The sequence below is a fragment of the Microtus oregoni genome, unplaced genomic scaffold, assembly GCF_018167655.1.
Source record: "Microtus oregoni isolate MIOR12 unplaced genomic scaffold, Mior012 000060F_ref0000265, whole genome shotgun sequence".
Classification (NCBI taxonomy): Eukaryota; Metazoa; Chordata; class Mammalia; order Rodentia; family Cricetidae; genus Microtus; species Microtus oregoni.
Window position 1 is genome coordinate 8,288,163 of NW_024543870.1, and position 144,179 is coordinate 8,432,341.

Sequence of the window (144,179 nt, forward strand, 5' to 3'; positions counted from 1 at the left end):
GAGAATGGAAAGGAAAAGTACATGTATGTAATTTGACTACAGCTGGCTTTCCTGTGTGTTCCCATGAGAACTACAGGTTTTGATATAACAAAGAGACTCCAGCTTTGGACACATTTTTGTAGTAAACATGAGAATTCTGCAGGGACCTTTATTATAATCTGTAGTGGGGGTAGGGAGAGGATGGAGAATAAGAGACATCCATGGGATGCTCACTTTTCAAAGGGCATATTGGTACTGTTTAATCCAGTTAATTAGGGTAGCCTTTGGGCATTCATGCTGGAGTTTGTATTGCCCATCCCTGTGGACCCACTTAACACCCAAGTTGGGAATCCTATTTTTTTCATTACTTTTATTTCCTTCAAATTTTCCGAGGTCTTTGTCCTATAGTTTCCACAGGAAAAGTTCCTCTGAGCATTCTTGCAGTATATACTTGTTCTTTTTCTTTACTTCAGTTTATTTTGTTATTTTCTCAGTCTGTCCTCACGGATGCTACAAACATGGATTAATATTGGCATACATGCCAGTGAAAAGTAGAAGCTTCTCCATTCAGCAAACGTTTATGTAACCCCTGTATGCCCATCTCTATTACAGATGCTGCTTAATAGAAGCAGATTTAAAAAAGCCTAGATTCCTAGGAGGGAGGAAAGTGTGGAGCCAGCCAACAATAAATAGAGGAGGTGAGTTATGCCTAATGCTCTACCAAGACAGTCACTGGAGTAGAAAGACCTTCTAGACCAGAGTGGAGGGAAAGGAAAGGGAAGGGAAAGGTGCAGCTGCAACAGTGATGGGTAAGATAAGGAGAGGCTCGTGGTCAAGGCAAGGTCAGAGCCCAGACTGGGAAGAGGCAACGGACTGGTCAGAGCCTCACAGAGAACTTAGCAGAAGGAGGAAGAAGGGAAGCAAAGGCTGGAGGGAGAGATGGCCTTGTGTGGTCAAAAGCAGCAGGGAAGCCAGGAGGCTGGTGTGAGTAGCTGAGAGGCACCGCTGAGGCTCAGGACAAAGGTGCATCTACGAACCCTGAGGACCATTGTGGGGGCTGTGTCTGCTCTCTGTGAGATGTGGGAGCCATTTCAGAGTTTGTTGTCACCTGGTTATGCTCAGGAGGGATCACTTTGTTTTCATGTTGCAGATAGACTGTGGGGTGGGGGTGAAGAGGGACAGATGCAGGAAGAACCACTACCGGGTGCCTAGTCCTCTGTTGAGAGGCGTAGGCTGGATTGAGTCAGTCCAGTCCAGTCAGAGCTGGTGGAGATTTTCAACTTTTGTTTTCTTTATATATTACTATTACTGTTATTAACTTGTATGTATGTCATGGTGTGTTCATGGAGGTCAGAGGACAATTTGAGAGTTTCTGCTTTCTCTTTTTTTCCCCCTGGATCTTGGCAACTGAATTCAGGTCATCAGGTTTTGATGCCTTTGCCCTCTGATCTCACCAGCAGTGGAGGATGCGTTTTGAACCTAAAGATCACATGTGTGTTTTGATGAATTCCATGTCGGATGTGGGAGACAGGAAGAAGTCAAGGCTTCTGTTTCTGAGGTGGTGGAATTAACACAGGTGTTAAATGCTTTACTAACGTGATAACCTGAAATACTTTCATGAATGTTTCCCCGACAGTATTTCTGGGATGGAGACGGGGTCAGACTGAAAAGGGATGTGGCAGATGAGGTGGACTCTGGCTGGCTGAAGGTTCTATCTCAAATACGAGGACTATTCTTTCTTCTTTGGGTGTTTGTCACAGCAGCTGCTAAGCAGCTTAATTAATCAAATTATCCATTTTAAGATGAATTATTATTATATAATTTAGTACTTATGTATCTACCACTTATTTAAATATTTCTTCTTAATGTCATATGTAAACATGAAGGTAAGATGTGGCACTTTCATAGATATAGTATTATTTTAATATATGTATTTTTATTTAATTTTTGTGCCTATCATCCAGTGGTGGGGATTAAACCTCTAACCTCATGAATTCTGAACATATTTATCTTTTTCTAGTGCTGAGCTCCATCTTTGATATTTATTGACAGACGTGTTTTGAACTGTGTAGACAGGTATTCACCCTTTAGTGTTATTTTTAGAGACATTGCTTAGCATGTAAGAGGAAATACATCTCTCATGCATCAATAAAAATCTAATATGACTTCATTTACATGCAGATACCATTCATTCTTTGCTATAAAAAAGCAATCAATGTTACTCATCCAAAAATATAAGATTTGCAATTATTCCTCCAGCCATGAGTATCATCTGTGTTTTAAGCAATCATGAAACTCTACAGGTAGAGTGCTAACCACACACATAACTCACTTGAAGAGATGACTATTGGAAGAACTCTGACTGAGTTCTGTGCAGGCTTTGAAGACAGTATCAAAGCTGCACCCCTGACTGGCAGCAATTGTGGAATGTCATTCACGGTAGGAAACATTCTGATAACTGCGCTGTTAACATGTGAAATGATTCTTAGAAACACTGAGATATCATAGTTGATAGCCAACAAACGTTGGGCTACTTCAGGTGTTTCCCACTCCTGATGCCAAGGGACTCTTCTTGTAAACAAATCCTTCTGCTGTCTTTGACACACTAGCTCTATTTTATTATATATCTGTATTTTTTCTGTTCAGTGTCCCTCCTTATGGAAACCATCCTGCTCACCAATGCTTTGTGCATGTGGCTCAGAAGCCAATTCTTTCTGAGACAGGACCAGGGAGGCCATGCAATGGAGCCAGAGTCAGCCCACTCCATCAGATGACAGAGATCAGTTTAGGGATGGCTACAGAATGCAGCCATCCCCCAACTTGTATGGGAACAATGAGGAGCTGAGCTTTCTCTTGGAGAACAGTATTCTTTTATGACCTTGAGAACTGGCAGTTTTGGGCAGCTTCCTTTCTGATACAAGGTCATTTCAGGAAAGCAAGACTGAGATCTGGAGGAAAGCACAGTGGCGACCTCTGTTCTACATCTAGCTCACACGGAAACAAGGGTTATTCCTGCTACACAGTTAATACATTTCATTCTAAACTAAGCAGATCAGTCACTTTAGTTGAAAACTGAAGATGTTCTTATTCACATAGGCACAGAAACATTTTCTTTTCTAGCGGGCTCTCCTGTCTCCACAGGACACATCCCTGCAGGATATGGGCTGACATTCCATTATGGTCCTCACTCTGCATGGCTCCCAGCCTTCAAAGTCTCATTCCCACCCTTGACCCATTTCTCTGAATTATTCTCCTATTGTACAATGATTTTATAGCTCATTTCAAAACCAGATGACAGTGGCACCATCTTTCTTCTGGAGTGGTCCTCAGGGCTGTCTTATTTACTTTGACAGAAACAGACTCCTGTCCTTAGGATCTCAGTGTTTCTTGAGGCTTCCACAGAGGTCCTTTGCAGTGATGAGCACCAAACTCTCAGCCTGGAGAACCGAGATAGCCATAACATTCTCAAGGTCAAAACTCTCAGATCAAGTTATCTTTTGTCTCCTTTTCTAAATTTTCTTTGGTGACATGAGTGTTTCCACTGTAAGATTTTTTTAAATGATGATAAGAAGTTTTGAAGCCAGGAAGAATGTTTCTAGCTTAGATAACCTTCTGTCTATCATCTGTCTGTCTGTCTGTCTGTCTGTCTGTCTGTCTATCATCTATTTATCTATGCTTCTACCAACAATCTGTCTCAATTTATTTATCTGAAATTTATCCCTCTGAATTTCTCATCCCTGAAATTAAGTTCTCATAAGTGGTAATTATGTGGAATGTCATTTTATCTAAATGGTTTCCTGCCTGATTTTATCTTGAGTTTTATAACACTCATGTTTACTTACTATTACTTTTCTCATTTTTTCCTGTTTGCAAAATTTCCAAACTCAAGAACAGTCCTCCTTTATCTAAGGAGGAAAACTTGGGATCCTTCATAAGCTTAAATGCCTCTAATATTGCAGACAAATCCACGTATTTTGCCCTAAAATGAAAATAAACAGAATTCTGAAGGAAGAGTCAGAATGGAGGCACAATTTATTACCTAAAAGACAGAAGTTGGCTAGGTTCTGCCATCTCTTACAGGTTCAACACGTCTCTATGGAATTCTTAGCTGCAGATAAAGCAATCTTGTTTGATTTATAAGGCCCTGGTTTCAGAAAAGTACAGAAGGAAAGGTCTACACCAATTCTTTATCGTAGGCAGTTTTTTGGCAGTGGCTTTGTGTTCAAAAAGATATATGCTCAAAAAAAAAAAAAAGAACTAAAGAACTGCTCTCTCTCCAGTTTTCATTTTCGCAGATCCATCCTCAATATATGGTGGTATTTGCTGAGCTATGTTAATCAAGAATTAAGAAACAGTTTTATTAATACTTGAGAAAAGTGCCAGATTGATTGCCAGGAAGTTTGCATCTTCTAAATGTAGCATAATTAAGTAAATTAAGTCTCTTTGCCTGCATCTTACACCTACCAGGATGGCACATGCTAAGAAGAACTGCTTCTAGACTTAAGAAGCCAGTCTTTGCATTTCTTATTTCCAGGGAGGAGGAAAAAAAGGTGATTAAAGATTTGAATCTGAGTTAAAATTATTAAAAATCACCATCCAGTTTTATGTATTACATATTACAAATTCTTTCATAAAATTTATGAAAGCTGGGGGCATATCACCATAATGCAAAAACAGGATCTGGCAAAAAAAAAATCCTGATTTCTGAGATGTTATGAGTCTCTGGATATTGGTGGAGAGGCTGGTTTGTTTCCTGCTGCCCTGACTGGAAATAATTGCATAGAAATCTGTATTAATTGCAATACTGTTTGGCCAATAGCTTAAGCGTATTTCTGGCTAACTCTTACATCTTAAGTTAACCCATTTCTATTAATCTATGTATCACCACATTACTGTGGCTTACTGGCAAGGGTTCAGTGCATCTGTCTCCTGTGGGTAGCTACATGGCTTCTCACTGACCCTACTTTCTCCTAGCATTCAGTTTAGTTTTTCTGCCTAGCTCTATTCTGTTCTATCATAGGCCAAGACACCTTCTTTATTCATTAACTAATAAAAGCAACACATATACAGAAGGACTTCCCACACCATCTAGCAGCTCATTTTGGCTAAAAAACCGAGTATGTTACAATGACAGTTTTAAGGAAGAACATGAAAGTAGAGGCCCTTGGCTTAGTCTCGGATTCAGATAGCTGGGTCAGTCTCCTTGTGAGAGACTGTCCTGTATTGTTGTTCATTTAGAAGCAGTTGCACTCTTGCTTCCTGTCTGTAGTTATTTGGATGTGGTAGGGAGAGACATGACAAACAAAGATGTTTCCACTTGAGGACCGACGGTGAAAGTTTAAAAATTCCAGCTATAATTTGACAGCAGGTGACAGCCTGGTCCTTGAGGACGTGTTCATTAACTACATCAAACACACTTAAAATTTGCATTTACAGAAACCAAAACATACCACAGTGCCTTCAGGGATGGTATGTATTTGGAAAGTGATTCATGGAAGTCAAGTGGGCAAGTGGAGACATGAAGGGAGAGGAGGAGGCCAGCATCTTCTACCTTCATGAGAGGTATGTACTAGAGTACACACCATTTAGGCAATTGGAGCAATGAACTTCCTGGGGGACAACAGTGGCCCTACTCCACAATTGTCCTATGAGGAGACACTGAGGTGCTCAGTCCTCAGTGGTTGCTCATTTAATTAACCCCTTGCTCTTCTCGGAGACAGTGTAAGCATGCGGTGCTGTCACCTAAAGCTCAGGGGAAGGCCTCCCAGTGAGTGGCAGTAAAGCAATATTTTAGACCAATTGTATTTTGCAGAGGAGTCGTTCACTGGCCTCATTTTCACCCAGGGGATATGATCAGGTTTCCAACAGTACTGGCAAAGGCATCGCCTCTTGTGTCTAGCTATTAAAATTTTATTATTATTATTATTTGAGTTGGTATTTTCTTTCTTGTAGCTGGGACCTAATCCCTTAGGTTGTCATCTATGGTAAAGGTTTGTGTTCTTAGTATGTGGGCTGAATCTGGCCATCCTGTTAAATGTCTTTAAACAATTTAGACCGTTAAAAGAAAAAGACCACCAATAGCCCTGACTTGTGAAATTATATAAGATTTAAATTTCAGAATTTATAAGGACTTTTATTGGAAATATTCATGGACATGAATGCACTGCACACGTCCGTTTTCTTGTCACAATAGTCAAGCAGGAGTGTGTGAAAACCTGCACACCCTGCAAAGCCTACAGTAGCTGCTGCTTTCTTCTTGGCCTGTGGCCTAAGAAGCTGTCTAGGCCCTGGGTGGTAGCAACAACAAGGAGATCTTTCCTTTTACACGGCAGGTGTGAAATCATTGCAGGACACCTTTTCTTTACTTTCCCTTTCAGGACTCTCTGCTCCCTGAGCAAGAGTGTATATAACTATGTATGTTTGGGTTTGCATGTTCCTGGTGTATACACGAATGTGTGTGTGTATGCGCGTGTGTGTGTGCACATGTGTATGTGCACAGAGGCCCGTGTACACATTTTCATGTAAGTGAAAGCCAGAGGTGGATGTTCGGTCTTCGTCCACTGTTTTCCATCTTCTGTTTTGAGACAAGCTCTCATCCAACCTGGAAGTCACCAGTTCTGCAAGAGGAGTTGGTCAGCAAGACTCAGGGATCCCCCCTTTTTAGTACTTTTTTTTTTTTTTTATAAAAAACTATCTTTTCTAATTTTACATACCAGTCCCAGTTCCCTCTCCCTTCCCTCCTCCCACTCCCCTATCCCCCCACCCCTGATCCATTTCTCAGAGAGGGTGAGGCCTCCTATGAGGAGTCAACAAAGTCTGTTTCTTGAGGCAGAATTAAAGCCCTCTTTCCTGTATCTAGGCTGAGCAAGGTCTCCCTCCACAGGGAATGGGCTCTAAAAAGCCAGATCATGCTCTATGAATAAATACTAGTTCCACTGCCAGTGGCTCCACAGACTGCCCAAGCCACACAACTGTCACCCACATTCAGGGACCTAATTTGGTCCTGTGCAGGTTCTCCAACTGTCAGTCTAGGATTAGTGAGCTCCCACTAATTTGGGCCAGTTGTTTCTGTGGGTTTCCTTATCATAGTCTTGGCCCCTTTGCTCATATTATCCCTCCTGCTTCTCCACAACTGGACTCCAGGAGCTTGGCCCAGTGCTTAGCTGTAGATCTCTGCATCTGCTTCCATCAGTTACCAGATGAAGGCTCTATGATGACAATTAAGGTAGGCATCAATCTGCTTACAGGTGAAGAGAAATTAAGGCACCTTCTCCACTATTACTTGGATTTTTAGCTGGTGTCATCCTTGTGGATTCCTGGGAATTTCCCTAGTGCCAGGTTTCTTACTAACCCCATAAGGGTTCCCTTAATCCAGACATCTTTTTTCCTGCTCTCCTCTCTGTCCTTCCCCCAACTTGACTTGCCCAATCCCTCACATTCGAGGGATCCTTCTTCTGTCTCTCCTTCATTGGCATTTTAGATGTGCTCACTCCCACACCTGGCTTTTTAAAAGGGTCCTGGGCATCTAATCCCAGTATCTCCTGCTTACACGGTGAAGACTTATTAGCAGAGCCAGCTCCCTAGTCCATCCTTCCCTATTCGAAGATGAGCTTTCCTATCTCTTTAAATGTGTATTATGTAGTATTAACCCAAGACCTTTCATTCTCTGGACTGTCTTTCTATAAATGCATTTTAATTTTCTCAACGTCCTTTTAAAATGTTGTTCTCAGAATAGAATATTCTTTACAACATGTGACTTGAATAGTTAGAATAATGGTGACAATATTTTCAGAGTGAGATATTCTGTTTTTTAAAATGCATCCTGACCCCATTAGGGTTTTTGGAAGGCTCATTATAATGTCACCTCATAATGAGCCTTGCATCAACTGAAATCCATTTTTGCATAAATTAGTTTCTGCGTATGTATATAATTTCTTATCATTAAGCACTTCTCCTTTTTTCTTCCTCAAAAAAAATTTAACTACTAACAACCACTTGAAGTTTCTTATTTAGTGATTTTAAATGTCTGTCAGAATTTAATAGTTATTGCTTTAAATGAAGTTCTTTGTGTTTATATTCAAGAGACCCAAATTTGGGACCCAGGTGATTCCTTCATGCACAGCCCTAATGGGTATTTAGTGGAGGTCAAACCTGACTTTCTGTGTATTGTCCCATAAAGTGAGGTCCTCCTGGCAGATGGAATGGCCGGCTCTGACGCCTTTGCTCTGTGATGTGACCACTGCTTCTTGTGGTCTCACATTGGGCTCACAGAAAGGTATGTCTCGGGTTTTTGACTTAGGACTTGGCCGCATGGCTTGATTTGACTAATGGGATAGTAGGAGAAAATTACAAGCAACAGGAAAAACAGCCAAACATGGTAGTTACCCAGGAGGCACTGAACCTCGATCCTGGAGCAGGACGAGAGTGCTCACCTTTGCCCCGTATCATTTCAAATTGTCTAGAGTTGTCTGCCATTTCCTCTGTTTCTGGATTGGAGTGTTTATTGCCATTCTCCTGTGTCCCTTATCAGCATGAGGAGCGGGTCGTTTTGCTTTCTAGATCTGCAGATCAAGAGTGGAAGTGAGGTAGGACAGAACTCACGTCTGACTGTTTGGATGAACTTCTGAGTGCCTTTGGGTGAGGATCAGTGGGTAGTAATAGGAGCGGCGGGGCTGCGTCCCCAGCACCCCCGCCACCTGGCTAGCTTATGCCCCGAAATAACAACACACAAATTGTATTCATTTAAACACTGCTTGGCCCATTAGCTTTAGCCCTTACTGGCTAATTCTGATATCCCGATCAACCCATCTCTAATAATCTGTGTAGCTCCGGTCTTACTGGGAAAGATTCAGCATGTCTGACCTGGCGGCTTGCTTCATCGTGTGTGTCTGGCCAGGTGAGCAGAGCATGGCCTCTCTTCCAGAGAGCAGAGCTGTCGAGTCTGAGCTCACTTCCTCTTCCTCCCAGCATTCTGTTCTGTTTACTCCACCCACCTATGTTCTAAGCTATGAGGCCAAGCAGTTTCTTTATTACTTAACCAATGAAATCAACAGATTGATATATGACACTCCCACATCAGTTTGCTAACAGTATGTGTCATGCACTAGGAGTTTGTAAAGAGTCGGATTTTGTTGTGCACAGTTGTGGGACCTGGGAGACCAAGACAATGGTGTTATCATCTGGTTCCTGGTGGAAGCTCTTTTGATTTCAGGTTCCCTCACATGGGAGAGAAGCAGAGGGGCAGGCAGCACCAAAAGTGTCCTCACCTGGCTGAGACTGAGAGTAAACGGACTTCCCCAGGCCTTTATACAACAGTGCTAATGTGTTCAAGTGGGCAGAACGCTCATATACACTCCCAGAATGCTTCACTTGACAACGCCATTGTTTAGGTGATCCTGTTTACAATATCTGAGCTTTGAAGGCACATCCAGAACACAGTGATAGTGATATGAATTCTTACAAAGAGGATGAGTTACGGAGATTAAATTGGTTTTCCCATTTTAAAAACCTTCCCTCCAGGGCCTAATCAAATGGCTGATGAACTACAGCCTGTGGGCTAACTCCTACTGCGTGCAGCTTTGGCACGAGCCTGTGGAGTAGAGCGTTTGGCTAATAACGATTGCGTTTTCTACAAAGCCTCAAAAACTTAAATAGAACAATGTGCAGGACTATATGCAGTTTCTGTATGGTTTTCTACAAAAAACAGTTGTTGCCACCTGGCTTAGCCAAGGTAAGGTGTGTTAACCATTACCTTAATCACATGACTTGCTTTGGCCAATGGGATGGTGAGAGACTATGATGTAGGCAGTGGATTGAAAAAAATTTGGGAGTTTGGCTTGGTCTTTTTTGCATATTTGTGACTTTTTTGTGTGTGTGTGAAATAAAGCATATGCAGAAAATATAAAACTGTACAGCTTGACAATTCATTATAAAATATAAACAAATTTACCACCCAGGTCAAGAAATAAATATTGTTCTCACTTAAGAAGTAATCCTATTCCTCTTTCTTACCTTCAGGGATAGTTACTAGCAATGTGCATTTTTATTTTTCAGAGTTAGATTAGTGTTTATTTCCTTCTTCTTAGAGCTAACATTTCTTTAGCAGGACAGTAATATTGGGTTTTCTCCTAGGTTCCTGGCCTCTCTAGTTTCAGGTTCTGAGCTCATCAGTTTCGTGCATGACTTCCATCTCACGGAGTGGGCCTTAAATAAAGTCAGGTATTAGTTGGTTCCTTCACAAACTCTGTGTCCCTATTGCATTGTGGACTCTTCCAGGCCAGTCACAATTGTAGACTGAAGGGTTTGTACCGGGTTGGTGCTTACATTTCTCTTCTCATAGAGGGCAGAGTGCTTTCCAGTACCGCCAACACTAATACACAGGGGTGAAGGTTCTAAATAGTCGCCAGCTTGACTTCTCCATGATCTTTGAGTTGACTGGATGCTGTCTTCAGCAACAGGACCTTACTGTCAGTTTGTGGAGAGCAATGACTAGTCTTGACAATTGCTTGGACTGGTTTGGGGATTTAATGGGATCCCTTTTGCAAACAACTACATTAGATGTAACCTGTTACTAGTACTATAAGCTTCATTTTGGTGACAAGAAATGTCTGGTTGGGGCTCTGTATCCCCGTTATTTGGTGATTTTATTTAGATCACCTTTGTATATGTATATAATCTTAGGAAACTTCTACTGTGTTAGGCTTCCACATTACCCCTCAAATGGCTTTTAGTTTTAGCTGTCTATCTCTGTATTCCCTCCCTGCCATCTCTTCCTTCCTCTCTCTGTTTGATCCTTCCATTACTTTTCTCACAGACCCTGTCCATCCATACTACCTATTATATTTCCCCTTCATAGGGTGACTTTTCCCTCTCTCCTAGTTCCTTACTGTATACTTAGTCTCTGTGGTCATATGGATTACAGCTTGCTTATCAGCATCTTAACAGCTGACATTCACATATAAGCAAATACATCCATCATTTCTTTTATGGATCTGGGTTACATCACGTAGGATTTTTCTTTTGTTTTCATTTCATCTACTTACATGTGAATGTCATGATTTCATTTTTTTAAGTGGTAGAGTAATACTCTATTGCATTAATGTACTACATTTTCATTATCTCTTTATCTCTTGAAGGATGTCTAGGTTGTTTCCAGTATCTGGCTATTATAAATAGAGCCGCAGAGAACATGGTTGAGAGCAAGTGTCTCTACAGTAGGAGAAATGCCCCTGGGTGTCTGCCCAAGAGCAGCATAGTTGATCTCAAACAAGATTGATTTCCATCTTCCTGAGGACCTACCACACTGATCTCCACAGTGGGTGTACAGGTTGTGTACTTTTTATTCTCAGATCAGGCTTCAGTAGCTCTTGAGTTATTTATCCTACAAAATGATCCAACTGAAAAATAGATAATGCCCATTTTTTGTCAAGTGGAATATGGGTGAAGAAAAGGGTTTGGTAGGGAAGGCATGAATACAGTTATTATGAAAAATATACCAATAATCATTGCATAATTCAGTTCAACTGGGAGAACTTTGCATGTAATGCTTAAAATGACCTGGCTGGGGAAGCAGTCTGATTGACAGACAGCATTTGATTGAGTTGTAGGGAGATATTCTGGTTGGCAGCATTTGGCTGGGGTATGGGGAGACAGTATGGTTGACAGACACCATTTGGCTGGGGTGTGGGAGACAATCTAGTTGATAGCATTTGGTTTGGGGTGGGGAGATAGTCTGCTTGACAGGCACCATTTGATTGGGGTGTGGGAGATAGTCTGGTTGATAGCATTTGGTTGGGGTGTGAGGAGAGAGGTTGGTTGACAGCAATTGGTTGGGGTGGGGAAAAACAGTTTGTTTGACAGACAGCATTTAGTTGGGGGTGGGGAGATAGTCTGGTTGACAGTATTTTGCTGGGGTGTGAGGAGACAGTCTAATTGAGAGACACCATTTGTTTGGGGTGTGGGGTTACAGTCTGGTTGACGGACACCACACCATCTGGTTGGGGTGTGGAGATACAGTCTGGTTGACAGACACCACACCATTTTATTGGGGTATCCCACTGGGATTCTAAGGCTGAGTGACATGCTTTTGGTAGCATGAGTGCCATCAGTGAGATCTACATTTGATAAAATTTTTATTAAGCAGCTTTCTAGATCTGGATTGCTTGTGACATATCTGTGTGAAAAGACATCTAGCCAATAAAGCTTGAGGATAGACAAATGTCTGATTTTTCTTCAACCATTTACACATATGTAATATATTTTTCTTGGAGCAGAAAGCGTTCCACCATGAATAAGTTGCTGGGTTCATGTTAGTGAATCATGGAAATAAGTAATAGGCGTATAGGGTTTGCCCTTTGCTTGTACTGATTATACCATAATATTTTCATATTCTTTATCATTTGACTTGGTTAAGATTACTTTGGGATGCAGTGGGGGATGCTTTTGAGTTATGTATGCTTTGCATATACAAGTATTTGGGTTTGATCTACAATTTCACATTAAAGAAAAATTATTACTCTTAGGAACCTCATATTCCATGTGAATATATACATTTTTCACTTCACCATAGTGCCTTTCTGGGAAATAGAAATAAAAACATTTTGTTGCAAAGAACATTCCATTAAGTAGGTTAAGATTGAACTGCATAATCCCTATTCCATTTGGTTCTTGGTCTCCAGCCATGCTCTTGTTCTTTTTGCTTGGATGCCCTTGAACTTAATTGGATTTCTCCCTCTCTTCTGCACTAGCTCTCCTCCTCCTTTCGTCTCTTTACTCTCTTCTTTCTTCTGACAAAATTTCAAAACTGATTTCCACAGGGAGGTGCTTTTCTTCTTCTGCACGGGTCTCCCAGGAGCATGTAACTCTTACGGTCTACTGTATTTCATAATGACAGCCATCTCCCTCACTGGACGCTGACTCCATGAGCTCGTGGTCTATGTCTGTTTTGGCCATGCTCTAGGCTAAGGGTTCAGGAACATATGTGTATATATATTTGATTTTTTTTGAGACAGGGTCTCATGTAGCCCAGCCTGGCCATGAATTCTGTGTAGCTGATCTTCCTATCTTTGTCTCCCATGTGCTGGGATTGTAGGCATGTTCCTTCAGGTTCAGCTTGTGAGGAAGGAACTATAATGTAGCAGGAAAACAGTAAACAAGCATTATATCAGCGATCGAGAAGTCTTCATGAGGGATTTAAGGTTGAGTGTTTTGCAAGATGGATACCAGTTCTCCACTGGGAACCTTGTGGAGTGCTGAGAGGGTGTTCAGCAAAGCAAGAGCTGCCTGTCGGTAGACACATGCATGAGAGGAGAAAGGAAAAACAATTGAGAACTGATACATCAAGGGTGGAACAGGGCCGGAGAGCCTTGTGTCTCAGTGTTTCCACGGGAGAAATTTTTTTTATCAGCTTCCCCAACAGAATCAGCAATATTCAAAGACGTTAAGCAAAGTGATAAGGCCACTTTTTTATTCTAGGAAAAAATAAAGATTTGAAGGAATGGGAACAGAGTCAGGATCTTCCTGTGTGCAAGTGCCACACTCTACCCTGCGGGAAAGAAAACAGTGTTAACTAAAAGCGAGGAGCACTGGGGAGCAAGGGGAACAAGCGTAACTGCTGGGTTTTCTGAGCTCCGTCTCCAGGATGTGGTGGCTGATGGGAGGTAAGGGGGGGGGCAGCGTGGATACAGGTAGAAGGTTGGTGTGGGTAGATGCTGGAAGAGCCTAGACAGGAGGAGCTGACCCAGCACTGCGAGCCTTGTACATGTTACAGATGCTTGTCCCAATCTTTCTTTTATTCTCACATGCTGAGGGGGAGGGAAATGGGAGGTGGTGGTGGGGAGGAGGCAGAAATCTTTAATAAATAATAAATAGAAAAAAAAGAGATGGAGGACAAAAAAAAAAGAAGAGTCACAGAATTGAGGCAAAGAATACTTTTAATTTGGAAATGATCACCACAAATAAATATCACATTAGCCATTTTGATTTGGGCTAACATTGTCTTTTGTCAGGAAGTTTGTTTCGTCAGAAAGAGATTTTCTGTCTATTCTCTAACCATGTGTTCCCCGAGGAGAATGAATGCACTATGCCCGACAATTGGTAGGCAGTTTTATGCTACGTTGAAACGTGGTTGAGATGCTATGGCGGGATGTGTTGGAGTGACGTGTTTTCTCACTTTGACATGTGTACTTATGCTAAAACCAACCTGTTCTAAGGGCCGAAAGCTTGGTGGAGGCCTTATTGTATTTAGACTATATTATATTTAGATACCCACAATAGTGCTAGCAGACCCTGACTGAATGACAATTGTTACATCCCTGTCCATGGCAGACCTAAGTATCATGACTCTAGTTTGAAATAATAGACACAACAAACTGATTTAATTCATCAGTTCCTGAGCCTCTGCTGCTCTCTAGCCCTGGAGGATAGAGAAGTTAAGAACATTTCAGATGTGGGCTGGAAAGTGCAGTCTCCCCTCATGCTGTAGACACAGCATGGTATTTCTAACAAGCTTCTTTCATTTCTTATTCAAATCTTTCAACCTGATATAAAAGCAGTTAATTGGCTTTTAAAGGAATAGCACCTTAAAACAAGTTCCTTAATAAGTAGCAAAAGTAGCTCACTATCTACTAGAAAGTAAATTTTCCTGGGAGTCAAAAGATCTGAGTTATTTCCCTGACTCTCCAGGGACTGGAAGTAGAACTTCTGACAGTCTCTAGTGGCTTTATTTGCCGTTATCTATGTATAATCATCCTTCTACTGGCATCCCTCATTGGAAGGCTGTGGAGACAGATGTTATCGTATCTGTAAAAGGCTATAAAAGGCAATCTTGTTATGAATATGAAAGAATGTCTACCTTTGCTTTGGTCCAGAAAGTTCTGCTTCTCTGTCTGATGCAATATGATTCCAGCACATTTTTTTTCCAGTGCTGGAATCATAACCAAGAAAGATTTGCCCCTGGGATGACTTTCTGATGGTAGGTGCCATGACAGTCTGTGAGAAGAGATGAAGGTACAGAGTATTCACAGAATGTGAAGCCTGGGCTGGTGTCTGCCTGGTGCAGAGAAGCAAGAATTTACTAAGTGACAGAGTCACAAACAGCAGACTGAATGGGTGGCCAAGTGGGCTCCGAGTGATTGTGCGTATTCGTAAGCTCATTTACCAGCTGTGAGCTTAGTGCTAATGCATCTGGCTGTGTTCAGCATTCTGGTCTTGGATTCATATCCAAGGAATAGGAAACCTTCAGGACAATGACAAATTGAAGTGGACCTTCTTAGGATTAACTGATGCTGTCCTGTCAGGTCGCCATAAGCACGGTTGCGAAGTCTGGCGACCATCCATCCATGCGATGAAAAGTGAAAGCTGTTAATTGGATGCTGAGATGTGATTGGGATGAGGTGTCAGGGCGTGAGTGAAACATCCAAGGCCGCCGATCTTCCCGTGCTGATTTTCAGATGCAGAGATCTGTGGTTTAGCATGCTGGATTTGCCATTAAAAAGTAGTTTAAAAGCTTGGTAGTTTTAGCCATGGGCCCAAACTCTGTCTAACGTAATTATGTCCTTTTAGCTTGACTAAAAGAAAATCTTTTACAAATAAAAAAAAAAACACCCTACTTGTGGAGACATTAAAGTTATAGTTATGTGTATTGTATTTATTGCAGTATGAATCACTACTCAGTGAAACTAAGAAAGAAATTTTAGAACGGCACATTTTACATTACAAGCAATTATTTTTGTTTGGCTATTTTCACCAAATGTATAAAAAATTTAAATGACACTTTTATTTTTTAAAAATGGGTAGCTCTAGTGTGCTAGCATTTCGGATGGTCTACTTATTGAGTTTATATTGATATTTAGTCTGAAACACTTCAGATAATGTATGTGCCCATTAAGATGGCCTTCGAATTACTGGGATCATTTCTAACTCACGGCTCATTCATAGGCCTCCCACTTCCAGGGGGCGGTTGCTATATGAGAATAGTCTTTTTTTTTTTCTGCTTTAATAGCAAACTCTGAGAAATTTCATTTATTCTTATGCTTACTGTACAGCTTAGGTTGGACGTGATAAAAAGAAAGTCTTTCGATTTGTGCCTGATTGTATGGCACCATTTATACTAAGTAGCATTTGGGTATAATATAGTGATATTTTTTTAGAGGAAAACAATCTCAATTTGGGTTTTTAAAAATAGCATAAGTGACTGTTAAATAACAAAAGGCAAATCATTAACTTTTCTGTATATAAATTGAAGTCTTCGATAATCATCAAGTAAAGAAGTTAGAGTGGCCTCAGGTCAGCTTTAGAGGTGCACTTATCACATTCCATGTGTGGCGTTTTCTAGGGGCCCTCTGAACAGACATCTCTTCACCCAGAATAGAGCGTTAACATCAAAACAGAGAAATCATCTCATCCCCGTTTGCTGTAGAGAATCTGCATTTACTGGGGTTATGGGAGCACGGGTGATTCAATGGGAGCTGCATCTCTTGATGTGTGTGTTTCCCGGGGTTATGGGAGCACGGGTGAGTCAGGGGCAGCTGCATCTCTGGATCTGTGTGTTTACTGGGGTTATGGGAGCATGGGTGAGTCGGTGGCAGTTGCAGCCCTGGATAGCCCACTCCTTCACAGGTTACAACTCAGAATGTTGCATTTCTTAATCCAACTTCTTCCTGTCATCCCCCAGTGTGGCTCTCTGCTGCATTTCACGAGTTCTCAGAGTTACTTTTGAGTACAGTGACACTGAGCAGAACTCTAGGGGTGGTCGTTTTTCTACAACTCTTCTGTAGCTTGCAAAGCTTGCAAACATGAATACTGAAACTTGTTTATCTGTAATTAGATATTTTGCACATAATACTGAGAAACTCACTAGATTTAAGTTCCACAAAGCAGTTTTAAATCAGTGATATGTTTCCATCTTGAGCATGCTGGATGCCAGCCATTCTGAAATAACACATTTTAGTGTATAGTAGCAATTGTTGTCTTTGGCTTGGAAGCAAATACCTTTGGAAATATTTTCATCTGTTTCACTGGGAACTTAACGAATGGAACTATAGAAGGGGTTTGTCGGGATGCTATTGTGAGTCTCAGCATGAGATTTTATATTATCATACAGCACCATGTTCAGACCTTCTCCCGCATAGGAAAGAGCAATAATTACTTCATTAGTTACACGAGGGAGTCATAGGTCTTCAGCATAAGTTGATTCTGATTCTCAAGGATGTTATTAAGCTGTCAAAACCTGTCAATATGCACTGTGACAACACATGTAAAATCCCATTAAAGGTCATTAGGAAGGTCTTCCGGCTCATGCCTAGCATTTTATCTGAGTTCCTAATGGAACATTGCTCAAAACAGGAGTTAAGTCAGATGCCTTGTGAACTTTAATAGTTACAACTTTACTATTGGAAGAAAGTATTAGTTTTTTTTTTTTTCTTCAGGTTCTGTGCCAGCCAAAGTGAAACTACAGTTAAAGACAACCATTGTAATTTCCAAATCTTTACATTTAAACATGTTATCTCTCAAAATCTGGTGAGCTTTGAGGATGGGCTGTGGTTGCTAACCTCTTAGTTTGTATATAGAAACATTTGCATTCCTTTGAGGATGGGCTGTGGTTGATAACCTATTAGTTTGTCTATAGAAACTTATGCATTCCTTTGATGCCCACAGTCATTATTAAATTTTGCTTTTACTTCGATAGATTTATTTTTCTCTAGAGGAAAAGGAAGAACAATTTGTGATGAAAACTTACTTTTTCTTTTATTACACTGTCAATTGCTAAGATTGGTGATATTTTCAAATCACAGTGTCCAACAAGAAAGCGAGTGGAATGAACACACACACATACACACACACACACACTTACTTTGCTTTCTGTATAGTTGTCTGACAACCTTAGAAAGAAGTGAATGATTAGCATTTTTCTAACTGCCATAAATATAACTGAAGGTGCCAAATTGATGGGCTCTCAGCATTGTAGGTGATAGCTACTGTGATCCACATAACTTAGTTCTTCATTGACGTGGCAGACAGGCAGATATTAGAGTCATTCTATCATTATAATGAATACCAAGGAAAGTTATTTGTGATACGTGGGATCAAAAGGTCTTTCTGTTGGAAACAATAGTAAGAGTTGGAAGTGCAAAAACAAAACCTAAAACTCTGAGAGACTTTGACTAACAAAATGCAATTTTCGATGCTCAGTTCTCATATTTTCACAAAGGCAACTATGGGATAGGTTGAAAATAGAGACACCAGGTGAGGACACATTCTGGAAGTTTCAGGTGGGATCATCCAGATGGAAGAGACACAGGTATAATTTATTTGATAAGACCCTGAGAGTCAAGACTGTATTCACCCGATGGAGGGGGAAACTGGGAAGATGTGAGCACTTGCCAAGAAAGGATTAATTATAATTGTGGGTGCTGAGCCAAGTGAAACAGTAGAAGTTTGCAAAATAACCTTGAAAATCAGCAAGAGCAGAGCCTGGAGGGTGATGGTACTAGGCAGGAGTCGTAGCAGGAAGGACTTTTAAGCAACTAACAAGGTATTTTATATGACAAAGATAAACGACCTGATATTTAAAATTCAAGTCAAAGGCTCCTGTTGGGCTGAAAAAGAGAACATGATTTCTAGCCTGAATAATATCTAATAAAAAAAAATTAACTAATTTATTTAACGAGTCTGTGCTGGTCCCCTGACCACCGTTGCTTAATTGGAAGCTGATTGCTGATTAGGCCGAACTTTTCTTCACTTTGGAAGCTTCCAATGGTGTGCCCTGAAACTTATTTCTACTTTGTTATTGATAATAAGTATTCATGAGAAGTAACGAAAAGGATTCTTTTACGTTCAGAAGAGATGGGCCATCTTTGGTACTGAACATTCATCATTTAGGGTTAAGGGTGACTCAGAAAAGTTGACAGGAAGTTATCATCAAACTTGTTCATGTGATACTGATTAAGAAGATTTGCTGTGGCTGATCCCAAGAGTTCAGGCTTAGTATTGGTGATACCGAGCGACCTGGGCAGTATGCTTCTTAACTAACATAGTTGAGCTTCAGCTTCTCTGGGCTCATCCAATATGCTTCACGATGCTTCCTAACGCTGCCATCTCTTAATACAGTTCATCATGTTGTAGTGACCCCCAACCATAACATCATTTTATTGCTACTTCATAACTGTAGTTTTGCTACTGTTTACGAATTGTAATGTCAACATCCAATGTGCCGGATGGCCGAGCTGTGATCCCTAGGAAAGGCATGACCCACAGGTTGAGAACCATTGTTTTAGCATGAGACTTGGACCAAAAGACTCCATGCCTGATGAGCGAGCATTATTGAAGGATTGGCTTCCTAACGCTCAACAGACTACCTACAGTGACGCCACACTACGTTGTTTAGATTACCATGGGCTGGAACTGTCCCAAATGTGTCATGCTTTCTGGAATGATCCTTTTGAGACACCACTGGCCAGCATAAGCCTACTTAGTGTCACTGCCCAGTTTCCCTGCAATAAACAGGGCAAAATTACTGAATCATTTTGGCCAAGACTTTAAACATATAAGAGTCAAATAAAAGTGAAAAGATTCATAAATTGTGCACCTATCTGTTTTTAGGGTAAAAACACTGGGAGAATATCGTCCTTATTTTTAGGAGTAAGTGGAGGAATATTAATGAATACGGTTGGTTTGTACTGATATTTGAAAAATAAAAACAGATTTTAAAATATTATTACTTAAAAGAGTGGTTTGAGGATTTGGACTATAAAGCCATTTCTCATGAAAGGGGAAGAGAAAGATGAGAGCAACAATGGTTGATATCTGTATGCCCGATGAACCTAAAAAAAAAAAGTAATTTTCTGAAGAGGGTTGTATGCAAAGCTTGAGTTCTCAGGAATCAGTTTCTAGGAAGTTACTGTTTTAGACTAGTGTCCCCCACTACAGTCCCAGTGGTCCAGATTAACCACAGCGAAGTCACTCACCCTGAGGGGAAGGCTGCTCTCCTAATAAATTAGGTTTTATGAAAACAGTACCACAATGGACATGGGTTAATTTAAGAAATGAGTTAGCCAAAAATATGCTTAAGCTATTGGCCAAACAGTATTGCAGATAATATGGTTTCTGTGTGATTATTTCGGGACTAAGCAGCTGGGAACAAACAAGAGGCCTCTTACAACACCCTATTATTACTAGTTATCTTGTTGCTGCTGACATCTGTTCATTCTGAGTTATTTACCATCAGCATAAATAAGACAATTCTCATTGTTGAATCTTTCTTTTCTCAGTTGTGCTTTTTTGGTGTGTGTGTGTGTGTGTGTGTGTGTGTGTGTGTGTGTGTGGTGTATTCACACACAAGATACTTGAACAGGTCAATGTCCTCAATTGCTGCACTGTTGTCTAAAGATTGTTTGATATTCTAATATGAAGTCTTAGTCATTAATTTTTATAGGTATTAAGGATTATAGGTCTATACTCATCCATGTTTGTCATACTTATAGTTAGACTATAATCAGGTTCTCTAGATACATAGAGATTGTATTCTGCATGGATAGGTAATCTCCAACCACTTCAAAGAATTGTAGGATATGGCATTTAAATAACTTAGGGTTCTATTGACATGAGAAACAATCGCTCCTGACAGCACTGATCTATTCCTGAGAGAATGTTGAGCATTGAAGACACTCCAATTGGAGCTTGTTTTCTTTTTTGGAAAACTGGCCATTGGGCAAGGAACTGCCCTTGCCTCAACCACTAACAAAATGCATGATATGCAGACTGGACAAGCAGGAAGCAAGAAAAAAGACTGCCAAACCTTGCAAGACAGGATAAGATGGTTCTGACAATTTCCCTGCATCTGAAAATGGTCTGTCAGTTACTTTAGGCCTTAGTCAAAGTTGGTTGCTTCAACATTACAAATGAGACTTTGGGTGATTGCCCAGGTAGTCTCTGTCATCTACTGAACATTTTGGAAGCTATTTGATTGCATTTCCTGCCTACCCAAGTAATATTGTCTCTCTTCTCAGTTCTTCGAGGGGGTTGAAGATTAGATAGTCTTAGTTACCTTCCTCTTATGAGTTAGCCAAGCCATTTCTAATACAAGACTTAGAATCCTTAGCATAGGATGGTTATTGAAACATTTAGCATATGTTCCTTGCTTAATATTGTTGATGCTGGTTGTAATTCTAATTTTTATACTTGATATTTGTTCTTATTGTATACAGTTTTGTATTAGGCTTAGAACTCTTTTATTTAAACAAAAGGGGGAGGTGCTATAGAAACTCCTTCAGTCAGTAGCCTTTGAGATAACAGCCCATTGGGTGTGGCCTCTTGTACTATAAATGCCTATGTAAAGCGTGTTTGCTCTCTCTCCTGGCTTCTGGATTTGGTTCCTATTCCCCGTTCTTGCAGAGGACTATGATCTGTGAGTCTACCCCTAAATCAATAACCTTTTATTATAGTCAATTATGAGCTAGTGTGGAATTATTTTATAACTTCCATTTTCGTGTGTGTGTGTGTGTGTGTGTGTGTGTGTGTGTGTATTTCAAAGCACAAAAAAGAACTGGAGCTTAAGACCTTGAAGTGACCCAATGCTCTAAGTAGTTGTGGGCAATGAAGGTAACACTTCAGGAGACAAAAAGCAATTTGGAACAGCAAGTGGTATAGTATGGAAGATATATGGGTTGCATAATGTATGTGCTATGGAGAAGACTTGATATTATTAGCCACAATCTGCTAGTTTAAAGTCTTGAGTGTCACTAGGACCACATTATTAATCTTAAAAATGCCAATGTGACACGATAATGTAAAGTCTAGAGAGAAATGCTAAATATTTGTATAAGGAGGTTAATGTCACGTGGGATGCAGTAAATACAGCACCATAAGGTAAATGTGCACAAACTGTGTGTGCATCCCACTCTTTGGCTGGGTCTCCAGTAGAACATGAATATTCCTAAATGATGACCCAGAAATGATACAATAACAAAGCAGACACACTCTTCCTTCTCATCTTGAAATCTTCTATCAAAAATAATCATCATTTTAAGCTATTCAAAAGAAGTTCTAGGTCACTGCCTACCTCCCCTGACCTTAGGGAATGGAGGTTAAATCTGTGACCATTCTTCCACCTGTAGAGATCCCAGCAGTGCTCCTCTTCAGTCCATGTCATGATGACCTCATTTCTTATTCTGATTTGACCTCAATTTCTCTGTGATCCTTTCCCTGCCTCTAGAACAACCTATTTTAAACTCTGACATAAGACTCACACTATTTCTAAAGGTTAGAGCAACAAAATGTCAGGTTGCTTTCCTTCTACTTTCTTGTAGGAAGAAAACACAGCCACCTCATTGTTTATCATCCTTCATGATGGAACGTGCATTGTAATTCCTACGAAAATCACTCTTCTTAGTCGTTTTAATAGCATGTCAGTAGACATGTGGTGTTCTTTGGAGGCCTGTAAGTTGTGTATGACTGGCACCTTCTGAAACTGCAATTATGTCAATTACGTGATTCGTAAAGCCTCTTACCTTATCAGAGAAGGAGGAAGTTTTAATAGGGATTACAAACTCCATTTTATATAATACATTGAAGCTCACATTTGTTGACTGAGGTTTCTGTTCCATCCGGTCCCGCAGTCACTTAGTCCCAAAGAAACACACAGAGACCTACATTAATTATAAACTAGTTGGCCAATAGCTCAGCCTTTTCTTATTAACTAATTCTTACATCTTAAATTAACTCATTATTCTTGCCTGTATTAGCCATGTGGCTTGGTAACTTTGTCAGCGAGGAATTCTCATCTTCCTCTGCAGCTGGGTGATGACTGCAGACTGATCTTTCCTCTTCCCAGAATTCTGTTCTTGTCACCCTGCCTCTATTTACTGCCTGGTCGTCCCACCTATACTTCTTGCCTGGCTACTGGCCAATCAGCATTTTATTAAAAATAATACAAGTGACAGGATAAATGACCATTGTCCCAGAGCACACATTTACAAAATTAATGTATTTTTAATTAAAAAGAAAAGCACATTCAGGTTTTTGTTTGCTTGTTTCATTTTTGTTTTTATATCAGATATTATTTATACTCATTTAAATGTGAGTCCAGAGTTTGGTTGGAATTTAGGGAATGTTTCCAAACTCATTAATCAAATATATTCACCTCTTGACAGCTGTTGGTCATGATAGCAGTTGGACTTTGTGAGTCAGGAAGTACCGGTGGCTCTTCTATCTTGTGTTTTATTCTCAGGGTCTTTAGATGAAGCATTTAGAAAGCTTTCTCAAACAGCTATTCCTTTTGGTCTGCTGTAGATTATTGATCTGTCTCTCCCTACCCATTCTTATTCAACTACTGATCATTCTGACTCCAGGTCATCTGAGCCAGCTAGTAAGCCTCATATAATATCTAGAGATCTACCTGAGCAGATGAGGTTGGAGCATAAGATCCTCTTGCAGTGTTTTGCTTTAGGAAATATAGTGATCATAACACCAGGAAGAGGAGAATTACCTAGAAATAATAATAAAGAAGGGAGCCACATCTTAAGGTTTGAGTCATAAAGATTTATAGGGAACAGGGATGATAATCCAGGACATTTCCCTAGAGATGGCAGGAGAGACCGTATGACTTTTAGGCAAGGCAGAGAAGACAGATCTGAGTTTGACTATGTTTGACTATGGTCCATGTTCAATTTCTGCTTATATATATTAATAATCTTTCTATCTGTGATGTTTTACCCATGAGTTAACTTGAATTCTTTACAGTTGAAAGATTTGGCCAGCTACAAATGAATTTCTTGTCATTTGTACCTTCCTCCCTGAGCAGGAATATCATTGCTCCGTCTATGATACTGCTCAAAGTTTGCTGTGAAGGCAGATCTGACAGCCAGCCATTATCCATTCAGGGAATGCCATGCTTTTCTTTTCGGCTTTCCCTTGGACAGCTAATCTCCAGAGAATTGTAGCACTGTCAAAACTTAACCATTACCTAGATCTCCTTAAATGTACATCTGTGCAAAACACAAAGTCTCCTTGTACTTAATAAGTGCTTGATCCAGCTATTAAAGGAACGAAATTGAATTGTCCATGTGCTACATGCTTGGTTTTCCCTGTGTGAGGAAAGTAACACCAGCAGAGCTTCCTTTTGGGTGGTTGAAGATCAAAGGATCTGTGCATCCTTGTCTTGACCTCCAAATGCCAAGGCTGCTCCTTACCTGCTGGGAAAACTCCATATGACTGAAGACACTTGGAAATGTGTTGTGAGGAGGAGTGGTCTCTTCTAAGGTCTTTAGGACCCAGACTTGCTGACCATTCCCATCTCCTTACACCCCCTGTCTTTTATCAAGGCTGCTCTGGCTTAAGGCTGACATGGTGAATGTCTAGAATGATCCAATGCTGTTGGACACATGGCAGATTACTATGGATGAAAGACATGACAGAAGAAGTGTGAATGAAAAATAAGTCAGTGGTTGTACAGTGTGAGTTTAGTAGCTTTGTAAACTTCACTTACCCATGTGAACTTCATTTTTCTTACTTAAGAGAATCTCATTTTCTAGTCCCATTTATTTCATGGAGACACCTACCTCATACATAAATAGGGGTATAAAACTGCTTCTAAGTTTGTGTTTCAGCTCATTTAGTCTTTATAAGAATTCTGGGAGGTAGATATTTTGGCTCACATTTATGCATGATGAAATTGAAACTTACAGTCATTAATGGACGTTGCTCAAGGACTGTCAAAAGATAGATTGGAACCCATATCTGATTTATTCCAAAGCCTATAATTGTTCTGCCTTGGCATAGAAATATTGGAATACAAATGAATCATCTCAGCGTTAGCTAGAAGTTCCTTTAAAGCTTCCATTTAGCTTCTTTTTCTTTATCCAATTGATTAAAAAAATAAAGCCTTATTCTTACCAATGACCATCTCATTTCTTAAAACGAAACAAAACAAAAACCTTCCTAAGGTTTTTGGAGGCACTGGCCATCAAGAACAGCAGGCTTCAGAGGCTATAATTCACAGCTTCTAATTGGGTGCTCAAAAAGAATATTCTGTTGCCTTGGCATAAAGTAATTGCATATCTATCTATTTATGTGAGCAATTAATCAGAGACCTAAGTAATGAAAGCAGCAGCCAGAATTCCCCTGTTGGGTTTCCATGTTAAGTCACCAGTTCTTACCCAAGGAGTCTAAAATCACACAAATCACATGGCTAAGCAACAGTCACATGAACGATGATATCCCCATACTGGAGAAGGCATTTCAAATGACTGCTCAGGAAATATAAAGAAAAATGATTACAGTAAAGATATTCTTAACCAGAAAGCATGCAATTGCTTAACTTATATCCCTACCATGACACTGTTGGGCCCCACACATAGAGTTTAAAGATTATTTTTCATAAAGCAATGGGTGTAGTATTCAACTACATTAAGAAAAGACACCCTCTGTGTAAAGTGTATTTTCTCAAAATAGCTCAAAATCAGCATTCTGGCCACTTCATGGCTTGACGGGGGAAAAAATACTAAGTAAACAAACAAACCAAAATACCCCCAAATAATTAGACCCCTGGCTTCTAGGAAATGAGATTCAGAAAAACAGGACTGGCTTTGACAAAAATGTCACATGACTATTTATTCTGAATGGGATACTTTGGTCAGGATGGCAGGGTGGTGCTCAGAATGAGTTTTTTCACTAGTCAGTGATTAAAGTTCAACTATGCTTTAGTCGATTATGGCATTCATCAGGAACAGACTGATGGAGGTTCAAGGAACCTGTGTTTTGGTAGCTGGGTGTATAACTTGAAGGGAGAATCGTGGACCCTTATAGGTACAGAGTGTGGGGCTCTTCAATGATTTCTACATGAAAACTCCATGGGATGTTTTATAAAAATCAGGAGTTTGCCATCTTCTGAAAAGTCAGAAATCCATGAGAACACAGTATATATTGTTTCTTTCTGTAGAGATGTAGACAAATTCTCCCAACCCACTCATTGAACTACCTGACTGGGCTTGTAGGCATTTGAATTTCAATCTATATTTAAGGCATGCTTGATTCTAGTTCCCCAAACACATATTTATATACTGCTTCTGTCTTCTCATGCATTTTCTTAATCTTCAGGAGATGATAATAATTAAGATTATAATGTGTCTCTTATGAATTTCCCAGTGACTTTTTGAAACTATGGACCTTAAAAAATAGTAGTATTGATAGGAAAAAGTATAAAGTGATGGTGTTGGAGTCATGAAATTTTGCAGTGTTGTCTATTGTGGCATTTATATAAGGAAAATCCAACATAACCCTAGCTATGTAAAACAAGGAAGGGGAAGGCAAATAATTTTATGTTGTAGCTTTGTTCTTTTTTTCCTCGTCCTCCTCACCTCCACCACCACAGGATTGCTAATGGTGTCTTGAAGTAAAAGTTCATTTCGCAGTGTTTAGCACATCTGAACTTGATATAGACAAAGGAAGAGTTTCCAGATTTGGTAGATAAAATACATGGTGCTTGGTTACATTTGAAGTTTAGAAAAGAAACCCAAATGTCTTTATAGTTTAAATATATGCATGTAAAATTTAGGATATATTAATTAAGAAGCTGCCTCTGTGGTTGAGAGCCCTGGATGCTCTTGCAGATGATCTGGGTCCTATTGCCAGTACCCATGTGGTAGCTCACAAGTGCTGTGTAAGGTGTCTGATGCCCTCTTCTCGCCTCTGAGGTCACTAGGGATGCATATGGTACACAGATATACTTGCACACACTCCAGTAAATAAAATCTCAAATCCAAACACAGAGGAGGTTTCCTGTGTTTCACTTGGTAACTATGGAACAGGATGTTGCAAAGGAGTCTTGGTTGTTAAAAGCTCAGTCAGAAGCTACAGTTCAGAGGAAGCTGGACATGAATCAAGAACCCAGACACCAGGAGGTGCTGGTGGGGTAGCTCTCTCCTGTGACACCAGGCAGTGTTGGTGGGGAAGTTTTCTTCTGCGACACAGTTAGCAGTCACAAGCAAAAGGCCAGGCTGGTTTTAAGCAATAGATGGGAAAGCTTCTCCAAGGGGCTTTTAAGGGGCATTTAAAGTACTGCCTAGAGTGATAACAGAGACAGTGATTTCTTAAGTGTATTTCAGGGACTGGTTTAGATGCTTCTCATATGTTGTTAACTAGTTTCATCTTCATAACAGCCCCACGAAACTGATTTTTATCTTATTTTTTAAGTAAAGATACTCGAGGAAGGAAAAAAATTTTTTTTGATTACTTTGCTCAAGCGGTAGGTGAAATGAAAGTCTGGGTTTGTGTTCCATTATCTAGTGGCACCATGAAAATCACGGTAGTTACCACATGCCAAATACTTTATAAATATCTCACAGACTTAAGGTGCCCTTAAGGTAGGTTATTGCCAAAGAGAAACAAACAAAAAACCCACCCACCCACCAACCAAAGAAACCTAAGAGAAAACAAAAATCAATGTGTTGTGTTCAGAGATGAGATTCTTAGAAACCACAGTATAGGCTTCTTGTAACCTGAAGATCTGGAGGGAAGTTCCAAGGAAAATACTTTTCCAATTTCAGAAGTGACCCCAAGTTTCTGTGTCACAGGAAACCCAGACAGGTGGGTAAGGTAAAAACAGAAACGAGAGCTCCCTCGTTCATATTATACATGGTTTGCAGCATGCAGGAGCAATTTTTAAAAAAGAGGTTTGTTTTCATTTTATGTGAGTGGGCGATTTGCTTGCATGCATGTCTGTGCACCACATGTGTGCCTGGTGCCCATGGAGACCAGAAGAGGGGCCCTTGAAATGGGAGCTACAGGTGGTTGAGAGATAATGTGGATATGGCTGGAACAATTTTAATCCATCAATGTGTCTAACAGATTGTGTGATCAAACGCTGCATATGCCTACATGTATACACACAGTCATACATGCAGACAGATGTCCATACAATCCCATCCTCATCATGTCTGGGTACACAGGCACACATATGGGCTTTTATACACTTTAACATGCATTATATCTGTTCATGTGAAATCAGGAAACCAGGAAGGCAAGGGATCCTGAGGAAGAAAAGAGGGGACACTGAATATAGCTTACAGACTGGAGTTTAGCAGATTAAAGACTTAGTCATCCACTACAATGCAGCTCATGTCTAGGCTAGAAACCCTACTCCAGAGCCTCTGAGTGAGCAAAAACTCCAAATGGCTACATCCTAGGCTACTTTTAATAGAGCCGACTTATGTTTAAAAGCTGACTCACTTCCCCCATTTTCCATATTATTGTTTTGGTTTGCTGTGATGCTTTAGGGTTGTCTAAAGTTTTGGGTTGCTTTCTCCATTGGTCCAGACTCTGATTCTTTCCTTGCAGTGAAGAGCGATAGGAATGAACAGACAAAACCTCATCAAACAGTTCCATGTGGCATTTTATGCTGTATTTAAATGCAACTCTAGAAGCTTGTTTTCAGTTCTCTGCCCAAAAGTGGAAGATTTTGACTCTCTGAGGACTCACTGCTGAGATAATGATGAACCCTAATGTTTGCAGAGGGACATTTGTGGGTGGTACACCTGTTGGCTGCTGGGACACCATGGATGGCTTTTTGGTTCACTTTTCTTCAGCAACTGGATATGGTCTTCGCAGGTCCCAGACAGGGCAGAGAATGAGAGTGAAGAAGCCTTTTGGAGCCATCTGAGTATTAATCAAGCCCACAGTGGAGCTAAATCTATTCCAGGCATGTACAGACTGTTCTGTCCTTAAAGGGAAAGAAAGTAGCGACGTCTGAGTACTCTTCCCAAGATAAAGTGTCTAAGACCTCTTAGTGTGGGAGGGCCTTCTGTCCGTGTGTTGCTTTTATTGGTTAATGAATAAAGAGCTGCGTTGAGCCTATGGCAGGGAAGAACAGAACTAGGTGGGGAAAACTACGCTGGGAGAAAAAAGGTGGAGTAGGAGAGAAGCCAGGGAGCCGCCAGACAGATGCTGGGAACATTACCCGGTGAGCACTGCCATGTGGTGATACACAGATTAATAGAAATGGGTTAAATTAAGATGTAAGAGTTAGCCAATAAAAAGCTAGAGCTAATGGGCCAAGCAGTGTTTTAATTAATATGGTTTCTGTGGGATTATTTTGGGTCTAAGCTAGCTGGGCAGCCAGGAACCAATAAGTGGCCCTTCTCCAACAACCTCTCTTATTTCCTACAACGTATCTATATGTTCTTATACAAGAGATGAATGATATTCCATAAATCACATGCCCTAACATACATACTTCAACCAACAGCTGCTATATACTTAAGCAGATAAGTTTTTCTTTAAAGGCATTGTGCTTTTCCTATTCAAAACACAGACCTGGTGTGTTGCCCACAATTCCTCACTATCATTATTCTGTTTCATGAGTGAGAAAGTTGAAGCTGCAGAGGTCAAGTGAATGTACTTAGGACTATATTCCTAGCTCATGGGGATGGCGAGGGTTAGAGCTAGTGTCTACAAGTCTCCACTTTGGCAGCTGGCCCCCAAAGACGCTCAGTAGATGCCAGCTTCTTCTGTAGTGTCAGTCAGTGGGCAAGTGTTCCACCTGGTTGGCAGACAGAACAGAGTGTTGAGGAGTTGTGGCTAAAGAGCCCTACACAGAGGTGTAGATAGATGTGTGAGCTGAGGAGAACTCAGCTCAGGGAAAGGATGGACTCACCAGCACTTCCTGGGAGCACCGCCCATCTCCCTTTAAATCCAGTGGTGTTGCCCAGTAAGTAACTGTTAAATAATTTAGAAAGACGTTCGAAATAATTTTTTTACCAGTAAAAGAATCCAATAATTTCTTAAAACCTAAGCAGTTAAGGCATAGGGAATAATAGGGACCACTATTTCTTTCTTCTTTCTTTTTCTGGATGGATTTAGATTTGTTATCTGACTTGTAATCACAACTACACTTTTCTCCAGGTTTTTTTTTTTAAATTTATACAATCTAATGGAGGCTTGGCATGTTTAAAAAGTGATGATGTCTGACAGCAGCAGGAGCCTTTGTGTGCAACTACACAACCTGTCAAGGAATTTGCATCTGAGCGTTGAGAACTGCTGCCATTCTCACGCACGTTAAAGGCCCTCCAGGCTCCGGCTGTCCCCAGTAACGGCTGTCACCCAGTCCGCAGCGATCTCATCCGTGTGTGTGATACCGCTGATGCGTGTCGGGTGCTTGTTAAATTCACCGTGGGTCAGCTATCTAAATGTTTCTTCTCAATGACTGAATCATAAAACATAAGGCCAGAAATCCCTGCACAAGTGTGGCAACTGGCATTTTTATGATGGCTGCATCAGGAACCTGACAGGTACGAACAGAATTCTGAACTGAGTGTGCATGTCAACAAGAATGAAGTGAAATTTCTAGGAACTAATTTTGTATGTTTATACATTATTCAAAAAAGTATTTGGTTTGATAGTTACAGGATCTCTTCTTGTTAAAGTGAGTGGTTTGGAGTCCAGCTGAGAAGACTCAAGTTGCCATTCACTCATCTTGTCTGATTTTCCTTGCCCCATGTGCTGGCTTTGAGGAGAAAATGAGAGGTTAAGATCTAGCATCCATTTTAAAGACCTCACAAGTATCAGAAAACAAAAATTCACTTGACTGGTTACAAAAAATCACATTATTCTATGTTTTGAGATCTTTCCCTTCCTTCCTTCCTTCCTTTCTTTTTTTCTTTCTTTCTTCCTTTTCTTTCTTGTTTAAAAGATCTTGGCTTTTCCTCGAAGGAGCATGTAGTGTTTTAACTACAGAGTGCTTTGGGGGACTGCAGAAGGGCGGGCAGAGTGCTCTTTCCAAGTGGTTCCTTGCCTAGGTTGTGCAGTTTTCTTTCACATATCCATGACGCCACCTGTATTTCTGAGGGCCATGGAGGTGTTTCTATGGTAGGGTGGTTAGCTTTGCAGTCTCCTTTGTTTTCAGTAGAAATTATACTTGCTCAGTATCTACTTCTCCTGGCTCGTTCAGATTCCCCCTTTATCATTTTCTAATTGTAAGACTTGACGGAGTCCTTTGAAAACCAACTCCTGCTTCACATAGACATCAAAACACAAGGGTCCTTGGCATGGAACTCAGTTCCTCACGTTTCATGTGCTGAGCTATGTCCCCAGCCCAGCATTTTTATTCTGTGTAGCTCTTGGGCTTAATTGTCCGTTGGTTGTCCATTTCCTGTGGACTTGCAAATGTCCTTTTAGACTTCAGAAACTTCTAAAAATGTTAATTTCTGATTTTTACTTGCAACTCATGAAAAGTTGCTGCAGTTCCCTAGGATGGTTGCATTTTTTGATGGGGATGTGCCCATTTGTCAATTACTTTTCTATTATAAATGCATTAGAGTTTCTGTCACCCTTTCTTTAGCTAGAATGTGAGCTGCTTGCAAGATGGCCTCTAAAGTAAGGATATATCTGATCCTTTCACTAATATGCCAACAAACTAGCATTGGATGCTCACTCTGTTCTGTATAGCTTCCTAGGATAGTACAGTTCTTGCCTCCACAATTGTTTGGCTAATTGTCCGAAGTGCTCTGACCAGAACTCTGTAATGGAATTACTTGTTCAGTAAGACAGAAATCACCCTGAGGATCTCAGGAATGGTAGAAGCTAACGCAGAGACATACAGGCTTGCCCAGCTGAAAACGTTTAGAGGACCAGTGATGGATAAATACATAGACTCAAAAGGAAGCAAGTTTTCTCTATAGAGAATTTACATCTCACAGCATCCATGGTTAGACACAGGTCATTTCTATAGTGAGCATCCGTCTCCATTTGCTTGTTTGCTTCTCAGAAGTATTCCATTCTTTTAAAAGTACCTGCTTCTTCTGTTTGAGGCTGTAAGCCTTTTCATACAGAGCAGCAACGACTGCCTCTGAGTGGCATACTCAACTTGGCCTGGCTTTTTCTCGAGAGACAATGGCATTATTATGCTTCTTGAAGACGTCTCTGGGTGTTTTTCAGATGCTCTTTCGGTGCTCCTTGCTTGAAGTCACCCTCGTTGAAGCTGCTGAGCCAGCCACAATTCTGGAGATCTGGCTCTCGGCCATGCTCCTGTAGTATCCACCCTCGGATGGTGAGCTCAGCGGGCAGAATTGCACTGCGAGTTGGCTGTGCTCCAGGCTGCAGCGGCTGATAAATCTGCCTTGGCATTTCATGGTATGTATAGCTCTCAGATGATGACTACGTGTTTTTTTTTTTTGAAGCTGCATACAATATTTTCATAGGCTGTTATGATAAGCCAGTACCTAAGACTGCAAACAGCAATGGGAAGGAATTTTCCATGCTCAGAAGCCCGTTAGCAGTGGTTGTCCTTTTCTGCACTTATTAATGTAGGACCTAAATATTTTTTAACAGACTGTAAACGCAAAATCAAAAACGACAGGCTAAGGCCCAGCCACCCTCAGGGTGACTTGAATTTGTGGTCTTGGAAATCAACATTATCAGAAACCTTCGGTAGTCTTTGACCTAAGATGTCCTTGGAAATATGAATAACTGCCTACCATGCACACCTTCAAGGGGAAGCAGTACCCGGAACAGGCACAGAGGAAACAAAGGTGTCATTGATTCCAGCAGGGACCAATATTCTTTGCTTTTATTAATGGAAGGTCAATGTTTTTCAAAATGTTCTAAACTTAAAGCTGAAGATGGATTCCCCAAATAAATTTTTACTTATTCTTCTGAACGCCAACTTTACCATATCTGAAGATTTACAATTAATAATGTAAAAGTTATGATAAATCTTAGAGTCACAGAATCGATTTCCTTTTGTCTCACCCGGTATTTGTAGACAATGTGAGATTTAGGCTGCAGGTGGTGGGGCACACCTTTGATTCCAGCACCCTGGAAGGAGAAGCAGGGAGATCCCTTTGAGCTGGAGACCAGCCTGATCCAGTTAGCAAGTTCCTATTTAGCCAAGGCTGCACAGTGAGATCCCGTCTCAAGATAAGTTACATTTTCCCCTCTGCCAGCATTTCAATAAAAGTGTATTGAAAACGGGGCCTCCCTTCCCATCCCCATTGCTGCTGTTATCTCCTGGGGGTAAATTTTAGATTCTAGGAGGGTCTAAAGAGGTTCTGGAACTGCTTCTTGGTCCTGGCTCCAGAGCCGTCTCAAGCCAGAACTCTCTCACTGATAAGTTTTTCTCTTGATGAAATGTCAGTTCCTCCTTATTTTTGATTTTCAATATTCTTCCCATATGTTTGGGAGTCTGGATTTAAGCTTCACGGAGTTCTGTTAGCTCTCTCTATGATTAGGTTGTTACTGTTTACTGAATTTAGGGAGTGTATGGCCAGTCTTTCTTTGAATGTATTTTCTTCATCTACTCACTGTTTCCTGGTTCTCCCAGAAAGACCAGATTTATTCATGTGCTTAGTGCTACAGCCTGTCAATATAGCTCCATTTCTCCTCTCTGCTTCACTTTCAGAAGTTCCAGAGATTTGTCTTCCAGTGCGCCAATTCTTTCCTTTCCTGTGGAGCCCCTTGTTGATTTTTAAAATTACTTTATTCATTACTCATGTGTTTATTTTTTTTCTTTTGATGTAGCATTTTGCTATGCAGCCCAGCCTGGCCTTGAAGTCACCATTCTCAGGTCTCAGCTCCCAAGTGCTGGGTTCATAAGACTACAGTGCTTGTCCAGTCATACTTTAACAGTTGGTATTCTGCTTTTTACTTCAAGAGTAATCTGGTTAATTTTATAACTTTTGCCTCATTTTGATAGTCTTTAGAGCCGTTGTCAATACTGGAATTAATTGTACAAGGAAGTCACAGTGATCCTTAGATTTTGGGATGGGCCAAGGATCCATTTCTCTCTTGGTGACTCCCAAACTCTTGAAGCTGAGTTGGTAGGGGGAGGGGGAGCAGTCCAAAGGCCTTGATTTTCCTGAATTGTTTTTCTGGCATGGAATAACTACTTCCAGAGTTGAGACGAGAGCCTTTGGGGTTCCAGTATTTTAAGTGTACCACATGTGGAGCAGGGCTTCATTTTAATTATGGTGTTTGCACAGAAAAAGGAGCCCTTAAGTCTTCACGACACTCTCCAACAGTCATCCTTTGCAATGAGCAGCTGGGATTAGGTGAGATGTGCTACCGTCTTGTTCCACCTTGGAATAAGGTTGTGTCTGGACCAAAGTTGTCACCGTGTCGCCCCACGAGAGAAATGGGAGGTGGAGGTCTTGACTGAATTGCCACAGACACCTCCATTTATTGCAGAATTTATGTGGTTTTCCTTGGTGTTCATTTTCTAGCCAACAAAGAATTTGAATATTTGGTTTTTCTTTTAGATTTATTTATTATTATTATTTTTTATTTTTTATTATTTTTAAATTATGTGTATCTGTGGTATCTGTGTGTGGGTGTGTGCATGTGAATACAGATGTTTGTGGAGGTCAGAAGAGAACTTTATGTGGATTTATGTATATCTGTGGTGTCTGTGTGTGGGTATGTGCATGTGAATACAGATGTTTGCTGAGGTCAGAAGAGAACTTTATGTGGATTTATGTATATCTGTGGTGTCTGTGTGTGGGTGTGTGCATGCGAATACAGATGTTTGCGGAGGTCAGAAGAGAACTTTATGTGGATTTATGTGTATCTGTGGTATCTGTGTGTGGGTGTGTGCATGTGAATACAGATGTTTGCTGAGGTCAGAAGAGAACTTTATGTGGATTTATGTATATCTGTGGTGTCTGTGTGTGGGTGTGTGCATGTGAATACAGATGTTTGCTGAGGTCAGAAGAGAACTTTATGTAGATTTATGTATATCTGTGGTGTCTGTGTGTGGGTATATGTATGTGAGCACAGATGTTTGTGGCGGGCAGAAGAGGACTTTACGTGTATTTACGTGTATCTGTGGGTGTCTGTGTGTGGGTATATGTACAGATGTTTGTGGCGGTCAGAAGAGGACTTTAGATGAAATGGAACTTGATTCACAGACAATTGTGAGCCACCTGATGTGGGTACTGGAAACTGAACTTGGTCGTCTGCAAGAACATTCTGCACTCAACCTCTGAGACATCTCTCAAGTAACTGAATAAGGTCCATTTAACAATATCTTTCTCCAGTTTTATTGAGGTATAGGTCAGTGGCTCTTCTCATCCTGTAATACGAGAAGCCAGTTCCTTCAATTAGTGCATAAGATCAAATACATAGGATTGCAAAAGAAATAAACTGTGTTGAAAAGCAAAATATTTAAACATTCTGGTATATTTTAAATTAGACTCTGTAGTCATATGTCTTAGTGTTCTTTATCTATGATGAGACACCATGACTAAGAGAACTTATAAAAGAAAGCATTTATTTGGGGGCACACTTATTGTTTTAGAGAGTTAGTCTGTGATCAACATAGCAGGAAGCAGACAGGCATAGCACTGGAGCAGGAGCTGAGACCTCTATATCCTAATCTGTAGACAGCAAGCAGAGAGAGAGAGAGAGAGAGAGAGAGAGAGAGAGAGAGAGAGACAGAGAGAGAGAGACAGAGAGAGAGAGAGAGACAGAGAGAGAGAGAAACCAGTTCTGGTATGAGCTTTCGAAACCCTCAAAGAATACTGCCTGTAATACTTCCCCCAGAAGGGCTAGACAAACTCCAACAAGGCCACACCTCCTAATCCTTCCCAAACAGTTCACATAACTGGTGACTAAGCATTCAAACATAGGAGCCTGTGGGGGATATTGTCAGTCTAACCACATACACCATGATTTTAAATAATAAGTATACCTTAAAACAGAGACAAGCATAAATGCGACATACAGCTTGGAATATTACAATAATGACACACTCTGGAAATTTCTATGATTGCTACTGGTAAAAAAAACCCACAGAAATTACTTTTATTGTAGTTTGTGGCCTATGTTCATAATTCCAGGAGATGATAAATTTCAGTTAGGAGTTGGTGAAAACAAAACTGACTGGCCAGTCTAAACTTTCTGGTCCCATGAACGTTATTTATCTGCACTATTGTTTGGAGTCTGTGCACCCAGGAAAACCGCACATGAGCTGGACACTGCAGAATCCACTTCAGCCTTAGTTCATAGGGTTTGTGACCTCAGGGACTGCTCTGGGTTTTCCACTCAATGCATCTGGGGAACAAGCCTAGTCCTCTTCGTGCCCATTTTTCTTTTCTTTTCTTTTCTTTTCTTTTCTTTTCTTTTCTTTTCTTTTTTAGCCAACCAGAGTCTTTGAGCATTTGGCTTTTCTCTTAGATTCATTTTTATTATTTTTAAATTATGTGTGTCTGTGGATGAATATCACCTGGGGGGCAATGACCTCGGTGGACAGTTTGTGACTTCTCTACAGTTTGCGTGGACCTTGGCAAAGACGACAAAAACAGGGACAAGGATTTGGTAAAAAATTGCACCACTTCCATTGGAGCAACAAGATAGGGCTCAGTGAGTTACAAAAAAAAGTGCTGATTTGGGAGCATGCAAATTCGGATTCTTTAAACTGTAAATACCAGGTGATACAAGCCCAAGGACATTTAACATTCAATAAGGACTTTAAAAATTGCCTCCTGAAAGTTTAGTCTATTGAGCACATCCCTGTGAAATTATTACACTCTTCGAAACCGACCGTAACTTATCTGCAAAGTCCCTTTAAGAGGGGAATTTGTCCAAGTTTTAGAAATGAAGAAAAAATTACTCTTTAGTCATGTTCAATTTTTTTACTTAAATCAATTCAGATGTGGCTTCAGCTGCTAAATGTAAATATTTCTATCAGACAGAGTTTAAAACGGTGATCAGATTTTATGTGACAGCAGTGTGTGTTGTGTGGGAGGCTTAGTTCTCTTTGCTATATCACCTTAACCAATGATCTGTTATCTTTAAGAGGGACTATTAAACCCTCGGAAGTAGAAAGGCTCTATAAGTTGTGAGTCATATACATTACTTTTATCACCACAGCCATTAAAGACCATTAAAAAATATTAGCACCACGCTTTGAAAAACCAAACCAAAGTTCTAATTCTCTTGTACCCTTGTAGTTTAAGAGATTCAGAATAAAGGGGAGATTTTTACTATTTATTTATTTAAGTTTCAGGATGGTTAAATATTAGAAGATTCCTACCCTTTCACTAAATGTTATTTAACAATTCTAAATGTTATTTAGCAACTCAGGATAATTTAAAAGTCTCCTTCTGTCAGAGACTCCTTCTGAGTGTCTCAGCTGGCCCTTTTATTTATGGCCCTGGGTTCTGATGTTCAAAGACTGGTATGTTGTACAAATGATCCAGCTTGAAGAAATCACATCAAAACATTCTCTCTGGTTCATTATTTTTCTCACCTATGAAAAAGAAATCTATTTCAGAGGAAAGGGACAATTATTAGTTTCTGCAGAATATTTCTTGAAATGAAAAAAAAATCCAGGAAGAGCATATTTCATATTTGTTGTTGAAACTTTATTATGTGGTTGTATTTGCAGATTATTTCTCCTTTCCCTTTGCTGTGGGATTTTTATTTAGCAACATGGAAAGTTACTAGGGAATAATTTTGATGCTAGTGCTGGGAGAAACACGCCCATGTGTTTTTTTCTGAAACCGGGATTCTAAGGTGATTAGTGTTCCTGGGATGCATGAAACCAATGTAAGGGTTTACGTTTCCATGAGCAATCACCTCTTTCTTCCAAATCTGTGCATCCCTGTGGAGTTATGACTCACCTGGCGCACTGGGAGAGCGGTGGAGAGGATGGCATCACGCTGAGAAGCAGGGATAATTGAGGGCCACCGAAGCTCTACAAGAGGGACTGCTTGGATGGAAAAGGAAACATTAAAGAGAAATACAATGGAAGTACAATCAAAGCCTTCCTAAATAAATTGGATAATAAAATAATATGGCCTAATGGCTCAAGGCTCAGAAAAAGACTGAATATGCCAACACGCTAAATTCGGATCCCGGCATGGTGATTAGCTCTCCCTGTGTGTTTCTGCAAGGGCAGATCACCTCCTGTGGTCCGAAGTGTGTGAGACTCAGTTGCTCTAGCGGAACTAGTTCAGAAGGTGATGACATCCTTAATGGGCATATTTTGCTCTTCAGGTCGGGATTTGCTATCTTAATTGGGAAATCAGGAGAAATGCCCCGGCTACCTGGCAGTCTTTTCTCTTCACTGTTACTACTCCTTCCTCTCTCCTTTGCTACTGAAATCACAGCAACTGAAAACTGAGACAGTTGACAGCTGTTATTGACTAGAGTATATTCACCTCTCTAAGCAGGACTAGAAATAACTGTTGTATTCAACTATCTCTGCCTTTGAGTTCTGAGAGTGACCCTCAAAAGCTCCCAGGACAGGTTCCGCTATATGGCTTTCCAGGGGTCCAGCTCACTTCTTGACATGTTGATTTTCTTCCCAAGTTCTAAAAACAGAATGTTTCTTTGGTGCTGTAGAGATGCAGCTCCTCTCTGATACCCGGAAACTCAAGTGTATTGAGATAAAGGTACCTATGTGTCTTCCTGCCTTCATATTCTCACCTGATCAGAAATATTTAGCAAGAGGAACGTCACAGGAGCAGCAGACATGGCATAGCAAGGGTAACTCTTTACCTGGGTATTGTTGATAATTTCTTGTCCTCTTGGTACCCCCTCCTTCCTGTTCATCTGTCGGCTCTCCAAAGCAACCCCCACCTCAGACAGGATTTCGTAGTGAAGTCTTGCTCTATAGACACAGTTGACCTTGAACTCACAGAGATCTACCTGCTTCTTCTTCCTAAATGCTGAGATTAAAAGCACGCACCAAAGCTTTTCTTTTTTTTTTCTTTTTTGAACATTGCTAACTTTTAAATGTTCCTTTATTCTTTATTTGCACTAAAATATTATTTAAGGTGAGTCTTTTCCTTTAGGCTAAGACCAGAGCACTAGTGATTGTTTCTGTGCTGTGGTCCTTCCTTTGGAGTAAGACAGTAGGAAGCTTTTCATTTTAATTCAATTAGTCTTAATTTTATAAGAGCCCATAGGTAATAGACTTTGGACTTTTAAGCGTTGTAAATTTAAAAGGCTGAGAATTTTTAGAAGCTGGACTCTGTTTTCTATTTTAATATTCACACAAGACCTTGGAGTTTAAGGACTTGGGTTATGATATAAAAGTAATATGTTTAAGCATTAAGTTGACAAGGCAGATTGCCCCACTTAGCTTCAACTGTTGACTTTGACACAACCTAGAATCCCCAGAGAAGGGGCTCTCAGTTGAGGATTTGCTCAAACCAGACTGGCCTGTGGGCCTGTCTGTAGGAGTTATCTTGACTGTTAATGATGTAGGAGGGCCCCACCCACTGTCCTATTTCCCAAGCCGGAGGGATATATGTAAGAAAGCTAACTAAGCATCAACATGCTGGTCCCATCAAGCAACATTCCTATATGGCTTCTGCTTCAAATTACTGCTTGGTTTCTTGTCTTCACTTCCCTGGACTGTGACCTGGAAGTGTAAACCAAGGGTATCCTTTCTTCCCCTCCAAAGCAGAACAAAGCAATAAAAAACCCAGAGCACTGTGAATTTCTGGACCACTGATACAGTTCTCAGAATGCAAAAGTTCTCCTTTGGAAAGCATATTTCTGTATATTCCTTATAGGTACTGTTCTATTGATCGTTTCTGTAACTACGACTCTCTTAACCCACCAAGCAAGCCACCAGGGATAATTAGATCATAATCTATTACCTTCATTTCAAGAATAACCTTTTACTATGTTCCTAATGATCCAAAGAAAGTATAAGCTTCTTTTTTGTTTATTTATTTATGTTTGTTTTTTGTTTATTTATTATTTATTTAGTTTTTACATTCTGACCAAAGTTTCCCCTCATTTCTCTCTTTCCAGTCCCTCTCTACCCGTCCTCCATACACTCCTCCTTTCTTTTTCTTCAGGAAAGAGAGGGCCTCCCATGGATATCAACCAGCCATCGCATGTCAAGTCGCTGTGAGACTAGGCTCCTTCTTTTCTATTAAGGCTGGATGAAGCAATCCAGTAGGAGGAAAGGATCCCAAAGTAGGTAACAGAGTCAGAGACAGTCCTTGCTCCCACCATTAGGAGTCTGAGAAGAAGAACAAGTTACATAATTATAACATATATGCAGAGGGCCTAAGGTAGACTCACACAGGTTTCCTGATTATCAGTTCAGTCTTGGTGAGCCCCTGTGAGCCCAGGTTAGGTAATTTTTGTGGGTTTTCTTGTGGTGTCCTTGATCTCGCTGGCTCCTATAATCCTTCCTCCCTGTCTTTCACAGGATTCCATGAGCGTCATCTCACCTACTGTTTGGCTTTAGGTCTCTGCATTTTTCTCATCAGTTGCTGATGAGAAGCCACCGTGATGATGACTGGGCGAGGCATCGATCAATGAGTATAGCAGAATATCATTAGGAATCATTTCATTGATTTTTTTGGTTTTGCTAGTTGTGCTTGGTTCTATGGTCTTTGTACTACACTGCCCTTGGTTCCTGGCCCCCCAGGCAGTGTCAGGGGTAGGCTCCCTCACATGGTATGGGTCTCAAACTGTACCAGTCATTGGTTGGTCACTCCCACAATTTCCGCAACACCTTACCCCAGCACATCTTGTAGGAAGGACAAATTGTAGGTCAAAGGGTTTGTGGCTGGGTTGGAGTTCGAATCCCTCCACTGGAAGTCTTGCCTGGTTACAGGAGTGACCAGTTCAGACTCAGTATCTCCCATTGCTAGGAGTCACCCTCATAGGTTCCTGAGAGTTTTCAGTGCACTAGGTTTCTAGCTCTTTCCAGAGATGCCTACCATTCCAGTTGTCTCTCCCAGTACTCTTTCCCTCCATCCTCCCTACCCGATTCCTCCGTTCTCATTCTCATCTCCCCATCCAGACCCCGCCTAGTTCACTGGTAATATGTATTCTATTTCTTCTTCACAGTGAGACTCATGTGTGTTGTAGAATATTATTTTAAGATGTGTCACATTTATTTATGCTTTGGAAATTTTTTAATGATACAAAGATGTGTTGCATTCCTTTAACTCTATGAGGCTGTGTTACTTTACCTGTCTAAAACACCTGATTGTTTAATAAAGAGTTGAACAGCCAATAGCGAGGCAGAAGAAAGGGTAGGCAAGTCTGGCAGGCAGAGAGAATAAATAGAAGGAGGAAAACATTAGAGAAATTCAGATGCAAGAGAGATCAAGGAGTGAGGAAAGAAGTGGGCGGCCACCCAGCCATACAGTCAACCACAGAGTAAGAGGGAAAGTGAGATTAGGGAAGTAAGAGAGGGAAAAAGTCCAGAGGCAAATGGCAGATGGGATAACTTAAGTTAAGGAAAGTTGGCAAGAAACAAGCCAAGCTAAGGCCAAGCATTCATATGTAATAATAAGCCTCTGGGTATATTTATATGGGAGCTCAGTGGTGGGTCCCCAAAAGAATAAGCAGCCAAAGAGTATAAGAACAATGTATGTGCCTCCCTTGAGCCTTCCTTGTTACTTAGCTTCTCTGGGTCTGTAGACTGCAGCAGGCTTCCCCTTTACTTTAGGGCTAATATTCACTTATAACTGACTACATACCGTGCTTGTCCTTTATGCAAATGTCTCACTTGTTGAAACATTGATATTAAGTGTCTTCTGTGTGGTAGGCACTGGCTTAGGTGCTGGGGAAAAAGGTCATGAGCGAGACACAGCTTCTGCTCTTCCTGCATTCCAGGTTAGTGTGGAAGAATAAATTAAAAAAACAAGTCAAAAACCCAAAACAGTAGGGCTTATAAGGTAGGTAGTCTTGAATACTTTGAGTTAGTGACATTAACAGCCTTGGTTCCTCTCACTAACTCATAAAGATGCCCAGGATTCTCACATCCTAAGTACTTCTTCTCAAGTCAGCTACTGTTCTTATTTTTTTCTATATCTGCCCCGACAGGATGTTGCCCATTTCTCTCATCTGACTGGTTGTAAAAATCTGAATGTTTGTGTTCTCCCAGTTTCAGAGAGAAATGTCAACCCCCAAGATAATGGGATTAGGACATGAAGCTTTAGAAGAGAAGTCGTCATGATTAGAAATAGAGTCCTGCCCTCCCCACTGGAAAGCTGACCCTGCCACCACTCGGTTTCAGGAAAACCTATCCCAATGGTCCATGCACCAGAGAGCTGGCCCCGCCCCTAGCAGGAGTGGTGACTCCCTGCATGTGGGAAAGCTGGTCCTGTCCATCACTATGGGTACAGGAGAGCTGACTCCACCCTTCACCCCAGGAGGATGGTCCCAGTGACCTGGGCAGACCAACGATGCTACCACTCAGACACACATCCAAGACTTTCAGTTGACATACCCCAACATCTACCCCATCTATGACCTGCAGTAGTGTGTGAAGGGGACTGGTTCTGCAAAACCATAGTTACCCAATCTCCATAACTTACCCAGGAAGCTGCAGGAAATCTGAGAGGATTTTTCGTGTGGTGCCAATGTTGCTAATGTATCAGAAGCTAGGGGCCTTGATCCCGACAAACATTAAAAAATGAATATTTGCAAGTCAAACTGTTTGGATAAAAGGGTATGCTGCATGATACACAGCAGTTCCCAGTGACCCCAAGACAAATGAAGAGGTGATGGAGAGGCTTGAAGGAGGGAGGATAGAAGTGTTTTTGTTTGCTTGTTTTTATTTTTATCTTGTTTATTTTTATCTTTTATAGTTTTCCTTGGGGAGGTACTACAAGAGGGAAGGGTGAATATGGAGGGACTAGGAAATGAATAGGTACTGGGAAACTGGGGTACATAATATGAAATTCCCCAAGAATCAATACAAATTATGTTAAAAATAAAAGAAATAGAGTCTTGATGAAAGAGACTATGGAGAGACAACTGGCCCCTTGTACTGTGGAGGATAGCATGACCAGATAGCAGCAGTGAACTAGAAAGCAGTTCCTTAGGGACACTGACCTGCCAGCACCTTGATCGTGGAATGTGTACTCTTCATGTCTGTGGGGAGTGTCTGTTGTTTATATGCATTCTAGTTTACGGTTTTTATTACAGCATCCTGAGCAGATTGAAAGACTGGTATATTTATTGTCCGTACTATCCAGGCTCACTCTCCCACTACCTGCATGTAGCTAGTGCTTATCGTTGAGGAATACCATATAAAACCAAATACAGTTTTTTCCTCCATATTATTTCTTTCTGACTTAATGAAATGCCTATCATTGCTGATTATGCCAAGTCTACTGGTCAGATATTTGAGCAGCAGCTTCATGTGTTTTACACTCATCCTTATTCCCATTCACCCCCATGCTGTTAATCATTCCCAGCCTCAACTGCTCCTCTGAGTTTCATCTTTCATTTTATTTTTTTTTTGATAAATTTTTTTTTATTGAGAAAAGGAGAAAAAAAAAACAAGTTTCCACCTCCTCCCAGCCTCCCATTTCCCTCCCCCTCCTCCCCCCCTACGCCCCCTCCTCCCACCCTTCTCCCCCTCCCCCCACTCCTTTCCCCCTCCCTCTCCAGTCCAAAGAGCAGTCAGGGTTTTCTGCCCTGTGGTAAGACCTAGGACCTCCCACCTCCGTCCATATCTAGGAAGGTGAACATCCAAACTGGCTGGGCTCCCACAAAGCCATCACATTATGTAGGATCAAACCCCTGTGCCATTGTCCTTTGCGTCTCATCAGCCCTCATAGTTCGCCATGTTCAGAGAGTCCAGTTTTATCCCATGCTTTTTCAGTCACAGTCCAGCTGGTCTTGGTGAGCTCTCAATAGATCAGCTCCACTGTCTCAGTGGGAGGGTGCATCCCTCGTGGTCCCGACTTCTTTGCTCATGTTCTCCCTCCTTCTGCTCCTCATTGGGACTTTGGGAGCTCAGTCCAGTGCTCCAGTGTGGGTCTCTGTCTCTATCTCCATCCATCACCAGATGAAGGTTCTATGATGATATGCAAGATATTCGTCAGTATTGCTCAAGGATAGGGTCATTTCAGGTTCCCTATTCTCAACTGCCCAAGGAACTAACTGGGGACCTCAGCTTGGGCACCTGGGAGCCCCTCTAGGGTCAGGTCTCTTGCCAACCCTAAAGTGGTTCCCTTAACTAAGAATTGTGGTTCCGTGCTCCCCTGTCCAACCTTCCTTTATCCCAATCCTCCTGCTTTCCCAAGGCCCGACCTCCTTCCCTTCTAACTTTTCTCTCCCCATCTCCCCTTACCCCCAACCCACCCCACCCCAAGATCCCAATTTTCTCCCCGGCAATTTTGTCTACTTCCCTTAGCCAAGAGGATAACTATATGTTTTTCCTTGGGTTCCCCTTCTTACTTAGCTTCTTTAGATTCACCTATTGTAGACTCCGTGACCCTTATTTATGGCTAGAAACCAATTATGAGTGAGTACATCCCATGTTCATCTTTTTGGGTCTGGGATACCTCACTCAGGATAGTGTTTTCTATTTCCATCCATTTGCATGCAAAATTCGAGAAGTCATTGTTTTTTACCGCTGAGTAGTACTCTAATGTGTAGATATTCCATACTTTCTTCATCCATTCTTCCATTGAAGGGCATCTAGGTTGTTTCCAGGTTCTGGCTATTACAAATAATACTGCTATGAACATAGTTGAACAAATGCTTTTGTCATATGATAGGGCATTTCTTGGGTATATTCCCAAGAGTGGTATTGCTGGGTCCAGGGGTAGGTTGATCCCGAATTTCCTAAGAAACCGAAACACTGACTTCCATAGTGGTTGCACAAGATTGCATTCCCACCAGCAATGGATGAGGGTACCCCTTCCTCCACAACCTCTCCAGCAAAGGTTATCGTTGGTGTTTTTGACTTTAGCCATTCTGACAGGTGTAAGATGATATCTCAAAGTTGTTTTGATTTGCATTTCCCTGATTGCTAAGGAAGTTGAGCATGACCTTAAGTGTCTTTTGGCCATTTGAACTTCTTCTGTTGAGAATTCTCTGTTCAGATCAGTGCCCCATTTTTTAATTGGGTTAATTAGCATTTTAAAGTCTAGTTTCTTGAGTTCTCTATATATTTTGGAGATCAGACCTTTGTCTGTTGCGGGGTTGGTGAAGATCTTCTCCCAGTCAGTAGGTTGCCTTTGTGTCTTAGTGACAGTGTCCTTTGCTTTGCAGAAGCTTCTCAGTTTTAGTAGAAACTGAGCGTATCTCTCTACATATTCTGCAAAACCTTCAACCAGGGTAAAAACATCAAATTCATTTTACTTTGTCTGTTAAAATTTTAAAGCGTATATCTTTGACATGACACATTATCTTCAAAAAGTATTTATTGGCCCACCATTGCCTACTAAATTACACCAAGATGTCTAGAGTGTGCTCAAGGCTCCACATGCTGTAGCTTGAGCTGTATATCAAGTCCTCTCTCGTTCACTGCTTTTCGTCTAGAATCTGTCCTGAACACCAACTGAAGAGACGGTGGAATTTTACCTTTGCCCACATTTTTTCTGTTTCCATTCTTTTGCTCATTCTTGTTTGTTGATCTTGGATTCTAACTAATTCTCCACCCTTTTGGCATAATGATTCCCTCTTGCAGAATTTTCTCGTTAGAATCCACGATATTTCTGCTCTCCATTTCCCTCTCCAAAGAGAAATATTGTCTTTTCTTTTGAGATGTTGTATTATCTTATTTTGCTCCATTATCTTTTATTCTGTAATATATGTACTTTAAATATATATAGATATATTGGAAATATATGCACATATATAATAAACTCATAAAGCTCTCTACAATATTTTGGGGGCTTTCCCTAGACAGTTTACCTATATTTCTTCATAAATATTTGTGAAGTTGCATTTACCTTCTTAAATCCTCACAGTTTCTTGCATCTTCTCTTAACTCTGTTTTAATTCATACATATTTTAGTCTACATAACTTGAATTTAGATATAAAATTATGTGAAACAAATTTTATGGTCAAAGCTGTGGACTAATATCCAAAATATTAGGTTGAGTTTTAATGAAAACTGCAGTTAGAATATTGGTCTCAAACAAACCACTGGCCAAGAATTGAGTAAAAAGGAAATGGCTGTGCAGTAGCTTTATAAGGAGTGCCTGGGGGTTTGCCTTAAAATCTCAGTTAGCGAATAGTATCAGCTGTTCAGTTTTACTGTTTATTAGAAGTCATACTTGGAGAAGTCACTAGATTGTTTTTAACATCTTTACTTCCATGAATTAAATACTATTGACCATTTGTTTCTGGGATTTTTTTCTTTTTGTTAAAGTGTCTTTTTCACCAAGGGAGTTTTTTGTGTTAATCCTTCTCCACACCACTACCTCTGGCATCTTGTCTAAATCTTATTCTGGCATGGACAGGAACACTGAAGGGGTCAGCTACCGTGCCTGGAGAGTGGGTGGTTTGACTCTGGCAACTCTATTTGGTGCCACTGCTTTTATAGTTCTACAGGATATTTTTTTATACTACTAGATCCTCTTTAAGAGTAAGAGGTGAGGTTTTCATACACCATCTCTGTTTTCAGCCTTGATCTGACTTTGTGGTACCACCTCATTAAGATGCGCTTATTCTCAACAATATCCCAACAGCAAGCTAGGGTCTGTGAGCAGAGCTGGCCAATTAGTCAACCAGCATATATGATATTTATTACTTCCTGATCGCAAGACATTAAATCTCTGTGAGCATCTCTACCTTTGGGTTTAAGCAACATTTTCTTATTCATTTAATGCGAATGGTATTTATTTGTTTTCTGAATGCTTAAATTATCTTATTAAAACCTATTTTCCACTAGAAAAATAGTTAAATTCTCATAGGATCCATGAGTCTGATCTTCATTGTAGCTTGTAGGAAGCAGCTACGCCATTCAGTTGGTACTGTTTTCCCCTTTCTCTGACTTTTTTTGGAACCCTCTTTTCTAATTTTCATAGAATCTTTTCTATAAAAAGATATAATTTTGTAAAAGCATTAGGAGAAGAATAAGACTAAAAATTCAAACAGGATTGATCTAATTCTCATCCATACCAGAATTGGTCAAAATTTGTTGACTGATACTTTTAAAATGGTTGGGTACTTTGATCTATAGGATCATAAAAATGTAGACCCACACTGGAGCACCGGACTGAGCTCCCAAGGTCCCAGTGAGGAGCAGAAGGAGGGAGAACATGAGCAAGGAAGTCAGGACCACGAGGGGTGCACCCACCCACTGAGACAGTGGAGCTGATCTATTGGGAGCTCACCAAGGCCAGCTGGACTGTGACTGAAAAAGCATGGGATAAAACCGGACTCTCTGAACATGGCGGACAATGAGGGCTGATGAGAAGCCAAGGACAGTAACACGGGGTTTTGATCCTACTTCATGTTCTGGCTTTGTGGGAGCCTAGACAGTTTGGATGTTCACCTTCCTAGACATGAACGGAGTGGGGAGGACCTTGGACTTTCCACAGGGCAGGGGACCCTGACTGCTCTTTGGACTGGAGAGGGAGGGGGAGAGGAGTGGGGGGAGGGGGAGAAGGGTGGGAGGAGGGGGAGGGAAATGGGAGGCTGGGAGGTGGCGGAAACTTTTTTTTTTCTTTTTCTCAAAAAATTAAAAAAAATGTAGTACATACATTTTAAGTTTCTAAGCACTTTCTCAGGGTGTCTTGACAGACGAAGGATGTAAAGTACTGGTAGCATTCACGATTCCCCTATACTCGAATAGAAAGAATGATACACTGTGATACTATACCGTTTTAAATGTTTAACAGAGAAAACACAATGAACCATTTTTCACAGTGTCACGTCTCTTGGTCTTACTTGTATACTATCATTTATTTCTATACTATTTTTTCCGTATCTATTGCTACAGCAGTAGGTTAGTACTTTATTGTTGTTTTCTGTACAGATGCAACTGCTTTGAATTGGTGGATCTACCTTCAAGCTGCCTTAATATTCATGGGTCCAAGCACTTTCTGAGAATCCACTGAGACTGCAGAACATCTCTGAAAGTGCATTTAGACCCATCCTCATATAAATAAATAAATAAATAAATAAGCAAGCAAACAAACATTTTATATGAACTGCAGTAGGGCTTAGGAGGCCCTGGAATAAAAAGCACATCTGCTTGAATTTATCTTGTTTATCTCCTCCATCCACACATTTGCTCATCTCATGTTTTTGAATATAGACTAAACCTTTTGTACTTGCCATAGATTCTAGAAATAAAAAAAAATGGAAGATGAGAATTTCAGAGTAACTCATGTCTAGAGTAAAGGAAAGAAACATGTCCCACATATGCAAAATTGTGCTCAGGGCTTTTGTGAGCTACAGGATAGGCCCAGAAAAAGAACATCTGATTCTGTTAGATGTTGTGTGATATTTTGATTGTGTTTCGACAAATAAAGCTTGCTTGGAGTCAGAGGGCGGAGGTAGCCACTAGCTGACCATAGATGCTTGGAGGAGGACTGGAGATGGGAGGGAGGAAGCGATAAGGTGGACTGAGAGAGGATCTCACCCCTTTTGGAAAGATGAGCCATAGAGGTAGGAAGGGCTGGTGACTTCTCCCTGCTTCTCTGATCTTTCAGGTTCTTATCCTGCTATTTGACTCCTGATTTTTTATTGATAAAGATTAATTAGATTAATGCTTCAGTTAGAGGTCTATTTAGTAAGAACTTTAAGAACCAGGTGATTTTCCTAAATGTATAATTATGTTATTCTACTTTCTTACACTAGGACACTTCAATAAGAGCTCATTAGGAATTTCAGTTTCAGAACTTAAAATATAAGGACCTTGTTAATTCAGTTTTAATCTATTTTAAGGGTTCAATTACATAACACTTTTTTTTGGATTTCAGTTTTCTCACCTAATGGCAACAACATGCACAGACATTTCACTAAAGGCTTGCAATATCTATCTTTTGCTTATTTAATGGTTAAGCATGAAGCCTTTGGGTTCTTGATATATCTTATCTTTATCCATTTTTTCTGTCTGATTCGGGATAGATGATTTGCTTGTTAGTTTGCTCATTTGTGTGGAGGAAACAGTGATACACACCCTCAGGGGGGCAATTGAGACACAGTTGTTCAATGCACACGACCACAGTTTCTAATACACTGCTGACATGACTATTATGAAACATAATTGTTACCTTTTATAGGTTAAAAAAAGCTGAAGTGCATAGAGTTCCACAAATAGGCGACTGGCTTAGCTCCATTTCTGATGCTGAAATAAAACGCCCTAACAAAGCAGCTTATGGGAGAATGGGCTTATTTTAACCCACAGATCAAGGTACAGCCCATCATGGCAGGGATGTCAAGGCAGCAGGAGCTCGAATCAGCGGGTTACTTTATGTCCTCAGTCAGAAGAGAGCAGAGAATACATGCACGTGTGTGTTCAGTTTCTTCCTCCACTCTCTGATAGTCCAGGATCCCTGCCTCGGGAATGACACACCTTCCTACTTCAGTGAGCACAATCAAGTAATACTAAAGGTCCTTCTCCTAGGTGGTTGCATGTGTTGGCAGCTTGACTATTAACAATGAGCATCAATCACAGTCATGTAGACATTGTGATTTTGAATTTGCATTGTAGTCTCTATGATTTGAAAGACCCTGGATTGTTTTGTGTGTGTGTGTGTGTGTGTGTGTGTGTGTGTGTTATAGAGAGGAGGCAGAACTAGAGAGAAAGGAGAGGGTGCTGGTACAGTAATTTGCATGCAGCTAATTGCTTTCTTTATCTTTTTATTCAAGATTTTCCAGTCTGAATTTTCTGCTTCAATTGTTTTAAGTCCCAGCTTGCCCCCAGAAGCCTTCATGCATGCTGTCCCGTGTCCCTGTTTTGTAGTTAAACTCCTTATCACTATGTCAGTCCTCGGAGGAACAACTCACACTTGGAAACTACATATTTTCTGGCGATTGCCTGTTCAGTTATTCAGCGGTGCCCACATGCAAACAGACCTAGCACAAGACTCCAAAAGCCAGGCCAAACTAAGCAAATAAAACATAATTGAAAATATAAACTAGAAAGAAGAAAGACGGACTTTGGTTTGCGAGATTTTACTGCTTTTCAGCCTGTGGCAAGAGAGTAAAGTGAAATGAGGCCAGGACCTCCTTCAGCTCCTGACACGAGTGACCTCATTTCTCCATGTGGGCCCGTCTCCTGGTTCCCACCACCTCCACACAGTGTCAAGGAATTCTGATGGCATCAGTGGACTGGTTAGCCAGCAGACGTGGCTAGGCTCTCACAAGACAACCATCATTCCAGGGCTCCATCTGCTCAGAAGGCTTTGGGGATACTTCCTGTTGAAACTACAGAACCATACAGCCTCTAGACTCTTTAATACTTACTCTGTATCAATTACCTGGCAATGGTCTTGTCGAGCTCTTTATTGCTACACTCTAAGCTCATGCATTTTATTACCCGTTTTCCTCAGAAACTACACCTACCTGTAAGCAGCAGCCAGGTGGGTGATCAGAGTGCTCCACTGCCTGATGCACGTGTTTTTTCCTGTCTCCTTGACTTGTGTCACTGAGAAGCAAATGCATGGGCGTGTGCATGCTTTACCAGCACTCTACTGAGGAGACATCACCAGTCCCATTTGTTTAAAAAGGTAACTTTAAAAAATACTTTGTTTCGGTTAGAACAGAACTCTGGAATCATAGTTTCAGTAACAAGGAAAACACCCCTCTGTTCATACAACAGGCTTCTTACACAGACAGTTAATGTATAAAGTGATGAGTGTATTTTTATTCTTGTATCTGTAAGATGAATGAAAAGATAATAGTGTGAGGGATTTACAGAAAAATCATGGCATCAGAGAGAATATGGCACAAATCCTTGTTTTTATCTCTTTTCTGTTTATTATCCTATGAAAAATAAATTATTACAGAATTGTGAGTCCTTCCTAATAGAGTCCGCAAAGTGGAATACCATTTGTAACAGCACACGACTTATGTGCTATCTACATGAGTAAAGTTCTCTGTGCAGAGTTGTACGTCATTCCTTCTGCACAAAACACCATGCTGTGCGATACAGGGGAAAGATGTTGAAAGGTAGGAGCTAAAGACAATATTTAAATTAGAACTTTTGAGGGGATATTGCTCTTGCAAATCATGTTCACTGACTTAGCTAGCATCCTCCCCTTTTCCGACACTGAAATCATTTTCTGCAGATGGGGGTATGGAAAAGAGGACTGTGAATAGATGGGGCTGGAGCCTGAGGTCAGACCTCAGCAATCAGGTGCATCTTGCCTTGTAGAAATACCTTCATTGAGGTAACTAAGCATAGGGTTTCTTCAGTCATGCTTTGTTGATTTTGAGAATCAAAAAAAAAAATAACATTTTACTCCATGTCACAAGAAAAATCAGTTTCCTTAATTGTTAATTAAATTAATTGTTCTTAACCTTAATTGGGAAAAGATGAAAATAAATTTACAAGCTTGCTATTGCATGGTTAGACACTGTCTCACAAGGCAGTGTGGCACTGGGCTTGGGAAATAACACAATTTCTCTGTTCATTTGCTTTTCAATGGTCAGTTTGCATTCTCCATCTTGACCTCTCAGACACTTGTCCACCTATGTCTTCTAGGACACCATGCTCCTGTGGTGTTCAACCCACTGAGCTGGCCAGTTCTTTTCAGTCTCATTGATGGATACCCCCTTTCAACCCTGTCCTCTGACTGTAATTCAGCACACTGACTCCCTTGGTAATGGTACTCAATTTTATGCTTATATATGAAGTACATGCTAACGAACACTAAATTTCTATTTCTAGCCCAGGGTTCTGGCTTCAACTTTGGGCAGGAACTGTTGACTTTGACTTGCTATCATTTCCATTCCTTCATCTTCAGCTGGAGTTGTCCCAAACTCCCTTCCACATCTATTCCTTCCAAGGAGTTCCTGATCCGTTTGATAGCACTTCTGGGATTGTGATTGAGCAACTAAAAATGAAGGACTCATTTTTTGCCTCTCTCTTTTATTTAACTAATCTCGATTCCATCATGAAATATTCTTAAGCACATGTGGATGTATTAAAAATATATGTTGATTCTAACAATTTTACTTTTTCCATTCTCCTGCTCTGATCTGACTCATCACCAGGTCTTTCTGGACAGCAAGAATAATATCGCGACCAATCTGATTTTCCCTCTAACCATCACGACCTGTGAGGGTTCAGTCTAAGCAAATAGCTAGAATTATCTTTCTAAAAAAGTGGGTCAGATCATGTTGTTCCTTGCTTAAAACCCTAAAATAGTTTCTTTTTTCTATATGGAGAAATTCAAAGGGAGTCAGTGGCTTTAAGGGCCCCATATGACCTCATCTATTCCTATTTGTGTTACCCTGAGAGGTCCTTTGCCTTCTTTCCGTTCATGTCACTGGACCTTGCTTTTCCTCAGCACAGCGGTGTATTCTAGCATTTACCCCCATCTACAACACTCCTCTGTATATATCCTCTTTACTAATTTCCCAACTATGTATCTTTCCAACCAATGGACTCTCAATCAGACTTACATCTCTTGCCAGTCCTGTTTAAAATGACAATACCCCTTTTCCACATCAAACCACCCCACTCTCCATATTTACTTTATCATATCTTTTCTTTTAAATATCATGTATGACCTTTGGGAGTACCCTATAATTCTCTCACTAATCATACTTATAATTGTTATGTCTCTAGCTGCTGCTTTGAAAGTTTCATACTTGTTTGGACCTTCACTCATTTATGCATTGTTGTGTCTTAGTATACTGGAAGCTTTGGGAACATGGTTGATATCAATACACAACTACCAATAGAAACATCTGTTAGTTTACTATATAAAGAGGTTTATTTATGTATATCAACTTGCTTGTGTTTGTGTGTAGAAGATTGTTTCCAAAGATGGCTGATCGGTTCTGCTCATGTCCAAATGTGCCTTCCACTTTTCCAGTCCTCTGTGCAACCCTTGTCTTTAGTTTGAGCTGAACTTGTGACTTCCTTTTTTAATAACGCAGGCCACATTGCAGTATTGATTTGTTTTCTTAGAACCTGCCTGCCATGAAGTCTAGGGCAACATGTGGGTGGAGATACCCGAGAAGATAGATTGCCACATGGAGAGAGATGACATCTGGAGGGAAAATCAAAACCTTGAGGCTCCCAGTTGACCATAGTTCTAGCCCCGAGTGAATTATTTCACATCTTAGAGCCCATCTCAGTTATCCCTCAGCACTTAGGAGCTGAGCAATAAGACAGAATAAGACAAGCCAACAAGACACAATAAACCCATCCTTCACATAATGCTGTGAGAAATAATAAATACAGCTGTTGTTTAAGCAACTAAGAAAATTTGGGGGTGGAAGTTTCTAGATTGCAACAGGGAGCTAACTTCGAAGGCTGTCGGGGGCCAGAGAATTATGCTTTAACTTTTGAGTTTGGACTTTGCTTGAAGCTATTTGTTGGGTTTCCACAAAGTTATAACATTTTATTCCACTTGGGAGAGGCTCATGCTGAGTCACTGGAATGCAATCAAGCCTTACTGAGGGAATGCCATAAGCACTTAGGTGCTTGCTTGTAAGACCGCCTGACTTCATGCCCACAAGATGGCCTGGGACTATGGGAAAGAATAACATGAGCGAAATGAGGAGGAATGACCGGAAATGCCACTCTTCTGCTGGGACGGGAATGGACAAGTGACTGCAGTGTCAATACAGTGAAACCACAGTGACTCTGGTAAAATGTAGTCTAGAGATAGCAGCTCCTTATTTATTTATTTATTTATTTATTTATTTATTTATCTTAATTACTATGAGTCAGTGACAGATGTGTTTACTTGATGGGCTTGGATATAAATGTTGAAGTTCCCCCCTTAAAGATATGGTGATATATTGGAAATTGTTCAACTGTTTTGAAAACATTCTTATCATTTTTATGGATTCATTTCAACTGACTCTTTGAAATAACCTGGTTATTCTTGCACTGTAAGCAGAAACATGTGCGCTGGGCAATTGGTTTGTTCTATACCATTATGCATGACCTTCATGCTAACCAGTTTTTGATTCTTATTTTTTCATGTGTTCTAGAAATTTTTATTGATATTTACCATGGTATAATTTGGCCTGGATATGTTAGGATGTTAAAATCAGAGATAAACTGGCATTACTTAGGCCCCCTAGATGAAGGGATGGCCAGACTCTGTAATCTTAAATTGTAAAGAAGCAGTCTGAGTTACCGTCTATGTGGGCCGACAAGCGAGGTTTCTGTGGGCTACAGTTGACTATTGGGGCTGTGAAATGTACGCGAGAGTAAACGGCAATAAAAGACAAGAGGCCTGCTTGTCAGATATGTTTCTCACGGTTGTGCAGGCTTCTGATTACGAAGGGAAGGAAATCTTTAAAATTTCAGAATGACAGGTCTCTCACGCTGGGGTGAGCTGGTCTGACTGCAAAAGAGAACAAATGCGAAGCTTTCTCCGGCACCAGGGCTACTACATTTTCCTCATCTTAAAAAGATTTAGTATATTTCTAATTATGCACATACGTGTGTATCTGTGCGTGAGCATGAGTACCTGTGTGCAGGATCAGAGGCACTGCATCTCTGTGGAGATGGAGTTACAGGTGGTTATGGACCACTGACATCCGGGCTGATAACTGAACTCAAATCTCCTTTAAGGGTAGTAGGTACTCTACCCTCTGAGCCATCCCTGGTGCTCTGTTCCAACCTCTACCTTATAGTTAAAGCACCCTATGTTCTCAGTTTTAAAAGTTTGGTTTATTTTCTTTTAATTTTATAAAATCCCCTTTTACTTTTAAATAACAACTCTTTTAAGGCGATAGTCTGTTTCCAAAAACAACAAAACAAAACAAAAACCAAACAAACTAATTATATACTACACCACCCTAGAAATATAAAATGTCAGAAATTGCAAGAGTAAGTTTTAAATTGTGGCAAACCAGTTATCCTGTAATAAATATGAGCTGAAGAGATGCTCAATAAAGTTTTGCCCATGTTCAACAAGTGTTAAAGCTTTAAATATTGATATCCCCTCTAAGTATCCTTGAGAGAAAAAGGTGAGGTAAAATTATTCCCTTCTTGTAGCTATTTACTACAGAGGAAAATGAATGAAACGCTGGGATTAAATTCTCTATAGCGGGGTGGAATCAAATGCCTTGGGGTTGGTCGCTGAATATACAAGTGGCAGTCGCATAAGGAGCTAAGCAAAGGGGAAAGTCTTCACGCTTCCGCTTCTCCGTGTGAAGGAAATGAACATAACTCTATGTAAATTTAGTGACTTCTTCCTCATTACCACGTTTCAACCCTGTTTACATAAAGATCTCAAGGACATTAACTTCAACTAAAACTTTTTCTTTTAGCCTGCATTAAAAAATTACATTCTGAAATAGTGCTGTAATTTTACCCTCAGCAGTTTTACATAGTTTTCACATTATGGGGACAGAGATGAGAGATCCTGTGACAACTTAATTGATTTGTATTTAGTGTTCTTTGGCTTATGCACTGGGACTAAAAATAACTTTGAGGTGATTTCATTTTAACTATGCAACGCTTCAAGCACATTGCCTATGTGGGTCTTCGTGTTCGTCTAAGCTTCAGAGAATTATCGTTGGCGATTACAGAACTTGATTCTGATATTAGTTGTTATTTTTTTCATTTCCTGTCAGAAGGTAGATTTAGCAGTTAAAGGGGAAAACATCAATAAAAGTTGCTTGCTTTCATGATTTGATTTCATCTATCAGAAAGAAATATTAATGCTGGTGGACAGAGCCTACTTAGATTTTTCTTCCTGACCAAATGAGTACGAGGTGGCATTCATTACTCTGATGGATAAATGGCCGGGTGCCCATCGGCATTATCCATCTGTTTGTCTGTGCACTGCGCAGTGCATGCACTTATTTAGTTCCATAGGGTTTGTGATATAGTAGTCAACCTGGCGTCACACTCTCTGAAGGAGAGTCTTCTGTTGTTTTGTTTAGAACCTAATGGTCGCTTCAAATACCACTCAGTTTTAGTGAGCGCTGATCTGAGACGTATATGACAGCCCTGTTTCCATCACTGATAATTCAGTTGGGCGACTTCACAATGCTCACTATTCATTACATTCTCTTCACCCTAAAAGCTGAGGTGAGGAACTGATAACCGGGACTTTCTAAAGAATTAGAGACTTTAGAATTCAGATTATTTGTAAGTGTTGGATGGACTTAAAATCTTTCACATGGGCATAGACTATACTCAGGCAAACTGTTATGCCTATGTGGTTTGGAATATAGTAAAGCTTGAAACTAAGATGCAAAAATCAGTAGTGGGTGGGTTATTTTCTTATAATATTGGATGGAGTATCACAAAGGTAGAACAAAATAATAAGTGAGAATAATATTAAGAATTATGAAAGAACTCCATGACAAAAGCTTTGTAAACTTTAAGAAATTAAATGACATTCTCTCCTTAGATAAGACATTACTAGGGTGACCAATTCTCACTATTTTAGTAAGACAATTCAACATGCGGTTAGTGACGTGGATGTTAGTTCTCTTGACTTTCTGGAGTTAGGCAAACTGATGATAAAGCTGATATGAAAAAAATCAGGAAATAACTATGAAATTCTAAGGTGTCAAAGCCTCCATGATTAAATAAGCACAGAGCTAGCATAATTATGTGGTCAAATGGAACAACATGGAAGTTCCAGGAGAGATCCAAGTATGCATTGAAATTTAGTTTTTAGAATTTTAAAATTCTTTGGGAAGAGATGGACTTTAAAAAGTGGTGTTAACATTGGCTATTGAAAACATAAACCATGAAATTAGGTCTATCTGTCACTGTAGGGATAAGTCCCACCCCTTGGGGGGCGTGTTCGCCCCGGGCTAATGTCTGCCTATAAATTTGGCGAGCGTGCTCCCAGCCGCTGCTTCTGCTTTCCTGGTCTCCGCGGGAACGGTGGTTCTGTAAGTCTATTTCTACATTAAAGCTATATATATATATATATATATATATATATATATATATATATATTTACAACCTGTCTGCATTTGTTTACGCCGTTACATGTCACACAGTGGGATATGCCGACAGTGATAAAAATGTAAAAAAATGAAACCAGACTACAACTTGTGGATATTTACCTGGAATTTTGGTATGAGAGGGCTTTTTATTTAGGACTCAAAATTTAAGAGTAAGAAAAATAAAGTTGGATAAATTTGACTAGTCACAGCTTTAATTTTTTAAATTTATTCTTCTCTCATATATTACATCCCAACTGCAGATTTCCTTTTCTCCCCACCTCAAGTCCTCTTGCATCTTCTCTCCCCCAATCACTCCTCCTCCAGTTTTTCTCCAGAAAAGGGCAGGCCTCCCAGGGATAGCAACCAAACATGGCATATCAAATTGCAATAAGACTAGGCACCTCCCCTCATATTAAGGCTGGACTAGGTAACCAAGTAGGAGGGAAAGGGTCCCAAAAGCAGGCTAAAGAGTAGGAGACAGCTCCTGTTCTCACTTTTGGGAGTCCCACAAGAATACCATGCTACACAACCATAAAATATGTGTAGAGGGTCTACGCCAGACCCATACAGGCTTCCTGATTATTGGTTCCATCTCTGCGAGCCCTTATGAGCCCAGGTTAATTGATTCTGTGGGTTTTCTTGTGGTGTCCTTGACCCGTTTGGCTCCTAAAATCTTCTGCACTCTTCTGCAGTATAACCTAATGTTTGGTTGTGGGTCTCTGCATCTGTCTCCATCAGTTGCTGGATGACGATTATTCTCCGATCTATAAGTATAGCAGAATATCATTAGGAATCATTGGGTTGACTTTTTTACTTTTTGTCAGTAGTGTTTGTTCTATGCTAGGTCTCTGGACTGTCCTGCCTCTGGTTCTTGGCCCTCTAAGTCAGGGGTGGGATCCTCATGTAGCATGAGTCTCAAGCATGAGTCATTGCTTGGCCACTCCCACAGTTTTTGTGACAACTTTACCCCAGCACATCTTGTAAACAGGATAAATTGTAGGTCAAAGGTTTCGTGGCTGGGTTGGATACAGCTTCCCCACTCCACCCCCCGTGGGGAAAATCACCAGCAAAATAAAAAGGCAGATGGCCAGTTGGAGAGTTATGTTTGCTACACATGCAGCAGAAAAAGAGTCAATTTGCTTAATATACAGAAGTAGCCCATACAATCCTGGGATTGCAGTGATATGGAGGGTAATGTGACCAGCCTCCTAATAACAGCCACTTTGTGCTGAGGTATCAGTGCAGTGAGAAACTGGTTTGTACCAGCAACCAAATCAGCTGCACAATGGGTCTTGCCTCAGTTGAACATTTCGATAATGCTTCAGCTGACAGCTTGATTGTAGCCCCATGGGGGACCCTGGGCTGTCACAGACTAATTTCCCAAGAGTCCCTAAAATAGAGGTTCTTCCTACTTCAGCTGTTGATGTGGGAGTGTCATATACCAATCTATTGATTTCATTGGTTAAGTAATAAACAAACTGCTTGGCTCATAGCTTAGAACATAGGTGGGTGGAGTAAACAGAACAGAATGCTGGGAGGAAGAGGAAGTGAGCTCAGAGACTCGACAGCTCTGCTCTCTGGAGCAGAGAGATGTCATGCTCCCGGCTCCTGGGCAGACATATGCGATGAAGCTCCGACCCAGGATGGACGTAGGCTAGAATCTTCCCAGTAAGCGCACCTAGCTGTGCTACATAGAATATTAGAAATGGGCTAGTCCAGGTGCGAGAGTTAGCCTAGAAGAGGCTAGATAGAAATGGGCCAAACAGTGATTAAAAGAATACAGTGTCCGTGTAACTTTTTCCGGTAAAGCTAGCCCTGGGGGCAGCCGGGTGCCGGGTACGCAGCCCTCTGCTCGTACTACTACAAGCTGGGCCCAAATCTTCATGCTCAGAAATTGTTATCAAGTGCCTATTTAATATGTAAGTTTTATGGTAACTAGCTATATAGAAATAAGTAATAAAATAGCATATCTTTGTATGATAAAAAGGCAAAATAAAAATAATATTTACATTAAAAAGTAAATTTTATATGTAAAGTTCTTTACATGGAGAGAGGAATGAGTAGGAAAAACCCCAAAGTGTATACATTTGAAAAGTTATGATGAAGTGGATCTTTGTAACTTAGCCTACTCCTAAAATGCCTTTTTATCTGGGAGCCAAGTATTCAAATGTGCTTGGCAGCATAGTCCCAGGCTCATGGGGACACAGTATGAGTCTGTACAGATATTTCCTGACAGTCTTCAATTCCAGTTCAGTCCATAGCCTGAAATGTGCATATTTCTGATGAGACTTTGACCGTCAACTCGAAACAGCATGGAGATGAAGGTTTTTGTTTGGTTTCCTTTGCCTTGTAATGACTTGAATTGGGTCACTGAAAAAATAAAACAAACAAACTTGAGTCCTTATTAATAGTCAGTTTTTGTTAAGTCATATTTCCTGAAGAAATTAGCCAGGTCTCTGAGATAACATTGTTACTTTTAAATAACCACGGAACTACCTCACAAAAACCCATCATTTTGTGTGACTGCTGTTCCCAGTCAAGACCGCACACAGTTTACAGACATGATGTTGGTTGTGAGCATCAATACTCCGTTCATATGCTCTCAGAACTTGCTGGGAATTTCAGTTGTTGGGGAAAGGTTGACTAGATGGAAAGATAATGAATCAATTTGGGTTTGTGGAGGACTCATGGAGGTTTTCTTTTTTAAATCTCAGAGAATTTAGAACAAGTTATATAAAGTATCTTGCCAGTATAAAGTAACATCCTGTGACCAGGGTCTATCCCTGGTTCATGAGCTACCTTTCTGGAGTTACCATTACCTATGGTGGGATGCCTTGTTCAGCCTAAATGAAGGGTAGGGGCTTGGTCCTGCCTCAACTTAATGAGTCAGGCTTGTTGACTCTTCAGAGGAGGCCTTACCCTCGGGGAGAAATAGATAGGGGGTGGGCTGGGGGTTTGAGGCAGGGTGTGGAGTGGGGTAGGAGAGAGAACTATGGTTGGAATGTTAAATGAAATTAAAAAAATTCAAGAACATACTTTACAACAGCATTGGCTTTATATTTTTATAGCACAGCTATTGCAAATTCAGGTGAATAAACAGCTGTGTGTGTCAGGCAGGTATGTCTGTGTTTTCTCTCCTGTGTTATTCACTACGTGCACACTCAGAGACATCCACCACAACTACCTTGAAGCCTAAATTCCTGTCACATATGATCTTCCAACATATCAATGGGCACAATCAACAACAAGAGCCTGGGTATACTTACCCATGTATTTTACTGGTTTTCTTTCAAGATTGTCCTTTTTAGTAGTCCTGGCAATAAGGGACAAGATGACCATTGTACTTCATGGCTACTAGACAGTTTTTCTTATGAAGGTCTGAAAGGCAGGGAGTGGGGGGATGGTCTGCTGTTGATCTCTGGTTGCTTCCTCAATGCCCAAGAGAAATACACCATGGGCCAAGCCTAAGACTCAGTTTGCCGTAGAAGGAGGGGGATTATAGGATGTAAAGAATGGTGGGTTTGCAACATGAGTAATTTAGTCCATTGCTTCAATTCTGGGAAACTGGAAATGTTGATCCATTCTCCTGTTTTTCTGTTGGCTATGAGGACATTCTTTAGTGAACTTTCCCTAGGAAGGTTATGTGAAAAAAAAGAATAGTGGTTTTGCCTCTAAAAACTTCAGGCCTGACTGTTGTCCTTATGTTATGTGATCATATACCAACCCCTGCTGAATGACTCCGGTTAGACTCAGTGAAGACAGAAGATTCACAGATGGACAAAAGCCTATTTGGAGTCACTTGTAAGTTAGACTGTGGACATTTCAACAGGGGAGGGAGGCTCACATTACTTGATGATGATGGTTGACTGCAAGACTTTCTGCAATATCAGTAACTCAGGCTATATATAAATACATTAGACTGAAATAATCTGAAATATGTAGACAAGTAAACAAAAAGCGTTGAAGAGAAAATTGCCCAGGATGGAGGCCTTGGTGACTGCCACGGGGCTGGAGGTCTGTAGTCTGAAAAGAGAGCAGGAAGTAAGATCATCAAGGAAGAAGGAATGAAACACGTCTCACATCTCGATGAGTTAGACAAGTGAATTAAATCTGGGCAGGCAGCACAGATGTGAAATTGGAGCCCTAGAAAAAGAGGAAATAGAACATAAGGCTTTTGTTACACGTGTGATTAAATCTCATGAGTCCGTGGAGAGGAAAATTGAGATGCCGGGAAACAAATGATGCCGTAAAAACTGAAGTGTGCCGACTGAGGTAGAGGCTGAAGATCCCCGAGGGAGATAACGCAGCCTTAATGATGTCACTTCCAAGCTAACTAGGAAGATAAGCCGGAACTTTCCCCTGCTGAAGAATGTAACCATCAACCTTGCTTAGAGCCGCATGCAGCCAATATTCCCGCTAATACGAGCTACCAGTTCTGGATGGGAAGATTCTTAGTTAGCCCAGAAAATCCCTACCTTTAAGGGTACCTCACTCTCTTAAGGGTCTTGCTGGGAACACAGGCAGATTCTTGTTTCTGCACAGTGCATTTCTCTCATTTGTTTTTTAGGTCTTGACTGTTTGTCTTTGGTTTACATCCTATTGTGCTCAGCTAGAAGAATCTTTTCTTGGGATTTCATGTCCGGAGTTTCAGAGCAATTGAGCAAAGGGTGTTTATGAAATTATGTCTGTAAATATTTATACTTAGGCTTATTAAAGGAAACTTTTACCCAAATAATAATTTGCACTAGAAAATTCAAAACTCCAAAATACACTGGAATCAGTTATAAAGTTTTCATGTAATCATTTGATATTTTCAATACTGAAAATAGGATTAGAATTTTATAGAATTTTTAAATATGCAAAGGATGAAATGAGAAAATTAGTATGATTTTATATCTACTTCACAAGCCCATTGCCATTCCTCTGTGTCATGCATGTGTCTATACACAGAAAATAATGTTATTTGATCTAGAGAGCCAAATCCCGTGGAATGATATGCAGCTCCTGGTTGACAATTAGTAGTCCATTTCTTCTCTGTGCAATGTGGTGAGGAAGGCCGTCTGTTTATTCTGGCTGCCTGGCAGCTCAGACCCAAAATAATCACACAGAAGCTATATTATTTAAATCACTGCTTGGCCCATTAGCTCTAGCTTCTGATTGGCCAACTTTTACATCTTAATTTTACCCATTTCTAGTAATCTGTTTATTGGCACGAGGCTGTGGCTTACTGGGTATAGTTACGGTGTCTGTGTCCGGCAGGGGTACATAACTTCTCTTGACTCTGCCCTCCTTCTCCCAGCGTTCAGGTTAGTTTTCCCAGTCTACCTCTATTCCCTGTGCAGGCCCAAGACAGTCTCTTTATTAACCAATGGTATTCACAGCACACAGAGGGGAATCCCACATCAGTGCAATGGTCCTAACCATTGGCCACCACCTTCATCATAAGCTCCTTCCTTGATTTGATAATGCTGGTTGGTAGTCCCTGGTGTTCATTGCTTTATCTCATAGAATAAACTTATGAATGATGTGCTGCGGTCCATGATTCTATTAAATGCACTTGCCTCTCTCTCGGGGTCTCTCTGGGTCTCCTGTCCTTTCCTGTTTTTCCTCCACCTCTCCCTCTTTTCTTCTCTTCTCCTTACCCCTACTCTTTCTCATTTTCATCCTCATTACAGAACTTCAGAGCTGTGTTGTCCTGTAGAAATGTCTTCAATTTTGAAAGATTATTTTTTTCCTGTGCTTTTCATTACCACAAGCCCAGTGGCTTTGGAGCACCTGAGACATGGCCATCAGGATTGAAACCTTGTATATTTAATTTTGTCTCATCTTAGTTAACATGTAGTGGTCTCCAACTTGTTGGGTAGCGTAGTCCAGAGAGTGTGAGGTGGTTGTATGGCGTTGAGCATCTTGTTTATGTTAGATTTGTAGAAAGGTACTCATTTCTAGCAGTTTTCTTCCTGTGGGTGTCTTTGTTATAATAGATAGAGATTCCCCATGGGATGAATTCTGCTTTTCTAAGGCTCCTTTTCTTGTACTACGTTTCCAAATCCAGTCTAGCACAGGAACTAACACTTTAAATGAGTTCAGAAGTCAGTGTAAACACAACATATGCTGTTGGGGTTTTGCTAAAGAGCACAATTGAGCTGATATTTCCAGCAGGTTCCTATTCCTGATTTAGCGCATAGGTTCAGCTTCCACAAATGGCTCTGAGATTCACTGTTTCCTTTGTGAATGTTTTTAAAAAGAAGATACTCACTAATGGGCAATCTTGAAATGTGGCAACATTCTTCTGTGGGGGCTAGGGACATATGGAGAACTTGCATTCACAGAGAAGAAGGAATTAATAGGAAGATTCTGCTCTATCTCAGTACAGTGGCTTCACAACACAGAATGTCTGAGGCTGATTACAAATCAGAATTTCTGAGGGATTCTGTATGATCAGAGCTTTTGGATTCCCAATTGTTTGGGTAAAATAATTTGAAAAAAATAACATTGTTTATGTTAGTCTATATTTGGTGTTCTGGCCAGTGTGACGAAGTGATTCCATCTACTTGGATTGTATTGAATAAATTATGTATATATTCATCCAATAGACAAAAATCTTAGAAATTTACCATGAACTTCTAGTCTTACCGTGGTTAACCATTTTACCCTCTAAGTAGGTAACTGTGAACCTCTTTTGTCTTTTTGGCCTGAAACTCTGCTGTAATGGACTCAGCATAAAGGAGATGGTGTGGGATTTCTCTTGAGTAGTTTCTATTAGAGGCAGTAGTGTCTTGCCAGACCCCGTGTGTATTTGTTTTCAAATCTCAAGGAACAGAGATTTAGTAACATTTTCATTTTCCAACATGGTCTTTTCTAGCTTGTTTCCTTCATTATAATTGTGATCAATAAGCACGTATTAATTAAAATGGCAGAGTAATGACATCAGTTTTTCATCAGAGAAGATGCAGAACTATATGCCTTGCCTGAGCATCTTCTTTTAAAATCACCACCATTAGCCTTTCTCAAAGGTGGGCCCATGAACCACCCCCCATCAGGAGAGTCTCAACAGTTCAAACGAGATGTAAGACTGTAATGATCTGTCTAAATATTTTCACTGTATATACCTAGGGAAAATAAAATGCTGCAGAGCAGAAAAGAATTCTGAAAGTGGGTAGAAGGAATCAGAACAAACTTATCCTGGTTCATATTTTGCTACTGGGTCTTCAAGATACAAAGGATATAAGTAAAGAGACTCAATTTAACTTAATATCGTTTCTTTTTTTTAAATTTATTTATTTATTAAAGATTTCTGTCACTTCCCAGCCACCGCCTCCCATTTCCCTCCCCCTCCCCTAATTAAGTCCCCCCCCCAGCCCGAAAAGCAATCAGGGTTCCCTGTTCTGTGGGAAGTCCAAGGAACCCCCCACCTCCATCCAGGTCTAGTAAGTTGAGCATCCAAACTGCCTAGGCTCCCACAAAGCCAGTACGTGCAGTAGGATCAGAAACCCAGTGCCATTGTTCTTGAGTTCTCAGTAGTCCTCATTGTCCGTTATGTTCAGAGAGCCCGGTTTTATCCCAGGCTTTTCCAGACCCAGGCCAGCTGGTCTTGGTGAGTTCCCAGTAGAACATCCCCATTGTCTCAGTGTGTGGGTGCACCCCTCATGAATATATACATATTAATATCGTTTCTTCAGAGCTAAGTAGTTGGATGAGTCATCCTATACAATTTCACTGGAGCAAAGGTTTCCTTTGCTCTTCTTTCCTTTCCCTCCCGCCTTTCCTACCCTGATTCTATCCTTCCATCCATCCTTACTTACTTCCTGATAGTTTCATATATTTATATAATCAATTTTAGTCATTTTCCAGCTCTTACTCTGTCTCACTTTTCTTCTTTCCCACTGCAGCCCCTAATCTCAACTTTCTCAAGTCGAAAGAGAGAGAGAGAGAGAGAGAGAGAGAGAGAGAGAGAGAGAGAACAGAGGACTATAATTAGTTTCAGGCTATATCATATATGAGAGGGTATTTGCTGGAAAAAGGGTAACTTATCAGTGGCTATAACACATCAGGAAATGTAGCTTTGTTTCCCAGCAGCCCTTAGCTGCCCATAGTCCCTCAAGGAGGAATGGGCCTTCACAAGCCATACCTTTTACATGAAGAATGTTGAGAGGCCCAGCGTGTATGTATGTGTCTGTAGGAGTATGTGCACGTGAGTGTCAATGTCATGGGATTTCTCCGGAGCTGGAGTTGCAGGCGGTAGTGAGTCATTCGATATGGCTCATTCTTTTGGAAGAACAGTATGTTCTCCTAAACCCTGAACCATTTCATCTGTCTGGAATCATTTTGATTTTAAATTAGGTACTTAGAACTTTATACTGCTATCTTAGGACTGCTTTCATTGTACCCGTATGTTTTGGTATGTTGTGTCTTCATTTTCATTCTTGCCTAGAAATTTCAATTTCCATGTGTTTTTGTATGTGTGCTATAGGCATGTCCGTTTATGCAAGTTTTGCATGTATACATGGGGAGAACTTAGGTTGATGTCATGAATCATTGTCGATTGCTCTTATACCTTATCCACTGGAATAGGTTCTCTCTGGCTAATAGAGTTCACCAGTATGACTAATTTTGCTGACTAATCTGCTCTAGGGATCCCTTGTTTCTACATTTTGAGGACTGGATTATAGGTGGGCCATCCTGCCCATTTTAGATTTATGTGGCTTCTGGTGATCTGACTCCCAGTTCTCACGGTAAACAGTTTAACCCCTGAACCATCTCTCAGCCCCAGATTTTAGGAATTTTTAAATTTCCTCTTGTTCTCTTCAGAGAATCATTCATCATTTAATAGCATATTTTTTAATCTGCACACATTTTGTGTTTTCTGTAATTTATTTTGTTATTTACTTCTGGCCTAATTCTATTGTGATTGTATAGGATGCAGGGTATTTCTTTTTTAAAAAATTCTTTGTTAAGACTTGATTTGTGTCCTACCATGTGATGTATTTTACAGAAAGTTCTCGTGGGCCATCGATAGGAATGTGCGTTGTGTAACTCTCGGGTGGAATGTTCTGTAGATGTCTGTTAGGCCTTTCAATCTACAGTGTGATTTAATTCCAGTTTTTCTCTTCTTTTTGTTTGGTTGGTGAAGTCATGATTATTACTGTGTTGGTAATATCTGTGATTTATCTAGTACCGTTTGTTTTATGAACTTGGGCAAACCTGTGCTTGCTGTGTTTATACTTAGAACTGTAATTTCCTCTGGATGGTTTTTCCTTTGATCAGCAGAGGACTGGAGATTTTTATCTTTTCTGACAAGATTTGGTTTGAAGTGTGTTTTAAATCATGTGTCTTGATTTTCATCTAGGCCATTCTCATTGGGAGGTGTTACTGTGGGGTTGGTCTTTTTGGATGAGACAAATTGTCCTGGTTTTTCATGCTCCTGTTGCTTTTGTGGGGGATGTATGGATCTGGATTTAGAATACTGGCTAATATGTTTGTGTTTTTGTTATTTAATTCAGGCAGCCTTTCTACTTTTAGGATATATATATTGCACAGGCAAGACCAGGTTATATGGGGACAATGTGATATTTTCACCTTTAAGACTGCTGTTCAGGCATCATATTCTTCTGCCCACAGAGCTCTATAAGACATAACGACTCTCTACTGCTCCAGTCTCTGTCCAGCAGCAAACTCTCCGTGAAATTAGTATCCGTTCACAGAACAGTCATTTTTTTAAGAATCATTTGTTTGAGGAATGAAGGGACACCAGCTGTACTTTGTATATAATGCTATGAGAGTGATTCCAGGTGTGAGTGGAGAAAGTGGAGAGAGCAGAAATCACAGTGGGATAAGTGATTAGTGTAAGACTGCTAGACGAGACCTAGAGGAGATGTAATAGAAGGGGTAACGTAGAAACAGTGAAGACCGTGAGTGGGTTGGGATGTAGAAGCTTTGGTTAAAGGCAGATTGGAAGGAGTAAGGTAAAGCTGAGCACTCAAACAATGTAGACCAATCTCACCTCTTGGGAGTCTGCATAACAGAGACTAGAAACTCAGGCAGCCTGTGTTCTCTAGGAGAGGTCAAAGAAGAATGATAGGATATGGAGAGAAAGGAAAAGAACATAGAGGTGTGAAGAGTCCAGGTGTGGGCTGCTTTGACCTTGGGTAATATATAAACGAGGAAAGGTTACAGAAACGAACAAGAGCTGAGTAAAGACTGAAAGTGGGACCATTTAGATTATTTGATGTTTCCCTACCTGGTCAGATGACCTAGGATGGGTGGATTCTTTTTTTTTTTTTTTTTTTTTTTTATTTTAATTTATTTATTTATTAAGAATTTCTGCCTCTCCCCACAACCGCTTCCCATTTCCCTCCCCCTCCCCCGATCAAGTCCCCCCCCCCCCCCTCATCTGCTCGAAGAGCAATCAGGGTTCCCTGACCTGTGGGAAGCCCAAGGACTGCCCACCTCTATCCAGGTCTCCTAAGGTGAGCATTCAAACTGCCTAGGCTCCCACAAAGCCAGTACGTGCAGTAGGATCAAAAACCCACTGCAATTGTTCTTGAGTTCTCAGTATTCCTCATTGTCCGCTATGTTCAGCTAGTCTGGATTTATCCCATGCTTTTTCAGACCTAGGCCAGCTGGCCTTGGTGAGATCCCAATAGAACATCCCCATTGTCTTAGAGTGTGGGTGCACCCCTCGTGGTCCTGAGTTCCTTGCTCGTGCTCCGTCTCCTTCTGCTCCTGATTTGGACCTTGAGATTTCTGTCCGGTGCTCCCGTGTGGGTCTCTGTCTCTGTCTCCTTTCATCGCCTGATGAAGGTTAATATTCCTGAGGATGCCTATGTGTTTGTCTTTGGATTCACCTTATTTAGCTTCTCTAGGAACATGAATTATAGACTCAATGTCCTTTATTTATGGCTAGAAACCAAATATGAGTGAGTACATCCCATGTTCCTCTTTTTGGGTCTGGCTTACCTCACTCAAGATAGTGTTTTCTATTTCCATCCATTTGTATGCAAAATTCAAGAAGTCCTTGTTTTTTACTGCTGAGTAATACTCTAATATGTATATATTCCATACTTTCTTCATCCATTCTTCCGTTGAAGGGCATCTAGGTTGTTTCCAGGTTCTGGCTATTACAAACAATGCTGCCATGAACATAGTTGAGCATATACTTTTGTTGTATGATAGGGCCTCTCTTGGGTATATTCCCAAGAGTGGTATTGCTGGATCCAGGGGTAGGTTGATCCCGAATTTCCTGAGAAACCGAAACACTGCTTTCCAGAGTGGTTGCACAAGTTTGCATTCCCACCAGCAATGGGTGAGTGTACCCCTTTCTCCACAACCTCTCCAGCAAAGGCTATCATTGGTGTTTTTGATTTTAGCCATTCTGACAGGTGTAAGGTGGTATCTTAAAGTTGTCTTGATTTGCATTTCCCTGATCGCTAAGGAAGTTGAGCATGACCTTAAGTGTCTTTTGGCCATTTGAAGTTCTTCTGTTGAGAATTCTCTGTTCAGATCAGTGCCCCATTTTATAATTGGGTTGATTAGCCTTTTACGGTCTAGTTTCTTGAGTTCTTTATATATTTTGGAGATCAAACCTTTGTCAGTTGCAGGGTTGGTGAAGATCTTCTCCCAGTCAGTGGGTTGTCTTTTTGTCTTAGTGACAGTGTCCTTTGCTTTACAGAAGCTTCTCAGCCTCAGGAAGTCCCATTTATTCAATGATGCCCTTAGTGTCTGTGCTGCTGGGGTTATACATAGGAAGTGGTCTCCTGTGCCCATGTGCTGTAGAGTACTTCCCACTTTCTCTTCTATCAGGTTCAGTGTGTTCGGACTGATATTGAGGTCTTTAATCCATTTGGATTTGAGTTTTGTGCATGGTGATAGATATGGATCTATTTTCATTCTTCTACAGATTGACATCCAGTTTTGCCAGCACCATTTGTTGAAGATGCTCTCTTTTTTCCATTGTATACTTTTAGCTCCTTTATCGAAGATCAGGTGTTCATAGGTTTGTGGGTTAATGTCAGGGTCTTCTATTCGATTCCATTGGTCGACTTCTCTGTTTTTATGCCAATACCAAGCTGTTTTCAATACTGTAGCTCTGTAATAGAGTTTGAAGTCAGGGATGGTAATGCCTCCAGACAATCCTTTATTGTATAAGATTGTTTTGGCTATCCTGGGTTTTTTGTTTTTCCATATAAAGTTGATTATTGTCTTCTCCAGATCTGTGAAGAATTTTGATGGGATTTTGATGGGGATTGCATTGAATCTATAGATTGCTTTTGGTAGAATTGCCATTTTTACTATGTTGGTCCTCCCAATCCAAGAGCAAGGGAGGTCTTTCCATTTTCTGGTGTCTTCTTCAATTTCTTTCTTCAAAGACTTATAGTTCTTGTCAAGTAGATCTTTCACTTCCTTGGTCAGGGTTACCCCAAGGTATTTTATGCTATTTGTGGCTATCGTGAAAGGTGATGCTTCTCTGATTTCCCTCTCTGCTTCCTTATCCTTGGTGTATAGGAAGGCAACTGATTTTTTGGAGTTGATCTTGTATCCTGCCACGTTACTAAAGCTGTTTATCAGCTGTAGGAGTTCTTTGGTAGAATTTTTGGGGTCGCTTATGTACACTATCATATCATCTGCAAATAACGAAAGCTTAACTTCTTCCTTTCCAATACGAATCCCCTTGATCTCCTTATGTTGTCTTATTGCTATTGCTAGAATTTCAAGCACTATATTGAAGAGGTATGGCGAGAGTGGACATCCTTGTCGTGTTCCTGATTTTAGTGGGATGGCTTTGAGTTTTTCTCCGTTCAATTTAATGTTAGCTGTTGGCTTGCTGTAAATAGCTTTTATTATATTTAGGTATGACCCTTGTATCCCTATTCTCTCCAAGACCTTTATCATAAAGGGGTGTTGAATTTTGTCGAATGCTTTTTCCGCATCTAGTGAAATGATCATATGGTTTTTTTCTTTCAGTTTATTTATATGGTGGATTACATTGATAGATTTGCGTATGTTGAACCAGCCCTGCATCTCTGGGATGAAGCCTACTTGATCATAATGGATAATTTTTCTTATGTGTTCTTGGATTCGGTTTGCCATTATTTTATTGAAGATTTTTGCGTCGATGTTCATGAGTGAGATCGGTCTGTAATTCTCTTTCTTGGTTGGGTCTTTTTGTGGTTTTGGTATCAGGGTAACTGTAGCTTCATAAAAGGAATTTGGCAATGACTCTTCTGATTCTATATTGTGAAATACCTTAAGGAGTATAGGTATTAATTCTTCTTGGAAGTTCTGGTAGAATTCTGCATTGAAACCATCTGGTCCTGGGCTTTTTTTCGAAGGGAGATTTTTGATAACCATTTCTAATTCTTCGCGAGAAACCGGTCTATTTAGATCATTCACCTGGTCTTGGTTTAGCTTTGGTATATGATACTTATTTAAAAAAATGTCCATTTCTTTTGTATTTTCCAGTTTTGTGGCATACAGGCTTTTGTAGTAAGATCTAATGATTCTCTGAATTTCCTCTGTGTCTGTGGTTATGTCCCCCTTTTCATTTCTGATCTTATTTATTTGCGTGTTCTCTCTCTGTCGTTTAATTAGTTTGGATAGGGGTTTGTCGATCTTGTTGATTTTCTCCAAGAACCAGCTTTTTGTTTCATTGATTCTTTGGACTGTTTTCTGTGTTTCTATTTTGTTGATTTCAGCCCTCAGTTTTATTATTTCCAGTCTTCTACTTCTCCTGGGCGCGTCTGCTTCTTTTTTTTCTAGAGCTTTCAGGTGTGTTTTTAAGTCCCCAATGTATGCATTCTCCGTTTTCTTTAAGTGGGCACTTAGTGCTATGAACTTTCCTCTTAGCACTGCTTTCATTGTGTCCCATAGGTTTGAGTATGTTGTCCCTTTATTTTCATTAAATTCAAGGAAGACTTTAATTTCTTTCTTGATTTCTTCCTTGACCCAGGCGTGGTTCAGTAGTTGACTGTTCAGTTTCCATGAGTTTGTCGGTTTTTTGGGGGCAGCGTGGTTGTTGCCTTCTAACTTTAATCCGTGATGATCTGATAAGACACAGGTGGACACTGAGATTTTTTTGTATCTGTGGAGGTTTCCTTTGTTTCCGAGTATGTGGTCAATTTTTGAGAAGGTTCCATGAGCTGCAGAGAAGAAGGTATATTCTTTCCTATTTGGGTGGAATGTTCTATAGATGTCTGTTAAGTCCATTTGCTTCATTACCTCCAATAATTCTCTTAATTCTCTATTAGGTTTCTGTCTGATTGACCTGTCCCTTGGAGAGAGAGGTGTGTTGAAGTCTCCTACTACTAGTGTGTGTGGTTTGATGTCTGCCTTGAGTTCTAGTAATATTTCTTTTACATAAGTAGGTGCTTTTATATTGGGGGCGTATATATTCAGGATTGAGACGTCCTCCTGATGAATTGTTCCTGTTATGAGTATAAAGTGACCGTCTCGGTCTCTTCTGATTGATTTTAGTTTGAAGTCAGTTTTGTTAGAAATTAGTATGGCCACACCTGCTTTTTTCTTAGGACCATTTGCTTGAAACACCTTTTCCCATCCCTTTACTCTGAGTAGGTGCCTGTCTTTGTGGTTGAGATGTGTTTCTTGCAAACAGCAGAATGTTGGATCCTGTTTTCGTATCCAATCTTTTAGCCTGTGCCTTTTTATAGGTGAATTGAGCCCATTAATATTAAGTGATATTAATGACCAGTGGTTGTTTACTCCGGTTATTCTTATTGCTTTTGGTAGTAGAGATTGTGTGTCTCCTTTCTTTGAGATGTGCTCGTGAAGGGCCATTAGATGCCTGGGTTATTGTAGGCAGTGTTGGCAGTGGTGGATTCCTTGGGTTGCGATTTTCCTTCTATTACTTTCTGTAGGGCTGGATTTGTGGCTACGTATTGTTTAAATTTGTTCTTATCCTGGAATGTCTTGTTTTCTCCGTTGATAGTGAACGATAGCTTGGCTGGGTATAGTAGTTTGGGTTTGCATCCATGGTCTCTTAGCTTCTGCAGAACCTCTATCCAGGACCTTCTGGCTTTCATAGTTTCCATCGAGAAGTCAGGTGTAAGTCTGATCGGTTTACCTTTATAAGTTACTTGCCCTTTTTCTTTTGCAGCTCTTAATATTCTTTCTTTAACCTGTATATTTTGTGTTTTGATTATTATATGGCGAGGAGATGTTTTTCTTTGATCCAGTCTGTTTGGTGTTCTGTATGCTTCTTGAATATTTAAATGAATATCTTTCTTTAAGTTGGGAAAGTTTTCTTCCATAATTTTGTTGAAAATATTTTCTGAGCCTTTGAGCTGTGACTCTTCTCCTTCTTCTATTCCTATTATTCTTAGGTTTGGTTTTTTTATTGTGTCCCATAGTTCCTGAATGTTTTGTGTTGAGAATTTGTTGGCTTTGCTGTTTTCTTTGATCTGTTCGTTTATTTTCTCTATGGTGTCCTCAGCATCTGAGAGTCTTTCTTCTAGCTCTTGGATTCTATTGATTATGCTTGTTTCTGTAGACTCAGCTCGTTGGCCTAGATTTTCCATATCCAGCTGGTCCTCAGTTTGTATTTTCTTCTTTGCCTTCATTTCAGTTTTCAATTCTTGAACTGTTTCCATTACCTGTTTGATGGTTTTTTCTTGGTTTCCCAGGGTATCATGTACGTATTTACTCATTTCTTCAAACTTTTTGTTGTACTTCTCATCCATTTCTATAAGGGCATTTTTTACATGTTGTTTAAGGGACTCTATTATCTTCATAAAGTCGATTTTTTCCACTTCTTCTGTGTTAGGTTGTTCAAATACTTCTGTTGTAAGATCATTGGGTTCTGATGTTTTCATGTTGTTTTTCGGATTATTGGGTGAGTTCTTGCCTTGGCGCCTGCCCATCTCCTCCTATTGATCCTATCCAATGGATCCTTTAGAAACCGGATCAGGTTTCCCTGCTGGCCAAGGGCTCCGCTTACAAAATGCCCTCACTCTCTTTTGTGGTTCCTGCTGCAGGCCAAGAACCCTCTCACCCCTCCGAAGGATCTTCAGGACAGGACCAGGCTCCCCTTGTGCCAGTGACCTGGCCAACCAAAGGCCTACCTCTTTGATTCAATTGTAGTAGGGCGATCTGCTCTCCTTATTGCAGCCTGTCCCAGCTGCTTGGGTCTGGCCACCGCTCAGCCGCGTCTGGCGCCGCCGCCGTGCTGCCGCCGCCGCTGCGCCGCGTCTGGCGCCGCCGCCGCTGCGCCTCTGTGCGTCTGGCGCCGCCGCCGCTGCGCCTCTGTGCGTCTGGCGCCGCCGCCGCTGCGCCTCTGTGCGTCTGGCGCCGCCGCCGCTGCGCCTCTGTGCGTCTGGCGCCGCCGCCGCTGCGCCTCTGTGCGTCTGGCGCCGCCGCCGCTGCGCCTCTGTGCGTCTGGCGCCGCCGCCGCTGCGCCTCTGTGCGTCTGGCGCCGCCGCCGCTGCGCCTCTGTGCGTCTGGCGCCGCCGCCGCTGCGCCTCTGTGCGTCTGGCGCCGCCGCCGCTGCGCCTCTGTGCGTCTGGCGCCGCCGCCGCTGCGCCTCTGTGCGTCTGGCGCCGCCGCCGCTGCGCCTCTGTGCGTCTGGCGCCGCCGCCGCTGCGCCTCTGTGCGTCTGGCGCCGCCGCCGCTGCGCCTCTGTGCGTCTGGCGCCGCCGCCGCTGCGCCTCTGTGCGTCTAGGATGGGTGGATTCTTAAACCTCAGATGGTGACCAGGAGTTGGGACCCCATTATGGATGATTTCACTAACCTCACTTTGTCAACTAGAGCTGAGTTCCAACTATGGGTGGTCTCTACTTCAAATGGCATATCGTATACAACGTATACAAAGATTTTATAAGTAGATATGTATGTGTATGATATTTGTGATAGCATTTAAAAAATTAAAGATATTTTTGTACACTAGATACTTATGTAATGTATATGAATCAATGAAATAAAATATGTATCAGTGTAAAAATCATCTATGTACACATGTGTTGTTAATACAAAACACAAGTCTCCCCTCAACGATTTTTCTGGAGCTAATTATGAATGACTGTGGCACTGGACCATAGATTTAGGTTAGGTCAAATTCCATGTTCCAGTGTGAGACATGAAATTTTTATAGTATTGGGGCATAGGAAGTCATAAATCAAGGTGATAATCAAATTCATCAGTGGCAACATTAGGCATGTGCACTTTAGCAAAGTGGGAAAAACTTTTTAATACTCCTCAGATGCTATCAGATGGTATTCTTAGCTCTTTGATTGGTTGGGAGTTAGAGGTCTGCTTATACATTCTGAATTAGTGACACAATGTTCGCATAGATGCTATGTACTGGGGTGACGATAAATGGCTATTAAGGGGCTAAGAATGGCCTAAGAGTTGACACTTCTACTACAATATTCTAAGCTCTCTACATCAATGGCATTTTTTAGGAACTTTGTTCTCAGTGTCCTTTTAAAATTTAATTATTAAGATTAAAAAAGCCCTTGCTATACTCTTTCAGAATGAGCTTCCTTGTAATAATAGGTACTTACAGAAAAAAACCCTTCTAGTCTTCTAACTTATCATGTAATAATATCTAAGGTGATATTTTAATTTTCCTTCCTTATACAATCTAACTTAATCGTAAATCACATTATGCTTATGTGTGAATATGTAAGTAGTTTCAAAATTATGAGGTTAGCATTAAGACTTTTATTCATTTCTCGTTTTTATATTTAGAAGATCTTTTTCCAAAACAGAGACTTTAGACCCTACTTTTAAACTCCAAGCAAAGTTAATCCTTCCAGTGGGTGAGATCACTCAACAGTGTGGGAAGCCCCCTGACACCACAGTGAGGGAATAGCCACACGAGGAGAGGATGCATCGGGTCCACAGCCCTGCTCCCTTTCTTAGGATCTCTTTGAGTTTGGAAAGTTGTTTGACAGCTTGTCGCTTCAGTTCCGTCACGGCAATGGGAGATGAAGTGTTTCATGCTTCTCCTGCACAAACAAAGGTTGCATATGAGAACACTTTGTCGTTAGAATGCATCACAGAAATATCGAAAGTCACTATTATTTCAGACATTAAATTATTCCTGGGAAGGTTTTTTAAGACAGTAGGGGTCACGTGAAGGAAGGAAGCACGGCAGCTTCTCACCGACATTGACCGCCTACTCTTTTGTCACCTACAGTGGAGTTTTCCCTCTCTAGGATGACCCGAGGAGGCAGTAAACAAACATTTGTTTTGCTTTATCTAATGGTTGCATGATTTTTCTAGTATTTAATGTCAACAATGAATAACAATAAGAATTGTAGCAGGAGACTTTCAGGATGCAATGTTCAATTATTCAGTAGGAATACCCGAGAAAGGATTTTTGAGTCACAGTAAAAGCATGCTAAAAATTAAAAAAATAGTTTTTTGAAAATTATTTTATATATTTCTAAAAAGTATTGCATCATTTTCTCCCAGGACAAGAACTAAAGTTTTTCTTTCTCCTTCTACCCCACCATCTTCCCTAAATGGATCTACAGTTAGTCTAGTTCTTACCTTTCCTTTACATGGGAGCAGGATCACAATTTTAGCAGACTAGGAACTCAGAAATCCTGAACCTCAAAACAGACAGGCACTATTATGAATTCTAGCAGTATACGAGGCATGTGTCTTATTGCTTTAAATGTATGATTTCTTATTTTCAGTAAACCGACACTGTTATAGAATCATCATTGGGGCACGTCCATCAACCAGGAAACTCTCTCTTGCCAGGATCCAGCCAGTTCTGTTCTTATCTGCAGCTCCAGTAACCGCTAATCTGATTTCTGCCTCTGCAGGTCTGCTTTGTACAGGAATCTCATGTAGTAGAATCATGCAATATGTGGCCTTAACTGTCTGGTTTCCTTCACTCTGCAGTACGTGTTTGTCTGTCCACATTGTGGCGAGCGTCGAGAGTATTTTCCCTTCAATTGTTGAGGAAGAACTCACTGCAGGAATATGCCATTCATTTATTCACTTGCTGGTTCACGGACATTGGCATTGTTCCAAGTTTGGGACTATTATAAATTAGTTGTACATAAACTCCTTCCTGTCAGCCCACCTCCATTCCTTTGGGACTCAGCCTTGTAGTAAGAATGCAGGATCCACCTAGCTCTTCCTTGCTTTCTTCTTCAACAATTTCTCCTAGTCCATTTTCATTCCTCTTTGCTCCCGATGACCCGCAGATCCATTTTCTAACACAGACTCCCCAAATGCCACAGTTATCTGGAGCCCAGGTAGGCTAGCTGTGCCCTCCGTCCCTTCTTCCATTCTGGTCTCTCCGAGTACTCTTAGAACCACTGGTTACCTGTCTTGGCTTTCCTCCAGCCTGCTTCTCTCCCACACAGACTTCCGGTAATCCATGAGCAGTGCCAGGATAACCCTAGCTCTGCCTCTGTTACCTTCGTGCAGTCAAACCCTGTGTCCATTTTAAGACAAGTCCAGAGGCAGACCCCCTACCTGCACCTACTAGCTAAATGCCTCCCCCACCCACTGCCTTCATCTGGGATTTCTTGGATTTTGAATCTAGAGCTTCAAACAGAACTTCAGATCTGAGACTGGATAGAATCAGAACTTTAAAACCTGGACTGAGCCCAAGAATGAAACCAAGTATCATTATTCGGGTCCATAACCTGTCACATTTGGGCAACAGCAACCAAAGAAAAACTCAGGGAGCTTCCGCCAGTCCCGTGTAGCAGACACTGCAGCACTGGGAAAGAGTGACCCACACAGTGCACATGTATTCTGAAGGAAGAACATTCTGACTCAGCCAAAAATATGAGTGCTGTTATTTATCTTCTTTGCAATCTACACTTCCATGATTCAATAAAACATGTAAATCTGCTTCTGAAAATATCGACTTTCCCTATGCTATCCCAAATGAAACTGCCTTCTACACAGCAACGCTTAATAAATGCCTGTTGAATTGAGTGAATGCATGGATAAACACAGTTGTCAGACACGGCCCTGAAGAGGTGAAATGTTTAATTTAGTATGTATATTCACTTTGCATTCTGTTAATAAGAAGCTACAGACTGGAGCTGCAAGATAACCTTTGCTAATGAGAGCGACATTGCATCCACAAACAAACGAAGCCTCCTTACCAGGCTTTTTGAATGTTTTCATTTTATAACCAGATTTGATTTGTCCTGCCATGTTTCTGCTGCTCTGCTCATTATTGCCAATAGCAGGCCTTTCCTTTCTTTTTTTCAAAACTATTTCCATTTGGATCATGGACTAAATTATCTTCTCCAGCCAAAGGCATTAAAATTATTTGTAAAACACTAGTGTGAACTTTCCTGACAGAGAAGAGTTGGGAAGCCTGTAAGTTAGAACCTAGGTCATCGTAATGTTAGTTAAACCAACAAGCTGCTTAGAAAACATTAATTCCATTCCTTGGGCGTATTTCGAAGGAACACATTTTCTGTGAGACTCTTGCTTTTGCATTTACACGGTCGCTGACCACACACTCACAGTGAGTACTATCAGACCCTTGGAGGCAACGCACGTAGAAATGCATCTTCCGTGCGTTTTCAATGTTAGAGCATTACAGCTAGTTATCTTAATGTCAAAATCATTTCACACAGAAGAACTCGAGTAGGGAAGATATTTTGCATATTTGATGGCCAAATTGGGACAACGCTGAATTCTGCTGACTCCCAGGCCCAAGTGTCTTTAAATTCAAGGGGCATAAATGACACTTTGCTACAAGCCTTGCGCTTAGCCCGTGGGTTTATAATTCATGTATGGTCAGCACAGATCAGCTTGCGCTTGGAATCCATGATGCTGACCACCTGTGTATTAATGAGGTTTGAGCTGCGCCCTGCTAATTACGAGGGCACAGTCACCCCCTTCCACAGCTGCACGTGAACTTTAACTTGAATTTAACCCTGACCACAGCCAATCCGTGCAGATTGGCAGACATGGATGTTGATCCTTGCAGTGATTCTCAGTGCTGCGACCCTAATACAGTTCCTTGGGCTTTAGTGCCTCCCAACCATGCTTACTTTAACACAATTTAGAAGGTATTTAAAAACACCCCTTCCATGTTACAGACAACCGGACGTGTCCCCCAAAAGAACTGAATTAAATGGACAGGAACCTAAAGATTTATTATCCAAGCAGTGAAACTAGATGGTTAATGTGATCTGAGACACCAACTGAATTTGGATATGATGCCCAGCAACTTTAAATGATTATGAATATTTTTGTATTGTTTCTAGAGAAAAATGAGAAATGCAATTAATGTGGCTTAACTCTGTGGGATAAATATCATTATTTAATGATGTATAAAACAACGCCATTCTAACAACATCATGCTGGGCGAAGAAATAAAAAAATACAAATTTATGTTTATGTAAGTATGTATTTAGGACAGTTAGGTCTTTATTTTGAGCACATGGAATCATTTAACTTCCTCACCTATCAAATTAGTGCACCGGGAGGCCTCATGCATGTCGGACATTCTTCAAAGCTCTAAATGTCACAGAGAATGGATGTAAGACGGAAGGATTGAAATGGAAACATATCCATTTACTGAGGACCTCACTTAGTCCACCTCACTAAGTCTACTAATGTTGGAGATACGTCCTGATAAATAGTGATGTGGCTGCCACTGCTGAGTGGGCACATGGTATGGCCACCCCAATAAAACCTTCAGAGCTCATCACGTCTGTACCTGATTGCATGTTCTCAGCCTCCAGAATTCCATCTGCCTCTGGAGCCAGGAACTGAATGCATTCACATACCAAGCTGCATTTCTGTCTGATGGCCCCTTTTCCCTTTGCTGTGCTTCCAGAGAGATGAGCCTAGGTCTTGCCTTCATGTTTTATGCATATTCTCCAAAGTTTGGTTCCTTTTAGCCTTTCCTTGTCTTGCTCCCTCTACCTAGAATGCTTTTTCTGTATAGTTTTGCATGGCTGACTTGCACTTTTTTGGAACATTCTCTCTCTCTCTCTCTCTCTCTCTCTCTCTCTCTCTCTCTCTCCTTTCCCCCTCTCCTTCCACTCTTTCTTTTTCTCCCTCTCCCAATCCCATCCTTTCTTCTTCCCTTCCTCCCTCTCCCTCTCTCCCTCTGTCCCTACCTCCCTCCAGCATCCCCCTCTCTTTCTCTCTCTCACCCCTCACCTCACCCACAACTCCCTGTTTTTTTTTTTTTGAAGGTGTTCAGAGTCAAACCCATTACCCCTGCTTGTTAGGCAAAGGCTCCATCACTGAGAGTCTAAGACATTTTCTAGCATCCATTTCTTCCTTAGAAAAAAACTACTTATTTATTTTTGTGGCACTTACTTCTCACTGAAATTGCAATTATTTTAACTCACATTTTTCCTACCATACTAGACATCATGTGAATACATAAACCATGCATAACTATTTTTGTGTGTTTCCCATAGAACCTTGAATTTCACTGTCTAAAACTTATTTCAAAGAAGACACACACCTGAGTGAGCAGCAGCCTCTCCATGAATCCCAATAAGTTGGTTGGTTTTTGCTTTTGATGTCTTCAGGATTAAGCCTTTTACTGTAAAGCTTCCATTTATTTAAAAAAGAAATTTACAAGTGAATAAAAGATGTACTTAATAAATGAATTTTGGAGAATAAATGCTTTATGGGAAATGTAGTACTTGACAAAGAAAGTTACTAGTGACTTATTCCCAATCTCAACTGGGATGTACGTATTAGGAATATTATTATTCTGTTACGAAGCTAAGGATGCATTCAGGTTGCTATTCTGTTCCTCGCTGCATCAAACATATCACTGTATATCTCTAGATACCCTGCATGCCAATACAGCTACAGTTTTCATTTATGAACTATGTCTTCAGTAGGCATCTGAACAAGCATACAAAATTTACTCTGGTTTTACAATATATTTAACACCAGAGAGCTTGTACCACATGGTAATTAAAAACAAAAATAAGACTCTATCGATTTAAAAAGTGGTTGTTTCCTGTCATTGGCAAGATGACTCAGTGGGTAAATATGCTTGCCTACAAGCCTGACACTTGATTTCAATCCCTGAGGCCCACATGGTGGAAGGAAAGGGCTGATTCCCAAAGGCTGTCCTTTGACATCCATGCACACACAATGGTACATGTATGCATACATAAACACACACACACTTAGACAAATCAAATTAAAACATATTGGGGTCTGGAGAGACGGCTCAGCACTTTAGAGTACTGGCTGCTCTTCCAGAGGTCCTGAGTTCAATTCTCAGCAACCACATAGTGACTTACAACCACCTGTAATGAGATACGGTGTCCTCTTCTGGCCTTCAGGCACATATGTGGGCAGAACACTGTACACATAATAAATAAAATCTTTTAAAAAATCAAGCTACTGGGCTGGAAAGATGGCTCAGAGGTTAAGAGCATTGCCTCCTCTTCCAAAGGTCCTGAGTTCAATTCCCATCTGTAATGGGGTCTGGTGCCCTCTTCTTGCCTGCAAGCATACACACAGACAGAGTATTGTATACTAAATAAATAAACATTTAAAAAAAATCAAGCTACTCATTATATTAATGTAGTTTGCTATTCTACCTTTTGCTTTGTCATATATATGGTGGATCTTGAGTGATATAGCTTAATATGATCCTCATATGCAAAGTACAAATGACTTGTTGCTGCAAGTTGTCAATCAATAGACTGCATGAGAGATTTTCTGTGTCATTTATTACCTCATTTCCTTAGGACTTATGGAAAAAAACATCCATAGACCTTTTCACCAATGGTAGCATATGTTACATGAACAAGAGTAGCGTTGTGCTGGAGCCTTTTACTGGAATATTTAATATATCTATTGTTTGATTTATATTAAGTTGTATACTTCCCATGTTTGGCATTTTGCTTAGATATAAGCAACAATCAACAGAACACAGTTTATTTAAGGATTTAGGAATATTGGCACACAGAGTCATTAGAAGAACTACTAGAGAGAGTGGGCATTCATGTGCAGAATGAAGATCACTCATCTTTCACCGGTTACACAACAAAAATCCAGAGTTGTATCAAAGATACAACTCCAGTATCTGAAAGTTTAAGAACACACGCACACACAGACACACACAGACACACACAGACACACACAGACACACACAGACACACAGACACACACACACACACACACACACACACACACGGTGTTCCTCGGGACATTGGAAAAGAGAGGGTGTTCTGGGAATGACTCCTAAAGCACAGAGAAGTAAATAAACAAACAGTGGGAGTTTATCAAGCAAGAGAAAGCTTCTACACAGCGAAGGAATTAATTAGTAGAGGGCAGACACGACCCACAGAACAAGAGAATTTATTTGCAAGCTACGCATCTGATAAGGAGAAGGTCATCCAAATGTATAAGGAAGTCCAGACATCAAAGGCAGAAAACAACTCACCTGATTAAAAATGGGGGAATCAGAGGGAAATATAAACCAGAGCACAGTGAAAGAACACCCCACTCTCGTGAAAATGGCTGTCCAAACGTGACAAGTGGTGAGTGCTGGGGAGGCTATGGAGAAAGTAGAATAGTCTTACACTTCTGTCATGGTATTAATTAGCATTGCCATTATGGACGGTCCCTAGCAGTTGATCCATTAATCCTATTCCTGGATAAATATCCAAAGGGAAGGAAATGGCAATGGCGGAGTGAGCCCTCTTTCTATGCAAACACTCTTCACAGCAGCAAGAGAATAGAGGAGGCCAACCAGTGTCCTTCTCCTAACGTTGTGCATATATGAAACAATTATTTAGCCATAAACAAGGAATGAGACTTAATTATGACAACATGGATGGAAATGGTTAGTGAGATGTGTGTGTGTGTGTGTGTGTGTGTGTGTGTATAATCATTAGTGACTGAAAGCTTTCCAACTGATGCCTAAGATTAGTCAAAGCTGAAAATGCGTGAGGTTCAAACATCAGGCCTGTGACTTTGTCAGATGCAAAGAACGATGCTCCCCAGCTCAGAATCGCAAAGTGTAGACCAACAGTCCCAGCTTCTCTGTCTTCCGGTTAGCATTACCTCTGAAGAACTTCTCTTTAAACACTAGTGTGCACAGGAATCCTCTGGAGGACTTAAATTTTTTGGGCCCTAGCTCCAGGTTATCAGATCCCTTCTACTCTGGATGAAGCTAGACCCTTGACACTTGCAAGTTCACTGACATGACCCACTCTGCTGATACAGGATTGCACTACTGGGGTGCAACTCAGGAGTACTAATGACTAAGAAGGGGTGTGGGAGAAGACATGTTTTTCACGGTTTAGAGAGCAAAGAGGATGTTGAAGGTACACATGGGCCCATTTGCTCACTTTGATGAGAGCCAGACTTCTTTTGAGGGGACAATTGATGGTGTGGAGAAAAAGGTTTGAAGAACCCTGTGATACACCCGAAAAGCAAAGAAGCATCTTTTCATGTGGCCAGATGGGATCCCCCAAATAGGGAAAAATGAGGGGTTCCTCGGGGTTGAGAGTCCGAGGACCATCTTATTATATGATGCACATGAAGCAATATTTGAGTAGAAAAATCTGCCAGTGCAGAGATTATTAGCAGGGAATGTGCTCTAAAGGAAATCATCGATTCTTTTTATGTGCCCATGCGTTCTCTTGTTGCTGGACTTAAGTTCAAAATCACGATCATGATAGCATAGCCCTCGTGTCCTCTGGATTTTTAATATAAGAACTCTTTTCAGAATTGAGGGACTGTGAGAGAACGCGAGGATAAGATCTGGCTCCCCGTAAATATTTAGGTGCACAGTCAGTGTTCCTCAAAACAGCTTCTGTATGAAAGAGGGCTCTTGGAGGATTGAATAGAATGTGAGGGAGCTGTGATCGCCATAACCATCTGGTAGATTCTGCTAATTTAGAGGCAGCAGAAAATTAAGGCATCATCTCTGTTTGGCTCATCCTTGCCCCTCCCCCACATTGTGGGGCTCATTATGCTTTACCATTAACGTTAATGGAATTTCATGTACAGTGGGACCAACCAAGCCCCTGACTTTGAAAGCTGAAAGTGATTATAAAGTCAACGCTTAGAAATTATAAAACACATACTTGTCATGAAATATTTGACAAATTTTCTCAAATTCTCCAAAGAGTTTCATTTTATGTGCTTTCTTGTTTCAAACCAACGATCTCATGGGCACAGCAGAATAATGCCTAATAGTCATATTTTGTTTCTATGTCTTGTAGGATGTAGAACATGGTCTCTGTTTTCTGTTTATGAGTCCCAAGTCTTATAACAGGTGCATCCTCTGATACAAATTTACCTGATGTTTTCCAGCTCAGAGTTTTTTTTTTCTCACACATAACTTATAGATTATAACTAGAGCCTGGATATAAGCCAACTGAAATAAGTAGATTAGTGTTGGGACAAGAACTGTTTAGCTCAAGAACGATCAGAATCTTGAGGAAGTCAACGAATAAGAAAACTAGCAAATGGGGAAACTGCAAGCTGGTGGGGGAATTTAAAAGGTCAAGACATGGTGATAAAAAGCTGAGACAGAGGGCTGCAGGGGACAGGCAGAGAAGGCTGTGACGGGTGCTCATCACTAACCCGTGCTGGAGGACTCGGGTGTAACAGTAAGAAAGGCTGAAGACAGGGATTGGATGAGAATGTGGATGGCCTATATGGAGTGGGGCAGTGAGTGACATCTACACAAAGGACTGTGAAGGGAGTCGGGCTGTGGCTCTGTATAAATGACACCACAGTCTCTCAACAAGAGTAAACAATGCTCAGGAGGTGTAGAAAGTCACTCTTCTTGGGATGAGGTTTTGAAAATATATGTCCTATGTGAAATAAGAATTAAGGCTGGGCTGGTAAATACTGTGCCATTGCCTATGTTAAAAGCAGCTGCAATGAAGAATTGGAACTACTTAGAGTGGACATTTTACCACAAAGCACCAAGGTCGATTCCTTCAGAGTAAGACATTTCCTAACTTAAATGTTTTCAGAGCAAGGTCTCGGAGGCAAATTTCCACTTTGCTACTTAGCAGTTTACCACCGGGGTCAGTTTAGTGAATTTGACTTATGCATTCTAGATTTCTGCAATAGGGCAATGGCTTTCTTATAATGCAGCGGTGTTACTTGAAGAGAGAATGCATGTGAAGAGTCTGGCAGAAAATACCTCAAGAATATTTGGATTTTCTCATGAGTACCTCGAATAAAATTCACTGAGAACAGTTCTCATTTGAATATATTGCTTTTCACCTTCCTTTTCCCACATTTAAACAGCGGACCATTCTGTCCTCTGCTGACCAACAGCTATGATGGCTTTGTCACACATTGGTAGCTTGCTAGATACAAGAAGAAAGGGACAGTGTGTGTCTTAGTGGCATTGTTAAGGTATAGGACATGGCCTTGTATGGAGGAAATACACCATGGATTTCAGGAAGTAAGATTGAGTGTTGAATCCCTGCCTCCCTGGTCTGGCTTCTCTAGTCATTTCTCTCTCATTGCCTCATGGGCGGATCTGGCCATCCTCAGGCCTTTTTACATCTATTCCAGTTTAGTTCATGATTAAGTGGTTTCCACATTTATTTGTGTGCAGAGTTTAGAATTCCACTTTGGCATTTTCACGCCATCATTCCGGCCTCAACAGACCCTTCCCATTTGTTTAAGAAGGCAAGGCCAGCCAGCCACCTGCTTTCCCTCTGAACTCATTTATCAACTTTCACTTACAACCTTGGTAGCTACAAACAGAAATTTCGTCGAATGCAAATCTGTTCATAGATTTCTGTCATGGCATAAAGATATGTCTGATTCCCTATAAGCCTAAATGAGCACTTGTCCTCACTGAACACTACTCTTAAAATGGTACCCTGGATGGGCAGATATTTCACGAGTAGAGAGCATGTTATGTGTGCGCAAGACCCTGGGTTTATTCACTAACACAACCAATAAAATATATATAGTTTTTAGAGAAAATGTTTCATGTGTGGTGAGCAGAAACCAAACTGATTAATTCAACGGGATCCGTGACGACGTTTAGAAAACTAGGAACAACTGGTGTGTTGGAACTTTTATACTGTTTCTATTGCCTAAGTGAGGCAAGTCCCACGACTGAAAGCTATAGGCTTTCTTGGGGTTTATTGCGAGCGACTTGCTGATATCATGCCCAGCCTCTTTGGATAGGAACCCTTCTTCATGGTGATAATAGAGGAAAATCCACACATAAACTAAATCAACAGCATTTGGGGGCAGAGCAATGGTCTAAGAGTCACTCGCTAGTGAGGTCTGGGGAAACTATTCAATCATGAAGTCAGAGCTGACTTCTTTCTGTGAACTCGAGTGCTGAGTCACTGTAGATGACTAAGCTCCCCTGCCAAGGTGATCTTAGCATGAGTGAGCCTAAGAAGACCATTCCAGTAGCCTCACTCTCTACCTCCTGGAAGGGAGGAGACTCTTGGATGTAAATGATTTTGCTGCTCATGTCTTAAAGTGGTTTCCTTCGCCTCTTAACCTCCACACTTGTTCCTCAGTCCTCCACACCTTGTCTCCCTTCTCACTGTCCAAACTTAATCTCTAGTGACTGACTCCTGGTATGTGGTCACCTTTGTTGATCCACAAGGGTATCTTATTATCTCTTACAGCATTCAGTGCGGTGGTATGCTTCTGTGAGTGTTGACATCTACGTCTTTGCAGGATGCTTGTAACAAAGGCCGGTTTTCACCTTCATGGAGAGTGGAACTTCAGGCAGTAGATCAGATCTGATATTTAATCCCTTATTCTGTAAACCAAGATCTTTGTTTTCCAGGCAAGGAAAGTCAGAACCAGACAAGTACAGCACTTGCTCAAGGGCTTTCATTCCGAGTAGAAAGTTGACGAGGTATCCAGACATACAGGCTCTTTCAGTTGTGAAGTGCTCATTCCCTGATAAGGGTCAGGCACAGCTGCCCTGTTTGGCAATTAACTTTCCCGGGTCGAATCCGAGCAAGGTCCTTAGCAGGCCCTGCATCACCCAAGAAGAGACTGTGTTACCAATGGGCTGATATTAAGCTGAGAGGAATAGGACACAACTGTTTAACAATGCTTCATCCCAGAAAACTCAGTGGATCAAAGCAATTATGGAGCAATAAAAGGTGAGCTGGAGCCTCAGGTGGGCCCTCGGGAGAGATAAGACTAGACTTCTGAGGGCAGACACTGTCCTGCCTACAAAATATTTTCAGGTTTTGTTTTCTATTGTGTAAGTTTTATTAAACTGACTGGGTTGCACACAAAGCCATGTTAATACAATGTGGATACAATTTATTCATGAGCACATCTTTCCTCATATGAAGAAAAACATCTATTTAAATAACAGAAACATTGCCTTAAAACTTTTAGAATTTATACTATTATCCTTACAGCATATTTAGAGAGTGGAATTTTATTTCCTTTGTTATTGATTTGTAAGTTTGTACATGAATAACTTAGCATTTCTCTCTTGACATACCCAATGCAACATATATAAAGAAAAATTCAGTTGTTAAGAGATTTTGCTTCTAACGCTAAATGGAATTTTTATATTCTAGAAAAATCTGTTAAAAAAAAGCCCTGTGGCTATCAGGTCACAATAGGAGCTAGCATTTCATCTACAAGCAGTAGGACTGAGAAATAGTGGGAAGATTGTTTCTTATTACAAGCTAGCAAAGGCACACAAAAGAAATCGATACGTTCCTAGAAAATTATAAAACTTTCCATTCTTCAACTTTTAGAGAATAAAACTATTCAATAAGTGCAATAAGAACCATCAATTTCCATTTTTATGGGATGGCTAATTAATCAACTGGAATGAAGAAGGGAAAAAAGGAAAAATGTCACTTTCAGTGGGGCAGAGGAACGGTAACAGCAATAGCAATAGAAAGATACAGAGCACCTTTTTATTGAGGAGACAGGTGTGTGTGTGTGTATGTATGTGTGTTTGTATGTGTGTGTACTTTGAGTAGCGCATACCACGTTTTGGTCAGATTCACTCTCCTCAAATTTTCCCATATCTACCACACTTCCCTATTTTCTTGCCTTTGTGTCCTTTAAAAATATAACAAAACAAACAATTAATTCATCAAGACACATTTTTTTCCTGCCCCAAATATTCTTGGCTGTGTGGTATTCCACCAAAACATGGTCTAATCACCAGAGGCTTCATCCCAGAGAAAGCCAACCCTTCCTACATTGAGAGGTAACAATTGTCGGTCACTCTACAGCTAGTAATAGGGATGTGTGCCCAAAGGGAAAGCAGATTTGGAGGTGGATCCTCAGGTAACAGAATCTAATTCACAGAGTTGACTTAAGCTTTGATGCTTATCTTTGTAGGCGTGTGTCCAGGATGAATATCTGTGCTGATACAACCATCAGATCCGATCTGTCTCAAGTCCTGATGCAGCAGAAGCAGCGGGAAGGGGTTGACGTATGAACAGAGATGTCTGTTCCTGGTTTAGTGACAGATCTTGGCTGAGAGTAAAGGCTACACTCCAGCATGGGCCTGAGACCCGGGAAAGGCACTTGTCCACAGGAGAATGTGAACACTTCTTAGAATGATGACTCTGGAAGTGACAGTGCTCGCATGGAGGCAAAAGTTCATGACTTCTAGGCAGGCAGGCAAGTTAAAACAGCTGAAGTAGCAAGGCAGTGCGGTAGGCTTGCTTTATGAAATGCTTACAATGTTTCTTTTTAACTATGACAATTTTGTATTAAGTCTTCCCCCTTTTCTTGTGGAGATTCAGAAAAGCTCTTTATTTATAATCATACATAACACACATGCACACATTTATATGTACACACACATGTATATCCATATATAGAAGTGGTATATAAAACATTTATGGTAAATTTACAAATATGTCGACCTGTATATATATTCTTGCATGTATCATATTATTCACAGTTGTCTGGTTTCTGTTGAAAGAGTGGACTTGCTACCAACAAGTCCTCCCTCTTTGAAATGATGTTACTTTTTGCTTGAGAAAACAGGCCAGGTTACTGATAAGGACTCAGTGAAGAAATACAGTGGGGAGGTTGTAGTTTATTGTTGAGCCATGACCAATGCAACTCTTAGGAAAAAAAAAGACTTTAACTAGGGCTTGCTAAGAGTTTCAGAGGTATAGTTCCTTGTCATCATGACTGCACACAGGCAGATGTGGTATTGGGGAAGTAGCTGAGAGTTCTACATCCAATCCACTGGTAACAGAAAGGGAAAGAAACTAGACCTGGCTTAAGATTTTGAAACCTAAAAGCCCAGTCCCAGTGACACACTTCCTCCAACAAGACCATACCTACTCAACCAAGGCCACACCTCCTAATCCCTCTCAAGTAGTGCCATTTCCTAATGACCAAGCATTTAAATATATTAGCAAACTTTAGAACAAAAAGAAGCAAACTCACCTAAGAGAACTAGATGGCAGGAAATAATCAAATTGAGAACTGAAATCAACAAAAGAGACAAAAAGAAAACAATACAAAGAATCAATGAGACAAAGGGTTAGAGTTGGTTCGTCGAGAAAATCAATAAAATAGACAAACCTTTATCCAAACTAACTACCCCATTCTCTATACCTAAGAAAAAATGTTAAAAGGACAAAATGATGATGAAATTATATGTACATTTAACTTATTTCTATAGATGTAAGTGGTGCTTTATAAGTAAATGAAGTCGTGAATTTTAGTTTTCTAGAGGCAGGTGTGGCACAGTAGGTAGCTAGGCAGATGTGAGCAGGTACAGTAAACTGTGGCCAACCCACCGTTTCTGTGATTACGCACATCCTGGTAAGCAGAAGAGAAAAGGCAGGCACTCTCTCACTCCAGAGTGAAGAGATATGCACTCTAAATCACCATATCAATAGCACTGTGGTTTTATCTAGTTTACCCTTACTTAAATACTTATGGGAAGAAAAACATCATCAGGAATGTGCATGCATTCATGTGCAGTAAATGTGGGAATGGGTAAAGAAGGGACTAAGCACAGAAATGATGATGTCATCACAGAACCTCCATAAAAATGTCTTAGACATTACCTAGTGGGCTGCTCGTCATCCTAATTCAGTATGCTTCTAAATTCTCTGGAATATACTATTTGCTTTGCTAAATAAATATTTATTTAAGCTCTCTATGTATTTTGTATATTTTTTAAAAAAGATAAAAATAAATATTTTCAGGTAGGTAACAGAAAAGTAGGTTAGGACTCACATGCTAATATAAATTTTTCTTTTTCTGATATCTTCAAGTAAAATTATCATTGTAGAAAGTCTCTCATATGTGGAGACTTTAAAAATACTATTTAATAGAGATAAAATGTAATACTTCATCTTTCAGCAACTTCATAGTTTGTCTGAAAATGACTCGTTTGATCTGCCAGTGTTGCTGCTTCTGATGTTAAAAACCCTGCCTCGAACTGGAATTAGGTTCAGAACAGAGGCGCCTTAATGTTTTTGAGATAAATACTAATAATGTTAGGAGAAAGCAACATTGTGAGTGGCAGGGAATAAAACAGACTTTCTCTGAAATTCTAGGAGGGCCATTAATTAGAACACTTGTTAGAAAATTTTTTTAAGCTTGGTTTTTGATCGGTGATGTTTTCTCTTATCACTCTCTACAAAGTTTATTTTTATAATGGATAAACATGTCACAGTACATTAAAATGACAGGTTTGTTCTTAATGTTTTTGTTATTTAAAAAAACATTTAAATCTAAGATGCTTTATGTAGCTTAGCGTATCCCTGACCTTGAAATCTCCTGACTCAACCTTTTAGGTGCTTGTATTTATAAGTTGTGCCCTGTGACATCTGTCTATCATCTCTTCTTTTGGTGTCCAGATAGGAATCTATGTAGTCTGCTTTGGATTGTACAATTTGGTAAATCCCTTAAAGAATTAAGACATTAAAAGTAGAAAATTCTATTTAAAGACGAATCTTTAGGTTCTGTCTGTTTTTCTAATCTCTCAAATACTTTCTTTATTTAGTGGCAAACCGGTTTATTCTAGGGCACTGTGACTAATTATATTCTCCTCAATTATATGCTTTAGCCATTGCTGTGCCATCCTCCTGCATTCATTTGCTGTAATGGAGATAAATGAGCAATCACTCTTAACTACTCAGTGATGCTCTTTCTGAAGCACTTACCCTGTTAGGTGAGGCTAACTCCCATTATTGCACAGAGTGAATGTTCTGCTGTCTCGTTGTGCAAGTTATGATTTTGTTTCCTTATAATAATTTACAGTTGTGTTGGAAATAAGCCATAATGCAATTTTCTCTATTTGATATGAGCAATTTTCAGCAATGCAAGAGCTCTGATTGCAATGTTTTCTTCTGGTTGCTTAATATAAGACAGGCATCCTGTTTAATCATATCCACAGCTTACCTCAATGAATACAAATGTGCTACATTATCCTTAAATAAATTAATGTCAATATATTCCCAGGTAACAGAAGTAATTGCCTATTGATAATAGTCAGTTTTATAGGTCTCAGTCTTTAGAAGAAAATGTACTTAGCTTTTAATAAGCCACAATATTGTGGCTATTTTAAGGCCAGAGTTTTCTGCTTCATATACGACTGTAATATCGTTGAATGTATCTGGAAGACCCTAACAATGGATAAGTTACGAAACATAAGCTACAGAATAATAAGATTTTAGTCTTTTGAAACTGAAATGGAAGTCATGCGTTCTTTGGGAAAGTTAATATGAAGATGTCATTGCTTGTGTCAGACTCTAAGAGATGGCTTCCACTCTTCAATTAAAGAGAGCAGAAACACAGCTAGCTTCACTTTCGCAGTGCGGTTTCAGATTTTACATGGTTGCCTACCGTTGTCAGAAAATCAGTCTGAAAAATTCTCCAGGAGAAACATTTTCCCTTTCCTCCCATTGGAATAAAATGGATGGGCAGATTAGCTCACCCTACCCCTTTTGTAATCTGAGATTGAGTGGATGAATAAGATACGATTATCACACTGTGAAAGGAGGTGATAGTGGAATTATAGTCTGGTTACTGGAGTTGTGTGGCACACCCATTACATGGTCGTGCATAGTAGGATAGATTTTAAAATGGCTTTTCTAAAACATTTCTAGGGATGAGCAAGAGTTGAGAATCAACTCTTAGTTGAATTTACCATTTAGTAAATGACTTTCTTTTCTTATAGTTTTTGTTTTTTAACTTAAGCACCTCATTATGATTGACTTTAATTATCAGATGTGAATTTTAGTTCCAGATTCACTCTAATGAAAATAAACGGTTGAGTTAGCATTTATTGGCCTTACTCTTCTCCTCTGAAAAAAGTAGAATTAGAACTTTGTTCAGGGCTTGTAAACCATTTATTCTTATTACTGGAAACTTTAAGGCTCAGCTGATTTCATTTAAAAAAATTTGATTTTTACAATTCTCTTCCCTATGTATAAATTCTAGTATTTGAGAGGAAATTTTGACCCTGGTTCTTTTTTTTTTAATATTTATTTATTATGCATACAATATTCTGTCTGTGTGTATGCTTGCAGGCCAGAAGAGGGCACCAGACCTCATTACAGATGGTTGTGAGCCACCATGTGGTTGCTGGGAATTGAACTCAGGACCTTTGGAAGAGCAGGCAATGCTCTTAACCACTGAGCCATCTCTCCAGCCCTTTTTGTTTTATTTTTTTATTTTTTTTTGACCCTGGTTCTTTTTAGTAAATCTGGTTGATATATTCAGTTGTTGAACCTATCAAAGGTACTTCTCCTCACTCAGATTATCTGAGACATGACAATTCTGTATCTATTTTGTACTTTTTCTCTGAAATATAATAAGGAGCAGGCTTAATTTGGAAGAATTCTAAAATTATTGTTTCTGAGAGATTTTGGAGTCAAACAGACATGCTTTAATGCAACTTTACCCACTTGCTAGCTCTGAAACATTGGGAAAATTAATCAAATTTCAATTTTCTTAATTTATAAAAATGAATAATATTATTCAGCCCATGGGAACTTGGGGAGAAATGAGTTATTAAATATGCACGATGCTTAGAACTTTTGGCTGAATGGCTTTACCCAAATTATCACAGCGTTTGTTATATAGAGAGGTTGTTTAGAGAACATTTGCCTTAATTCTTCTTCCATATAAGAGAGCAGAAAATAAAGGATAGGAACTGCTTTGGTACCTTTCAGTAAAAGAATTTTTGCTGCTTTAGAATCCCTTTCAGCTTCTTTCTTTTTTGGACCACCATGGAGGACCAGCCTGGGGTCAGTTTTCTTAATGAAGTCATATAGAAAGAAAGGATGACTGTTCAATTAGAAAGAGGCAGCTATGGACATAAAGTGAAGGAAGATAAAAATTATTTAACCTGGTCCAAGTGTATTTATACTTCTTTCCCTCCATTAGGTAGCTAGCCTTGTTACAATTTGCTTTTGATTTTAACGTCATCATTTCATCAAGTCCTCTTAACCCTATGAGGTAGCTAGCTTTATTATCACCACTTTATAAAAGATGAGACCAAGACACAGAGAAATTACATTGTCTAATCTTTAAGAAATAGTTGGCTAAAGATTAAAAATGGATATTTGTCCTCATATCCTAAACTACCTAATTTTATATTTTACTGTTTCTGGTGTTTGAACTATTTCTTCCCCTTGGAGGAACAATAAAAAAGAAGATAGAAAAGAAGCAGACAAAGACAGAACGACTCAAGATTCCCATTAGGCTTAGGGACAACAACAGAAACTTTCATAGCTACCAATGCTTCAGATTGATTATTTACAAAGTTTGGTGGGAAATGAAATTATCATGCCCAACATAATATTAAATATCTGCTATAACCTTGTTGTTAGAAGTCCCTACTACATCTTGATTTCGGACTAGCTTTGGACAATGAAATTTTAGTAGATATGATAAACACAAAACAAAACTTGGGACACATTGTCCAGTTGGGCATGTTCTATGGGATTTCTGCGTTTCTTCTCAAAAAGAGCAAGCATGAATAGCCCATGGTGTAGCAAAGCTAGACTCCCCTGGCCATCTAGATCCACTCACAACAAATGGCACTTCAAACTCAGTTAATACATATATGTAAAACTCATATGTATTATTATGTAAGTAAGCTCTGTTTAGTAAGTTCTGTTTAGTTGAGTGCAATTATGTTTTCATTAATTTAAATCTAGTGATATATATATTTGTGTATCTATATATGTATATAAATATTGACATACATTAGGATACTATAACTTCATCAAATAGCAATGTCCACCTTTCAAATTTAACACAAAAACCTGTAGCAGACTTACTGTTCAAAACTTGTATTATTAGAACATACATTAAGTTTTAAAATGGTTTATTTAACAGTGAGTAATTGAGAAGTAATTGATAATAGCTGGAAAATATAACAAAATGAAAAGATGGGCAATTTATGAGGCTGGAGATGGTCTAATAATGGTGCAAAAATATTGAAACCACAAAAGATAAATAAGAATAGTAATATGGCAAATATGAAATATTTAAAATATGGCAAAACAATAATTTCAAGTTGAAACGGTCCAAAAATAAGAAATTTGTAGAAATAGTTGAGGAGATATTTTCTATTGGTATTTCAATTCTCTTATTGACTATTTTTAAACTTTTTTAATTTTAAATTTACTTGTTTTACATCTTCTCCTCAGATTCCCTTTCTCCTCTCCTCCTAGTCCCTCTCCCACTTTTCTCCTCTGCCCTCCAAAGTCACACTCCTCCTCTGCTGCTGTTCAGAAAAGGAAAGGCCTCCCATGGATACCAACAAAGCATGGCACACCAAGCTGCTGGATGGCTAAGCACCTCCCCTTGCATTAAGCCTGGGCAAGACAACCCAGTGTAAGGAATCATTCCCAAAAGCCAGCAAAGGAGTCAGAGCCAGCCCCTGCTCCCACTGTTAGGAGTCCCACAAGAAGACCAGGGCACACAACTGTAGCATAGATGCAGAGGGCCTAGGTCAGTCGTATATAGGCCCCTGGTTTCCAGTTCAGTTTCTGTGAACTTCCCATGAGCTGAGTTCATTCTGTGGGTTTTCTTGGGACGTCTGTAACCCCTCTGGCTTTGACAATCCTTCTCCCATCTCTTCAGCAGGCCTGTCAGAATGGCTAAGATCAAAAACACAAGTGACAGATCATGTTGAAGAGAATGTGGAGCAAGGGGAACACTCCTTTTTTTTTCTGGTGGAAATGCAAACTTGTACAGCCACTTTGGAAATCATTAGGGTAGTTTATTGGGAATCCATATACCTCAAGACCTAGTTATGCCACTCTTGGGCATATACCCAAAGGATGCGTAATCATACCACAAGGACACTTTCTCAACTGTGTTCATTCCAGGTTTATTCAAAATAGCCAGAAACTGAAAACAACTTAGATGCCCCTCAACCAACAATGGATAAATAAAACGTGGTGCATTTGCACCATGGAGCTGTTAAAAATATTGACACCATGAAATTTGCAGGCAAATAGATGAATTAGAAAAAAAATCATCCTGAGTGAGACAACCCAGAAACAACCTAGAAAGACAAACATGGTACGTACTCACTCATAAGTGGATATTCGCTATAAAATAAAGGAAAACCATGCGAAAATCCACAGACCCAGAGAGGCTAGGTAACAAGAATGTCTCAAGGGATGGAAGGTAGGCACTCAGGTCATTCTGGGAAGAGATTTTTGTGGGTTGACTGGAGGTGGTTTGGGATGTAAACATGAGGAATCAGGTTGGGGGATGGAGAGAGAGAATACAGAAAGAGACTGCTGGAAAAGGGGAATATTTGGGTTTAGGTACAAACTGGGGTAAGGGAAACTCCCAGGAATCTACAAGGATAACCCCAGCTAAGATTCCTAGCAATAGAAGACGCATAGTTTGAACTGGCCAAATACTGTGACCAGGTGAGACTTTCAGTGAAAGGATTGGGATACCAACCCAGCCATGGCACCTTCGACTTATAGTCTGTCCTGACTATGGGATGTGCTGGGTAAGAGTGACACAGAGATTGTGGAATTGGCCAACCATTGACTGGCCCAGCCTGAGACCTATGCCAGGAGAATAACCCCACCCCTGATACTGCCTGAAGTTCCTGGACCCACAGGCTGGATGACCAGTAGAAATAAACATACCTGGAGAAAAAAAAATCAATGTAATGATGCCTAATGATATTCTGCTATACTAATAAATTGGCGCCTAGCCCAATTGTCATTAGATAAGCTTCATCCAGTAACTGAAGGAAACAGATGCAGAGACCCACAGCCAAACATTAGGCTGACATTGGGGAATCCTGCTAAACGTTGGTTTTACAGAAATCTACTGCTTGGGAAATCAGAGTTTGGATATCCTTTGCCTCTTTAGAAGAAAGTGTTTGGAAAACTTTTTAAAAAGATTTTTCTTGGAATTTACTTTGAGAATTCAGTTGAGGATTATCTCATTACCACATCCTGTAATTATCTATCTATGCAGCCGTTGTTTGTGTGCTTGTTTTTGGGAAAAAATGTCACTTAAAGTTCAAGTTGATTTTGACATCTTTGCCTCGTTCAGGCGTGGTGTGTATCTAGCACTAGAGATAAGGATATTGGTGTCATCCTTTGTGCTTTTTGTGATATTGGTTTTTGCTTAGAGATTAGTAGAAAATTAGCTTCTTTCCTGTGTAAGGTTTCCAGTGTGGAGGAGGGCCTTACCTAAAGATGTGTGCTGGGGGAGATTTTTTCTCACTGACGTTCCAAGACTGACAGTAAAGTTATACCTTGGATCAGAGGGTAGCCTCAATGTTCAGCTGGTCAGAATTACCCATAGAGATGGTGGAGTTATACCTTGGATCAGAGGGTAGCATCAATGTTCAGCTGGTCAGAATTACCCATAGAGATGGTGGAGGACCCAATGGGCTAGACAGAGAAGTGTTCAGGAAGTTGAAAAGAGGGATTTGGAGATTTGCAGGCCTTTCAATCTGGGAACCGTGGAGAGGAGGGTCAGCCTATCGTTTCTTTCCTGCTCTTTAGATTTATCAGGATTTTGTCCCAATATCTGACTCCTGACTATTTTTAGTAATAGAATAATTTAGATAAACACGTCAGGTGAGTCTGGAACTGAGAGGTCAGGATATCTATAGAAAGGGAGTAATTAACTTAGACAGATGGAGAACAAGGGCATCTCATACCAAAATTGAACGTTTTTGTCCTCGAATGTGGAATTCTTCCTTTGCCCTAAAGCTACAGTAACCCAACATACTCTGTCTAAAATCACTAAAATCACTGCTTTTATTGACTTGGGGATGGAAGGGTGGAGATGAAATGAAATAAGATCCTTGTATGACATACAGGAGTAGAAGGAACATGTTGATTGATGCTCCAAAGGAAGATGTTAAGAGGTCATTGAGATCGCCATCTGTCTCTGGGTCAGTAGTTCTGTACTGTGCCAGGGTTTACCTGAATTTGAGATAGGAAAAAAAAAAGATACTTTTGTCTCACTCCTAGCTACTTTGACGAAGGTTGCCTGGTTATGGTAATTTCCCAGAATTCTGTAGGGGATTTTAATCTGCCACTGCAGCTGAAGTTACAGATGGTTTTCACATCGGCATGAAAGGTTTCTGCTCGCAGTGTGGATTTGCATTATTAACAAACGTGTAATTAACAACTGCTGAAGATTGTACCCTCCCCTTTGAGGTCTCAAAGCTTCTCAGGTACTTCCCATGTGAAAAACGCATTCCAAAACATTGACCTGGCTCTGTCCGAATGCCCCGCGGTACAGGATGCTGAGAGGGGCAGAAGAAAGAGAAGTAGACTCAGCCCTTTCTGGGAAGGCCAGACTCATTTCACAGAACATTCTAATGCTCAAGGTACAAGGACACAGCCTCTCATCTAGAGTCACAGGTTCCATGAGCCTGGGACTGCAGGAAAGGACGTAGACTTAAAAACTGGCTTCTGGGTTACATCCATTTCTACATGGTCAGATGAACTGATCCCATGGAAATTCATCTTTGGAAAATTTGTCTTTGGCAAATAAAAATGCAAGATACCAAGGGATATTTGAATTTTAGATAAAGCACAGACATTTTTTTATTAGGGATGTATCCCATGAGATTTAAACATATTTGTATTAAATAATTTGTCGTTTGGTTGAAATGGAAACTCAATCAGGACCCTGCATTTTATTAAGAAATCCCAGGGAGCCAGAATTTATTTAAATGTCAAAGTACAATGTGATTTTGGTGCTATGTTTAAACTGGATAGAGCATCCAGTGTGTGCAAGAGAACACCATAAATCCTTAGGGGCAGCCTAATTATCTAAGACTGATTTTCTTCCCTTTAAGACTTTAGACTCCACTAGCTATACAGTAAGGGGTGAGGGAGAGGGAAGGAATTTGTCTGTAAGCAGTAAACATTTTCAAACGCCTTTTAGTACAATTAAATTCAAACCCCATTTGTCAGTTGCCTTATTCCATGCCCCACTAGAAAGAAACATAGGTGAGAATTAATATACAAAATGTTCAAAATAATCTTGGAGTCCATTTAAAATTTAAAATTTTATTTTTTGAATTCATGATTATATATTTTATATTTTTTTTGCTGAAAATCTGTTTCTTTAAGTTTTAGCAAAATCCCATGGTATTTTTTAAAGAGGTTAATATGAAAATTTTGACTTTTAGCTCAAATCAATAATAACTGAGTTAAGTTTGAGACCTTTTTATTTTATAAGATCTTCATTTCATAGGTTAAATAAAGGAATACAGTTAGTGAGCAATACAGTGTATGAGTAGATGAGAGAAGCTTTGGGTCATCAACCAGCTCCCAAATTATGACATGGAGACTTATTATTAGTTATTTTTTCCATATTTCTTTATTGCTTATTTTTTCTTGATTTTTATTGAGATCTACATTTATTAATGCTCGACCTTAGCTCAGGCTCATTCTTTCTAGCACTTATAACTTAAATGAACTTGTTTCTCTTCGTCTACATTGTCCATGGGGCTTTTAGCTTTCTTTCATTCTGTATTTCTTACTCCATATCTCGTTGGCTTGCTGGGCATCTCCCCTTTTTTCTCCCTCATTATCTTTCGAGCCTCGATTCCTCCTCCTGCTTATTCTCTGTTTGCCAGCACCACCTATTTCTCTACTACCTAATTACTGGCTATTAAGCTTTTTATTAGACCAATCAGGTGCCTTAGGCAAGCAAGGTAAAACAGCAACACATTTTTACATAAAAACCACATGCGGCATAAACAAATGTAACACATCTTTGCATCATTAAACAAATGCAACATAAAAAAAGCAACATGGCTTTAAATAGTTGTAATAGTTCATAAAAAGTTGCAGATTCACAATTTGGTTCTGGAGATCGTTTAGTTGGTAGAGCAGGTTAACTTGTCTGTCACCAAGCCTGAAATCTAATTGGAGAGATCCAGCTTGTGTAAGATGTTCTCTGTTCTTCACATGCATTCAGTGGTAGTTATGCTCCTGGACACACACACACACACACACACACACAATTTATGCATATATATTTAATTTTGGATCTAAAAAGTCTTTGAAGCACTGCAAAATTAGTTCTCTTTTAACTCGGAAAATTAAATAAGTGATGTGGTATGTCCTGTATATGTGTTGCTTTTATTGGTTGATGAATCAAGCAGTTTGGCCAATGGCTTAGCACAGTAAAGCCAGGCAAGAAATTAGAACACACACACACACACACACACACACACACACACAGAGAGAGAGAGAGAGAGAGAGAGAGAGAGAGAGAGAGAGAGAGAGGGCAGAATCAGGAAGATGCCATGTGGTTGCCAAAGGAGACGGTTCCTGGAACTTTATCTGGCAAGCCTCAGCCTTCTGGCAATACACAGACTAGTAGAAATGGGTTATTTTAATATATAAGAGCAAGAGTTGGCCAATAAGAAGCCTAAGCTATTGTCCAAGCAGTGTTGTAATTAATTAGTTTCTAGTAATTACTTGGGTCTGAATGGTTGGGAAACATCTACAAATAAAAATATTTTTTCAGAAAAATTCTTCAATTCAAATATTGAGTATCAAACATTTTTGATAGTATATTAAAATTATTCTCTTTAAAAGTAGACATAAAGGAATTAACATATCAAAACTTACCAGTAAAACTGAGAATATATGACAATCAGACATTAACTAATTCATAGGAATTTACCTAAGATTTATAGTGTTTTCAAAAAGATATTCAGTTTTTTTCAGTTCAGGATTTTTGAAAGTGTTAACAAAAATAACCTTGAACAATGTGCAGAGAAACCTCCAGAAGAAACTGGAGGCCTGTGGAACACAGGTGTTGGTTCAATTTCTCCTAAGTGAAGGTCATGACTTTTGAAGATGCAGAAGGAATTGCAAAGTGAACAGCTGGCTCTGTAGATGGTGTCAAGGAACAAAATTTAGTCTTCTGGACCACGACGCGTGATTCTAAACCATTGCTCCTGGCAGAAGAGCGAATACTCTAATGAAGAGTGGGAAGAACAAACTTGGCAGAAGATTTGCTGACCAGAACAAGAAGGCATTGATATATGACTGGGGTAGAAAAAAAAGACCAGACAAGCTGTTAAATTATACCCTATGGAGGAAAACAAGCTGACTTAGGGAAAGTCAAAAGAGGGAGAGGGTGATTAGTAAATCAAGGAGGGTATCAGGAGGGAGGGTGAAAAAGCATTATTTGTGACTTTATGGATTATCTATCTATCTATCTATCATCTGTCATCTATCTATCTATCTATCTATCTATCTATCTATCTATCTATCTATCTATCTTCTATCTTCTATCTTCTATCATCAATCTATCTATCATCTATCTATCTATCTATCTATCTATCTATCTATCTATCTATCTATCATCTATCTATCTATCATCTATCTATCTATCTATCTATCTATCTATCTATCTATACATATTAATCTGATACAGATACAGTAACATTTTAAGTAAGTGGTATTTGAAGGGATTCATTAAAACATGGTGCAGGGAGAGCTCTGGGAGGTCATGTACTAAGAAGGTCTGAAAGAGATCCCAGTTTGTTGCCGTCATTAGCATGGATATTATACACCAGTCAGCCATAGGAATGGGGCCATTTACTGGTATGGGAGTGACCCTGGGAATGGAACAATGTGATTTTTATCAATTATTAAAAGTAGCTCTAAAGGGACATTTCTCCACGGAAATGTACTGTGTTTTCTTTTCTTTTCTTTTTTTTTGCCTTTTTCTATCCACTTAGGTTGTGATTTGCTCACAAATAAAGAAAAGAAAGGAAGAAAGAAAGAAAGACAGAACTATATAAATAAATATAGAGTGAAAGGAGCAGAGCAAAAGCCAAGAACACAGCTGACGAGGTCTGGATCTCTGCAGCGAGTACACAGTGGCGGGAGAGATGTAACGACCCAAGCTAATAGCCGCTGGGAACGCAGTGAAGATGGACAGATTTGTAATTGGGCAGCATCTGGCATTTCAGTGTCCACATGATTCCAAATGTTCACTGTGGGCCTCATCTCTATGTGGGAAGCTCGCGTGGCAGAGCTGTAACTTGCTTATTGTCCCTTAGCTGAAGTTCATGTTTATCCCGAATCTTTTCGCCTTTCTAGGGGAGAAAATGTAGTCTGCTTTCTTCCAGGAAAGGACTGTCATGTCATAGTGATGATCATTTGGGCACACGACTCAGTGTCCTCCAGGATGTTTCCAGCCTCCCCTACACTAGGGAACTGCTACAGTAGCTATCACTTGCCCCTTTATCCTACTTCTTTCTGAAATGCACGATTGTCTAGTCAGGCCCTTTACTTACCTTTGTGGTATTTGCAATTGCTGCTATAATTGTAGTCTAGTTCTAATCCTTGTGTCGACAGTTGGTAACCCTGCAACCATAACACTACTGTTTCTGCCTTCCAAATTTCTTTGTCTTCCTTTACATCCTGCTTTTAAAATTACTAGTCAGCCTTGGGCACACAACTAGGTTTCCAGTAGCAGGTATGGTTTCCAGTAGCAGGCATGGTTTCCCTCTTGATGAGCAGGCCTAAAGCCCAATGAATGAGAACTGGTTACCGCCAAGGCAGATATGCTGTTAGGGCTAGTAAAGTCATGGATCTTGGAGGAGAACCTACAGTGGGCACTTTACTCACTCATTTCCTAACCACATTGTAAATGTTTGTTCCTATAGTTATAGATGACTCAGAAGCCTCTTTTTGCAACAGATTGAAATCATTATGTATGCAGCGTGGGGTTTTTATTATTTTTACCTAAAGATGTCTCTTTTTGATAATGACAATTTTTTTAAAAAAGGTCTGACTTTTCTCAATACACCTTTAATGGTTTTTAAATTGTTTCATATCTGGTCAAGTTAGGATTTTTTAAGAATTTCATTTTTAATTTGTAATAAAAGTTTACAACTTGATTTTTTAAAAAGAAGTTAACCATTTTAAATGTAGGGCTGTTGGTACATTGGAAAGACCAATAGCTATTGTACCCAGTTTATATACAACCTGAACATCCTGTGACTGTTCTAGATAATACCCTTCAACATTTTCTCAGAAGCGTTCTTTATTTTATGGTTTGTTTCTGATACTGGACACATGTTTATCTGTGTTTTCTGTTTTTGCAGCAAATCATGTCCCTAAAAAATCATTGCTATTTTAGGTACATATTATGATATTTTCCTATATGTTCTTCTGGCTCTATATGCTCAACCTATCATCTTGCACTTTGTTTTATCATAGGTAAAGTTCCAATCCATAGAAGCTGAATATTTGCCTCCTGAAGAGGCCAGTTTGGATACCAAGATTTCAGTGAAATTATTACTGCATCTTCCACTGTGTCTATCAAACTCTCAGTTTCAGTAACGTCTATTTCTATTTTTAGCTTTAGACTCTATTGCAGTTTGCCTTATTTCACTCTTTTAGATCTCTCATAAACTTTTTGTTTTATTTAATGAACCTGTTCTGTCCTTGATTACATACATAAAATTACTGTTGGTTTTTTTTTTAACAATAGACATTAAATCTTTTAATTGCTCCGTGGTTGAGTTTTTCCAACACTGACAGGAAATGATTGAATAAAATTTGATATTTGGGCCTATAGGAGGCACCTCAGGGTGTTTTCCAATGCCTGTCCCTTGTTTATCTGAATTCATTATTCCAGTGGTAGCCTTTGCCAAATCTTCTGCATACTCCAGAAGGCTGGGATCTTCCATTTGGATTATCTCTAGATGAAACATTGTTTCTATTATCACCTTTTTGAGTTTTCTTTAAACTTTTAGAACTTTTCCTATCAGAGTAGCACCATAACTGTGGGATTCAATACCAGCCTCATTTCTAACCCATCCATTGGTGGGGATTTTACATGTGAAGGCTCATCATTCTTTGTACTTTGAATTAGTATTTTCAAAAGCCAAAGATTCATTTAATATCTGTCTGACTTTTGAATTTGAACTATTCTGTTTACAGCTGAAGTTAGTCTTTGCAAAATATCAGTAAAGGCTTCTTTTGGGCCTTGTATAATTTTAGTAAATGACTCAGACCTTTTTCCTCACTATTCAACATTGCCCCAAGCATTTAAAGCTTCTAAACAACATGGCACCATGGTGTGATCATTAAATTCAAGCTGTCTTTGTGACTCAGCATATTGAGTTTCACCTAGAGAATGATCGTGGGAAATCATCCCCCCACTCCTTTCCCCCTCCCTCTCCAGTCCAAAGAATGCTTCTTTTTTAATAAGAGTTATAAATCTATTTAAATTGTTTATCTGATCTTGATTTAACTTTGGTAAGTAGAACCTACTGAGAAAATTATCCATTACTTTTTAGACTTTCCAACTTGGTTGAGTATAGGTTTTAAAAATATATCCTTACTATTCTCTGGATTTTTTTTCAATGTCTGTTGCTATTTTTTCCTTTTAGTTTCTGATTTTGTTAATTTGTAAATTCTTTCTCTGTCTATTAGTTTTGATAGAGTTTGTCTTTTATTTTTTCAAAATACCAACTCTTTTCTTTCATTGATTATTTATATTGTTCTCTTTGTTTCTATTTATTGATTTCAATCATCAATTTGATTATTTCTTACCATCTGCTCATCTTGGGTGTGATGACCTCTCTTTGTTTTAGAACTTTCAGGTATGCTGTTAAGTTGCTAGTACTAGATCTTTCCAATTATTTTTATGTAGGCATTTAGTTCTATAAAATTTTCTTTTAGCACCACTTTCATTATTGCTGTGTTTGGGTGTGCTTTGTATTCATTTGTATTGAATTGGAAAAGGTCCTTAATTTGTATTTTTACTTTTTTTGACCCATTTTTTTCTTTTTTCTTTTTCTTTTTTTTTTTTTGAGTTTGAATGAGCTTTATTTTCTTCAAAAACTTTCAGGATAAAAGGCTTCACTTTCTTTCTTTCTTTCTTTCTTTTTTTCTTTTTGTTTTATTGAGAAAAAAATTTCCGCCTCCTCCCAGCCTCCCACTCCTCCCCCCCTCCCCCCACTCCTCTCCCCCTCCCTCTCAAGTCTGAAGAGCAGTCAGGGTTCCTTGCTCTGTAGAAAGTCCAAAGTCCTCCCCACTCCGTCCTGGTCTAGGAAGGTGAACATCCAAACTGGCAAGGCTCCCACAAAGCCAGAACATGTAGTAGGATCAAAACCCAGTGCCATTGTCCTTGGCTTCTCAGCAGCCCTCATTGTCCGCCATATTCAGAGAGTCCGGTTTTATCCCATGCTTTTTCAGTCACAGTCCAGCTGGCCTTGGTGAGCTCCCAATAGATCAGCCCCACTGTCTCAGTGGGTGGGTGCACCCCTCGTGGTCCTGACTTCCTTGCTCATGTTCTCCCTCCTTCTGTTCCTCATTGGGACCTTGGGAGCTCAGTCCAGTGCTCCAGTGTGGGTCTCTGTCTCTATCTCCATCCATCGCCAGATGAAGGTTCTATGGTGATATGCAAAATATTCATCAGTATGGCTATAGGATAGGATCATTTCAGGTTCCCTATCTTCAGCTGCCCCAGGAACTAACTGGGGACCTCGCCTTGGGCACCTGGAAGCCCCTCTAGGTCCAAGTCTCTTCCCAACCCTAAGATGGCTCCCTTAATTAAGATATGTGCTTCCCTGCTCCCCTATCCAACCTTCCTTTATCCCAATCATCCCGTTGCCCCAAGTTCTCCCCATCCTACCCTTCTCACTTTTCTCTCCCCATCTCCCCTTACCCCCCTCCCACCCACCCTTAAGATCCCGATTTTTTCTGGCAATCTTGTCTACTTCCCCTACCCAGGAGAATAGCTATATGTTTTTCTTTGGGTTCACCTTCTTATTTAGCTTCTTTAGGATATCAAATTATAGACTCACTGACCTTTATTTATGGCTAGAAACCAATTATGAGTGAGTACATCCCATGTTCATCTTTTTGGGTCTGGGTTACCTCACTCAAGATAGTATTTTCTATTTCCATCCATTTGCATGCAAAATTTGAGAAGTCATTGTTTTTTACCGCTGAGTAGTACTCTAATGTGTATATATTCCACACTTTCTTCATCCATTCTTTCATTGAAGGACATCTAGGTTGTTTCCAGGTTCTGGCTATTACAAATAATGCTGCTATGAACATAGTTGAACAAATGCCCTTGTCATATGATCGGGCATCACTTGGGTATATTCCCAGGAGTGGTATTGCTGGGTCCAGGGGTAGGTTGATCCCGAATTTCCTGAGAAACTGAAACACTGCTTTCCAAAGTGGTTGCACAAATTTGCATTTCCACGAGCAATGGATGAGGGAACCCCTTCCTCCACAACCTCTCCAGCAGAGGCTATCATTGGAGTTTTTTATTTTAGCCATTCTGACAGGTGTAAGATGATATCTCAAAGTTGTTTTGATTTGCATTTCCCTGATCGCTAAGGAGGTTGAGCATGACCTTAAGTGTCTTTTGGCCGTTTGAACTTCTTCTGTTGAGATTCTCTGTTCAGATCAGTGCCCCATTTTTTAATTGAGTTAATTAGCATTTTAAAGTCTAGTTTCTTGAGTTCTATATATTTTGGAGATCAGACCTTTTTCTGTTGCGGGGTTGGTGAAGATCTCCCAGTCAGTGGGTTGCCTTTTTGTCTTAGTGACAGTGTCCTTTGCTTTACAGAAGCTTCTCAGTTTTAGTAGATCCCATTTATTCAATGTTGCCCTTAATGTCTGTGCTGCTGTGGTTATACATAGGAAGCGATCGCCTGTGCCCATCTGTTGTAGGGTACCTCCCAATTTCTCTTCTATCAGGTTCAGTGTGCTCGGACTGATATTGAGGTCTTTGATCCATTTGGACTTGAGTTTTGTGCATGGTGATAGATATGGGTCAATTTTCATTCTTCTACAGGTTGACATCCAGTTGTGCCAGCACCATTTGTTGAAGATGCTTTCTTTCTTCCATTGTATACTTTTAGCTCCTTTATCGAAAATGAGGTGTTCATAGGTTTGTGGGTTAGAATCTGGGTCTTCTATAAGATTCCATTGGTTGACTTCTCTGTTTTTATACGAATACCAAGCTGTTTTCAATACTGTAGCTCTGTAGTAGAGTTTGAAGTCAGGGATGGTAATGCCTCCAGAAGTTCCTTTATTATATAAGACTGTTTTGGCGATCCTGGATTTTTTGTTTTTCCATATAAAGTTGATTATTGTCCTCTCCAGATCTGTGAAGAATTTTGATGGGACCTTGATGGGGATTGCATTGAATCTATAAATTGCCTTTGGTAGAATTGCCATTTTTACTATGTTGATCCTCCCAATCCAAGAGCAAGGGAGGTCCTTCCATTTTCTGGTGTCCTCTTCAATTTCTTTCTTCAATGCCTTAAAGTTCTTGTCAAATAGATCTTTCACTTCCTTGGTTAGAGTTACCCCAAGATATTTTATGCTATTTGTGGCTATCGTGAAAGGTGAAGCTTCTCTGATTTCCCTCTCTGCTTCCATATCTTTTGTGTATAGGAGGGTGACTGATTTTTTGGAGTTGATCTTGTATCCTGCCACATTACTAAAGGTGTTTATCAGCTTTAGGAGTTCTTTGGTGGAGTTTTGGGGGTCGCTTATGTACACTATCATATCATCTGCAAATAATGAAAGTTTAACCTCTTCCTTCCCAATTTGAATCCCCTTGATCCCCTTATGTTGTCTTATTGCTATTGCTAAAACTTCAAGCACTATATTGAAGAGGTATGGAGAGAGTGGACAGCCTTGCCGTGTTCCTGATTTTAGTGGGATGGCTTTGAGTTTCTCTCCATTTAGCTTGATGTTAGCTGTCGGTTTGCTGTAAATAGCCTTTATTATATTTAGATATGACCCTTGTATCCCTAATCTCTCCAAGACTTTTATCATAAAGGGATGTTGAATTTTGTCAAAAGCTTTTTCAGCATCTAATGAAATGATCATATGATTTTTTTCTTTCAGTTTATTTATATGATGGATTATATTGATTGGTTTTCGTATGTTGAACCAGCCCTGCATCTCTGGGATGAAGCCTACTTGATCATAATGGATAATTTTTCTAATGTGTTCTTAGATACGGTTTGCCAGTATTTTGTTGAGTGTTTTTGCGTCGATGTCCATGAGTGAGATTGGCCTGTAATTCTCTTTCTTGGTTGAGTCTTTGTGTGGTTTTGGTATCAGAGTGACTGTAGCTTCATAAAAGGAATTTGGCAATGACTCTTCTGTTTCTATATTGTGAAACACATTAAGGAGTATAGGTATAAGCTCTTCTTGGAAGTTCTTGTAGAATTCCGCATTGAAATCATCTGGTCCTGGGCTTTTTTGGTAGGGAGGTTTTTGATGACAGCTTCTAATTCTTCGCGACTAACAGGTGTATTTAGATTGTTCACCTGGTCCTGGTTTAACTTTGGTATATGGTATTTATCTAAAAACGTGTCCATTTCTTTTACATTTTCCAGTTTTGTGGCATACAGGCTTTTGTAGTAAGATCTAATGAGTCTCTGAATTTCCTCTGTGTCTGTGGTTATGTCCCCCTTTTTATTTCTGATCTTATTAATTTGCATATTCTCTCTCTGCCGTTTGATTAGTTTGGATAGGGGTTCATCAATTTTGTTGATTTTCTCTAGGAACCAGCTTTTTGTTTCATTGATTCTTTGGATTGTTTTCTGTGTTTCTATTTTGTTGATTTCTGCCCTCAGTTTGATTATTTCCAGTTTTCTACTCCTCTTAGGTGAGTCTGTTTCTTTTTTTTCTAGAGCTTTCAGGTGGGCTGTTAAGTCTCCAATGTGTGCCTTCTCTGTTTTCTTTAAGTGGGCACTTAGTGCTATGAACTTTCCTCTCAGGACTGCTTTCATAGTGTCCCATAAGTTTGAATAGGTTGTTTCTTTATTTTCATTGAATTCAAGGAAGACTTTGATTTCTTTCTTTATTTCTTCCTTGATCCAGGTGTGGTTCAGAAGTTGACTGTTCAGTTTCCATGAGTTTGTAGGCTTTCTGGGGGTAGCATTGTTGTTGAATTCTAACTTTAATCCATGGTGGTCTGATAAGATGCAGGAGGTTACGAATATTTTTTTGTAACTGTGGAAGTTTGCTTTGTTACCGAGTATGTGGTCAATTTTCGAGAAGGTTCCATGAGCTGCAGAGAAGAAGGTATATTCTTTCCTGTTTGGGTGAAATGTTCTATAGTTGTCTATTAAGTCCATTTGATTCATTACTTCCATTAATTCTCTTATTTCTCTGTTAGGTTTCTGTCTGATTGACCTGTCCATTGGTGAGAGAGGAGTGTTGAAGTCTCCTACTATTAGTGTGTGCCGTTTGATGGCTGCCTTGAGTTTTAGTAATGTTTCTTTTACGTACGTGGGTGCTTTTATATTAGGGGCATAGATATTCAGGATTGAGACTTCATCCTGATGAATTATTCCTGTTATGAGTATAAAATGTCCCTCTCTATCTTTTCTGATTGATTTAAGTTTGAAGTCAACTTTGTTAGAAATTAGTATGGCCACACCTGCTTGTTTCTTAGGTCCATTTGCTTGATAAGCCTTTTCCCAGCCCTTTACTCTGAGTAGGTGCCTGTCTTTGTGGTTGAGGTGTGTTTCTTGTAAACAGCAGAATGTTGGATCCTGTTTTCTTATCCAATCTTTTAGCCTGTGCCTTTTTATAGGTGAGTTGAGTCCATTGACATTAAGTGATATTAATGACCAGTGGTTGTTAACTCTGGTCACTTTTTTAGTCGTAGATTTTGTGTGTTTCCCTTCTTTGAGTTGTGCTGGTGAAGGGTCTCTAGATGTTTGAGTTATTGTGGTCATTGTTGGACTCCTTGGTTTGTGATTTTCCTTCTATTACTTTCTGTAAGGCTGGATTTGTGGCTACGTATTGTTTAAATTTGTTTTTATCCTGGAAGATTTTGTTTTCTCCATTTATAGTGAATGAAAGCTTGGCTGGGTATAGTAGTCTGGGCTTGCATCCATGGTCTCTTAGTTTCTGAAGTACATCTATCCAGGACCTTCTGGCTTTCATGGCTTCCATAGAGAAGTCAGGTGTAAGTCTGATAGGTTTACCCTTATAAGTAACTTGACCCTTTTCCTTTGCAGCTCTTAATATTCTTTCTTTATTCTGTATGTTTTGTGTTTTGATTATTATATGGTGAGGAGATATTTTTTTTTGTCCAGTCTATTCGGTGTTCTGTATGCTTCTTGAACCTTCAAAGGAATATCTTTCTTTAGGCTGGGAAAGTTTTCTTCTATAAATTTATTAAATATATTTTCTGGACCGTTGAGCTGTAGTTCTTCTCCTTCTTCTATCCCAATTATTCTTAGGTTTGGTCTTTTTATTGTGTCCCAGATTTCCTGAATGTTTTGTGATGAGAATTTGTTGGTTTTGCTGTTTTCTTTGATCAGTGTGTTTATTTTCTCTATGGCATCGTCAGTATCTGACATTCTTTCTTCTATCTCTTGTAATCTGTTGTTAGTACTTGTCTCTGTAGTTCCTGTTCGTTTACCCAGATTTTCCATCTCCATCCTTCCCTCGGTTTGTGTTTTCTTCATTGCTTCCATTTCGTTCTTCAAGTCTTGAACCGCTTCCCTAACCTGTTTGATTGCTTTTTCTTGTTTCTCTTGGTTTTCTTGCGTGTCTTTGAGCGATTTATTCATTTCCTCTACCTTTTTGTTTGTAATCTCTAATTGTTTATGGCAGTTTTTCACCTCCTGTTTAAGGTCCTCTATTATTTTCATATAGTTCACTTTTGAGTCGATTTCTTCTAATTCTTCTGGAGTAGGGCGTACCATTCTTCTTATTTCGGGATCCCTGGATTCTGGTGGTGTCATGTTGCCTTTCAGGTTGTTGGAGGAATTCTTGCATTGGCACCTTCCCATCTCTTCCTTCAAATGGAGCCAGGAGAGGCCTGGTGTCTTGGTCCAGTCTTTGCTGTGATTGACTCTCTGGGTGTATCTCTTCAGTGTAGAAGCAGGAACCGTTCCCGTCCAGGTGAACTCCTCAGAACCAAAACATGGACGCCTGGTAGTCCAATGACCCGAGGACAAAAGGGGGAGCTTGGGGGTCAGGATGGGGACGAGTAGAACACAGGACACCCTGCCGCACAGGCTGAAGGTGCATGTGCTCCCTTACCGAGGGTCCTTGAGGCCTGCCCCTTAGGTAGGCTCTCACCGCTCTGGGTGGGTAGCCTTAGTGTAGGAGCAGAAAACTGTTCCTGAGCAAAGGACCTTGCAGAAAATGAAGACTTGAGGGTGGGGGTCGTGTGTAAGAAAGACAGCCCTGCAGAAGGAGCTGGGGGAGGAGGGGTTTGTGCTCTCTTCCAGGACAATCTGCCCCTGGATAGCACACACTCACCCGTCCAGATGGGATTCCTCAGCAACTAAACAGGGCCGTCCGGTAGCCCAATGATCCGGGGACAAAAGGATGAAAGGAGCAAGGTGGGGCGGTATCCAGAAGAACACAGGAGAGCCTGGCGCATGCATGAGCTGAAGGTGCCCGGGCTCCCTTACAGGGGACCCTGAGGCTTGCCGAGTAGGCAGGCACTCACCGCTCTGGGTGGGTAGCCTTAGTGTAGGAGCTTAAAACTGTACTTGAGCACTGGTCAGAGCATACAGCAGGGCAGGGTTGGGGAGAGGTGCTGGGGGTTTGGGTCGTGCAAAAGAAAGACAGCCCTGCAGAAGGAGCTGGGGGAGGGGGGTTGTGCTCTTTTCCGGGACAATCCGCCCCTGGATAGCACACACTCACCCGTCCAGATGGGATTCCTCAGCAACTGACCCATTTTTTTTCATACAGTAGAGACTTATTCAGCTTCTATGAGTTTTTAAGCTTTCTGTGGTTGTTTATATTCAGCTCTAATCTGTGGTGCTCTGACAGAATGCATGGAATTACTTCAGTTTTCTTGTATCTATTGAGACTTGTTTTGTGTCCCAGTATGTGATCAGTTTCAGAGAAAGTTCTGTGAGGTGCTGAGAAGAAGGTATATATCCTCTTTTGTGTTTGGGTGAAATGTTCTGCAGCTATCTGTTTGCTCCATTTAGTTTATAATGTCTGTTTTTTAAAATTTTTTAAATTGATTAAATTGAGCTATACATTTTTTCCTGCTTCTCTCCTTTCCTCTCCCCTCCCCTCCTACTCTCTCCCATGGTTCCCATGCTCCCAATTTACTCAGGAGATCTTGTCTTTTTCTACTTTCTATGTAGTTTAGATCCATGTATGTCTCTCTTAGGGTCCTCATTCTTACCTAGGTTCCTGGGATTGTGTACTGTAGGCTGTCTTTCTTTCCTTTATCTCTAAAACCACTTATGATATATTAAAGACATATGATAATTGTCTTTCTGGGTCTGGGTTGCCTCACTCAATATGATGTTCTCTAGCTCCATCCATTTGCCAACAAATTTCAAGCTGTCATTTTTTTCCATTGTGTAGTGCTCCATTGTGTAAATGTACCACATTTTCCTTATCCATTCTACAGCTGACTTTATTATAGACTATCTTATTATCTCCTTTTCTGGTGATTGAAAGCTTTTCTTGGTATAGTAATTTTGGATGATATTCAGGCAAGCTTTATTTTTTATAAACAATATATAACCATAATTCACGTTCCCAAATTTTCATTTCCAAAATTCCCTCCACTTGTGTTTTCTTTATTGCTTCTAGTTCTACTTTAAGGCCTTTGATAGTTTTATTCATTTCTTTCAACTATTTGTTTGTTTGTTTTTTTTCCCTTGACTTTCTTTAAGAGCATTGTTAATTTACCCCAAAAGTTTGTTTGGATTTTCTTGGCTTTCTTTGAGGGATTTATTCAACAAACAACTTCAGTTGTTTGTTTGTGGTTTCTGGGATTCTTTAAATGATTTATTCATTTCCTTTTTAAGGACCTCTATTATCTTCATATAGCTGTTTGAAAGGTCTTTTTCTTGTGCTTCAGCTATGTTGGAATATTCAGTACCTGCTCTTGTGGATAGCTGGGCTCTAGTGGTGACATATTGCCCTGGCTGTTATTGATTGCATTCTCATGCTGGTGTCTAGACTTCTGAGTTTGCGGTGGTTACAGTTATAAGTGCTGTTGTCTGTGTTTGTCTTTGTTGAGTGAGTGTTTTGTTCTTTGGTTTCTGTTTCCCCTCTGGATTTTCAGAGAGTGTGTTGCTTGCTTTTCTAGCCTGCTTGGCTGGTGTGTTATCAGGGAATGCTTGCTGGTGTTGGAGGTGGGGAAGGGGAGGCCAGGAGGAGAAGGGGACTGTCTGTAGGATCTTCCGGAGGCATGGACAGGGGGTAGGGAAGACTGTAGTTGTTCTGTTAGAGTTCTAGGGACAAGCCTGAGGATTGGGTCTGGGAGAGTGGAGAATATAGCAGCCTATCTGGTCCAGAATTTAGACATTTTTAAAATGAAAGGACAACTGTAGAGGGTATACAAACAGTCATGTCTCTCAATTGTGATTTGAATTCCACTCAGTCAATTGGTCGCTCATGTTGACATTTATTTACACCAAGACAAGAATTCTGCAAAAAACATTTCTTTTGGTAATGTGTTTGTGAAAGAGTTTTCACATGTGATCTTATGTCCCACAATGACATAAGTACGTGTGCTAACTGTATTTGGTATTTCAGTTGCGTTTGTATTTTAGAACATGAGTAAAATTAAACAAAATAATTAGCCTTGTTCTTGTTTTTTTTTGAGTTTTTTTCTTTTTTCTTTAATTTAAAAAATAAACATCATAAAGGTAACAGGTCATTGAGCCAGACATCTCCGAGAACTTGTTTGTTATTGCACAGTTTGGTACATCTTCAGGGTGCAGGGTATATAAGGATGAAAGTAGCACATATTTGAAAAGAGAAGCTATTTTCTGTCGTGTATCTGTTACAATTCTCTGTTGTAGGCAGGAAAAAAGCGTGTTAGAGATTTGTTTTAACCAGAGGATCACATTGAAAAGAACAGTATTCAGAAGGACAACAGGGCCATTCCTACGGTGGTAGGAATCAAAGACTTCTCTTTGCTATCATTTTTCATAAAGGTACAGACACATTTGGTTCGGTGTCCTGGTGTGATGGAAGGGACATGGAATTTGGGTCCATATGCGCACACCTGGGCTTGGATTCTGGTTCTGCATCATTTACCAGTGCATGACTGACTAGTCAGTGTCTTACCACCCTAAGCCCTGATTTCATCATTGATCAGAGTAGGTTGGCAATACCTATCTTGAAGGGCTGACACACAAAACAGAATTCATTGGAAATACTTCAGATGCATGTTCAACTGCTGGCTTGTTCTTACTAAAATGATGTATCTTTTATTACACCTGACAATTAAGACTCAAAATAGCATGTCATATATCTAGTCTTAATGTCTGTATGCTGCACATGTGTTCTGCCATTTGCTTCAACCAAAGCAGGATCCCACAGCAGAGTTACTCTATCTTCAGGGCTTAAGAAATAGCTTGTGAAGCCCAGGAAGTTCTTTGGCGATCAGTTCTTTGTTTTTCTACTAGTCAGGTTTTACTTAAATAACTTAATATTAGTGTGTATGCCATGCTTTAATTATTAAATTTACTTATTTATTTTGTTATTCGAGACAGGGTTTCTCTGTGTAGCTTTGGATCCTGCTCTAGCACTTTTCTGTGGACCAGGCTGGTCTTGAAGTCACAGAGGTCCACCTGCCTCCCAAGTGCTGGGATTAAAGGTGTGTGCCACCACTGCCTGGCTTATTTATTTATTAAATTAAGTATGTCACCTAAATTCATGTATTTTTATGTTCTTCTTATACCAAAATATGTTTCTTTTATTCATAAATGTGAAACCCCAAAGGAGGGCATTAAGGCAGTTTCTACACCTTGACAATTATCTGCTTTTGATAAATAATATTTTATTCATTATTTTACTATTTGGATTTTTGGAGGCCTGCCACCCAACTCTCCCCAAAAAAACATATATGGAGACTTATTTTTACTTTTGAATGTACTGCCTTAGCTTGGCTTATCTCTAGCCAGCTTTTCTTAACTTAAATTATCCCATCTATCATTTGTCTGTGAGATTTTACCTTTCTCTATCCTGTATTTCTTTCTTTCCTTCTTACTCTGTGGTTGGCTGTATTTCTGGGTGGCTGGCCCCTGGTGTCTTCCTTTCCTTCTCCTTTTCTCACCCCTCCTCTATCTTCTTCCTATTTGTTCTCTCTGCCTGCGTAACACAACTTTACAGAGCTGAACAAATGAAACATAAAAGAATGCAACACATCTTTACATCATTAAACAAATAATCCGGCAGCATAAAAGAATGTAACACATCTTTAACCAATATCCCACGACATGATTGCCCACTTATCTGCTGTGCATCAGCTGAGTGCTACTTGGTGGAGTCATTCACGTGTGAAGTGGACTTCCTTCAATAGAGCTTTAACAAGGGTTAGACTGTTTCTATTGCTCTTTGAAAGGATCATTACAGCATTACTCAGAGGTTGTTCAGCATCTTCTTAACTGTCCTTAAGAATCTTCTTTCACCCTTTACCTCTTCACCCTCGAGATGATCATCTCACTCTTGTGATTAGTTTGAAACTGCTTCTAGCCTTCGATTTATTCTGAGCTGTCACTGTGTCTGTTGGCACTCAATGAACATTTGCTATTGTTGAGCAATAAAGAACTTCCCTAAGGGTGCCTTCAAAAAACTGTCCAAAGACTCTGGCTTAATGGAGTGTAATGCAGAAGGATTCTGAAACAATGCTCATTCTACTCAAAGTTATAATATTTCCTTTATGTCCTTCAAATAATTAGAATATAACTCCCTTTTTCTTTGTACCTAACACCAATTCCAGAGCTTCCAGATACAGAGGGGTAACTACCATTGTTGTTGGAGACTGCTTGTTTGTTTCCTGGATGTCTGGCAACTCAGATCTGAAATAATCACATGGAAACTGTATTAATTAAATTACTGCTTGGCTTATTAGCTCTAGCTCCTTATCGGCTAGGTCTTACATCTTAAACTAGACCATCTCCATTAATCTGTGTATTGCCACAAGGCTGTGGCTTACCACATAAAGTTCTAGCATCTGTCTTTGGTGGGGCTACATGACTTCTCAATGACTCCACCTTCTTTCTCCCAGCATTCAGTTTAGCATTGCTGACTTAGTTATACTCTGCCCTATCAACAGGCCAAGGCAGTTTCTTTATTAACCAATGGTATTCACAGCATACAGAGGGGACTCATACCATCTCACTCTGTTGCTACATATTTTTTATGTATATAATAGTTTTGTCTACACTTTAACTTTTTTATTAACTTTTAAATATTCAGTCTATTTTTATTTTAATATTGAGGTTGAAAGTGTATGTTCAATGCAGTTCTGATTCTTACTGAAATCACATACCCTCTTCCTCACCCGAAAATTCCCAGGGAAAATGCATAGAGTTCTTAGAACATTTTACATAATTCTTTGCAGAAGAAACACTTCTCCTATCAGAATAATCTATCTGTGTTAGAACAAGAAATTTTGTAGACCATGCATTTTATTAAAGCCATTAATAAAGCAAAATAACAAGAAATTAAATACGTATTAATAAAAATCAAGTGTTAGGATGCTAAACCTTTGGGTTTCTATTACACAATCAGTAAATGGCAGATGATGATGTCAATGCAGAACTCCCTGCTATCAAGGAGAATAGTTTCTTTTTATTTTGCTAAATTAATGAATTACTAAAACACTGATTTACATTGTAGTAAAAAAGGAGCGTGGGCCCCTTGTTCCATCCCATCTGGCTAGCTTATGCCCAAAATAATCACACAGAGATCTGTATTAATTAAATTGCTACCTGGCCCATTAGCTCTAGCCTCTTATTGGCTAACTTTTACATCTTGATTAACCCATCTCTATTAAATCTGTGTATCACCATGTGACTGTGGCTTACTGGGAAAGATTCAGCATGTCTGACCATGGCGGCTCTCTCTGCCTGCCTTCTTCCTCCCAGCATCCTGTTCTGTCTATTCCGCCCACCTAATTTTCTGCCCTATCAAGTGGCCAAGGAAGTCTCTATTTAGCCAATGAAAGTAACACATAGACAGAAGACCTTCCTACACCATACATAAGCACTTTAATACATCACTAGTTTATAAATATATGACTGGAAGAACATTCAGGAAAAAACAAGAGGAGCATGTCCTTTGCAACTTCTTGATAGTATTGAAAATGGAGGCCAACCTGGAGGTGATATCCACAAGCGCCTTAGTCTTGAAACCAAAACTGATGTAACTGGAATTTTTTTCTCAGTGTGTGTGTTTACATTTTAGAAATGGCTATATATTTTATGGGGTCCCTTGCTCAAAATAACACTTTCAATACAGTAATTGCAAAGCATTACCCAAGCACGGGGTTATAGTGCCCATGAAATGGCCCGACTAATAGAAGAAAAAGATCAGCTATGCATGGATTTCCTACTTGCTTTTAAAGACCCTTTTATAGGTCATGTAAATTACAGCTCTAAGTCTGCTAATGTACTTAGAAGGCTGGTAAAATGCGTGCGGCTGAGTTCATTTTAAAAGCACCCAGGTCCAGTTTCTAAGTATGTACTTATTCTTACATATTTTGCAAGAAAATTATGGTGCAAATGGGTCTTTGGTGTTTCCTTTTCTCCATCATGAAATGTTTCATGGCATGTAAAATCAACAACATACTGAATGATGAACATGCATGTTTGTTAGATATATAGGTTTAGAATGCAATCATAGCCTCTTCTTGATTGTACTTCACATTATTAACCACTTCAGAGGGTCCACTATTATAAATTTGGCATTTTGATATTCACTTATAATTTTGATGTGCTTATATACATCTCTTAAATAGATAAAACAGTCTTATTTATGCCTGTAACAACTGTTAATATGTATTAAATACTCACCAAACATCCATGGTGCACTGCACTCTGGGGATGCAGCAGGAGTTGACAATTATTAGTATCAACAGAAATAATAAAAGCTCTCAGGTTTTATACATTTTTTGTTTGCTTTTTGATACAGACAAGAATACATTATAAATAGAGAAATGTGTCTTGCTTTTGGATACAAAGTCATCTCCAATATGTCAATTTTTCTCTAAGCTTATTATAAATTTGATGAGATTTAAGAGGAAAATGTCAACTCCCCTCCTCTGTCCTGTGACAAGTATGATGATTTTAAAGGCTTCTAAACTAGAGATAATGGTTGCAAAAAATACAATAATTGAAATACCATAAAGAGGTTGAGCTTTACTGTAAAACAGAACAAGAATGCCCATCCTTAAAGTTAAATTAAATTATGGATAATTGATTTGTGGAAATATATACATGCAAATTTGCTATTGGTTAAAGATGGCATCTTGGACCTGAATAAGTAAAGGGAACTCTTTAGAAAACACAGAAGCTTGAAAATAATCATTTTTTTCTTAATGGAGGAGTGGTGCTCCATTGTGTATATATATATATATATATATATATATATATATATATATATATATATGCCGCATTATTTACCCTGTCCCATAGAGATGCATCCAGGCTGACTGTGTGGCTTAGCTATTGCCAATAGTATCACAACAAGCATGGCACGCAGATCTCCCTACTGTGTTCTGCTATTGACTGTTTGGCCATACAGCTGGATCATATGAAAGATTTACCTTGAATTTTTGAGGTCAAGTCATAGTGAGTTACAGAGTGGCTGGACTCATTATGGTCCTCATTTCTCAGGTCTTTTCAGCCCTGGCTACTCATCACTGCTTTACCGTATGTAGTCATTATGATAGATCTGCTGGAACATCTAATTGTGCCTTTATCTGCAGTCCACTAGTCGCTAAAGATGTTGGACATCTTGTGTGGTCATTTGTCATCTCTAAGTCCTCTTCAGTGAGGTGACTCCAGAAATTTCTAAATTTCCGTTTTTCTCCCTTTTCTTTCTTTATCATCATTTAAAGGATATTTGTCCATCACAAACACCAGTGCTTTGACAGGAACTTATAAGCATTTTTGCTCAGTTCATACCTTAACTTTTTACTCTTTTATAAGAACTTTTTGAAGGTGAAAGTTTTCACTTTTGTCTAACACATCAGCTTCTTTGGTGGATGTTACTTTTGGTGATAAGTTTAGTAATTATTAATCTTACCCTAGGGAATTAAGATTTATCTATTTTTCCATAAAAGTTTTCCAGGTTTGCATTTCACACTTAAATGTGAGACTTCAAGTGAAATTATAAAACGAAGTCTGAGTGTTACGTTGTTTGTCTGGCTGGATCTATGAATGTCCAATTGTGACTGTACCATTATTGAGAAAATGGTCCTTCCTCCATAGAATTACTTCTGTACCTCTGTCAAACATCAGTTGGGTGTATTTGTGTGGTTCTATTTCTGGGTTCTTTGTTCTGTCTCATTGATCTAAGATTCTCTTCATCTGCCAGTACCATGATGTCTCAATTACTGTGGCTATATAGTAAGTTTAACTTTGGGTAAAGTGATTCTTTCTATGTTATTCTCTCCTTTTTCAAAATCGTTAGAACCGATGTAGGATCTGTAAGCTTCTGTAATACAATTGAGCATTGGCTTAGTTATATCTGAATAAAACCTCTGCCAATCAGTATAACATTTACGATGTAATATGTTGTCGTCTTATTGTTAGCACTAATTTATGTTATTAGATAAAATAATAGCTAATACAATGTATGACAAAGAAACAACCTAATATAAAATATACTTGCAGAACCAAAAGGATAAGATGTTACGATGTTCAATTCCATGGCAAATCTGAAGACAAAGTTATGAATTTTAAATATATAGCTCTGTCCACAGAAATTGCTTAGAAACAATTTCACCCTACTAACAATGATCATCCATGGCACAGGGTTGTGTCTTCTAACACCTTGTCCACCCTCGGAGGAATGACTGACTAGAAATGTGGGTCAAGGAAAGTGCAAGGTCGTCTGGAGACGTCGATTATGCTAGAAATCCAGGAGGCTTGAAAGATTAATGGAGTCATGTTAAAAAAAAAAAAAGGCTCACAGGTACCTGTTCAAAGAGGTTCCCAATGGCAAACTTTTGACAACATGAGTAAAAATAATTATTAAAATTGTTCGAATTACATTTATCCTGAAAAATCAGAGATAGATAGATAGAAAGAAAGGAAGAAAGATAGAAGGGAGAGAGAATGCAGACGTTTTTTCTTTTAAAAATGGAGTAAAAATAGAAAATTTAAGCAACTTTTCTTGTATCATTGTGGTGAATTTCAATTAACAAAAGTGTCGTACTATGTTAAGAAATAACAGTCTTGTGATATTTGCAGGCAGATTACCAAAAGTGTTAAAACCTTTAGTTGGATGGCTGCATGGTGTTTGTGAGCAGGTTTCTCCCATCCTGAAGCCTGTGAACTGTTTCCTTTCAAGGCAATTGGTCTTCTTCAGACTTGCTTAAGTAAAGAGAACTAACAAAAAAAGCTGTGGGTGGATCCTAGAGAAGTTAATATCTGTGACTATAGAAGCCAAGGTCGGAGTCCTGGAGATTTGTGAGCCCGAGAAGCCCAGATGCCTCTAGAGGCTGGGGAGGACAGTAAATGATTTTCTGGAGCCTTAGCTTGGCTGATCTATTTCAGACTTCTGACCCTCACTCGCAGCTGCAATATTACAAATCCATGCTGTTTAAGTCACTAAATTTATGATATTTTTTCTGTAGTCTTAACAGAAAACAACACACCCCCATAGTTATGACAGTTAGTTCATTTTTAGAAAATAGTTTGATCTGTGGATTTAGTGACTTCTGTCACTAAATGATTTTTAAAAAGATGATGGTAGCACATGAGAGTTTGAGCTTCGCTGATTTTTTTTGTTGATTTTGTCACACTAATTTTTTTCTGTCAAGTTAATAGAATATTTCTAATAGAATCAAATATATTAAAATATATTTTTATTTTCTGACCATTTTATATATGCATAAAACATTTTCCAATTTATTCCTATAAATATTAACTCATATGTATATATATATATATAGTATATTCATGTGTGTGTGTGTATGTATGTGTGTGGAATATCAAATACATGTGTGTGTGTATGGAACATCCATTGTAGCATAGTCAATTTACCAAGTCACACCCCTAAAGAAAGCTGACTCTTCTTCCCCTAGCAGCCAACTCCTGCTATCACTTTGCTAAATGGATGAGCTACCAAACTGCCTTTTAAATATGTGTGTCTGTACTAATAGATGCATTTCTCAGTCCTTACCAGAGAAGCTTCTTTGTGCAGAAGGTGGCCTTTAATAGAGATTACTAGTCAGAGTGCTGGGAATAGGTGTCTGCAAAGTACTCATCCATAAGTAAGACAACCATCTCACCCCACCTCCTCTGATTGGTCGAGGGATCTTGAGGAGGATGGGCTAGATGTATTCTACAAGCCAGAGGTTGGGTGGGACTAGAGTGAAGTGTTGTCTTCTGGATACAAAAGGACCGTTGCACTCATGAACATACTGAACTGGAATCCAATATATTTAAGTTGAATTGTCTTATGACAAGAAAGATATTTGACTTTTCTCTGCCCTGTACTAAGTGCTAATATATTTTGCTTGAATTTCTATTTCTTTACCTTTTTAAAAATTGCCTTATAGGATATATTTATGTATTTTGAAATAAGATATATATATATATATATATATATATATATATATATGTGTGTGTGTGTGTGTGTGTGTGTGGCAAATGTGTCTTCTTTAGTTAAAATCATAGCTACTCATTGATCATTTTATAGAACATATGAATAGATTAAAATCTGTACCATTGAAACTTCAGTATTTTCTTCTATGCCTCGGTTCTGCATGTGTAAAATACATCAGATAATGACATCTACCTGGTGGTATTGTGATGACTCAATGAAACCATGCTTGTAAGCCACTTAGTACATAATTGCTAAAGTTCTGCTGCAAAGCTCAGTAACTATTTGCTGACCCTACTGTATCTTTTATTTTGCAAAGATCTTTTGAATGAAAGGAAAGGATTTTATATGTGGGTCACAAGAATGAAGTGACTGTACCAGTAAGAAATTCTAACCACTATCTGTCAGTCTCCAGATTTTTCTAGAGCTATATCTGGACTTTGTGCTCTGTTCCATAGCTCCTCAGTTTAAATATTAATTGATATAGGATATGAAACACTTTTATAGATGGTGGAGGACATTTCACCTCAGCCCTTTTTCCTCTCACAATAGTTTCAAGAATATCTGTTCTTTTGCTCTTCCATAAAAGTTCTCAAGTCAAAAATTTTCATACCCGTGGAAGGGAAATGCCATGGCTTATATGCCAAAGGTGAAAGTCTGTTCAGTCATGCTAATGAAAGAAACTCCCCTTGCAACTACTGTGATGGTTTCAGCAGAAATAACCTACACTGAAGACAATCGAGCTGGAAGAAAGTCTGTTGAGCTTTTCTGAAGGAGTTTTAAATTGCCAGCTTAGATTTTCCTTTTTATTGTTTGTCCAGGTATAATTAGACAAACATTGAAGAATAGGCTCTAAATAGTCACTCTACTGAAAAATTTTGCAAAAGTGATGTTTGGCGATGTTAGGCAAGAGATCTGTTCAGATGAACTGATTTATATTTTCATAATGTTAAATCACTAAAAACTGTGCAAAAAGATGTTATTTTAGGGTAATAGAATCTAATTTTATGAATAAGACTATATTATTATGACCCTAAAACGAAGAGCACAGATGCAGTTCTCAATGGTGAATCTGATAATTCCAAATCTCTAGGGGCAAATTATGAATCATTCTTTTCATGCATGTCATTTAAAGGGTTAGAACACTAGGTAGATCTTAAAAATATAATTAATATAAGTGATTATACCCTGTCAGTTAATGGGTGATCGTTTTTACTTAATTTATTTTTTGTGGCACTTTATGGAGAATATTAAGTGTGTTAAGCTTTCCAAAAATTCTATTACCTTGTTATAGAAGACAAATTATCATTCAATAAAGACCAAGCTGCAGTCTCTTTTTTAGCATAATTTTTTATTGAATCTTTGAGAGTTTCACCCCATGCACTCCAGTCCTACTCTTGGTCCTTCCATGTCTGCTCGCCACACTTGTAAACCACCCCCAAAAGAAATGAAACGTAGAAATAAAAATTAGAAAAGAAGAGAAAGAAAATAAGCAATGCCCCCAACTAAGCAACCAACCTAAATCTTGCTAACTCCTCTACAATGACCTGCTCCTCTGCAGCCTTCTGTGTCCGTTCTCTTCTGCTCCTCTGTCTTTCCCACTTCTCCATCACATATTCCGTTGGTCATAGTGTCATTGGAAGTTGCGGTCCGTTACAAAGCATACCCTTTTGCCAAAACATCTTTATTTGAGATCTTTCATTGTAATGAGTCTCATGGCACTTCTGCTTTGAAACTGGCGCTAGCCTCACTTAGAAGATCACTAGTTACTTTCTCTACTAAGAGTGACAGTCTGAAAAGCTACCAGAGAATGGACTGCCTAGTGAAGAGGAAAGGTAAGGTTCCCCAAAGAGCAGAGGACAGAACAGGTTAGCGTTGCACTATAGTTGGATACAATTACCACAAGGAGTCGATAAGTTAAACACACACACATGTGTGCGCATACACACACACATGCACACACACAAGCACACAGGCCTGAAGAGAACAATGTGAATGAAAAACTAAGATATAGTATTCCCAGGAAAAGAGATACACAGCCCGTGGAGGTAAAATCTTTTCTTCACTCCTCTAGCGGAGGATAAAGGAAATCTAGAAAGGACAACAGACAAATAGGATTTGGATATGTGACACAGAACTATCCTAGAGCCAAGGAAATAGAGTGGGGAGACAGTGCACAGATCACTGCACAGATTTCAGCAACACATCTAGAGATGCAGGAGTGCAGAGGTTGTAGTCTGTGCAGCACTATGCAGAAAGGAAGGTGGGTTCCCCCACCCTCAGACAGGAATTCCAAAGGCAGATCTTATGGCAGAGGTGGGAGTGTCTGCTGCAGGTATACAATACCTAGCCAGAGGCCTAGCAAAGGTATTAGCCAGGAAGAACAGGTTCGCTTTCTATTCGTCTGTCTTGGGCAATAACAGCTCGGTGACAATACAGTTGAAGGTATCTGGTGTGCCGTGGGGTTGCAGAGCACCACTATGCCAGCGTTCTTCGCTCTGCGCAGGGGCTCTTGCTCCTCCTGGTTAGCCTATGCTTTTCATCTGAAGAACTCTCTTTAGTGTGTCTTAAAGGTCAAGTCTGCGTGTGGGGAATCTCTCAGTTATTGCTTCATGAGGAATTGTGAAGTTATTTTTGCTGTATTTTGTTTACATGAAATATCATTGTGCTTTCATTTTAGACTATTGATTTATAAGGGTAGTGTTTTATTGTTTTTATTGAGCTATATATTTTTCTCCACTCCCCTCTCTTCCTCCCCCTCTGCTTTTACTTTCTCTTATGATCTCCTCTCCAAAAAGGATAGTGTTTTAAAATTGGGATTGAGATATAACTCACATGGTATAAGATACTACCTCCCCATATATATTTATATGTTTAAATGTCTAAATATATAATACAACTTGCTCAGTAAATTTCATGTGGTCTCACCCCTAGGCAAAGAACTGTAGCAATTAAGAAAATTAAGGCAATTAAGAAAAGCTGAAAACATGAGAACTAGTCTTGCCCAGGCATGAGGCCCCTAACTGATCCAATATCAAATGTGCAGCTCTAAGTCATATACATACAAGTGAATTTATTTTTATTATTTTAAATTATGTGTCTGTGTGTCTCTGCATGAGTGTGTAGTGTGTGTGTGTGTGTGTGTGTGTGTGTGTGTGAGTGAATGTAAGTGCCAGCTGAAGCAGCATTTCTAGGTAGCTCCCTGTAAGTTCTCTGATGTGGGGGGTTCTGGGACTCAGTCCCGGGTCCTCTGGGAGAGTAGTACAGGCTCTTAACCACTGAGTCATCCCTCCAGTCCCTTTTTAAAAATATTTATTTTTATTTATTTATTTATTTATTTATTTATTATGTATACAATACTCTGTCTGTGTGTATGTCTGCAGGCCAGAAGAGGGCACCAGACCTCATTACAGATGGCTGTGAACCACCATGTGGTTGCCAGGAATTGAATCAGGACCTTTGGAAGAGCAGACAATGCTCTTAACCACTGAGCCATCTCTCCAGTCCCTTAAACGTGTTTTTGACACTCATCTCAGAAGCACTCAGGTTTGCTTAGCCCTTACTTTTGGTTCTACAGTACCACCAGATTTCCAGGAATCTATCTAAGTGTTTCAAATGACCTGTGGGATATTCCTCAATTTTCCCTTTTAAATATTTTATTTAGTCTCAGTTTGTCGTCTTCCTCCTTAGGAGACCCCGGATAGGTAATTCATGACAAGTTGTTTTAAAAAGCAGAGTATTTTATTTAACTAAGTCCTTTCTTTGTCATGCTTTTTTTAGTTTATTCCAAATTGTGAAGTTATTCTGCCATATTTTATTGTGCATGAGTGACACTTTGACTTGCATTTTTTTGTTTTATGATCTATGTTGAATTAATGTGTCTATACTGAGCAAAGTAGAGTACTTTTTGATATGTATGCAATTGCTGCAAACCATGTGTTTATAATACCATTCTTTACCTAACACCTTTATCAGAGAGCAACTGACGAGAATGCTCGTCAGAATAGTTGTCAGCTTCTGATGACCTGTCTGTCTTTATGCACATATCAGACCTTATTCGCTATTGCAGCTTCGCAGAAGGCCTGAACTTTATGTGAGTGTTCCAACCTCATTGCTATTTTTAGGCAAAATCCACTTTAAGTCCATTGCATTGCCATATGAATTTTGATGTCAAAGTCCATTTCTCCTATAAAAATCTATTGGAATTTTTATTGACATGATACCAAATCATTCAATCAATAAATCAGGATTTTTTTTTTTTTTTGGTTTTTCAAGACAGGGTTTCTCTGTGGCTTTGGAGCCTGTCCTGGAACTAGCTCTTGTAGACCAGGCTGGCCTCGAACTCACAGAGATCCGCCCGCCTCTGCCTCCCGAGTGCTGGGATTAAAGGCGTGCGCCACCACCGCCCGGCTCAATAAATCAGGATTTTATCATAACAATTTTCTAATTCTTTTTTTTTTTTTTTTGGTTTTTGTTTTTGTTTTTGTTTTTTTTCGAGACAGGGTTTCTCTGTGGTTTTGGAGCCTGTCCTGGAACTAGCTCTTGTAGACCAGGCTGGTCTCGAACTCACAGAGATCCGCCTGCCTCTGCCTCCCAAGTGCTGGGATTAAAGGCGTGCGCCACCACCGCCCGGCGACAAAAACATGATATGCCTCAATTTATATTTGTATTTCAGTAATACTTTCAAATATTTGTTAGTTGTGTTTTTGCTAAATTTATTCCTAGTTTTTCTTAAAAATTTACCGCTTATGTTTAGCATATAGAACTACATGGGTTTTAAATATTGGTCTTGAATACCTCATAATTTTATCATTAGTTATGATGTTTATTTTTGGATGATTCCTTAACTTTTTCTGCCTAGACGGTCATGCATGTGGCAAATAAATTTAATTTTTCTTGCCTTACTATGGTAGGTGCAGTTTTGTTTATAATGTTGAAAATAAATGGAGAGAGAAATGTGAACCTGGGGGGTGGGTATCTTGCCTCAACTCAATTTCCGAGCAAAATGTTCACTATTTCTCCAGGTAGGATGCGGCAGAAGATTTGGTAGATATGTTCTATTACATCAAGGGAATTTATTTCATTTTCATGTACTAAGAGGTTTTATGATAAAATCACCACACTCAGCGTGACTATGTATTTCACAGGGTTAAACTCTTTGACATGGACGTATTGAAGGTTTTGAGGCACAGAGTAGACATATAATTCCAGAAGGCATTAACGTATATTTTCTGTATTTTTTTTTGCCCTTCTTCATAATTGAAGTGAATTTAGTAGCGGAGTGATTATGGGAGATGTCTGCTGGACACATTATAACCATTTCTCGTTTTGACAGTGTCATTTAGACATCACTTAAAATGACTGAGTCAAAACAGCTGTGACAATGTGGCAGCATTAGGGTGTCATTTTATCCTTGTGAGCTGTTCCTAAGAACTTCTCTAACTTTTGTCTAATCCAGAGTCCCAGTACATCTACTTTGCTTTAATTCAGTGCTTTCCTAAATGAACTGTTGTAGGAAGTATATTTTTTCTATTACCTCCTAAAAATTAATATTCTGTAGGGAATAGCGTTTGATGAGCACTGGCTTTTATTTTAGTTTTGGTTTTCTTCTGGATTCTGCCACCATCATTAAGTCAAGCAGTTAAAAGCATGTGAGAGTTTAGGCTAGCACAGTAATCAGATTACAATAAAACACAAACAGAAGGTTTATGTATTATTCATAGCTCACTACTGTCCTAGGTCACGAGGCGTTTGGGAGCCAAGGGCCATGTGTTAAGTGACTTCTACTTTGTTCTAGCCATGAGTTCTGCAGTTCTGGGGCCCAGCACTGTGAACCAGGGACATTCGTGATGCGTTTTTCTTCCGACGATTCTGAGAGGCAAAAGTTTCATCATCTACTGTCCCAGCTCCTGGTGTGCAGCTGTTGCCATTTCTTCTCTTTTTGGTGGATCGTGCCCATCTTTGCTTCTCTTTCCACACGCAATTCTCCACCTGCCTGTGTGTTTGTGAATGAATTCTCTCATTTTCTAAGACTGTCCACATGAGGACCTAGTGCGATCACCTTACCTTAATTCAAATGATTACATCCATGATTACCCCATTTTCAAATTAGTCACATTGTAAGGTCCTGAATGTCAGTATGTAAATTTTGGGAGAATTGAATTCAACCCATGAAATTCCTCTTTTCAGTCAGGCATCACCGTCATTTGGATTGCTGTAGGTCAGTTTTCTATAAATAGTTTGATGCTCAGGAAAACAAGTGAAAGAAAGTAAAAGATCAAATGGAAAACAAGACAAAAAGTTTTGGCTAGTGTTCACGTTAGAGGGTGCTTATCCAAAAATAGAAAGGACAGTATTTACTGGGGCTAAAATAATTGGGAAATTACAAAAATGGTAATGAAGAAATCTATTTTCCCATAAATCTACATACTTTGAAAACCCAAAGTAATTTTGTGATACTCTTACTACATTGTAGTTTTATATTTATAGTTATATATATATTGTATATATATATAGATTTACTTTATATCCATATGCTATATTACTCATATATTTTTACTATTTCAAAAGGCAACTCCTTTAAATTTTATTTTTTTTCTTTTACAAAGGATTGGTAAAGTTTTTCTCTACAGACCATTTAACTGTATCATTTCCAGATCTGCTCGATCTGTGATCACCTCAGAGAGCATATGGCGGGCGCCTCTTCAGTCATGTGGAACACCTGGCACAGTCTGTGGAGAAGGCTGCTTTAATAAACACACTGTGTGGGACTTCTAAGCAAACCCTTTGTTTCCTGTTCCACAGGAAGCATCTGCTACCCCCTAAAAGGAACACACAGGCAACAGCAAGGCAATCGCAGTTGCGAAGACTGTGGGATTATTTACCGAACACTTGCGGGGAATGCGCTCGTTTGTTTTCATGTCTTTACGGTTTTCCCCCTGAAGATCTGTAAATGGTGTTTACTAAACGCGATGAAGTCTTTGGACTGGGTAGGAATGAGTGAGTTATGACGATAGAGAAACATACTCCTCAGTACACGCATCTCTTATCAATTCTCTTATGTGCACCAGAGATTAAATCTCACTAACAGGCTTCTCTGGGATCCACTCCCAACCCTGAGAGTCGGTTGCTAAAGTATTTGAACCTCACTCACTATCTTTTAAAGGAAGGTAATCTCTATCAGAGTGTATGACTGAGAGGCAAAATTTCTCCTACTTTAGTGGCAATTATTACTATGAAAACTGCAGCTTTTTAATTGGTATACACAAATCAGTCACGTCACTATCCAGTCCATTCACTGCCGAGAAGACAGTGTAACCTTGGTGGCCTAACTTTTCATCATGCACATCTTACTTAACATCCTTAGGTGTGTCCGTGTTGCACTGAAAGAAGCCCAGGTTCTTTGGATAGGTGAGATCCTTCACCGTCTTAATCTGCCTCTCTCTTATTAGTCAATTAGACATCCAACCTTATTAACAACTTTCTCCTGTAAGCACAATGCACTTCCCTTTTTTAAAATATTAATTTATTTTTTAAATCTTATTTTACATTCCATCCACAGTCCCCCCCCCCCACCCCATCCACTCCTCCTATCTTGTAAGGGCTCCCATGGGAAATCCGCAAAGTCTGGCACATTAAGTTGGGCGAGGACCAAGCCCCTCCTCCACTTTAAGGTTTGAAGATGGAAGCTTAAATCCCACACTAGCTCAGAACTGAATATAATAGAAGGTTATTTATTTTAGGGCTAGACTCACAAATCACAGTCCTCTGCTAGAACGGTAAACAGCAACCGAATCCTGCTGCCAGAAGAGAGGCCGGATGCGTGCTTTACATCGTCATATATAGTATAAGAGGCCATGCCCAAGTGGGTGGATAACTTAAAGGCTACTGGCAGTAGGAATTCATACAACAAAGGTTGAACATTGCAATCCCACCATAGGAAATGGGCCCTAATATGCTCGCTCATGTACCAGGGATAGATCCTGGTCCTACTGACAGGCACCTCACAGATAGTCTAAGCTTCACCACTGTCTCCCATATATAGAGGGCTAGTTTGGTCTCATGGAGGCTTCACAGCTATTGTTCTAGAGTTCCTGAGTTTCCATAGGTTTGATTTAGCGGTCTTTGTAGATTTCTCCATCATGACCTTGACTTCCTTTGCTCATATATTCCCGCCTCCCTTTCTTTGTTTAGATTCCCAGAGCTCAGCATGGTTCTTGGTTGTGGATCTCTGCCTCTGGTTCCATCAGTTGCTGGATGAAGGCTCTATGATGATAGTGGGGGTATTCACCAATCTGATGACAGGAGAAGGCCAGTCCGGGCTTGCTCTCCACTATTGCTAGGGCTCTTAGCGGGAGTCGTTGTGGATTCTTGAGCATTTCCCTAGCACCAGGTTTCTCCATAACCCCGTTGTGACTTCCTTTATCAAAATCTCTCTTTCATTGCTCTCCCACTCCATCCCTCTCACCCCTCGACCATCTCTCTAGTTCCCTCATGTTCTCATCTATCATCCCCTCCCCTTTACAGAGCCCTGTCACCCCCAGTTTAGCTAGGAGATCTCATCTAATTCCCTTTCCCTGGACAATCTGTCTTCCTTGTTTCCTAGCTTCTCTGGAGCTGTGGACTTTAGCCTGGTTATTATTTGCTTTACATCTACTATCTACGTAAGAGTGGTACCATGTTTATTTTTCTGACTCAGGATGTTTTTTTTTTCTAGTCCCATCCATTTGCTTGCAAATTTCATATGTCATTGTTTTTGTTTTTTTTTACGGCTGAGTAATAATCCACTGTGAAAATGTACCACGTTTTCTTTATCCATTCTTCAGTTGAGGCACATCTATGTTGTTTCCAGGTTCTGGTTATTATGAATAAAGTGCTGTGAACATTGTTGAGCAAGTGTCCCTGTGGTATGATTGAGCATCCTTTATGTATATGCCCAAGAACGTTAAAGCTGGGTCTTGAGGTAGATTGATTCCCAATCTTAGCCATTCTGACAGGTATAAGATGGTATCTCAGAGATGTTTTGATTTGCATTTGCATGATGATTAAGGATGTTTAGCAATTCCTGACATGTCTTTTGGCCATTTGAGATTCTTCTACTGAGAATTCTCTTTTAAGCTCTTTATCCCATATTTTAATTTGGTTACTTTGTGTTTTATAGTCTAGTTTCTTGAGTTCTTTATAAATTTTGGAAGTCGTCCCTCTGTTAGATATGGGGTTGGAAAAGATCTTTTTCCATTCAGTAGACTGTTGTTTTGTCTTATTTACTGTGTCCTTTGCCTTACAGAAGTTTTTCAGTTTCAGGTGGTCCCATTTATTGATTGTTACTCCCAGTGTCTGTTCTACTGGTGTTATATTAAGGAAGTGGTCTCCTGTGCCAATACTTTTAAGGTTACTTCCCATTTCCTCCTCTTTCGGGTTCAATGTAACTGCATTTATGTTGGTTGAGGTCATATATAGTATAAGAGGCCATGCCCAAGTGGGTGGATAACTTAAAGGCTACTGGCAGTAGGAATTCATACAACAAAGGTTGAACATTGCAATCCCACCATAGGAAATGGGCCCTAATATGCTCGCTCATGTACCAGGGATAGATTTAGCGGTCTTTGTAGATTTCTCCATCATGACCTTAGCTTCCAAGTGCTGGAATTGCAGGTGCATGCCACTATACTGGGTTCACTTTGTGCACAACTAACATGATGAACTATGAGCTAAATCTATAAATTGTATTATTCTGTACTTTAAACAGTATCATTACTTTCAACTACATAAAATATATTTTACAAAGTTGAATATGGGTACTGATATTAAAATTTGGTTTTAGTTGGATAGAGATGAGTTCTCATAGAAGTTTGACAGTGAGAGTTGTTGCGAAGCCTGACTTGGGAAATTAGAAGGAGAGTACTGTCCATCTCTGCACTTCTGCCTCAGCTGAGTTCTGAAAGCCTTCTCATTCCTTTCCCCACTTTTCTTGCTCTTGAATGCTTCTTCTTTCTTTTCTTTCTTTCTTTCTTCCTTCCATCCATGCTTGTTTTCTTCCTTTTTTCCTTCCTTCCTTCCTTCCTTCCTTCCTTCCTTCCTTCCTTCTCCCTCCTTCCCTCCCAGCCTCTCTCCCTCCCTTCCTTTCTCCCACCCTTCCTCCTTTACTTTGTTATGGTGTCTGCTTGGATCCAACACAACACAAGCACTGAGCCAATGCATAAAAGAAAAGTTTATTATAATCATGTCACTACTGATTCATCAGGGATGCAGACCAGACTCTGGAAGCTGAACTGTGACCCTGAACTTGAATACTATAGAGCTTTGAAGCAGAAAACACACCAAAAGCCATAAACATCTGTGCCGTGTTCCGGTTACATTCTCCACCAATCAGAATTCAAGGATAGGGGATTTCCTAGGTACAGTTCTTGGGGATACACTTACCCTGTTCTCATTGGTTGATTTCTTCAACCACATTTATGTCTCAACTTGGGAGATCTTGGGAACTTAAACTTTATTTGAACACTATTCAAAATGGAAGTTTTACTCAAAATGGCTTCAGTTTGGTTCCTTCTTACAGCTCCCTTCCTCCTTGTTCCTTCTTTTTTCCTTCCTTCATCCTTTGCTTTGAGACTACTGTGTATATTCAGTCTCTTGAGCACCGAAAAGCAAATGATAGTTGAATTTCTGAACAACCGATTTTCCTAGAGATGAGAGTCATTTACATTTTTATGATTCCTTTAATCATAGATGATTCCCTCCCAATGGGGAAACTAGTGTTTCTGACATACTTTCATTTCTCAAAGACGAAACTACCAATTTTCAGTTCTTAACATATAATCAAAGTTTTCTATCCTTCCTTTTGGTCTGTGGAGATTGCAGAGCCCCAACATGCCAAATTTTCTTTATCTTTATCACCAGAAACTTATTCCAGATCTATATCCAAAAGCGTCATATTTCAGACAATAATAATTTGTAGCTCTTTCAAAGATGTGCCATTTACTTGCAAGGCCACAGGTTATCTTCACCGGGAAAGCATGATGGTTGAATTTGACTTATTCTCTTTTATGTCAGTTTCAGAGGTTAATCTACACTGTGACACGTTAGGATAGGATAGGAATCTAGCTATGCTGTTCAGAGGCGGGGACTTTGGGAGATGATTAGTGTTAGGTAAGGTCATTATGGCGGAGTCATGTGATTGAAGGAAGGTGTCACTATGAAGAGAAGAGAATGACTACAGGATGCAGATGCACACAAAAGTTGTGCACCCTTGAGTCACCTCAGGGTCATGTCATTGAGAAGACCAGATATACATGTCTTGACCTCTGACCTCCAGAACTAAGACCCCAGACACACCTTTCCTCGAACTGTAGCCTTTCTGTGATTCTGTGTTATCAGAATGACAAAGTCACTTGTAGAGAAACTTTTGGGGGAAAAAATGATGAATGTTTAGGACATACACTAGACCAAATGGATTACAACCCCAACAAGCATGACTGAAGCGTGGTGATTTCCTTTCAGCTCCTCAAATGATTATAAAACACAGCCACCATGCTCACTAGTGCCTTGGATCCTCGAACTGCTTTAAAACAGAAATTTCTTGTCGAAGTTTTCATTCTAAGCCTTCAATAGCCCACAGGTGCTACTAAGTCTTATCAGCAGTTTTCTTCACTTTAATAAAAAAATTATTTTTTCTTCTTACATCTAAAGGAAAGAAAGCAATATTAGAAAGTTCAAAGAAGAAGCTAAAGACATCTGTGTGTCTAGAAAAAGAGAATCATGGAGAACATTGCTAAAAGTGAATAGCATACAAGCAGCTTAAAATTTCCTACTGCTAAATTATTCCCTTCTGTTGTAGGAATGCGGTTCTCAGTTCATTGCTGTTTAGAGACCAAATCAAACTGGAGGAGGTACCAAAAATTACGTGATTCCAGCTTCTGCCTTTATTAATGTGTTACATGCATATATATCACAGCACATACACATCACAACATACACACACATACACAGTATGTTGAAGCACATTTATTTCTTCCTTGCTGTAGCTTATGTTCCATGGGGCTTTGACTTTTAAGTTACCACCAACATTTTATTTTGATGAACTTACCTTGAACTCACATTAGCTTCTTACTGCAGCATAAAAATTTTAAACATTTACTTAATATAAAAATTTTAAATGCTTACAAAACCACACCTCGTTGTCTAAACCTTTTGCTGGTGACTTTTCTTGCTGATGGCTATTGAGAATAGGTTCCTGACACCTTTGAGAACTACACCCTCTAAATTTTGAACCAGTTTTCAACCCACTGAGCCTGAATCTAGGACAGCCATAAGCCCTAAGTCAGACTGGGATCTGAACATCATCATGACTGCTGTCTCCTCTGCTGTGGTTGACAGTCACGGTCACATTTTCAGGTAATCTGGCCACATGTCAACTAGGCAATGGCTGGCAGTGAGTGACAAGGAACTTCGGGAGTTTATCCTTATTCATCTTAATTATTGCTGTAACAGGGTCAGATACTTATAAAATGAGCAGTCCTCTACTTACTTCCTTGAGTTTTCTAAGATGAAATTTAAATAAGACTGGCTCCTCGTGTTACGGTGACCTAAATACTGTCTAATTAAGCCTAAATTTCGAGTAAATTTTATCCAAACCAGTTGAGATGTTAATGAGACAATAGTCACCCTGGAGAGAACAGCATGCTTTCATGGTACAGCAGTCACTGCCTGTCTAACGTTTGTGTTTTCTGTTTTACCCAGATCCCATGCTTAATTGACTAAGAACACTGTAGTGGGATGGACTCAAGGTCACTTAATGTGCCCGTTATGTGGGTAAAATTGAGTCACACTTGAATGGTATAAGTCACAAAGTTGTGAACACAGTTCAAATAATGTGAGTGAAGAATGCTAATTTCTCATATTACACCATTGTGAATATTGGTTCAATTACCCCAATCAAATGTGGGAAACTTGTGAGGTTTATTTAGCCAAGTTAATAGCATAATTTTTTGGAAGTCAAGATATTGACAGAACTTCTATCAATCAATATATTATTAGCTAAAGTAAATTTATGGAGAACGGCCTTGCTTTTTTGAATCATTTTATGACAATAAAGTAATTAACAGTGGCAAGATAGTATAGGAAATAACTAAATAAGGCAAGAATTCCCTCTGCTATGTTGTAGCAAAGCTATAATTATTAACACTTGGTACTTCAATACTTTTTCCTTATGCTCTTATATCTGATTTCATATTGGCCATAACTCTTTTTTTGTGATCTGCCTTATTAAAAAACTTGGTTGTAAAATGTGTTCTGTATTTTAAATAGGATTTATATATTGTTTTTTATATTTTTAGATAATGATACATCCACATTTATTACTCTTATTATGAATATTGGACCAAAATGTAGAAGAGGAATTAGACATTAAATAAATTATGGGCAGTCAATTTATGAAACTATTGCATCTAATTTCCAACTTCCTATTTATGGTTGAGCAAGTATTATGTTATTTTCTTGAATAATAATTCTCAGTGTTAGTGCAACTCCTTGTAAATTATACAGTGACCATATGGACTGCTTTTCCTCCATTCAAATGGAACAATAAGCTCTGAATACCTTTTCCCAGAGGTTATAGAACATATTCTCATTTCTCTATTACAGCAGAAAACGAAACATGGTGAGAAGCATTGATACACAGAACTTTTTCATCAGGCAGCCTCAGTGTCAGAATACTGACTAGGGTAAAGTGATTTCTTGGAATAAACCAAGCATTCTTCGCAGATTAAACATGCTTGGTCCCATCACAGTGATGCATGGTTATTTAGCAGTTTTCTTCAAAATTTAGATCTTTCATGAAATAAATATTATGTCTAAGTATATTTTCACAAAGGATGTCAAGTGTGAAATGGGTTTTAGATGAGACAGGGCTAGTATTAAAAACAAACTCAGCAACAAACCATTTTCTGGACACTGTTTCCGGGGGAAGCCCCTCTGATTTCACTTATTTTGTTAGATACAAGAAATGTCTTCTCCAAGGAGGAGTAGAGGAAGGTGAATGTCTGGAGACATGGAGTGTGGGAAGGGATATAGAATAGGTGTTGTTGCCCTTTGCAGTATGTATCTGTATACGTTGACAAATCAGCTATACCTTTTATGCTTTGAAAAGTCAACATTTTTTCCAGTTGATACATAGAGACTGCACATATTTATGAGCACAGTGAGACATAGACAATGTCATAGTGAGATGGACTCAGAACTCATAGTCTGTTGTTGTATGTTTGTTTTTAACTAGTTGCTTAAGGAGATGGTGGCAGAGATGGCAGGTTGGTTGGCATCTGAGGTCTCCCATTCCTGGACTGGATTTACTGCTCTGACGGAAATAACAAGCAAGCAAGCAAACAAGCAAAAACAAATCCTAGGAAATAAGAACTCAAGGAATTCTAGATACAAATTTTAAATTAACTTTATTCCCCTAGTAAATTCCCTAGAGCTAAGGATTTAGCGCAGTGGTAGAGTATTTTATGTACATGTGTGAGGCCTTGGGTTCATAGCCCTATAAACAGAAAAAAAAAACCCCGCCATTACAACAAAAACCAAAGCAAGCAAAAACCCTAAATAATCTCCCCAACAATGTTAAAAAAAAGAAAGGAAAAAATAGCAGGAAGAAAGAAAGAAAGAAAAGAAAAACTCCAGGCAAGAAAAAATGAGATATAGTCATGAGATAGGGAGATAGATGTCCAAAATAAAGGTGGACATCTTCATAAACAATTTGCCCAGCCGTGAATTAAGCCTAAACCAGCCTTGGGGTCCTAGATGCAGAGAAAGGAGTCTGTCTGCTTACTCAAGGGGCACCTAAAGCTAAACTTGCCACCAGAGGAGAAGACGTTGCTGTGCATGGGTACCGAGTGGGTCCACAGCACTGATGATCATTTGAGTGAGTCAAATATCAAAGTCTGTGTGGAGCTTGGCTAATAGAACCAATTACTTTGAATTCCCTTTCTTGTCTTCCAATCCATCGTGACCTTGGGAGCTGTAAAAATGATTTAATTTCCTCAAATTTCCAGAACCTCTAACTAGACAGTTCATAGGTCCTATGGGAGAACATGCTACCGTTATTCTGCTAAATGGAGAGATTGTTAAACAAGCTCGTGATGACTTATCATCATATGCCTAGATTATTTCATCTTTCAACTCGCCTCAGAGAAGCTTTTTTTCTGTAGTAGATAGTGAGGAACACGGAGACCAACATCCCGTCAACATGCAGAGAATAAGAGGTTGTTGGATGCTCAGCTTTCTGTGGAAGATCGATATCACACTCCTTCCTTCCCCAGGCTCAGATATCCTTGCAAAAGAAGGTATGGGAAGAGCCAGAGGGAAATGAATCTATTCAAACTACATTACCCAAAATTCCCGAAGACCATTTTCTTTTGGATTACTCCTTTAGTTCATCCATTGGTTGTTAAGATGCATATTGTTTAATTTACATATATTTAAAGTTTCCCCCAATATTCTTCCCCTTGTTTTAGTATTTATTCATGTGTGTGTATCTGTGTGCGTACATTATGAACGTGGTTGTATACTCACCTGTGCAGAGTGTGTGTGGAAGTTGGAAGCTGGAAGTCAACAGTCAGACGATGCAAGTTAAGAAATTCCATACTAACTCTGAATAGAGTATATTATGGTTTTGTTTATTAAAAAAGAACTCATGGATCATAGCAAGGAAATAGGAATGGGGTCCAATATCCAGGTGTTGCCTGTCAGAAGAAGAGGGGCGAGCAGGCTTTGGAAGCCAAAGCCACTCCTCAAACTTGTCCAGCCTCTCAAGGGCCATTGGCTGAAGGAGGTTCCCCATCAGTAAGTGTCTTCCTCTATCTCTTTCCATCTTTGATTTTGAGATACAACTTCTCACTGCATCTGGTCACCGATTAGAGAAGTCACAGGAGTGTTCCTGGCCTGAGACCAGTTGGATGTATGGTTGTCAGCCTCCCTTCACACCCATACTGTCCCCATGAAGGGCCTTTGCTACCTCTCCTTTGCCTGATACTCAGATTCTATGAAGTCCCCACTTGCTATCTTGGCCGAAAAAAGATGAGAAAAAATTCTGTCACAGAAGAAATAATACTTTCCAGCTTCCTTTTCCATTTCTGAGAGACCCAGTGATATTTCTTATGTCTGACTAAAGCCTTCCCCTTACAGCCCAGCCTGTCAGTCTGTGGATTTCTCCCTCAAGCGTAAATATTCATAAAGGATAATTGGCCAAACTTTGCCAATTATTGATTAGATATTATGATCAAAAGTCTATTGTTTTTACCAGTGGAAGGGGAAGTAACCTTAAATGTTGATAGCATCTTGAGTTACACCAGGCTTTTGTGAAATCACTGAATGTTTCAAACAGAGACATAGGTAGTTATAGAATTATGTAAAGACAGTAATCTCAGAATAAATTACAGTAAATGAAAATTATATATAAAGTCCTGTCAGTAACTACCTTGCCTTGGGTTGTTTCTGACATTAGTAGGAAGGTAGTAGACTTATATAATTCCCTGCGCTTGTGATTTCTTATTTTAGGGTGTTTTATTGTGACATGGTCTTACTGAATTTTATGATTTTATTACCCAACATATAAAATCGCCTTATTTGTTTATTCCATTTACAATGCTATGTTAGATACTGTGGAAATCCAGAAGTGGAAAACAGTCACATGTTGACACCAGGGGCCACAGTCATCATAGATGCCTGTATGTAAGTAATGTTAAAGTAGGTTGTGAAAAACGTATAAGAGGTCTTGTAATTAATATAAAGTTTTTGGTAATGTGTAAAGAGAAGCTGTGGTTTGAATAAAGGCTTCATGTTTGTGTATACTGTTTAAGTACTGTGGTGTGGCTCAAACATGACAGGGTGGGATGGTGACATGAGGGTTGTGTTGTTGTGTTTGCTCAGCTAATACAATGATAACTCACCTTCTGAGTTGGTGTTAGGCACTTGAGTTGTAGAGTATATTCTTACACTTGCAATGGTAACAAAGTGCCAGTCCATTAGATCCCACGTGTCCCTTATTTAGAATTTATTACCTCTGTTGGTAGAATTTTTAGGACTACATTTGTATCTACCCAAGGCAAAGGCAAGAGACAGACAGAAACAAACAATAGGGAATGTTGAGTGTCATTGGCAGGCACTGGAGCAATGCTGCTATCTCCTTGGTGATTTCAAGATGCAAAAGGAAAACAGAAACCAAAGAGGAAGAGACCTGACTTCCCAAACTAGTTCTGCAAACTAGATTTAGGACGGGTGCTCCAGCTGATTGGATGCTAGGTAAATGATGTTGCCTTCCCTGCTTTCTGTACTGATAATCAAGCTAGTACTAGCATAATCCATTGCTTGGGTCTCATTTAAATTGGCATGAAAAGTGAAGAAGTGAAGAGAGAGAAAGGCTAGAGATCAATTTTGTACAAGCATTTACCCACAACTTCTGTTGTTTTTTTAGCCTACATTTCTCCTAGTGGGTTAAAGAATCAATGATATTACATTTTCTGTCACTATAACTATTCTTGGCTCTGAGATGAAGTGAATAAAATCATATACTTTTATTTTGAAATGTTATAATGCATCACTAGGCATTATATGAATGCATCACTATAAATCCTCACTGCCTTTGACTTTTCCAGTTACTTTAGTCTGTGTGAACAACAGGAGTATATTTTATCCCAAAGATACACAATCTTTTGTGCAAAGATAAAGCCTCCACCTGTGTAGCATAAACTGTGGCAATGAGAACATGTACTTGGTACACAAGCCATTGGTCTCCTTTTTTCGCTTTTCTAAGACTTCTTTCAAGGTCAGGTGTGGTGGCACATGCTTGTGGTCCTAGTATTTGGGAGAGAGAAACAGGGCGATCATCAATGCATGTTCCACATCAGCCTGGTCATGGTGTATATGGTGTGTTCAGTGAGTTCCCAGCTATCCAGAACTGCATAGATAGACCTTGTCTTTTTTTTTTAAATTAGTTAAAAATTGACTTGTATCAATCTTTTACTTGTGATCCTGAAAAGAGATCCCTTCTTACTGTAAGAAAAGCTTAATAATCCACTGGGGGTTCAGTATTAAATTAGAAGTAAGTTTTTATCTGAAAGCTATTGGGTATATTCCTTGAACAAAACCCAGGGTGCAAATTTGAGCATTAAGAGAATTGTATTTGTAAGGCACATGAATGGGTGCATTGCAGAGGCTCAGCTAGAGATCTTACATGTATCTTAGTGCACCACTTCTTCCTTCTCCACCCCTTCTCAACATGGACCTGAACTTCAGGTAAGAACACATAAAGGAGCAAAGAGCTCATTGCTATCTAGGCAATTGATATGAGGAACACTGAGGGTATATCTTTTTCTTTCTCATGTATTCTTCTCTCATATATTACATCCTGACCATAGTTTCTCAACTCCTTCCTCCCCTCCCAGTCCTTCTTCCCACCTTCCCTCTCCCCCACTCTCCCACCAATCCACTCCTCCTCCATTCCCTTACAGAACAGAACAGGCCTCGAATGCATATAGAAACCACTGAATTAAACTTGCAGCCACTGTGATTTAGGACAAGGTGTAATGTTATAATAACCCTTTGCTGGTCAAAAACATGGACTTGACCAATTGTGCTGACACAGGTTGATAGTCCTAGTTCTTGGGAATGTGAGGCAGGTGAATGGCGAGTTCAAGATCAACCAGAGATAAATTACTGAGTTTGAGGATGGGTTAAGCAACATACTATGATACTGTATGAAAAAATCAATTATGAAGTTCAGACTCAAAACTTGCATACAATATTAGTTTCAATATTTATTAGTTATATGTATACTCCCTAAAGTTAGACTCTCATCTATGAAATAGAGATCACAATATTACTTATCCTTAAAGACTGCTCTGGACATTAGTTGTCGTCGTCGTCGTTGTCCTCCTCCTCCTTCTTCTCCTCCTCCTTCTTCTCCTCCTCCTCCTTTCTCTCTTTCTCTCTCTCTCTGTGTAAAGTGGATTTTTCTCTCTGTGTGTATGAATTGCCTAGAAAAAAAATCAAATACCGCAATGTTGACAATCTATTTTATTGTAATTGTTATTCATGTAAATGTTTTTATAACACCAATGCTCATTATTAAACATTAAGAGCAATAAGAAAAAATAAAAAAAAGAAAAAAAAAGCAGTGCGGTGGTGGCGCACGCCTTTAATCCCTGCACTCGGGAGGCAGAGGCAGGCGGTTCTCTATGAATTCGAGGCCAGCCTGGTCTACAAGAGCTAGTTCCAGGACAGGCTCCAAAACCACAGAGAAACCCTGTCTCGAAAAACCAAAAAAAAAAAAAAAAAAAAAAAGAAGAACAATAAGAATAGCAGCAGTCATTTCTAGCTTAAAGAAAAGTAACCGAGAGAAACAGAAATTTCTGTTCTTCCTTTTTGCATTTTACCTCATGTAGTGTTCCTTGTATGAACTGTTGTGTCATTTAGATTAAAACTGAAATAGAAACTGTATCCTCATTTATAATTCATCTCTACTTGAAATAAAACTCAATATCACATTGCCACTTAAGCAAAAACATTTATCTGTAATTATCAAATAAATGATAGTTCCCTGTTCCAGGAATTTTGCAACTAAGTGGGCAGAAAAACAAATATCACTTCATACTTGATGTTGTCCTGCTTCTAGGACTGTTCTAGAAGGATTCATCTTAGTGATCTTTCTGCAACAATCACAGCGCCGTTGTATGAATCTGTTCTAGTTATTCTGTGTTGACTGCAGGAAGAAAGTTAATAACGAGGGAGTGTGGAGTCTAGGCGGGAAATTTGCTTCATTTTCTTCCCTCATTTACATTCCCACTGACTTTATATAACCATGACTCTAGTGTGCCAGCACATGGGGAGAAGAGGGCTACCTCAGATGGTGAGAGGACAGGAGAGTAGTATTGTCTAAATCTTTTGTCTCCACCAAACCTCATGTTGAAAATTTACTGCCAGAATAAAGTGTTATGAGATGGTCTTTGAGAGGAAATTGATGATAAGGCTTCCACCTTCATGAATGCCTTTAGTTCCTATTTTAAAAAGTCTTGTAGGAGAGCCAATTTCACCTACTTGTCACCTTTTCTCATTAGAAGGCAGTCTGTTGCTTCCCTCTGCAGGACCACACATTAAGGGTACCATCTTGAAGCTGAGAGCAGATCTTCACTGGACCACTACACCCGGCAGCTTCTGGACCTTGCATTTTTTTATCTTCTACAACTAGGAGAAATAATCCATGGTTCTATATGAACTACTTAACCTCTGACTTTCCAGTCACACAGCACAGGCGGATTTAGATAGAGCAGAAGAGTCTAGGTATGTAAAAAGGGAGGAAGAAGTAGCTGGGGCTTTAAGGGCTAGGCCAAAGGGAACATAAAATCTTAGTCAACTTAGATGAAGATAAAATTCTAGACACATCGGAGACAATAGACAGTTAAAGCATTGCTGTAGCAAGAAATTTTTATAGCCCATTGTCAACAAATTCTATTATTATTCCCAAGAACAAGGAATTTTACTTTTATGTTTGGAAGTATTTTAAAATTTAATGTGAGTATACGGGATTTTAAAGCATCACAAGTCAAATATATCTTATTGATGACTTGGTCTTTTAGGGTCTGCTTAGCAACTTCTAGGTCCTAAATTCTAGGGCAGGGGACCCCAAATGACTTCTGGGGAGTTCTAGTGTGACAGGCATCCTCCACTGGTGTGCCGAAAGTGAGCGCATCGTTCCTGGTCAGAAGGAGGACTGCAGACTTGGTGTTCATTGTAGACACAAGGCTTCTCAACAAGTTAGAAGAGATAAAATACCCACACTTTATCTGTTTAAAACTGAGACCCCTCACCAGTACTTCTGCATCCTAAGGGAACATGCATCTTGAGGTTTTAGAGTCTTTACTCATTGCAGTGATATGCACATCTTATTTTTCACGAGGTTGGTATGATTTGTGAATTCACAGAAAGTTAATGTTGAAAAAATGGTATTTATAAACTCTGCATTTCTCCATAACATGACTTGCCAGACATTTTTCTAAATCCAGTATTCAGCACTCTGATATTGAATTATATAATTCAGATGGCTATATAATTTATTAAAATTAGAGGTTATTATAGTGCTTATTGTTTAAAGGACGAGAAATAAGCTTTCAGATTTCATTTGGATAAACACAGTAATTTATCTAATTGCAGTTATATTTAGTTAAACAAAGGTATCAGATCATAAATATATTAAATATTTAAATTATTTTTACAGTGGACATTATGGGGTTTCTAATGATCAAAGAATTAAATATTAATTTACTCATTTGTCTGGATGGAATCGTTCTTAATGGCAAAACCCTTCCCAGTTTTTAAAAATGGGAGGTAATATGAGATAACGTGATCAGGCAATTTGCTTAGGATTTTAAAGGAGCGTTGTTTGATCCAAGAAATAAGTTCCGGTGACGGCTGTTAAACCAGCGACCTGTGTTCTCTAGGTCCCAGCAAAATAATCATATTGTATAAAACTCCACATAGTTATATTTCTTTGATTAAACAATAAATTGTCACCTCCTTTCAGCCCCCAGATCAGAGCATCTCTCCACCCCCACAGAGGAGCTTCTTTCTGTAGTAGATGGTTATTAATCTAGAGAAGAACATGCAGAGAATAAGAGACAGTGGGGTGCTCCGTTCTGAGCAGGATGTCACTTTCCGCCCCTCAAAGCTCAAGGGTCTTCAGGAAGAGGGAGCCTAAGGATTGTCAAGAGCCAACCGGAGTGGCTGATTCTGTAAAACTGCTGCAGTATGTGCCAGAAAAACCAGCATCATTGCATTTGATCGCTCATGGCAGCTGTGACTGTATGCATAAGACCCGCAGGGGCTCAAGCTCGGCAAATTTCAGCACGGATGGAAGAGGGGCTCATGAAGTTGAACCACTAGCGGGGAAGATCCTGGCAATTGGTGGCTGTTGGGGAAGTAGAACCAGTGTCTCTCAGACACGAAGCTCCTGAGAGGCTTCAGTAGATGGCCCCACATGCATGCACATACAGGCATCACTTAGCAGGCTCAGTGGGGTTAAAAAGAAAAGACCACTTCGAATTAGGAAGGAAAAGTGGTAGAAGAATAGGGAAGACGTTAAAATTGGAGAGAAGGGAATGGGGAGTAGATTTGATCAAATCATCATATGTACAGAATTCTCAAGTTAAAGAAAAATATTTATATAAGATAGTGGTCCGTGAACTGCAATCAGGCCTTCATCAGACACCATGTTTTCAACATTTTGGACTGTGATTTCCCAGAACAAAAATGCCATTACTTGTAAAATAAAAAATGAAATTAGCTGGGCAGTGGTGGCACACGCTATTGATCCCAGCACTCAGGAGGCAGAGACAGTGGATTTCTGAGTTCAAGGCCAGGGTGCTCTACAAGTTCCAGGACGCCCAGAGGTACACAGAGAAGCCCTGTTTTGAAAAACAAAACAAAAGAAATCAAAACAAACAAACAAACAAACACAGAAATAGGAAAGAAAAATTATCATTTAGTTAGGACAAAATCATGTTCTAAAGACTATAAAAAGTCTAAGAAAATACAAAGTTTTTCCTTTCTTATCGAAATTTTGACATTTCTCTCAAAAATTGCTGGTTTTCGGGCACTGCCTTAGGGTAGGGGGCAGTGATGAAGTCTTTCTTACTTCTGCTATCGTTTTGATCATCAGGTAAAGAAAGCAAGGTGGCTCTAATGGAATCCATTGATAGTCATGTGTTGATTTCTTTGTAAAACTGAGATTAGCAAATTTTGTAAAATAAGTTGAAGATATATTTTATCATCTGGTGTGACTCTCATCAGTTCCACAGCACAATTTCAAGGGAACGAAGAGTTTATTAATATTTACAAACCTACTATCAAACTTCAAAGTGGGATAGCTGTATTCTCTCAATAAGTCAGACGAGAAATCTTATTATTATCGAAAGCTATTAGATTGTTTTTAAATTATTTTGTAGAAGGATAACTTCCAGGGTATCTTGCGCTGACTTCCTCTCTTTGGGAAGGGCTCCGATGGTGTTGCTGTGACAGATAATCATAGAGCTGTGGTGGACAACAGCGCAAACCTCTTATTTGAGGTTCCGGAGTCCAGAAGGAACCCGGGATTCACTGAGCTGAGTGCGGTGGCAGCTCTAGTGCATTTCTGGAAGATGCAGAAGAGATTTTTGGTCTTCTCATAGAGGCTACTGTATGACTTAATGTGTAGCAACTTCTGTCTTGCACATTAGCCTTCTTTGAGGAAACCATTGTGGTTACCCTGGACCCACTTGTACAGTCGATGAAAATCTTTTCTTAAGGTCAGTTGGGTAACAACCTTAATTCCCTTTGCCGTGCAGCATAACGTCCTCACGAGTTCAGTGGCTCCTGCTGCAGGTATACTGTTTTGCACATCATTCTAGGTCTTTAGTGTTCCTCAACATATAATTAAATCAAGGGCTATAAACTCACAGGACACAAGGACTCATAGATAACTGATGTTATTCTTTATTTTTTTTTGTGTAACCTGAAGATATTTTGAGCTTTTAAATTAATTGCAAATATAGATTTAAGAAAATAAGCATACTTTGGTAACAACTGGCGTAACTCTGTGTCTCTGTTTAGATAGACCCTGTGTTCTTTGATCACTAATCCTCATCACGTGGTTGGATCTCTACATGTGAGGTCGCTTCTCAGTAGTTATCCTATTTTCTATTTAAGCCATTCTTTTTATTTGGCATGCTTACCCGATGTCCATCAGCCTCTGGCAACCATGTTGCCTTGTGAGTAGATGTCTAAGTACTTATTTACTTAACAATACAGCAGAATAAGCAAAGAACCACATATTTCCTCCCCTACAATTCTAGTTCTATAGTCAAACCCTCACAGAATAAGAAACTTAGGCCATTTGTTATGGTGAACAAATTCTCAGAGGAAAAATTTGACAAAGTTTAGTCTGGGCAAAGATAATTGTATATGCATGTTCTAAACAAGACTCAGGCAAAACTCATACATTCTACACAACAACGAAGGAACGGCAGCTACCATCTCTAAAGACCAGACACATTTTAAAGAGGTACTTAAAAACAAACTATTCAAGTTGCTAATAAACAGAAGGAAAAATGCCAAGTGTTGGCATGGAAGAGAACACAGTTGGAACCCTGGTAAGGGTATCTCTACATATTCAAAAAAGCATATAAAATTATAGAATTAAAACTCCGTATTTTGGTAAAGAAATGAAGCAAGAAAGCTACATTGTGGATATAGAATAAGTTGATTCAGTTACAGAGGATTTCTAAAACTATATTGTATATATCCAAACTAAAACTATTTTCATAACTGCTTAAGTTATCACAATAATTATCACAAGAATTTTATTGTGATGTATGCATCATAGAAATCATGGCATAGGTTTATCTGAACCCAAAATTGCTTATAGTAGTTTTATTTATGATGATTCCCAAATGAAAGCA